General features: G+C 41.1%; 1 protein-coding gene across 1 annotated transcript; it reads right to left on the reverse strand.

The window, feature by feature from the left end:
• Positions 1 to 52,461: 52,461 nt before the first annotated feature.
• LOC126484240 (cytochrome P450 6k1-like) lies at positions 52,462 to 100,294 on the reverse strand. Its single transcript, XM_050107654.1, has 4 exons — positions 98,853 to 100,294; positions 95,928 to 96,164; positions 94,173 to 94,424; positions 52,462 to 54,366 (listed from the first exon to the last, which is right to left on the reverse strand). The coding sequence occupies exons 1-4, from the start codon at positions 99,742 to 99,744 to the stop codon at positions 54,188 to 54,190; spliced, it is 1,560 nt and encodes a 519-aa protein (XP_049963611.1). The 5' UTR covers positions 99,745 to 100,294; the 3' UTR covers positions 52,462 to 54,187.
• Positions 100,295 to 123,708: the final 23,414 nt, after the last annotated feature.

Below are 123,708 nucleotides of genomic sequence, written 5' to 3' on the forward strand. Positions count from 1 at the left end.
GGATGCATGTATCCTCGCTAACGGAGGGCATTTTGAACATTTCCTGTAACAAAGTGTTTGAAGTCACGCTGGCACGTTCTGTTGCTGTGTGTTTCCATTCCATGATTAATGTCATTTGAAGAGAAGTAATAAAATGAACTCTAACATGGAAAGTAAGCGTTTCCGGACACAAGTCCACATAACATATTTTCTTTCTTTGTGTGTGAGGACTGTTTCCTGAAAGTTTGGCCGTACCTTTTTGTAACACCCTGTATAAACCAGTAGTTGTAACTCTTCCTTAGTTGTATTTTCATTTATTTTGTTGTGTATGATTGTGTTGATAGTTGTTAGTGTTGTTTCGACTTGTGGGTTATTTGTGCTTGTTCTGGTGGCTGTCTTAAGATTTCGTTTTCCTCTGATTGTTTAATTGATGGGTGTTGTTCTTTGTTTGTTTTCTCTGGGATGTTTGAGTCCATTAGTGCATTTTCTTCTTCTTCTGATTGGACATTATTTTGTTCCAGTATTTGTTGTATTTGTTTGATGTTTTCTAATTCAGACTGGAGTATCCTGTTATTTTTCATTATTACACGGATCTGATCAGCTAGTCGTTGTTCTGTTAAAACTTTTAATTCTGGGTATCTGGTAATAAATGCTGTGTATACTTGTGATCTGTATCCAGTTGGGTTGGTTCCCAAGATTGTTGCTTAGCAATAGCAGAACATGAGGTGTCGGTTAACTTCATCTGACGATCTCATCCTCTGTCTTTGTTTTCCTTCTAGGGTGGTTGCAGGAAACATATCCTGCAAAACACCTCTATTTGGATTTAAATCATTTTCTGTGGGGCTAGCAATGTCATTACCATTGTGGACGGGCATCATCCTCAACCATGACAGCGCTTGTCCGAGGCTTCATTAGTTCTGTCCTGAACCAACTAATCACACTAAAAGGGGGGTTATTCCTATTAGTGGTTTGTTCTTTTCGTCGCCTTCTACAACTGGCAGAACATACCGGAGGCCTATTCTTTTCGTGGGCCTCCACGGGCTTTATTATTATTATTATTATTATGTCTAACCACAATTCGGTTCCCATGGGATCATCAGTACGTGGGTTCTAGTTGCACTTGTGTAGTTGTTTAATTTCATCAAATAGAAGTGCAAGCAGGCGTCGGTGAGGACGATTTGTGTGAAATTATTTGTGAAACGTCTGCTGAAAAATTATCGTTTGACTGCCATCTTCGTCGACCCACTCTGTTCCAGACTTAATAGACTTTAGATTAGTCTTAAAGTTTCATGAGGAACCAGAAGAACAGAAAGTCATCTGCTGGCAGCAGCACCATTTTTCTTTTTTTCTCTCTGTTTTCACCGAGCTTGATAAAATGTATCATGTATCGTTTGAAGGTTTTCTAGGTGAAGGCAATGTGATTCACTTCTATCCTAAAGCATTAAAATGTGTTACATGAAAAATGAATTCTTATAAACTATTGAGATGCACTTTTGAAAATAGTAAACAATTATAAGAACAAATGTACACATAGTGTGTTGTGAAATCTATACACCCACTGACATGTATACAAAATTTAATTACACATACCATTGCTATAGTAATGAGCAATATCAATGGCGAGCTCAGCTCTAATAGTGTGTGAAGTGTTGGCGGAAGAGCCAACACCGTGTTGCTAGAGGAGGCCGAAATGCACGCTTTTAAGCTCACGCAGATTGGCGTGAGGTCTGGAACAAGGTAAAGTAATTATCCTATAAATAAAAGAACGTAGTTCTTGGAATACTTAACTTTAATCCACAATTAGTGTACATCGCTCTTGACGGTACATGTTATATCCTCAATATAACTGGTAATGGCGCCTTGCTAGGTTGTAGCAAATGACGTAGCTGAAGGCTATGCTAACTATCGTCTCGGCAAATGAGAGCGTATTTGTCAGTGTAGCATCGCTAGCAAAGTCGTCTGTACAACTGGGGCGAGTGCTAGTAAGTCTCTCTAGACCTGCCGTGTGGTGGCGCTCGGTCTGCAATCACTGACAGTGGCGACACGCGGGTCCGACGTATACTAACGGACCGCGGCCGATTTAAAGGCTACCAACTAGCAAGTGTGGTGTCTGGCGGTGACACCACAGTGTGTGTCAAGAAGGAATCAAATCAATGTGAAAAGTGAATCAATGGACAAGCCAGGAGTACTACAATCTGAATCAGTGAAAGAGCTAAGAGTAAAAAGCGAGGTAATTCTCGAGTCACCCAGTGGTTCATTCGGTCTGGAGTCGGGAGGGGCAGGAGAATTGTGAACGGGTTGGCGAGAGGTGAACGGCGAACGACTGGAGAGTTTTGAGTAGCTGGTTGGAGCTTATCCACCTGTGAGCATGCCATGGCGCAGCACGATAGGTAGGAATGTGGACAGCAAAGAAGAAGCCATTGTCAGTCAAGTCTTTGCAGCTCACCCACTCCCAAGTACGTAACAGTGGGCTCTTCGCAAGCTGTCTTTTCAAATCGAGAGCAAAAATAAATGGTGAGCAAGTGTTTCCAATAACATTCTAAGGAACTGACCTTTCTTGGTCTTTTGTTTCTTTCACAGCTGAGATAACTGTTCATAACAGTAAGATATGTAAACACAAACATATGCTGCATTTACAGCATATTTTAATACAATATGCAGCGTGCTATGGGTACGTGGTCATTGGTACCTTAACATGTATCCTCTTCAACATGTTAGTTGTTTTTTCTCTGCATCTCTGCCTCTAACAGTCTTCTCCCAAACACGTCAATTTTCCACTTGATGTTTTATAATTATATTATTTTTTGAATATTTTTAACGTTTTTCGTGAAACAAATCTATTATTTTGTTTACGGTATCTTATATTAGCTTTTACGTGTTTTCTTCTTTTTTCTGTGTGGATGGTAATATGCTCACGTGGACTGCAATTTATGATACAAGTCCACCAAGCTGGCAGTTAGCTACATGGTTTTTTCCCTCTTAAGTTGTAAATTTTAGTAATTAGTCCAAAGAATGCAGGTTCTAACGACCTTCACTATAAGCTCGCTGAACCATGTCCATACTACTAAACATGCGGAATATTCTTATGAAATATCAGTACCATATTCAAACTACAACAATAAGAGTAACTTACCAAACAATTCTCACTGTATGATATATTTATTCGAGCTAACATATTGATCAGCCCACATCCGACCACCACGTTGGATGCCTCCTGATGCCGTTGCAGGCACAACTGCACCCTGTTTGAACTTTGTAACTCAGAAATCTTCTCAGTCGTTTCCAGAGTGCTTTCAGAAGATATCTTTTCACTCTTGATAACCTCACCATGTTGGATGTGGTTGTACAGGACGCACTCCTACGAAAGCAGCATTTAATATCAATCTGTTTGGACATTCAATAGCCATACGATACTACGTGGGTACACAGTATCGTCTGTAAGTTACACGAGTGGTGTTTCGTCTCCCATTTTCCTACTGTACTTCCTTGATGAAAGCCGTTCCATACAGAAAGAGGCATTTTTTTCTCTCTGGTTGACCGTATCCCACAGGGGGGGGGGGGGGGGGGCATTTTAAACGGAACTTCGTTCGCATTTGCAGTCAATGGCATATCGTCTGCAGTAAGGAGGCCTTTGAACTGCTCATTGGATGTGTATGAGTTCTCCATTTCCGGCTTCACTTCTAGTCCCACATTTTCCTCTCGTCAGTTGCAGTAGACGTTGAAGAGACTGGAAGAATGATCTGCTAGAACAGGTATTAATTTCTCCCCTGAGAAAACCGTGTGTATTGATTTTCATCGTAATCATTTTGTTTTTACATCCCCAGAACTAATGCTGTTTTACATTTTAAGAAGACGGTGTGGTTCTAGGGGATCTTATATGATTAAAAATACTGATTTGGCCTCCACATCTCTGGAAACTAAAATTCAGAGCACTTAGAGGGCTGGACATTATGAAGTACTCAAATGGGAAGAGCTGGGGCACAGACAGACGCTGCTTCCTGCAATTTTAATAATAGTTTCATGCGCTCTCGTAAAGATTGCAGCAGTATGGTCTATGACTCGTCACGATCAGCATACTTGAAGACACTGGATTCCGTACACCATGTGGGTGTTAGCTGGCCACAATAGCGTATATGACATGCCCTATACCGAGATTTTGTACAGGGGCAGGCGAGCGGGCATTATCTGCTCAGCGACCGTTCATAGTTGCTAAATAAACACTCAAGCTCCGGTCGTTCCCGAGATCACTGGCGTTTCCTGTGACTGTTAACATCCATGGAACCCCGAACCACTTTGTAGCACTCGGCCACCAGGAACGAAAGCATTCCGCGTATGGGCAAAGCATCATTTACTGAGTCTCATAATACACTCCTGGAAATTGAAATAAGAACACCGTGAATTCATTGTCCCAGGAAGGGGAAACTTTATTGACACATTCCTGGGGTCAGATACATCACATGATCACACTGACAGAACCACAGGCACATAGACACAGGCAACAGAGCATGCACAATGTCGGCACTAGTACAGTGTATATCCACCTTTCGCAGCAATGCAGGCTGCTATTCTCCCATGGAGACGATCGTAGAGATGATGGATGTAGTCCTGTGGAACGGCTTGCCATGCCATTTCCACCTGGCGCCTCAGTTGGACCAGCGTTCGTGCTGGACGTGCAGACCGCGTGAGACGACGCTTCATCCAGTCCCAAACATGCTCAATGGGGGACAGATCCGGAGATCTTGCTGGCCAGGGTAGTTGACTTACACCTTCTAGAGCACGTTGGGTGGCACGGGATACATGCGGACGTGCATTGTCCTGTTGGAACAGCAAGTTCCCTTGCCGGTCTAGGAATGGTAGAACGATGGGTTCGATGACGGTTTGGATGTACCGTGCACTATTCAGTGTCCCCTCGACGATCACCAGTGGTGTACGGCCAGTGTAGGAGATCGCTCCCCACACCATGATGCCGGGTGTTGGCCCTGTGTGCCTCGGTCGTATGCAGTCCTGATTGTGGCGCTCACCTGCACGGCGCCAAACACGCATACGACCATCATTGGCACCAAGGCAGAAGCGACTCTCATCGCTGAAGACGACACGTCTCCATTCGTCCCTCCATCCACGCCTGTCGCGACACCACTGGAGGCGGGCTGCACGATGTTGGGGCGTGAGCGGAAGACGGCCTAACGGTGTGCGGGACCGTAGCCCAGCTTCATGGAGACGGTTGCGAATGGTCCTCGCCGATACCCCAGGAGCAACAGTGTCCCTAATTTGCTGGGAAGTGGCGGTGCGGTCCCCTACGGCACTACGTAGGATCCTACGGTCTTGGCGTGCATCCGTGCGTCGCTGCGGTCCGGTCCCAGGTCGACAGGCACGTGCACCTTCCGCCGACCACTGGCGACAACATCGATGTACTGTGGAGACCTCACGCCCCACGTGTTGAGCAATTCGGCGGTACGTCCACCCGGCCTCCCGCATGCCCACTATACGCCCTCGCTCAAAGTCCGTCAACTGCACATACGGTTCACGTCCACGCTGTCGCGGCATGCTACCAGTGTTAAAGACTGCGATGGAGCTCCGTATGCCACGGCAAACTGGCTGACACTGACGGCGGCGGTGCACAAATGCTGCGCAGCTAGCGCCATTCGACGGCCAACACCGCGGTTCCTGGTGTGTCCGCTGTGCCGTGCGTGTGATCATTGCTTGTACAGCCCTCTCGCAGTGTCCGGAGCAAGTATGGTGGGTCTGACACACCGGTGTCAATGTGTTCTTTTTTCCATTTCCAGGAGTGTATCTCCGATGCACTTGTAGAGTCAGGTTTGACTCAAAGCACTACATGGGTTATTATTGAAGCTTAGAATAATTTTAAATCTGACAGGCTACAACAAACAATTCACTCCAGACTATGTTTTTAAGAACAAATTTTTACCATTTTCACTGAGTGCATACTGATTGGTCTAAACAAGAGAACACTTCTTGTTGTTCCACCATTTCACCCACCTGTGTCTTCAGATTCCATTCGTCGCGTGTGTTTACTGTCCTTGATTCTGAACTCTACGCTGTTACTGAAGCTGTAGATCAAATGAAACGCGATCATTGTTTCAAATTCTTTGTCTGATTCACTTTTATACCCTGCAGACCATCCATAAAATGTACCCAGCAGGTAGAATCGTGCAGTACATCCAAGAAAATTTGCTCCAGTTGCAAATACAATTTGCTGAGTACCAGAACACATGGGGAATGAGTTAGAACGATACTGCTGCCAAGGGGATATGTACCCTCAGGAATGTACCCCGATGGCCTATCTCTCTCTGTGTCACACTGCCCTGCTGAGAAAATCCATAAGACATCTGGATGTGATAACAAGCTGAGATCAATAAAATGGACTATAAGCCAATTAGAGACGACGCAGTTTGCCTAATATGTCTTCGGATAGGTCACAGTACCTTGAACCACGGCTTCCTTCTCAGATGTGAAGAATGATCCGTTTGTGAAGAATGTGCTGCGCCGATTACAGTTCGCCACATTTTAACTGACTGGCATAGGTCACCTTGTTACCAGATTTCCACTCCCCCCATACGAGATTATTGATGACATAATGTACAGTTGCCAGATTCCTCCACCCCCACCCAACCCTTCCAACGCAGACCAATTGTTCTACGTACAAAATGGAAGCAAATACAAAAACTGATGGGAAATTCAAAAATTGGTCTGAAATTAAAAATAGGCAGCTTTTGCTCCCACTCATGTGACATCACTGTGGAAGTAGGGTGCATGTTCTAAGTATAAATTGGTGGAAAATTTAAAAATTCCAAATGGGCAAATATCCAAGAGGGTGTAGCTGCGGATTCTAACACAGACCTATGATGTCCGACTCGAGTATGATGTACCTGGGGATGGTTGTACATCTTTATGACGTCAGCTTCTAATACAAGGATTCAGGATGATGTACTTGAAGATATTTACACAGCCTGTATGATAGTCACGTTTTCTTCCAACCATATGATGTCAGACTCATCGATGGTGAACCTCTTGGATACCGCCAAAGTCTGCATTCTTGCTAAATCATTTACGTTCTAAGTTTAGAATCCCTCCCTGGTAAGAAATCTGTTTTACCCACATCTAAGTTTAAAGTGATGACAGCTTCAGAAAATTCGTTTCTCCTAAGAGAAACTCAAAAATATCTTACCCAAACTCAAGAATTATGGGAATCCCACTGATTGTCAGAACCAGACCATTGTCTTAACTTTGAGACTGTAAAGCTCACTAGTGCAACCTGTACGTCTGTCAAATTTTGCCTCTGTCATGTGCAATAGGATAGGGAGGGAAGGCGTAACCACTTGTGTTTTCTTTGTTTAATCATGCCATGCAGATCCACTTACAAAAATCGTAGCAGGTCAGTAAACAGACACTCCTCACTGTGGTGTTAAACAGCTCCGCACCCGACAGCTCATTGTTGGCTGGTCGTCAACTGCACCCTACGGGTATCTGATGTGAAGTGCGATCCCGCCTCTGGTCATGGGTGGATGCTTTCACCTGCACATTTATATAATACCTGTGATGAACTGATAGTTGGGATGCCATATCATCTAATGTGGAATATCGTATGGTCAACGAGCAATGCTAACAGTCAGTGCCTCACACATCACCAGCTGCCACATGTTATTAATGTCACTCCTGCAGGCTCACGTTGCTAATGCAGTATGCTTCTAAGACTTCAGTTGTATATTTGAGCCATGCCTGGCTCGTCTTCGTGCGATATCTTATTTTACATCCTGTTTTTACTGTACTACCACCTCGTTATGTTAATTTCAATTACTGGTGTCAGTAAGTTGCCTCCTTGCCTGCCCGTGAGCGGCAGCAGCGGCGTCTATCGATATAATCCCTGACGTATTATCTTTGCTGACTGCTACTACTTCCCGGCTGTCGTGTGTTCGGAGTTAGTTCGTATCTGGCAGTGAGTTGCAACGCGCCAGCAGTGAAGTTCTCACCTGGCAGTCGGACTGTTGGGACGCGGCAAGACCCGGTCGGGTTAGAGCGGCAATGAGGTTCGGATAGCCATGACTCGCCCGACCGTTGCCGGCACACATGGTTTCAATAGGGACGTTCCTGGTCGATCGTCGGTAAGTCGTCTTACCGGACGACGTGATCGCTCGCCGATCGTTTATGCGTTGGAGATGTGTATGTCTCAGCTCGTGGTTCGTCCTCGTCACTGCATAGTCACCAGTTTTACCATTTGTCGCGTTCGCCGTCCAAGTGTTGTGATACTGTGTGTAGCTTGTGATATCGACTGCTCAGTTATTTCAGTGCTGTTTCCGTGCTGACGTGTAGCAGTTGGTCGGGTGGCGCAGTCGGGACGTAGTACCAGTGGGGCATGCAACATCAGGAAGATGCGGATAGCCATCAGTTGCCCGACGATTGCCGATACACATGTTTTGAGTGGGGACGACCTTGGTTCACCGTCGGTCGGTCTTCTTCTTAGACGACGTGTATTTGGCCGGCGATTGCTTATGGGTTGGCTGTGTGCGCCGACTCGTGGTTCGTCCGGGCTTTGTGTAGTTACGTGATTTTCACTGACAAGTTTATTTAAGTGTTGTCGGCGTACTGCCTCTTAGTTAGTCGGTCGTTTGATTAAACGACGCGGATTTTGGATTTTCGGGTTGTCCATCCCTTATGGTACGTCTGGGATCCGTTTTGTTTGGTTCCACCGTCTATGCTGTCAGCATTGGTGGAATTTTGGTGCAAGTGCGGAATGGAACATTGATGCAAGTGTAGAGCGGAACTCACCTTGAGCATTGGTCCGTTGACGGTCTGTCGGTTGGGTTGCGGTCGGATTGTGGATGGTTGGGCTGACTGCCTGTCTCACCTAGCGAACGTTAGTATTTCAAGTGCTAGCCGACCCCCGACACTTCTGAGCGCCGCTGGCTGTACTGCCTTTTCTTATTGGTATTTGATTGTGTATTTTAATGGCTCATAGCCGATGGTTTGAATTTATATGTTTTTAGTTTGGTTCTAAATAATGGGCCTTAAGCCTCATTTAAAATATTTTTTCTTGGAGAAAGCTTTGGACCTCCTGCCTTTTGAAAATTCATTGTAGTTGTCTTTTTCAATCATAGCCTTTCAGTGATCTTAAAATTAAAATTCCTTACTTGTTAAGCCTTCGATGGTTTGGGCCTTCAGCCTGTGTAAAATATTGTTTAAAGATAAAGCCTTGGGCCAACTGCTTACTAGAAATTATTTTAGTTGCTTTAAGTCATCGGCCTTCAGCCGTATTTAAATTGAAGTTCTAGTCTTTCAAGTATCAAACTGTGTGGGGCCTTCAGCCTAATTGAAGATAAGGCCTTGTGCCTTGTGGTTTTTTAATTAATTTTACCTACAGTCTTAAATCATGGACCTTCAGCCGTTTTTAATTTAAACTTGTTTGCTTTTCAAGTGTTAGATTTGTTGTGCCTTCAGCAAAGTTATAGAACTTACTTACGTGAGGCCTTCTGCCTTCTAAATATTGTTTTGAGTCTGAATTTTAAATTAATGGCTTTTAGCCATTTATAAATTTAAGTGGTTGTGCCCTTAAGGTGTAAGTTAGTGTGGCCTATTCAGCCGATAACTAAGTTTAAAAATTTTTGTTGTAACGTTTGGTCAAATAAAGTTATGTGTTCGAGTGTAACTGACAGCCGTTCATTTTGGCTCCTTTCCACAATTACAACTACCTGTCCTGTCCTACGGGTAAACAGGGCGTATCAGTACTGTTACCTGCTTGATGTCGCACAGTGTTCACACACTGCATACTATACAGTTCAGTTCTACCAGTGTGTGTTGGATCTAGTAATACATTTGTTATTATGTCAGATCATCATACAAGAATGTGGGCAGTTGCCCAACACCTATTCTTCTCTATAGGTAGCGCACACCAACAACAGCCAGTTAGATGATTACACACTCAATTCTGCTCTAATTTTAGGACAGTTCATGTCCTGTTGTGATAGAAGGATGTGGTGTCCCAGTGAAATGTCTGTAATGTTTGTCGGAGCAATTTCAGCTCTCTTGGCCACCTATAATGAGTCGCTATTAACATTCCAGTGTAAAAATACATCTCAAGGGCCTGACATGCTACCACCTAGATAGTATTTTCTCTGTAGAGCTCCACACACTTTGGTTGCAAACTTTAATGAGGTGAAAGTCTCATACACTAATCATATATCAACTTTAATAACCACAAACTTTTGATATATGAAACCATCGGTTGATATGCTATATTTCATCTCAGTTAAAATGTTCTAAATCCGTCAACATAGTAACAACATGGACTGTAAAGTCTATCTCCCAGTGTATTTTTGTGCTTGTACACCTATTATGCTGCGGATGTATGAGAATTCTGTGTCTTAAACCATACAATATTTTATGCTTATTGAGTGGCATATGGTTAAAATTTTTGCTATACCAAGTAGCACTTTGCTACAGTCTTTCTGTAACATACTGCAGTTTTTTGAGAATTTCAATGTATCACGGGGTATTTTGTTATAATTATTTTCTGTAACATGGAGTATTTTGCTACACTTGTCAACTCCCTTTCACTCTGACATTACAACAGCTTAGCATTTAACTTTTCCTCGTGAAAAAAATGCTTAGTCTCTTCAGTGTAGCAATAAGTGGAATATATTGCCATGGTCCCTCAGATCAAGAACAGTTCTACTAAATACATATACGTTCTGTGCATGGGCAACTATTTGTTTACATTTGAGCTACAGTTCATCCACATGCTCCTAGCCATAAGTAAACGTTCCCAGTTTCTCCATTTAGATGACTGAACATGTAAATCATTCAAGTTGGCATTTGTACTCCAGCAATCCTACATGCCTATTTTATTCAACATCTTTGGGTTTTTTGTAAAATGAAACACTGTTTAGGGAGGCAAACATTTATTTAACTTTTTCATATGGGCTATTGTAGCACAGTACAGAAATAAATATAAATATGCAAGTAATCGTTTGGCAACGTCAGGTGCACATGATGCTAATATATTATTCGTACTGTGCACATAAGTACAGCATGTTTCAAAATTAGCTGCAGCGGCTTTCTATGAAGTGATTTGACAGGTAAGCTTTGTAAGCACATGCCATACATCTCTAAAAACACCATACACGTACTCTGGCCACCAAAGACACTCACGCACTGGATGGCTGAGCTAGCTCACATCTAGTTTCTGAATGTAAAGTCTTGAAACTGAGTGCACTTGTACATTTTCACTGTTATTGGGTAGACCACAACATATAATGTGTAGTAATAAAGAAATACTGCAGGCTTTTCAGCACTGAATATCGTAGTTATTGTGTTGAATTCTGACATGGAGTGCTTTCACACGAACTCAAAAGCTTGGTATAACAATCTCTTCGCTTGTGTAGTTAATCAAACAACACCTTCACTTCCTGTAAAGGAGCATGTGCACTCTCCACCACTCTGACTTAATGACCTTCAGCATAAACTCGAACTCAATTGTTTTGCACATACAACTGGAGAATAACCATCGAAGGACAAGTGCTGTCAGTTAAGTGGCACATGAATGCTATGAGGAGATGTGATTCTCTATTCTACCTTTTTACATGCCCAAGAAGCACATCTCTTGGATTTGGTGGAAGACAGCTTTGGAATGTTGTCTGCTATTTGCATCACAGAATCCACAGGTAAAGTGGGATTTTTTTTCTTTTACACATCTAGTTGCATAGACCAAATTAAGGAGCAAATCTCCAAGTAATGGAAGTTACAACACAAAAGTAATAACAGATAAAATAAAATCTTTATAAACGCAAAAAGGACAAGCCATGAGTGTGTGTAAACGCAATCAACAATATAACACAGGAATCAGCTTAATTATTTAAGGAACTCCTCGACGTAATAGGAGTAACCCCAAGCAAAGTAGACAATTTTTCGGGTTGAACTACCACTTACTTCAGATATAGTTCGAATAGTAAAAATGATAGCATTAAGTCTTTGAACAAAAGCCTAAACAAGGGCTTTGCAGTCAGTTTATTATCTATCTGAACACCTAGAAGTCTTAATTGTTCATTTTCACTAATCATATGCCCACTCTACAAAAACGTCGGTTTTGTTGGACTGTGTCTCAGAAACTGTAAAAACTGAGTCTTACTGTGATTTAGTGTTAGTTTATTTTCTACAAGCCATGAACTTATGTCACGAACTGCACCATTTGAAACAGTGCCAACATTACACACAACATCCTTTACAACCTAGCTTGTGTTATCAGCAAGCAGTAATATTTTAGAATCACCTGCAACACTAGAGGGGCCAGCCACAGTGGCAGCGCGGTTCTAGACGCTTCAGTCCCGAACCACGAGACTGCTACTGTTGCAGGTTCGAATTCTGCCTCGGGCATGGGGATGTCCTTAGGTTGGTTAGGTTTAAGTAGTTCTAAGTTCTAGGGGACTGATGACCACAGGCATTCATTTATATAAATAAGGAACATGGGTGACCCCAGCACTGATCCCCGGGGCACCCCCCATTTAATCATGCCACATTCAGTCTCCACATCATAGCCATTTTCAACACTTTGGATAATGATCTTTTGCTGTCCATTGTTAAAGAAAGAAGTGAACCAGATGTGAGCTATTCTCCATATTCCATAATGGTCCAACTTTAGAGGCAATGTTTTGTGATCAACACAATCAAACACCTCAGTTAAATCAAAAAATTTGCCCAGCATTCAAAACTTTTAGTTTGATCCATCCAGTACGTCACAGAGAAAAGAGAATATAGCGTTTTCAGTTCTTAAAACACTTTTAAAACCGAATTGTACATTTGACAGCAAATTATGTGAAGTAAAATTATCCATTATCCTTACATACACACCCTTTTCAATGTGTTTAGCAATGGCATAGCAATAGGCGTAGCAATAGGTCTAAAATTGCCTTCATTATGCTTTTCTCCCTTCATATAAAGCGACTTTACTACTGAATACCCTAATCGTTCAGCAAGCTGACAACTCTTAAAGGAAACATTACAATTATGGCTAAGTACAGGGCTAACATGTGCAGCACAGTACTTTTGTCAGTATCTCAGAGGTGTATTCCAGGTATCAGTCTCGGAAAGTGAGCCCTAGTTGTGAGTGCTTGTTGAATTTATATGGTGAGCACATTAATTTGTAGATTGTGCGAACTGTTATTTGGAGCTTTCCATTGTGCCATTAGCTAAATTTCATAGCTAAAATTGTTTACCACACTATTACTTGGAGTGCATTAGCTAGTTCCTGTCTCTCAGGTTTGAAATATGTTGGTAATTTATGAATGTTACATGCGCTGGTATGTGTAATTAATTGTGTACTCAGGATTAATGTAAGTTTACTTTTACCACTTGCTGATTTAGTTTAAGCCATGTGAGCCTTGTTGTTTGAATTTTAGCTATACATTCTTTTGTTGATTTAACCTGAGGTATTACAAATTAAAATCAGGCTGTGTACATTTCTACGTTATTCCTTACTTGAGATTTGCTTTTGCCTATATTCCATGTTTGACTATTTGTTCTTCAACGAGAAAATCATTACCGACTATGAGAATTAAAGTAATACTTCTCTGCTTTATATAAGGTTTTATTCTACAACATTTTGCTGTTCCTCACTGTCTGTTGCCATTGGAGGTTCTTACAGGTTAACTAAATGTTTGTTGATGTTTGCTGTACTGCTTTGGAATGTTTTTTTCTGTATGTTCTAGTAATTGTTGAATTCATACTGTGTTTTACTGAATTTACTTGGGACAGAACCACCTGAGAGAGCTGAAGACCTATGCAGTGTCACTATTTCAAACCTCAAACTGAGATTTCTCAAATTTCAGTTGGTAGATGCTTATTGACAACTTGAGTTTGTGAAATTACACACGTTGAAATAATTCATAACGACAACTTGAATAATCTGTTAAATTAAATCAATTTATTCTTTCTAAGCGATATGTTCTTTTTTGTGTGCCGGCCAGTGTGGCTTCAGCCTGGAATCGCGCGTCCGCTACGGTCGCAGGTTCGAATCGTGCCTCGGGCATGGATGTGTGTGATGTCCTTAGGTTATTTAGATTTAAGTAGTTCTAAGTTCTAGGGGACTGATGACCTCCCATAGTGCTCAGAGCCATTTCTTTTTTGTGGAATGACATTTTATTGCTTGCAGCTCCTCACTTGTTAATGTATTTCGATGGAAGCAGATCTTGGCGGCAGCGCTGAATGGACTGTGATACCAGAAAATGGTATAAACTGCAAAATTGTTTTGTGTGCTGCGACCTGTTCAGTAGCTTTTGTTCCGATGTGATTTTGTTTTAAATCATGGCTGTATGACATGTCGTTAGGATTGGGAATGTGGAGAAAGACTAGTTAATATACGAACTGTAAATCCGAAACCAGGTGGTCGATGGCTGTGTTATTAAGTTGATGTAGCGTTCCTGGGGCTTGCTTGCTGCAGACGAGCTCACTGTCCTTGGTGAGACACGTCAAGATTCGTTTCTCTCGAGTCTCTCGTTAGTGTACAAACACAACATCGAGCTGCTTCAGGAAAATTATCTGTCAACGTCCTAGTTAATTCATATGCAAGCTTGAGAGGTGACATACGTTTTGCATTCTTTTTCTGGTCTGTCCCCTCTTATTTTTGCCATCTTTACCATCAATTTTATTATGTCTCTTTGGAGACGGCCAAATAAGTTCATTCCAAATAATGAGGTCTCTAGTCATCCTTGGTGTAGGACTCTGCATGTTTTCTTTGCAGTACTATTATCCTTCATTGGATTGATCTACGGCACAGCCAGGATATCTGCGGGGAGGACGGTGGGAGGGGGGGGGGGGAAGTAAAGGTAGATACAGTTTTTGTGTGTATGACGGAACATATTAGAAGAATTGTCTGTGCAGATGTCAGCAACTGCACCGCCTGTTTGCCATTGGCCAACTTCATACTTCTGAAGATGTTTGTGATTAAGTATCTTGGTTGCTCCAGCATTGTATGGACTTTGTACGAGTTTTTGCATGAAGCCCACAGTAGCACGTGTTCTCAGATTCACCAGGACCACCCAAATATTTTTTTTCTGATTAGAGTTCTCACTACCATACTGTTACATAGTCTGGGTGTAGCATATAATGTGTGAACTCAAGTGGTTGAATACATCAGTCTTCGCATTATTTGAGAGTAGGAGCCCCTTCAGGTATGTGGTCAACTTCTTATTCAATATTATAATAGTTATTGTAATGAATAGGATCTTTTTCCTCATCTTTTGCTCAATAAATCACTTTGTTATAGTTAACCTGTTTGTCATTTAGTAGCAAATCAATATCTGCCATTCCCTCCATTTTGATTAATCGCTGCTATTGAAAATTATTACTTCATAATTTAATTAAACTACAACATGTGTAAAACTCCTTGTAATTATCATTTATAGCGTCACTTTAGTAATTGTTTCCGCGTATATTTATCCTTGCCCCTCTTAATCGTGATATTTAGAAAAGGGGAGGGGGCTTGATCGCTTGATCAAGCCACTTGCATATTCTTTGCAATTAAAGTTCCCGCAAAACGCTTCTTAATCCTGGCACCCCGCAAGCTCTGTGCAATCACTTATGTAAATGGGCAGAGAATTTACAAAAAATTAACACCAATATGAAGCAGGGTACAGAAACCGAAGAGTATCGACGAACACGAAAGCTTGTACATTGTTATTAGGCGTGGCAGAGCACACAATGCCCAGTTAACAACTCCACTGTCTAGATACGTCCCTTCAGTCCGTCGCCCCCCGCATAGCCTTCGGCTGGTGCCAATTCATGTATAGCTCGAGACTGTCCTGCTGGAGACCTGTCTCGACTAGGGGGTACTCTGTCTACCCTGTATGGCCGTGGGCCTGTCCAGCAAGATTTACTAAGAGGTGGGCTCGCCGCCACTTCTTTTCAGCTTCCAACAAGCCGTTTCTACGGACTAAGAACCACAAAAATACCTAATGCTTTTAGCACCCTACCAGGCTCCATCAACACCTGCTCAGGCTGTTAACTTTCTAGAATCTCGCTCAAGTCGCGTAACGTTGTAACAAAATCTTTATGAAAGATAGATGAGAGAGTAGCTTGTCCTCTTTCAAATTCTAGTCTCCCTTAACTATATGATAAATTTTCTTTATCTCATTTTATATTCTTTCAATCTCTTCGTCATCAGTGGAGCTACTTGGTATATAAACTTGTACACTATGCTGGGTGTTGGCTTCATTAATTTGGCTATGATAATGTGGTCGTTCTGCTGTTCAAAGTACCTTACATGCATTCTTATTACTAGTAAGCTTACTCATGCAATACCTCTATTTGATTTTGTATTCATAACCCTGTATTGAACTGATAAAAAGTTCTGTCCTTTGCACCACCGCACTTCACAAATTCCCATAACGTCCAATTAAAAATTTAAGTACACAGTACTAATGTTCCACAACAATGTTTAATAGTTCGTCAGGAACTGTCTTCGGCCATTGTCAAATAAGTTAATACTAAACAGGTGGTCCACATAACTTCATCAAGAATTCATAGCTGTACAAAGATTGTTTTTCAAGGATATGTGACATTTTGCACTATACTGATACAAAAACACAAGCATAATATCATATATAAAAATTCTCTGAACAAATAAATCTTATATTACTGTATATTCAAAAATTATGTGTTTAACAGGGATTTGTCAGTATTTTATATATATATATATATATATATATATATATATATATATATATATATATATCGTATATGTTAAAAATATGTATATAATTCTTGATAACAGTAATATACTATTTAAGTTTCTTTCGATACTATTTATGCTTATATTTTTGTCTCGATATAATGTAAAATGTCATATATCTTAGAAAAACAATCTTTGTATGGCTCTGAACTTTCGCTAAAGTTGTGTAGAGTACCTGTTTAGTATTAACTTACTTCACAAGGGGCTAGCTAGGAAGCTGAAAGCGAGTTCATGACAGTTCGTCAGAATGTCACAGAATGTTATTTTGGGACAATAAGAGAACGTATTCAAATTTTTAATATGTCTATATTCCTCCACAAACCGATGGAATATTCCATAAATGACATGAAGACTAATTTTATTTAACATACCAATTGCCCTTTTCAAATTGTCTAACCTAACCATCGGGTTAGATGACCTAAAATTCCACACTCTGACACATAGAATGCCAGTTCTGTTTTTCTTCATGAATGTATCCTTATGAGCAGTCTTCGCATGTAGAGTCGAATAAGGACTATTTTACCTCCGGAATATTTTACCCAAGAGGATGCCACCATAGCTAACCCATACAGCAAAGCTGCATGTCCCCTCGGGCGGGGAGGCGGGGGGGGGGGGGGGGAATCGTAGCTGTATTTTTCAATTTTTTTCAGCCATTTTCAAGACCAGCAGAGCAAGGCTACGCTTGCTATGCCAGAAGGTCGGATGTCAGTCATCCTGCAACTACTGAGAAGGCTGCTTTCCCTCTTCAGGATCTACAGATTAGTCCGGTGTTTCCACAGATAACCCTCCGTTGTGGCTTCGTTTACAGTACGGCAATTTTCATAGTACCGGCATGTAAACCACCCAAACTTCATTGAACGACCATAGGAACATTCCAAAACAGCACCGATGACACGCCTTGGAAGAAAATTACATAAACTTAAACCGACTGCAGGCAAAATAAATCCTTCTATTCAAAAGTAAGAAATTTCTGTAAAGTTTAAGATATATTCAGCCCAACCACCTGGCAACAAATTAAGTGTATACATAGTGCCAGGAACAACAACACTACAATGTCGCTTCTGGTCAGATTAGTTGAGGACTTGCTGTAACGCCTGGCACCAGACTCAGTTGAACAACTGTTGGCCAGAAGGACTAGGAAGAAGACCATTTCCTCAACGAGTGATTTACCGTTTTAAGAACACAACATTTCTGTTACTTGTGAGAGACAGTGCCACAGAGACTTAAAAAATACATTAACACATTCTGTATCCATTAATGCAGAAAGTGAACATCCATCTCTGTAGTGGTTTTAATAATATTTGAAACACAAGAACAGATATCACCGAATGGAAGATGTCACTAACAGTGCCGACAGTTAAAAATGGTAAACCAACTAATGAAGGAAATGCCAATAACGTTCCTTAAGTCTGCACAAAACGTGCTGGAAATGATGTTAAAACACAGTTGTTTCCAAAAACGACTTTCGGTTCTCAGAGAGAACATGACACGAACAGTTTGCTAATAAAACAGTCAGTCTCAGAGGCAGCCGACATGTCACTCCTATTTTCATTGATATAAACAATACGTAAAGTCACCTTAACAACGCTGGCTGCAAAAATGCAGACGCGGAATATTCCCGGTAGCTCTGCGAGAAAACTTAACCACTTACATTCCCATAGGTCGCTAATAGTAAAAGGTGGAAAAGACTGCGAAGGGTCGAAGACGACAGGCATAGAACTACCCGAGGGATGAGTTGGAGCTCCCCTATTTTTTAATATATTCAACTTAGACTTACACCATATTTTGACACAAAATATAACCTTTTTGCAGTACATTCTCTGCCTGTGAATTTACTGTCGAATAACATTCTTCCTTGTGGCCTGCTTAAGATGTATTAAGCTACGTCTAGTCACAACACATACATGGAGAAGAGTGATTTCGACATATCACATAAAAAGTCACCAGTTATTGCCTTCAATAGACACATGGTTCCTCCCAAGGAGACACTGAAGCTTGGGCTGTACGAACGATCCGTCAAGATAGTATTCAAATATATGAATAGTCTTTTCTATGTATGGGTCCACAACCGCTGCAAATTTCTTGAGGGAAGTCATTATGCTGCCTAGGTTGCTTTAACTGTGGAAGTTGTGCCCCTCACCACCACATTCGTAAGTAACCTTTATTAGATATACCATTAGATGAAGCTTTCTCCATACTAAAGTACGGAAGATGTGACTACAGTATTTCAATGCGACATTAAATAACAGCGTGAAATAAAGTGTTTATTTCAAAGGCAAAAGTGTCCAAAACAGAACAATGATTTCCTGCATGAAGTCAAATATCTTATATCCTATATCGACCACATTTACAGAATACGTAGTAAACTGCGAAAAGCTCTCAGCTATATTCTCTGCTATTATGCGTGGAAGCTGGGAGCGCTTGCAGACATTGGACTAAGACTGTATCGCACCTTAGAACATCCACACATGGATTATGCTGATCTTTGTTTTGGGTCATTTCCAGAGACGCCTGTACAAGGAACTTGGAGTATGCTTGTGGGCGTTCTTTTAGACGAAGCAAATTAGTTTCCACTGACTATGAAGGTTTTACTTAAAACTGTCGGAGTACGCACTATACCTTACCAGATTTGTGCTACAAACTTAGATACTGGCAAAACAAAATTCATCCTCCTCTCGTTGCTGCATATATGCATACCAATCCATTTATCACAAGAAGCTTGTCTGCATAAATGCTATTCTACACTGGATTACCATACCAGTGTATTACACCTGGACTTCGGCTGTGGTTATTTAGAAAGGATGAGTGCTTCTGAAGGAGCTCTTTTTCAACATAGAAGCAAGGTTCATCTACAGTGGCGCCTCCAAGAATGAAGATGGATATGGATGTGTTTACTGGGGCAGCAGCGGTCATATTGCAATAAGACTGAAACTATCTAAGGAACTAACCACTATGACAGTCAAGCATTTCGCTGCAGTACGAACTTACGAACACTTCAATACACAGAGAAGCACATAGGTTATAAGTTCGTTACCCTCGCTTTAATCTATATCACCCCTAGAACTACGAAGATACAAGCATAGCCGGCTGACCCAACCATCCAGCAACATATGACATAATGAATTTGATTTTAAACATCGTAATTTGGTATCAGGAAGTTACCACATGCTGGGTAGAAGGACAATGTGATATTCCTGGCAAAGAATGAGTAGACAATCTAGCGAAAACAGCACCAATACTGCCAGCTGAATAAAAGATTCTAACTACTGAAGGCTCTAACCACTGATAGGCATGTGGTTAGCAAAGGAAAAATTTTGATTCAGAGCAAACAATGTATTTACGAAATTTTACCTTCATCAAGTGACAACCAGTTCAAATAAAAATTATATAATCATCAGTAGTAAATCTCAAAGACGGATATACATTCAGACCGTCCGCTCGCGCTAATACTGCAAACCTCCAACACAGCTAATTATTAGCCTCTGCTGGCCATGGTGGCCGAGCGGTTCTAGGCGCTACGACCTGGAACCACCCGACCGCTACGGTCGCAGGTTCGAGTCCTGCCTCAGGCATGGATTTGTGTGATGTCCTTACGTTAGTTAGGTTTAACACTTTCAACACTTCCCTCATTACACCCGGCACTTGGCTGTGAACTGGCATATTTAATGGATGCTTGAAATTAGATTGCAAAGAACAGAAAAATGATAGGAATATGGTTCTTCCATCATTTAAAAGGAAAAAATAAGAGCTTTACACGAATGTGACTTTATTTTAGAATATAAAATACAAATGGGTGTTACAATTAAAAAAAGAAAACACAAAAATATCGTTGATAAAAAAGTTTTACATGATCTCTCTCATTAGTAATGCCATTATTACTGTATTTAAATTTAAAACAAAATATCACTGGACTGTCTGACTGCAGGTACCTGTAAACTAGAGTATTTTAATAGTTGAGATGTAGTTAGACTTTGTGTGAAAATCCTGGAAACGCTGTGGGACGCAAGGGCCAACGCCATAGTCCTTGCACCACCATCTACTTCCTTCCTGATGCGCTTACCCGTCTCTTTCTTCCCCCTGTCTGAACATACTTTGCAATACCTAGTAGTGCTCACCTTGGTTGCAGTGGGTGGGACATTCTCTGGAAAGTGCCTTGTAATTGTCCTGTCAGTTTGTGCTGAAAAATATTTCCGCCCTTCTCAGCCAATTTCTTCCCCACTCTGTGAATAAAGTCTACTAGGGATACATTCTTCCTAGCGTTCTCTTTATATAAAATAAAACTGTTGACAATTGACACGATAAACAAGTGGAAAAACCAGCTTTTACCACCACTTCAAAGTTTTTCGGGCAAACGGATAATAGCTGGAGAACTGATCTGCTCTGTCAACCCTAGCTTTATTCTTATTGTAATCAATAATAACGTCTGGCTTCACAATTTCTGCTATTCTGCCTTTGGCCCTCACTTGAATACTAGTGCTGGTAGACTTATGCTTTGTGGAAAGACAAAAAACATCTCGTTTTGACTTCCACTTCACTGCCAAGAGATGGTGTTTCCTTTTTTTTTAGTTTTAGTGTTCTGAATATTCGTCGGAAACCGTTCCTGTTTTTCATTACAGTTCCCACTCCAAGGGCTTTATTTTCCCACAACATGTCCAAAAGAGATTGACTGGTGTAGTACGTATCCATATTAATGCAATATCCTTTGCCAAAGTAGTGTGAACACAACCTTTTTACAAGGCCCTGGATACTATTGTCAACGCTGCCTGCAGAACCTGTATAAACATCACAGTTTAGCATATAACCAGTTGATGAATCGCAAAGAGGATACAATTTTATTCCACATTTATTGGGTATGTTTTTCATGTACACTCTGAAGCTTGTTCTACCACGAAAGGGACACATTGCCTCCTCTATTGTCAGATCCATGCCTGGACGAAAGCTAATTTTGTTTTTATTCACAAAGAAATCAAACAAAGGCCTCACTTTGTGAAGTGGGTCGTGCTTTTCTTCGCCTCTGCTAATGAACGTAGCGTTGACATTCAAGAGTCATTCATGTAGCGAAAAATCGATCGCGACTCAACAATTTATTCGCAAATCCTGTCTGCGCAAACGGGTCTGTTGATCAATAATCACTGATATTCGGCAATTTGGCGACGCGGATATGCAAAAGAATACTGAGAGACCACTAAATCTCTTGCAGTGCACTTATACCAAACAGAGTTTATTTTCAGGCTACCTCCGCGTTTCGTTGTCGTAGTAACGTTGCCAGCGTACAGATTCGTTTAACTTTTGATGAGCTGAATTAGGTCCTCATGAAAGAAATAACTAAAATATGGAAGCTCCTCAGTGGCATCTGAAAAATGCGATGCTACGCCAACTACTTTCTGGAAACCAGGCAGTGCTGGCTGATCGTCTGGTTTCGACCAATATTGCTCTTTGTGCTCAGAGAGGCTCACACGACCAAGTACCACAGATCGTGACTGATGGTCTGTACCACTGTCTGCATAGAAAAAAATAATGCAAAATTAGTACTACAAAGTACTGTACGCAACTGACGTAATGAACACTACTCACAATGCAAAATGAGGTAATGAACTCTTCACTTTATGAACAATTGAAACATATACATACCTGAATCGTCACTTGTACTTTCGTCTGGAGTACGAATCCTCTTTGTCAGAATCGACAATTTCAGATCCTGCATCTCCATAAAGGATATCTAAGATCTCTGCCTCCTTCAACTCCCTGCGCGATATTTTTACGACCGTAAACACCTGTGAATGAACTGCAGGTAACTTTGTGTTTGCAGTGCTCACAGCCGTTCCCAGGATGAGATAGCCGATAAGTGCTTGCCTCTTGCGGAAGAAGAACAAAATACCTGCACATTAGTTGACGAAATTGCTTCGGAGATGCGCTTACGGAGCCAAATAAAGGCTCGCCCGTACGGTATACGGGCGCCGTCGCCAACGTCAGGGCGGCCGCGCCCGTATGGCGTACGGGCACCGTGCTGTAAGTGTTAAGTAGTTCTAAGTTCTAGGGGACTGATGACCTTAGAAGTTGAGTCCCATAGTGTACAGAGCCATTTGAACCATTTCTTATTAACCTCTAACATCCGTCACTACTGACTACTCACATCCAACTTACATCACTGCTGGCTGCCCATCTCCAATTGCTAGTCCGACCAGCAACAGAGTCTCCCACAGAGTGCGTACAGTGCTCTCAGAGCTATTAATGCAAAACTATACATACAAACACATAAACAGCCTACTTACAACTTCCTTTCCCCCCTTTTGTTTTCCCATCTCCTGCCCAGTTTCCCCCCACCTGCTCTCGACTGTGGTGTCACCTTTGCCGACTTTTTCGTGCTGTGTTCTAGTGCCTATTCAGTGTTGTGTTGCGAACAGAAACCATGCTGTCGCTGGGTGTGAATTTTATATACTTTGCGAACAGAATCCAGACTGTCGCCGTGTTTTTTTTAACTGTCTATTGTTTTCCCTGTCTGCTCCGTATGTATTTTTATTCGCTTCATCATCCCTCTGTTGCTTGTTTTAATTTCCCCATTTTCTTTTCACCTTGTTACTCCCTAAGTCCCCGATTTTATCGCCTGTTTTTTATTATTATTTATTCTCCTGCTCTTTGTCAGAAAATCTGTAGGCTGCAGAGCGGCGTCCTAAGCTGCTGCCAGCCCGCCCCCTCTGGGGGGAATTGAAATTCAATAAAGGAAAAAAAAAAAAAAAAACTTACAACTTTGAGGAGCCACATCTTCAGCTACGGCTGTTACAGGAAACATCTACATCGAACTCGTCTAGTCACGTACCCTTTGTGCGGCTGCGGTAAATAAGACGCTGCTTGAACGGGTACAGTGCTATACAACCCACCTACTACAATATCTGGTCACCAAAGGTTTCTGTTTGCCGAGATGTGTCACCGAACTGCTGCGCTTGTCGTTGTCGTTCTGGTCTTCAGTCCAGAGGCTGTTTTGATGCAGCTCTCGATTCTACTCTATCCTGTGCAAGCTTCTTCATCTCCAAGTACCTACTGCAACCGACATCCTTCTGAAAATGCTTAAAGTATTCATCTCTTGATCTCCCTCTACAATTTTTGCCCTCAACGCTGCCCTACAATGCTAAATTGGTGATCCCTTGATGCCTCAGAACGTGTCCTACCAACCCATCCCTTCTTCTAATCAAGTTGTGCCACAAATTCCTCTTCTCCCAATTTCTATTCAATACCTCCTCACTAATTACCTGATTTACCCATCTAATCTTCAGCATTCTTATGTAGCACCACGTTTTGAAAGCTTCTAGTCACTTCTTGTCCAAACTATTTATCGTTCATGTTTCACTTCCATACACTACATACAATTACTTTCAGAAAAGACTTCCTGACGCCTAAATCTATACTCGATGTTAACAAACTTCTCTTCTTCGGGAACGCTTTCCTTGTCATTGCCAGTCTACATTTTATATCCTCTCTACTTCTACCATCATCACTTATTTTGCACCCCAAATAGCAAAACTCATTTACTAATTTAAGTGTCTCATTTATTAACCTAATTCCCTCAGCATCACCTGATTTAATTCGACTACATTCCAATGTCCACGGTTTGCTCTATTTATGTTCATCTTATATCCTCCTTTCAAGACACTGTACATTCCGTTCCACTGCTCTTCCAGGTCTTTTGCTGTCTCTGACAGAATTACAATGTCATCGGCAAACCTCGAAGTTTTTATTTATTCTCCATGGATTTTAATTCCTACTCCAAATGTTTCTTTTGTTTCCTTTAGTGCTTGCTCAATATATATATTGAATAACACCGGGGGTAGGCTACAGTCCTATCTCACTCCCTTCCCAACCACTGCTTACCTTTCATGCCCCTCGACGCTTATAGCCGCCATCTGGTTTCTGTACAAATTGTAAATAGCCTTTCGCTCCCATTATTTGACCTCTGCCACTAGTTCGAAAGAGAGTATTCCAGTCAACATTGTCAAAAGCTTTCTCTAAGTTTACAAATGGCAGAAACGCGCGTTTGCCTTTCCTTGACCTATCTTCTATAAGAAGTCGCAGGGTCAGTATTGCCTCGCGTGTTCCTACATTACTCCGGAATTCAAACTGATCTTTACCGAGATTAGCTTCTATCAGTTTTTCCATTCGTGTGTAAGGAATTCGTATTAGTATTTTGCAGACGAGACTTATTAAACGGATAGTCGGTAATTTTCACACCTGTCAACACCTGCTTCCTTTAGGATTGAATTTATTATATTCTTCTTGAAGTCTGAGGTATTTCGCCTGTCTCATACATTTTGCTCACTAGTAGTTCTAATGGAATGTTGGCTACTCCCGGGGCCTTGTTTCGACTTAGATCTTTCAGAGCTGTGTCAAACTCTTCAAGCAGTGTCATACCTCCCATTTCTTCTTTATTTACGTCCTCTTCCATTTCCACAATATTGACGTCAAGTACATCGCCCTTGTATAGACCCTCTATATACTCCTTCCACCTTTCTGCTTTCCCTTCTTTGCTTAGAACTGGGTTTCCATCAGAGCTCTTGATATTCATACAAGTGGTTCTCTTTTCTCCAAAGGTCTGTTTAATTTTCCTGTAGGCAGTATCTATCTTACCCCTAGTGATATATGCCTCTACATCCTTATATTTATGCTATAGCCATGCCTACTTAGCCATTTTGCACTTCCTGTTGATCTCATTTTTGAGACGTTTGTATTCCATTTTGCCTGCTTCATTTACTGCATTTTGATATTTTCTGCTTTGATCAATTAAATTCAATATCTCTTCTGTTATCCAAGAATTTCTACTAGCACTCGTCTTGTTACCTACTTGTTCCTCAGCTGCCTTCACTATTTCATCTCTCAGAGCTACCTATTCTTCTTCTACTGTATTGCTTTCCCCCGTTCTTGTCAATCGTTAGCTAATGCTCTCTCTGAAACTTTCTATAACCTCTGTTTTTTTCAGTCCATCCGAGTCCCGTCTTCTTAAATTTCCACCTTTTTTCAGTTTCTTCAGTTTTAATCTGCAGTTCATAACCAATAGATTATGGTCAGAGACCACATCTGCCCCTGGAAATTTCTTACAATTCAAAACCTGGTCCTAAATCTCTGTTTCACCATTATATAATCTATCTGAAACCCTCCATTGTCTTCAGGCCTCTTTCACGTATACAACCGTCTTTCACGATTTTTGGTTGGTTGGTTGGTTTGGGGAAGGAGACCAGACAGCGTGGTCATCGGTCTCATCGGATTAGGGAAGGATGGGGAAGGAAGTCGGCCGTGCCCTTTCAGAGGAACCATCCCCGCATTTGCCTGGAGTGATTTAGGGAAATCACGGAAAACCTAAATCAGGATGGCCGGACGCGGGATTGAACCGTCGTCCTTCCGAATGCGAGTCCAGTGTGTAACCACTGCGCCACCTCGCTCGGTTTTCACGATTCTTAAAGCAACTGTTAGCTATGATTAAGTTATGCTCTGTGCGAAATTCTACTAGGCGGCTTCCTCTTTCATTCCTTAACCCCATTCAGTATTCACATAGTACTTTTCGTTCTCTTCCTTTTCCTACAATCGGATTCCAGTCCCCCATGACTATCAACCTTTCGTCTCCCTTCACTATCTGCACAATTTGTTTTATCGCAGATATACATTTCTTCAATCTCTTCGTCATCTGCGGAGATAGTTGGCATGTATAACTGGAAAAATTTTATCTTTAATACTGCTCTTTGTGAGAATAGCAGACAGCTTCTCATTTGGTTCTACAGTAATTTAGTGTTGATGCTGCTGTATATTGTATTTACTTCTATGTTTGTCACTCTATGACGTATTAAAGCTTATACGCATGATGACAACTGTATGAGTCTTACTCTTGCTCGGATGGAAAAAAAATATGCTGTTAATGTCGTCTCTAATCATTACTGTGTAAAGTATGTAACTGAGAATTACTGCCCACAGGTTCTTCGAGAATATGCTCATAAAACGACTGAGCGAACATGGAAAGTGTGTTAACCGGAATTTTTAACGAACATACTAGTATGTTGTGCTTCAAATGTACATTTGCTGTAACATTTCGTACGGATGAATGAAAAGGTACATTTCCTTTAGTCATTCTGTTTGCCTTCCACAGTGAAAATTCACAACAAGGACACGAGAGAGGATAGTAGAAAAATGATAAAAACTTTTATGTCTCATTATTTAATAAGTACGCTGTAGGAGACACTAACAGATTATCAAAATATGAATCAACAGTATTAACAATGAAATAAATAAAGCGGATTTCAATATACGAGAAATTTCAAGACACCTTCAATTTTTTTAATGTCTCGTTTCCAATAAGACACGCAAAATACAATGACAGTGAAGTCAGACAAAAGTCTGATCTCAAAAGGCATTGGCATATCGCTTAGAATATAGCGGAAGATGTAGCTAACATTGCTGTACATTCGAATAAATCTGTAGCATTTTTCGTAGCAATAAGTAATGCTATTAAGCAGGTTAAAAATTCAGGCTACGTCAATTCCATTCGTAATGCTCGGAAAAAATTCAAAGTAAACTGGGATATGGTCAGGTCTGCACGACGATCAAGGATCCCGCTACCAGATGATAGCAATGGATAAAAACGTCAGGGAAACTACAAATAAATACAAAATCAAAACCTTTGTGTTTTCAGCTGGAGGTAATCTAACTCATGATTTCTCTCGCATTACCAAGTATATGTCACTGTCACGGAATAAATGTTGTAAAAACGACAAAAGATCTTTCGTGTCTGATATACAAACACAGCTGAAGCAAATACAAATGAGCTCTGGAGCGTTTATCAGACTAGAACGATTGTACCGTTAAGAACGCCCCAATTTAGTTCAGGCCACTGCTGCCGAAATACACGGTAAATATGTTTTACACGGCAGATTCTTCATACGGTGTCGTACCGCAGGCGTCTTTGCAGTGCGAACGAAGACACAAAAACAGTGAAACCAGATTGCCATGCTTCAGATATCCACTTATCAGATCTTATCGGGCAACTAAAGATAACTCACTGACAGTACGGTTTTACATCCGGGAGCACCAGTGAAGCCACGAAACTCCTGTCACAACAATGAGACGCAGATACCGCAGACGGAACTCAATCTGTTTAATCTTCTTCTCGAATCACCCTTACTGGACATTTTAGCTATAGCACAGGTTAAATCTTCTACTCGAATCACCGTGACTGGACACTTTAGTCTTATTCCCGTTTCCTTTGATCGGTTTCCAATTGAAAGAGTGATTAATAAGACGACATTTGCAATGGATCTGATTACAATTAAAATAATTTTAAAAGTAACACATATGAACTTGCTCCATGTTTTCTTTGTTTTGCTATCAACTAAAATTTTTAGAACGATGCGGTCTATAAACTATCTATAAAAGTAAGCATCTGTAAAATATAATCTATGCATTATCTGCAAATGAATATCACAAATTTCTGAGGATATATTAATGCTCTGAATTGATATCGTTTTAAGAAAAACCTGTCCGCTATGACGTGGGCCGCTCTCTTAAGGGGGGAAACCATTTGAGGAGTTTCAAAAAATCCGATTTCTTTTATGGCTTAAATCGTTAGCTTAACGACCCAAGAACAAACTGTCAAAATGTCAAAAGGAAATTCGCATTCGTTTAGATTTTATTATCATAGAACCGAGTGCACATCAGGTTGCGTTGGGTTGTTTGAAGAAGGAGACCAGACAGCGAGGTCATCGGTCTCGTCGGATTAGGGAACGATGGGAACGATGGGGAAGGAAGTCGGCCGTGCCATTTCAAAGAAACCATCCCGGCATTTGCCTCGAGCGATTTAGGGAAATCACGGAAAACCTAAATCAGGATGGCCGGACGCGGGATTGAACCGTCGTCCTCCCGAATGCGAGTCCAGTGTCTGACCACTGCGCCACCTCGCTCGGTGCACATCAGGTACGGGCTCAATTATGGCGATGTACTATCATATGATTTCCACGGATGAAAATCCTCGACACGAGTATTGCCCCGTGGGGGAAGACAGCTGGTGCGAATGTCAGAAACGAACAGCCCTTCGAATGGAACATGAACCGCACCCTACTTCATTGCACCCCGACGTACAGGAGGAAATTCTTGAGTTGACATCGTATTTAGCAGCGTGCTTATTCAATGAAGGGAGTTCATCCCTTCTGACTGTCATGAACGAGGCAGGAATTATAGTAAGCACGCAAAGCTTCAATTATGCTGAACAAATGGATAACCAGCGCGTGCACCGGCAGAATCGACGTAGTTCATTGGAATCGATGGAAGGTCGAAAGCTCGGAAACCACTGCTGCAAGTGCAGAACGAAGCCTATGAGGAAGAAAAAGGATTACTATATGGTGCTGGAATAGCAGATTAATCGGTAAGCATTTTACATTATTGTAAACTTCCTTGAATTTCTACGTAGTTTTCGAGAATTTATTTTTCAAACGCGTTTACCTCGAAATGACATTTTTCACATTTGCGTGCAGTCTAACTCAATAAGTATAGAACAGATCATTATGAAAATTGATAGTATGACTTCTCATAAATTTACGAATTATATGAACCAACGTATGAGATGATATCATAATTTTAAGGGTATTTTTTGCATAATTAGAGAAAAAATCGTGGAAATCTAAGTAAATTATTCCAACACCTGCAAAATTTTTAATTTTCGTTATTTTCATCCGTATTGAGGTTAATATTCTTAGAAAAGATGTTATTAATGTAAAATTATAACGGTTTGATTTCAGATGATAATCGGAATGGCTACACTGCAGGCAATTGAAGAACTATACTCACAACCTTCAGCGGACATCACAGCGTAACTTTGTCATTTTTGGCTGAAATTATTCAAAAAGATTCACAACAACTGTTCGAAATATGAATGAAATGATGTGAATATTTGATTAAATTCTAATTAATTCTTCCCTCCCCAAAAAATCCCAAATAATCAGTGTCAAACAGCCTCCTAATATGGTTTCACCCCTTAAACTCTTGAAATTTATTGCTACAGTGCTTCTTGCAGCGTTGAACGGCGTGAAAGTCACTGATAGGGAGCTATTACGAACTGAATGAGTACTGAAGACTGAAACACACTCGTAATTTTTTTTATTCTGGATAGTAACAGCAACTGAACGGGGAGCATGTGACGCACGGTTTCAAGCAACAAAAGAATAACAAGAACTAAGCTCACAAACCACGTCACCTGCTGTCGATTTCAAGAAAGGAAGGAATGTAGAATAAGTTTTAATGCCGAGGACATCATCATCATATATGGAGCTGAAGCTCGTGTTGAGGAAGAAATCCGGTAGCGTCATTTTTAATGCAACCATCCTTTCGTTTTCCTTAAGCGATTTCGGGAAGCTACAGAAAATCTACCTCTTAATGGCTGAACAGGGATCTAAACTACTGTCCCCCCCCCCCCCCCCCGAATGCGAGCTCAGTTTGCTAACCACTGATTCACTTGATCCTATTGGCGAATCTGAAAGGGGTGAGGCTTTTCAGTAGGTCTCTAGTGTCACTATCGGTGACGCAGTGTTTCAAACTTACACTCCCTTCTACGAAAGAATTAGCTCAAGTTTCCCTGTTGATATTTCCGTGCGAAATTTGTTGGCCTTACCAGCTGTGAAGGCATTTGTCACTCGCTCTGTGTTCCACACTTCCAAAATTTTTGGTTTCTTCTTGATTCAGATCATCCAATCAATACTTTACTTTCAGCCTGGAAACAGCAGAAAAAGTTCTCCGTAAGCACCAACGCGCCGACTTTACATCTCAGAAGCCAGATGACGTCGAATCAACTTGGAGACACTTTATGTAATGCCAGCACTTTATAAGTAATGTGGTACAATGAACCGACAGTGAAACCCATATGCATATCTTATGCGTACATTGTAGGTTAACAGGCTCGGTAGAGGTGTTTGTTACTCTGGGATTTATTCAATCTGTCTACCAAAGTGACTAATCCAAATACTGTGGTAAGATTGAAAAGAATTTTGGTTATTGTTGCTATGTATCGGTGCCAGTGGTTACTCACTTAAGAGCAGAGGTGCCAAACAAACTACATTAATTAGGGCGTGCAGCGGTCTAACGGCCACCTAACGTTTGTTGAGTGTTACGAGCTCCATAAAGCACGACCTTCATGCTTCACGAAGGTTATGTTGCCCTCAAAGATCGTCCTGGTATTCCGCTCACTGTACTCTCTTGTGGGAGTAACAAATAAATAAAGTAGTTTTGGAAATGAAAAGGTTCGTTGTAAATAAAAAAACCGCTCTACCATGATGACTGAAATGTAACTAAGAGGCGCATTGTCCTCTAAGAAAGCACATGTTACATCTTCAAGGGATTGCTGTTATAACTGTACTTCGTACATATTGTTGAATCCCAGAGCACACGAATGACAGAGTATCAGGCTAACGTCTTCAGTTCCACGCCAAATGCTGATGCATCCACAATTCCTGTTCATATTATTCTTCACTATGTATCAGTTCCCACCGCTTAGATAAATTTGATATACGTTAGTTAGTTCTAGAACAATACGTCTATATCGGAAGCATTTGGAGCGTGGATACAGGTTTCACTCAGAGTAATCATAAATGTAATTTTGCACTGCACACTATGTTTTTTTTTATTTTTTTTAATAATGAATCTACAATTGGACTCGCTTGCCCACATATTCAGACAGTAAACAATCAATTAAGATTCAATTACACTCACTCGACGAGTCGGCCGTCTTATACACTCTACTTTGGAAGACATACCGGAAATTCACCCCAGCGCAGAGCCATGCATTAAATGTCTTAGACATGACAATAGACAGCACCTTGATTCCGGTACGTGGTTTTATCGTTGCTCTAAAGTTTCTCACAGTGTAATGAAACTTCGTACCAAACAATAAAAGTCCCTTCCTCGCATACGCGTTTACTGGTGATTACTAATGGCAGGATAACCTGTCGCTACTCAGCTGTTGTTACAGAAACTAGGAGCAGTGTCTCGAAAGCTTCCGTACTTTGAAAGTACCTGGTGACCGCATAAACTGAACATTTTAGTGGGAGGGACGGTCAGATACGGGTTTGCCCCAGTGATGGTCCAAAAGTGACTCCCTGCATCGAGTGCTCCACCATACCTGTACCTCCGTGCCGATGAGTAATCAGGTAGTCACTCAATTTGGAAACTAAATGAAACAATACGAAAAGTAAGAGAGGATAGAGTTTCCTCAGGCTCTTTCCTCAATTATCTTTTTTAGATAATTCTTAAATCATATTTTTCTTAACCTGAGAGACTAAGAATATTTCAGCCATTTCGACAATAACATGGAATATCGCATATCAAAGTCGTACGAGGGTCCCCGTAAAAATATCAATCCGCCACGCTTTACTGCTACGGGAAAGGAATTCCTATACTGGATTTGTCCTAGAAGCTATTAGAGGAATTTTTCTTCCCCGCGCACGTGACACTCCGTAACACCTCCGCCATGCCAACAGGTGCGCCTGGGCACTCTAAGTGATTCAGAGGCCTCTATACAGATCGTTCGGACATATGCCTGTCCAGTGACAGAATATTCTCGTTTAAATTTGTTTGGATAATAAAGCAAACTAGACAATTCAAGTCGCCTTATGGGTGGCGTGAATTGTTTCAGTTTAATTGTGAGTGAAGCCGTTATGCTTTTATTATTATACATACTCTCAAAGGTTTTTGAATGAAACTGAAAGTGAAAAATTGAGGAGATATACTGAGACAGTACTACATAATGCAGTTGCTGTGTTACACCCTGCCTCCATTGTATTAAAAGTTGAGAATTATTTAATGCAATAACCAATTAATTTTCGAGTCTTTTGCAAATACAAAAACAAATACGAGAAATTATTAAGTTATTCACTTCTGTTTCATTTAAAATCAATTATCTGAATTTATATAATTTTGCACAAAGTAAAATAAGTTGTTTTCTGCAATATTTGAATGATATTATACGAAAATAGTTTAACAAGGTATTAAATTTATCTCTACAATCCCATTCTCTCAATCTAGCATAAACGCTAAACACAAAACATGTAAATATTATTTGTCATTTCAAGATCCATAGATATTAACGAATTGGTAAAACCTTTGAAGTCTTATGGTTACCTTCAATGGAGAAAATCCGCATACAAATCACCTGGATGAAAGCACAAATAAGAACCAGTTTGGCCTCTCTCTTAAAATTAGGGAAAAAAATAATTTAAGGAAAAACGTAACTTGTGAACCATCATGCATACTACACTAATTTTGGACAAAGAAAATCATTTAAGAAAAAACACAACATGTGCACTTATAAGAAAACTATCCAGCCACCTGTATATGTCAATCGTTTTTAAAATAAATAATCCTCAAGCACCAACATATTTAAATAAGAAAACCATTTATGAAATGTTTTTAGCACAAAATAAAATAATCAGGAAGAAATTTGTAAAGCTTTGTATCAGATGACTGTTCCACAGTGAAATCACGATTGCAATAAGAAAAACCTTAATTGTATGTAGTCAAAATTCTCAGAACTTACATCTGCCTCCATAATATTTTACAAGTTACAAATGGCTGAGCTTTTTGTCATTTCAGAACATTCATTGTTTTGTTCACCTGCGCTTCTCATAATCAGGTGTTTCCTTATATTCTTGTCGCATTTGGGTATTTTTTCTAACCATTGATTCGAATGTCATATGGTTCTTATGTTTGTTGAGTTTATATACATAAGTATGTACAGCGTTATTATAATTAAACTCTCAAAACGCTGTAGAAATAGCACCACTGCTCAGAATTACGTCAAACTGCAACAAATGATTATCGGAGAAGGGACAAAACGTATGGCAGAAGAATAAAAATACTGTGAAAATTGATGAATAACTGACGCTGTATGTGTCAGAATACGTAAATGAAAATACCTCCCACGCGAACGAGCCATTTAAGTTGGTATAAACACGCCGGGTACACGGCTTTTCCTTCTTTCGCGTTTGCGACGTTCATCATGAGTGTCTCAATGCAGGATCGCGCTCTACTTGTAAAGCTGTGTTACAAGAATGATGACTGTCCACACGTCGCTCTGCAGTAGTTCCGGACACTGAAGGGTTTGAAGAAAGGCGTTGGTCCGATGACTGCCGTGGGTCTGGAGAAAATGATTCGGAAATCCGAAAAGGCGGGTTCTTTTAGTGTGCAGCCTGGTAGAGGGAGGAAACCAACTGATTTGACGTCAGTGGAAGCAGCAGCTCCAGCAATGCAAGAGGAGACGAGTGGTGGTGCGCAAATTTGTAGTACACAGAGAATCACCAGAACATTGGACATACCCGTGAGCACAGTGCGTAATATCCTAAGAAACATTTTTCTTTGCAATCCATTCAAAATTGCCCATGTGCACGAGTTGCTTCCTGTTGACCTGTCAGCAACACAGCCCTTTGCTTTAGAATTTCTTGCTCGCATGGAAATGGACAATGATTGGCCGTGGAAGATTTTGTGGTCAGACGAAGCCCACTTCATCTAACAGGATATGGCAATACACAGAACTGTCGAACATGCGCAACGGAAAATTCCACTTCATCCTGAAAAGGTCACCGTGTGGTGCGTGTTTGCGGCATCATTTATCGTAGGACCATATTTTTTCGAAGAGACAAGTGCTTCTGGTCTTGTTGCCTGTTCCGTTAATGATATACGTTACAAGTGTCTTTTGCGCAACCACGTCATTCCAGCTGTCCAGCTCTGCGGATGTGTGGATGGTATCATTACTATGCAAAACGGTGCACCTCCGCAAAATGAAAATCCAGTTAAGCAGCTGCTGTAGCGCCATTTCTGAAATGTTAGAATTATCAGCCGCCATTACCCTACAGCGTGGCCATCCCGATCACCTGTGTGACTCCAGGCTGTGGGGATATCTGAAAGATGTTGTGTTCAGTGTTCCGATCGCAAACTTGTCGGAATTGAAGGCACGCATTGCATGACACATTCTGAACGTGACCCTGGAATCACTTCGATCAACTGTGGAAAATGCTGTTTCTCGATTTCAGCTAGTGGCAGAAAACGGTGGACAGCATGTTGAACATGTTTTGCGCCTTTCACACGGAAATTAATAATCCGATTTGATTTTGATTGACGCTTTTTATATTGTTTCTGGCCTCAGGACAATTAAAAATCGACGTGTTTGATGCTTTTTGTGCTGTTTTGGCCTCAGGACAATTAAAATCCGTTGTGGTTGATGCTTTTTATATGGTTTTTGGCCTCAGGACAGTTAAAAACCAATTTTTCCCATCCGATGTATTATGACCTTGCCGAGGTGGATGGGCTTACGTAATTAACAGTATCAGACCTGTACACCCATGCACACTGAGTAGTACAGTTTGTTTAACATCAAACGTACACCTTAGGCATTGTTATATGATTTATTTGTCATTTGTATTCGAGCACTATTAAATCATTATGCGTACAGGGCCATCTATTACTACATTTAGCAACTATTTATTTTTCTTCCGCCAAACTTTTTCCCCCTTCTCCCAGTGATGTTATTTCTACAGCGGTTTCAAAGTTTAACTTTAATTATAATCACCCTGTATATAAGCATACATCTTTGGCTACAAGTAGACAAGTTTCAAATATACGCTCAGGATCTTACGACTAATGCATGAGTCTGTTCCAATCTTATGATATTTTCACATAATAGCTGTTACCTACCAAGCATGGAATATTACATCTCCGCAGTCCTTTCCAAATATTTCTTACCTACTAATAGAGGAATTTGTCCATCTCTGCAGTCCATACACATTGGGCCTTAAAGCTATTTAAGCATCTTTTCATTCATCTTTTTTCAACTTTACGAAAATATCATGATTATCCAGACATTTTTCAACTTCAGTTCATTATCAGCTTTACCGAATTATCACAGCTGACAGTCAAATACTTCTCAGTTGCTTCATAATTTTTACAAAGACACATTCGTACTGTTTCTTAGCCAGATCTTCACTTTTCCTTGACTTTCGTCATGAACGCATTTGACATGAACGCTATTGTGCATATCCATTCTGTGAATCATACAGTTCTGTCACAACCGAGTTATTTTCACAAGTATTGAAATCATTTACTTTTCTTTGACCAAGATATCTATTTAACTTAACTTATTGGAAAAGAATTTCACCAATATTTTACACACAAGACTAATATATTCTTCCCTGTCAAAAAACATTTCCTAATAGTTCTTGCGAAATAATCAGGATTCATACATTAACAGAGAACAATTTCACTACGTAAGGTACTGTTTGCACCATATTTAAAAGTTATTGTTAATCTAAGTCGAATATATGAACTTTGGGTGGGTTTTGGGCCTCCAATACATAATTATTGTCGTGAAAATTGACCATCAAGATTATAGTGTCCTTAGAAGTTTGATTTTGATTTAAAACTGCCACTGCAATATTTCACTAAGATGGCGGCCAACATAAGACAGTCACTTATCAATTCTGGTCCAGGCGTTGTTTCACTCTCAACAAATTATATATATATATATATATATATATATATATATATATATATATATATATATAATCTTTTGTGTGCCTTAACCATATGCATTAACATTTAAAAGTATTTCTCGATGTTAATCACTCATTATTCAGCACTTTACCAATAATCCGCGCTGTAGGTCAATGGTGCTAATGCCTGCGCTCAATTTTTGTAGGACGAGAATCATATTAAAATTAAAGTTCAAACACACGTATTGATTTCAGTGACACAGGAACTCTATTTTTCAAATATTACTTAGCAACATAATACATTTCTTTTCTGACCTCAGTGGTACAAAACATCAATCGCGTCCAATCATTACAACAGTTCGAACGAGGAGAAGAATTACTCTAGAAGAATCGTAGATAACAAAAGATGAAGATTTCCATTACCTTTTTCCATGAGTATTGTCTGAGATATACTTTTCACAGAAAATTAAATTATAACACTTACAATAATTAATTATTATTATTTTAGTATCGATGAAGTCTTTTTTTATTAATAACGCTGAATGTTCGCTCAAATTGCACACACAACGCCGTCGTGAATATTGTTCGGAATAAAATATTGTCTTAGATATTGCATTGCCCTTGGGCTGAGAAAATTTGTGTATTACATTTTTTTTTATCAGACCACCATATCCACGTTGCTCATTGTTCACTTTCACTTGATTAACACATTGTTCTCATCACGCAAATGTTCAGGTATAACACTGAGTAATTCATGATACAGTTAGTGTCGACGTGATTGTGTAAATGGCTTCAATAAGTATACAGTCTTGAAAAATTCGGCGCAGACTTCCCCCACTTGGGTTCACTGGATCCGGAAAACCGGGAACAAAACAATCCAAGGGACTTCAAGAAAATACAGTTACCTACTCTTATTTTTCAGGCTTGAGATGAATATAACAGATAATAGTTTGAACACGTGAATTTATATTTCTGTTTAGTCGCATCAGAGGTCAAGAGAGTCTTTTACGGAGGTTTAACATGAAAATTAAAATTTCTTGTAACTCAAATTACAAATTTCATACAACGATTCCCCGACGACGTCGCGTACTCGCCCCCGCGTCGAGCCGCTGGATCGCAGGCAGGTGGAGACCGCTGCTGGAACGGCCCCGACCGCGTGGGTGGAGCGCCGGCTGCCGTCGGCTGCACCCTGGTCTGGATCTGTTATTGTCTGGAAGTATTGCTACAGCAGGTCTTGCTTCTCTCTTTCCACGTCCCTCTCGTACAAGATGGATACATGAAATGTTGAAAAAGGGGTATCAGTAACAAGGTAATTGTTATATTTATCCTGTGGAAGAAGTTTTAGTCTCAAATTCACTTTCATTCACACACGGATTCATACAGTTTGTATTTGGACGATGTCCTGCATCTTGACACTCTTCATTCGAATGTAGTGATTCATAGTCAACTTTCATTAACTATGCACATATACGACACTGCGTCGTTTTTCATTCTGCTGACCATCTCCTGCGGTAAGCAAACATTTCCGGGATGCGCTGCGTAGCCAGCGTTGCATTATATTGTTGCCGCGCGGATGGCTGTACAGTTGTCTCATAACATTTGGCACGCGAAGATGACTCGTAACACCTTTATTTGAGGTCTACAGTTTTACATAGATTTTAATACTGCTAACAGTTTTTCAACGTCCATGTCGTTGCTGCTAACATTAACAGTCTATGTTCTATAATCACAGTTATGATCATTGTTCATCACTTTTCTTAAAATAAAATGCAGTTTTTCACACGTCCACCAGACTTCCATAGTTCTTGTGGGACACGCTTCATTGACCCGATTGCTGCTAGTGTTTAATAAATCACACAACAGACAATCTTCTATATAAATGGCATTTTACAAAATAATGAATATTTATTGTCCATGTTCAGATTGTTCCATAGTGTAATAACATGATAAAAAATATCATACACTGTCAAAAAGATATGTGACAAGATGACTGCCAGAATCTTCTACATTGTTCTGACCATAGGATCATCACTTAACTGTGTTGATACCAGTACATTTCCATAGTTGATGACATACATTTTATTTCTGTTCAGTTATACTCATCCATTCATAATTTTTTAGGATTATTACGAGATTATGGGACAGATGTCCATGTTCGGCTCACACAACAAGAAAAAGCTCTTAAGAGCAAATGGCAAAGATAACCATGTAAAGAAAAATGTACCCAAAAAGGTACACAACAGGAAAACGTTCCACACATAGTGAATGCGGATACAGACGGACATGCAACTCATCACACACAACTAACATTCATTACATGAGCGCGTTTACATAGATAAGGTTCATAGAAACATTCATAATTCATTTATCCTCATACGTGAATAAACACAGTATCTATCCATATACATATTTATATAGGGAATTTCTATATCCTACATAGAAAAGGAAAAAATTTATGTTTACTGATATAGGATTGGCAGTAACTTGTATTGAGTAAATGACCTTTTCAGAATAATTAAAATGCTTATCGTAAAATCATTCTCCCCTTTTGAGATATATAATTCATTAATGCTACAGTGTAACTACTGGCATGTGAGCTTACAGACTAGTACATATAAATACATGAAATTACTTATGAGAATATTTTCACTGTAACTTTCATTTACATTTTTACATTTGTGCAATTGTGCATATGCACTGGACATATTATTTTCTTTTCATAGGCATAAAAGTGGGTTCCTACTGCAAATATTTCCATGTCTCTACGAGAATACAGTCCTTTTAGGTTCCCTGTACTGACAGCTTCTAGTACATAACATCTGCCATGTAGGATTGAGATTATTTTAAATGGTCCTTTGTACAATACTTGCCATTTCCTTTGTCCAGGGGACCGCGTATGAAGCTCTGCAATAGGTCTCATGGGGATAGACTTTCAAATTATAACCATAATCCTTTATCATACCTGGATGATCTATAAATACTTCATGGTATCTGGACAACAATTTTATTAACCGTCCAGCCTGTGAAGCGTCAGTGCGAAAAATGCCTCTGTCACCTTCTCCTCTATTGTTGCACAAATGTCACACATGATATTCCGTGCATCATTGTTTTGTTTAAGAGACTTTTGTGGGTAGTCATATTCTAACACCAACAATTTTTGACTGACGACAGACACATCTGATTCTCTTGTCAGCGGAAGGCTCCCACCGAACTCTCGATTTAGCTTCAATGTTATTTGTAGCTGCCGGTGCTTAAGTGCACATGTTTCCCAGGCGAGATATATTACAGCCTCTCTGTCCCGTAAAAACTCAAGGCCCAGTAACACCTATATTTATACGTTTCCCATTAATAGGAACGTGCATATAACGCTATCACTTCCAAAGGAAAATTCAACCTATGTCTGGTACTTTATAATTTGTGCTTTCTTTCCCAGAACTCCTACAACTTTGCAATTTGTAACAGGAAATCGGCAGTCTTTTTATTTGCGTTACCTTCCTAAAACATTGTGCGTTCATCACCGATACACTCGCACCTATGTCGAGGAGAATAATGGTTGCTACACCTTTTATGGTTCCCTTGACACTTGCCAGAATACTTTCTTTTTCTTCCCTCTCAGCAACGGCAGATTCTCGATAGAGTTCATCTTCCATTTTACCATCCTGATAAAGAATTATATTAACATTCTCTTGCATAAACCTATTGCCGTCATTCTTAGTCTTGGTCTCCTGGCGGAGGCCTACAGGGACCGAGATTAGTTTGTTGCCTTTGGTATATTTTGTTTCGGGTCCGAGAATACCTCCTCTATTTTCACATTTGTGATTCTACAGTCGGAGATGGTCTACTCGGGTCCCGCCATAGTGGTTACTGGTTATTCGACATAGGTATGGCCTGTACATTATTTACTGGCTGACCCGGATTCACAAAATTTTGTTGCGGCTGCCAATGACTTGGCCCTGGTTGTCTCCAATATTCATTGACACCAAGCACGTTTCTTGATTTTTCCTTGTATGGACTGTCCGATTTATTTTTTTTTTCGTCTTTTACGATTAGAATTATTATTATTCTTGGTATTTTCATTATTATATTGCCTCTGATTACCATTCGGATGCTGGTAGTCATTGGTTTCCTGGTAATTACTATTATTACAGAAGTAATCGGATTTTTGCTTGTAGAGATTCTTACCATTACTATACTTTCCGTTACCATGGGTTTTGTTTTTGTTTTTCTTGGGACTGCTTTCGCCCCTATTTCCATTACTTCAGTTCCAGGAACCTCTTCCGTCAGAACAGTTGGTTCTACCTGTTGAGTCATAATTCATTCTGGCGTCTTGTTGGACTAAGTCTATCGAATCTATCACTGATAAAAACTCCTTAAGATCACTATCTGTGACGTTAAACAGTTTCTCCCTAATATCTATTGGCAATCTCCTCTTCAAAATTCGTAACAAGTCCCGTGTGGGTACTGGTTCATCCCAGAACCGTGTCATATTAATGTATTTTTCAAAGTATTTTCTCAAAGAGCTGTCTTCTGGTTATATATTTCTGCGTTATATACAATCTTTCATAGTTGTTCATGAGTCGACGCTGACCAGAACTGGTCGAAAACGCCTTCTCAGATTCTCTAAATGTCTTGCATGTTTCTGCTACGTTCAACGCCAATAGCCATGAGCAACCGCAAATGTGTAAAACCACAATCTAAATATTCTGTTCCGCCGTCCAAGACTTTGGAAGAACACTTCCAAATTTTCTAATAAAAAGACGGGCTGAATATTCTTTCTACTCTTCTATTAGATGAAGGATATTTCTTAGGATATTACGCACTGTGATCACGGGTATGTCCAGTGTTCGGGCAATTCTCTGTGTACTACACATTTGCGCACCACCACTCGTCTCCTCTTGCATTGCTGGAGCCGCTGCTTCCACTGACGTCAAATCAATTGGTTTCCTCCCTCTACCAGGTTGCACACTAAAAGAACCCGCCTTTTCGGATTTCCGAATCATTTTCTCCAGACTCACGGCAGTCATCGGACCAACGCCTTTCTTCAAATCATTCAGTGTCCGGAACTACTGCAGAGCGACGTGTGCCCAGTCATCATTCTTGTAACACAACTTTACAAGTGGAGCGCGATCCTGCATTGAGACACTCATGATGAACGTCGCAAACGCAAAAGAAGGAAAAGCCGTGTACCCGGCGTGTTTATAACAACTTAAATGGATTGTGCGCGTGACAGGTATTTTCATTTACGTATTCTGACACATACAGCGTCAGTTATTCATCAATTTTCACAGTATTTTTTTTCTTCTTCCATACGTTTTGCCTCCTCTCCGATAATATTTTGTTGCAATTTGACGTTATTCTGAGCAGTGGTGTTATTTCTACAGCGTTTTGAACTTTTAATTATAATAACGCTGTACATACTTATGTATATAAACTCAACCAACATAAGAAACATGTGACATTCCAATCAATGGTTAGAAAAAATACCCAAATGCGACAAGAATATAAGTGAATACCTGATTATGAGAAGCATAGGTGAAAAAAACAATGAATGTTCTGAAATGACAAAAAGCTCCCCCATTTGTAACTTGTAAAATATTATGGAGACAGATGTAAGTTTTGAGAATTTTGACTACATACAATTAAGGTTTTTCTTATTGCATTCGTGTTTTCACTGTGGGACAGTCATCTGACACAAAGCTTTACCTAATTTCTTCCTGATTATTTTATTTTGTGCTAAAAACTTTTCATAAATGGTTTTCTTATTTAAATATGTTGGTGCTTGAGGATTATTTATTTTAAAAACGATTGACATATACGGGTGTGTGGATAGTTTTCTTAAAAGTTCACATGTTGTGTTTTTTTCTTAAATGATTTTCTTTGCCTAAAATTAGTATAGTATCCATGATGGTTCACAAGTTATGTCTTTCCTTAATTTTTTTTCTCTAATTTTAAGAGAGAGGTCAAACTGGTTGCTATTTGTACAATCATCCAAGTGATTTGTGTACGGATTTTCTGCATTGAAAGTAACCGTAAGACTTCACAGGTTTTTTTTTTAATTTTCGTTAATATCTATGGATCTTGAAATGACAAATAATATTTTCATTTTTTGTGTTTAGAGTTTATGCCTGATTGGGAGCAAGGGATTGTAGAGATAAATTTAATACCTTATTAAACTATTTTCGTATAATATCATTCAAATATTGCAGAAAACAACTCATTTTGCTTAGTGCAAAATTATATCTATTCAGATAGTTGATTTTAAATGAAACAGAAGTAAATAACATAATAATTTCTCTTATTTGCTTTTGTATTTGCAAAGACTTGAAAATTAATTGGTTATTGCATTAAATAATTATCATCTTTTAGTACAATGGAGGCAGGGTGTAACACAGCAACTGCATTATGTAGTACTGTCTCAGTGTATCTACTCTATTTTTCACTTTCAGTTTCATTCAAAAACCTTTGAGAACATGTATGATAATAAAAGCGTAAGGGCTTCACTCACAATTAAACTGAAACAATTCACGCCGCCCATAAGGCGACTTGAATTGTCTAGTTTGCTTTATTATCCAAACAAATTTAAATGAGAATACTCTGTCACTGGACAGGCATATGTCCGAACGATCTGTGTAGAAGCCTCTGAATCACTTAGAGTGGACAGGCGCACCTGTTGGCATGGCGGAAGTGTTACGGTGTGTCAAGTGCGCGGGGAAGAAAAATTCCTCTAATAGCTTCTAGAACAAATCCAGCAAAGGAATTTTTTTCCCGTAGCAATAAAGCGTGGCGAATTGATATTTTTGCGGGGACCCTCGTACGACTTTGATATGCGATATTCCATGTTATTGTCGAAATGGCTGAAATCTTCTTAGTCTCTCAGGTTAAGAAAAATATAATTTAAGAATTATCTAAAGAAGGTGATTGAGGAAAGAGCCTGAGGAAACTCTATCCTCTCTTACTTTTCGTATTCTTTCATTTAGTTTCTAAATTGAGTGACTACCTGATTACTCATCGGCACGGAGGTATAGGTATGGTGGAGCTCTCGATGCAGGCAGTCACTTTTGGATCGTCACTGGGGCCAGACCCGTATCTGACCGTCCCTCCCCCTAAAATGTTCAGTTTATCCGGTCACCAGGTACTTTCAAAGTATAGAAGCTTTCGAGACACTGGTCCTAGTTTCTGAAACAACAGCTGGGTAGCGACAAGTTATCCTGCCATTAGTAATCACCAGTAAACGTGTATGCGAGCAAGGGACTTTTATTGTTTGGTACGAAGTTTCATTACACTGTGAGAAACTTTAGAGCAACGATAAAACCACGTACCGTAATCAAGATCCTGTCTACTGTCATGTCTAATACATTTGATGCATGGCTTCGCTTTCCGGTATGTCTTCAAAATTAGAGTGCATAAGACGGCCGACTGGTCGAGTGTGTGTAATAGAATCTTAATTGATTGTTTCCTGTCTCAATATGTGGGCAAGCGAGTCCAATTGTAGATTCATTATTAAAAAAAACCTTGTGGCAGTGCAAAATTACATTTATGATTACTCTGAGTGAAACCGGTATCCAAGCTCCACATGTCTCTGATACAGACGTACTGTTCTAGAAGCAACTAACGTATATCAAATTTATCTAAGCAGTAGGAACTGATTCATAGTGAAGAGTAATATGACCAGGAATGGTGGATGCATCAGCATTTGACGTCAATCGTGTGCTCTCGGATTCAACAATGTCTGCCAAGTACTATTATAACAGCAATCTTTGCAGATGTAACATGTGCTTTCTTAGAGGACAATTAATTACATTTCAGTCATCATGGTAGAGCCGTTTCTTTATTTACAACGAACCTTTTCATTTCCAAAACTACTTTATTTATTTGTCCCTCCCACAAGAGAGTACAGTGAGCGGAATACCAGGACGATCTTTGAGGGCAACATAATCTTCGTGAAGCAGGAAGGTCGTGTTTTATGGTGCTCGTAACACTCCACAAACGTTTCGGTTTGACATTTGACAGCGTGTTCTTGGGTAGTTAAGCTAACGGTTTAAGCCATAAAAGAAATCAGATTTTTTGAAACTCCTTATGTGGTTTCCCCCCTTAAGAGAGCGGCCCACGTCATAGCGGACAGGCTTTCCTTAATGCGAGCATTAATATATCCTCAGAAATTTGCGATATTCATTTCCGAATAATGCATAGATTATACTTTGCAGATGCTTACTTTTTTAGATAGTTTATAGACCGCATCCTTCTAAAAATGTTAGTTGATAGCAAAACAAAGAAAACATGGAGCAAGTTCATATGTGTTACTTTTAAAATTATTTTAATTGTAATCAGATCCATTGCAAATGTCTTATTAATCACTCTTTCAATTGGAAACCGATCAAAGGAAACGGGAATAAGGCCAAAATGTCCAGTCACGGTGATTCGAGTAGAAGGTTTAACCTGTGCTAATGCTAAAATATCCAGTCAGGGTGATTCGAGAAGAAGATTAAACAGATTGAGTTCCGTCTGCGGTATCTGCGTCCCATTGTTGTGACAGGAGTTTCGTGGCTTCACTGGTGCTCCCGGATGTAAACCCGTACTGTCAGCCAGTTATTTTAGCTGCAGATGAGATCTGATAAGTGGATATCTGAAGCATGGCAATCTGGTTTCACTGTTTTTGGGTTCTCGTTAGCACCGCAAAGACGCCTGCGGAACGACACCGTATGAACAATCGACCGTGTAATACGTATTTACCGTGTATATCGGCAGCAGTGGCCTGGGCTAAATTGGGGCGTTCTTAACGGTACAATCTGTCTAGTCTGATAAACGCTCCATAGGTCATTTGTATTGGCTTCAGCTGTGTTTGTATATCAGACACGAAATATCTTTTGTCGTTATTTTCAACATTTATTCCATGACAATGACATATACTTGGTCATGTGAGAGAAATCATGAGTTGGATTACCTCCAGCTGATAACACAAGGGTTCTGATTTTGTATTTATTTGAAGTTTACCTGACGTTTTTATCCATTGCTATCGTCTGGTATCGATACCCTTATCCATCGTGCACATCTGACCATATCCCAGTTTACTTTGAGTTTATTCCGACCATTACGTATCCAATTGACGTAGCCTGAGATCTTAACCAGCTTATAGCATTACTTATTGCTACGAAAAATATATTCGAATCTACAGCAACCTTAGCTGCATCTTCCACTACATTCTAAACGATATTCCAATGCCTTTTGAGATCAGAGATTTTGTCTGACCTCACTGTCACTGTATTTTGCGTGTCTTATGTTAAACGAGACATTAAAAAATAGAAGGTGTCTCTAACCTTCTTGCATATTGAAATCCTCTTTATTTATATCTTAATATCGTTCATTGTCAGTACTGTTGCTTCATATTCTGATAATCTGTTAGTGTCTCCTAGAGCGTACCTATCAAATAATGAGACATAAGGGTTATCATTATTTTTCTACTGCCCTTTCTTGTGTCCTTGTTGTGAATTCTCGCGGTGGAAGGCAAACAGAATGAGTAAAAGAAATATACCTCTTCTTTCACCCCAACGAAATGTTACAGAAAATGTATATTTAGAGCACAACATACTAGTATGTTCGATGAAATTCCGCTTAACACATTTTCCATGTCCGCTCAGTCGGTTTATGAGCATATTCTTGAAGAACCTGTCAGTTGTAATTCTCACTTACATACTTTTGACAATAATGATTAGAGACGAGATTAACAGCAGATTTTTGTTTCCATCCCAGCAAGACGAAGACTCATACAGTTGTCATCATGCGTATAAGCTTTAATACGTCATAGAGTGACAAACATAGAAGTAAATACAATATACAGCAGCATCAACACTAAATTACTGTAGAATCAAATGAGAAGCTGTCTGCTATTCTCACAAGGAGCAGTATTAAAGATAATATTTTTCCAGGTATACATGCCAACTATCTCCGCAGATGACGAAGAGATTGAAGAAATGTATATCTGCGATAAAACAAATTGTGCAGATAGTGAAGGGAGACGAAAGGTTGATAGTCATGGGGGACTGGAATCCGATTGCAGGAAAAGGAAGAGAAGGAAAAGAGCTATGTGAATATGGAATGGGGGTAAGGAATGAAAGAGTAAGCCGCCTTGTAGAATTTTGCACAGGGCATAACTTAATCATAGGTAACAGTGGGTGTAAGAATCATGAAAGAAGGTTGTATACGTGGAAGAGGCCTGGGGACAATGGAAGGTGTCAGATAGATTATACAATGGTAAGACAGAGATTTAGGAATCAGGTTTTAAATCATAAGACATTGCCTGTGGCAGATGTGGTCTCTGACCATAATCTATTGGTTATGAACTGCAGATTAAAACTGAAGAAACTGAAAAAAGACGGAAATTTATGAAGACGGGACTCGGATAAACTGAAAGAAGCAGAGGTTATAGAAAGTTTCGGAGAGAGCATTAGGGAACGATTGAAAAGAACGGGGGAAAGTAATACAGTAGAAGAAGAATGGGTAGCTCTGTGCGATGAAATAGTGAAGGCAGCAGAGGAAAAATTAGGTAAAAAGACGAGTGCTAGTAGAAATTCTTGGGTAACAGAAGTGATCTTGAATTTAATTGATCAATGCAGAAAATATAAAAATGCAGTAAATGAAGCAGGCATAAGGGGATACAAACATCTCAAAAATGAGATCAACGCGAAGTGCAAAATGGCTAATCAGGCATGGCTAGAGGTTAAATTTAAGGATGTAGAGGCATATGTCACTAGTGGTAAGATTGATACTGCATACAGGAAAATTAAAGAGACCTTTGGAGGAAAGAGAACCACTTGTATGAATATCGAGAGCTGAGAGGGAATACCAGTTCTAAGCAAAGAAGAGAAAGCAGAAAGGTGGAAGGAGTGTATAGAGGGTCTATACAAGGGCGATGTACTTGACGTCAATATTGTGGAAATGGAAGAGGACGTAGATAAAGATGAAATGGGAGGTATGACACTGCTTGAAGAGCTTGACAGAGCTCTAAAAGACCTAAGTCGAAGCAAGAAAACGGGAGTAGACAACATTTCATTAGAACTACTGATATCCTCGGGAGAGTCAGCCATGATAAAACTCTGCCATCTGGTGAGCAAGATGTAAGAGACAGCGAAATACCCTCAGAATTCAAGAAGAATATAATAAATCTAATCCTAAAGAAAGCAGGTGTTGACAGGTGTGAAAATTACGGACTATCCGTTCAATAAGTCTCGGCTGCAAAATACTAACACTAATTCTTTACAGACGAATGGAAAAACTGATAGAAGCTAATCTCGGGACAGATTAGTTCCGAAGGAATGTAGGAACACGCGAGGCAGTACTGACCCCGCGACTTCTCATAGAAGATAGGTTACGGAATGGCAAACCTACGTTTCTAGCATTTGCAAACTTAGAGAAAGCTTTTGACAATGTTGACTGGAATACTCTCTTTCGAACTCTGAAGGTGGCAGAGGTCAAATAAAGGGAGCGAAAGGCTATTTACAACTTGTACAGAAACCACATGGCGGTTATAAGAGTCGTGAGGCATGAAAGGGAAGCAGTGGTTGGGAAGGAAGTGAGGCAAGGTTGTAGCCTATCCCTGATGTTATTCAACCTATATATTGACAAGCAGTAAAGGAACCAAAAGAAACATTTGGAGTAAGAATTAAAATCCATGGAGAAGAAATTAAAACTTCGAGGTTTGCCGATGACATTGTAATTCTATCAGAGACAGCAAAGGACCTGGAAGAGCAGCTAAACGGAATGGACGGTGACTTGAATGGAGGATATAAGATGAACTTCAACAAAAGAAAAACGAGGATATTGGAATGTTGTCGAATTAAATCAGATGATGCTGAGGGAATTAGGTTAATAAATAGTTAATAAAGTAGTAAACGAGTTTTGCTATTTGGGGGAGCAAAATATCTGATGATGGTCGAAGTAGAGAGGATATAAAATGTAGACTGGCAATGGCAAGGAAAGCGTCCCTGAAGAAGAGAAGTTTGTTAATATCGAGTATAGATTTAGGTGCCAGGAAGTCGTTTCTGAAAGTATTTGTATGGAGTGTAGCCATGTATTGAAGTGAAATATGGACGATAAATAGTTTAGACAAGAAGAGAATAGAAGCTTTCTAAATGTGGTGCTACAGAAGAATGCTGAAGATTAGACGGGTAAATCCCGTAACTAATGAGGAGGTATTGAATAGAAATGGGGAGAAGAGGAATTTGTTGCACAACTTGATTAGAAGAAGGGATCGGTTGGTAGGACATCTCCTGAGGCAGCAAGGGATCTCCAATTTAGCATTGTAGGGCAGCGTTGAGGGCAAAAATTGAAGAGGGAGATCAAGAGATGAATACCTTCAGCATTTTCAGAAGGATCTCGGTTGCAGTAGGTACTTGGAGATGGTTCAAATGGCTCTGAGCACTATGGGACTCAACTGCCGTGGTCATTAGTCCCCTAGAACTTAGAACTGGTTAAACCTAACTAACCTAAGGACATCACAAACATCCATGCCCGAGGCAGGATTCGAACCTGCGACCGTAGCGGTCTTGCGGTTTCAGACTGCAGCGCCTTTAACCGCACGGCCACTTCGGCCGGCACTTGGAGATGAAGAAGCTTGCACAGGATAGAGTAGAATCGAGAGCTGCATCAAACCAGTCTCAGGACTAAAGACCACAACAACAACAACATTACCAGGTCTTTTAAGCGCAGCGGTTTGGTGACACATCTTGGCAAACAGAAACCTTTGGTGACCAGTCATTGTAGTAGATGGGTTGTATAGCACTGTATTCGTTCAAGCAGCGTCTTCTTTATCGCGCCGACCCGAGTGGCCGATCGGTTCTAGGCGCTACAGTTTGGAACCGCGCGGCCGCTACGGTCGCATGTTCGAATCCTGCCTCGGGCATGGATGTGTGTGATGTCCTTAGGTTAGTTGGGTTTAAGTAGTTCTAAGTTCTAGGGGACTGATGACCACAGCAGTTAAGTCCCATAGTGCTCGTAGCCATTTGAACCATTTTTCTTTATCGCAGCCGCACAACGTGTACGTGACTGGACGAGTACTGTGTAGGTGTTTCCTGTAACAGCCGTAGCTGAAGATGTGGCTCCTCAAAGTTGTAAGTAGGCTGTTTATGTGTTTGTATGTATCGATTTGCATTAATAACTCTGAGAGCGCTGTGCGCACTCTGTGGGAGACACTGTTGCTGGTCGGACTAGCAGTCGGAGGTGAACAGCCGGCGGTGATGGAAGTTGGATGTAATTTGCCAGTAGTGATGAAGGTTAGAGGTTAATAATTAGCATTGTTGGATGCTTGTAGCATTAGCGCGAGTGGACGGCCTGAATGTATATCCGTTATTGAGATTTACTACTGATGATTACATAATTTTTTTTTGAACTGGTTGTCACTTCATTAAGGTAAAATCTTTCCTTTGCTAACCACGTGCCTATCAGTAGCTAGGGCCTTCAGTAGTTAGAATCTTTTATTCAGCTGGCAGTATTGGTGCTGTTTTCGCTAGATTGTCTACCGTTTCTTTGCCAGGAATACTACATTGTACTTCTACCCAGCATGTGGTAAATTCCTGATACCAAATTATTATTTTTAAAATCACATTCATTATGTCATATGTTGCTGGATGGTTGGGTCACTCGGCTGTGCTGGTATTTTCGTAGTTCTAGCGGTGATATGGATTTAAAAAAGGGTGGCGAACTTATAACCTATGTGCTTCTCGGTGTATTGAGGAGTTCGTACTGCAGCGAAATGCTTGACTCTCATAGTGGTTAGTTCCTTAGATAGTTTCAGTCTTATTCCATTATGACCGCTGCTGCCCCAGTAAACACATCCACATCCATCTTAATTCTTGGAAGCGCCACTGTAGATGAACCTTGTTTCTATGTTGGAAGAGAGCTCCTTCAGAAGCACTCATCCTTTCTAAATAACCACAGCCGAAGTCCAGGTGTAATACACTGGTATGGTAATCCAGTGTAGAATTACATTTATGCAGACAAGCTTCTTTTGATAAATGAATTGGTATGCATTTATGCAGCAACGAGAGGAGGATGAATTTTGTTTTGCCAGTATCTATGTTTGTAGTACAACTCTGTTAAAGTATAGTACATACTCCGACCGTTTTAGTAAAACCTTCATACTCATGGGAAACCAATTTGCTTCGTTTAAAAGAGCGCCCACAGGCATACCTCTTGTTCCTTGTACAATCGTCTTTGGAAATGACTCCAAAAAAAAGATCAACATAATCCATGTGTGGACGTTCTAAGGTATGATACAGTTTTAGTCCAATGTCTGCATGCACTCCCAGCTTCCACGTATAATAGCAGAGAAACTAGCTGAGAGCTTTTCACAGTTTACTACGTCTTCTGTAAATGTGGTCGATATGGGATATAAGATATTTGACTTCTTGCAGGAAATCATTGTTCTGTTTTGGACACACTTTTGCTTTTGAAATAAACACTTTGTTTCACGCTTTTACGCTGTTCGTTAATGTCGCCTCCTTGGGAATTTTCGAGGTACCTCAGTCGCAGTGAAGTACTATTTTCAGTGATATCCTCTAGTTCGTGTCACACTAAGCAATATTGAAGTTAGACATTACCCATGCAGAAATCAACCACAGGTAGGAGGCAGTGAGAGAGAACAAGTTACTCTTTCACCTATTTTTTACACGGAAAATTAATAAGATTACATTACAACCTGACACACCTTGGGCGAGACTCCATAAAGTTAACATCTGGAGCAAAAATCGATGGAGCCTGGTAGGGCACTAAAAGCATGAGGTGTATTTATGATTCCTAGCCCATAGAAATGGCATGTTGGGAGTTGGAAGCAATTGGTGGTGAGCCCATCCCTTTGTAAATCTTGCCAGACAGGCCCGCAGCCACACAGGGCAGACAGGGCAGCCCGTCATCAAGACAGGACTCCAGCAGAAGAATGCCACACTACCTGCCATGGCACCAGCAGACGCCTGGGCTGGGGCGACAGTCTGAAGGAATGCGTCTACGCAGTGGAGTCATAAGCTGGGCATTGTGTGCAGAGCCATGCATACTAAGAATTCATCTGTTTTCGTTTTCGTCGATAGTGCAAATAGGCCAGTGAACCACTTCCCTCAGCCCCCTCGGTTGTATAAGAAAAATCAGGCGTCTGAGAAACGATTGGAAATAGAATCTTTATTACACCTCATAGCTGCCCGCCCCCGGTAGCTGAGTGGCCAGCGCGACAGACTGTCAATCTTGAGGGCCCGGGTTCGATTGTTTGTCTCTACGTGTATATCACATCTACCAATTTCTGCCCCATTCATATAATTCCTTCGTGGTGTGTGCTTCCCTCTCTCTCTATCTTTTTTTTTTTTTTTTTTCAAACAAATGTTAATAAATGAAAGTTTGTCTCTACCTCATTGCATCTCTTCTTTTAATTACCATTACATCCATCAATAACTTTAACGTTATGCAACGCAAGCGAAGCAGTTCGTGCACCTTCAGCGTGCCAACAACACGCGCCGAGCGAAATATCTCGGGCGGACAATAACAGTGGAGTTTTGGGCAAAGTCAGATTACCGTCCCCAGTTACAACGGCTGCACAATACGGTGCGTCGGCGGTAGGCCACACATTTAAAGTCTTCTTTGCGCGCCGTCTATGGAATTAAGTCATCGTACATGTGTCATCAATGCAAAGTAAAGAGTGCACTAAAGAAGTTTTATTTTCATGTGTAACTAAGTTTTGTAAAGTGATTTATGGACAAATATCACACACATACCCGAGGGAGGAGTCGAACCTCCGATGTGGGGAGCCGCGTGAACCGTGTCAAGGCGCCCTATACCACATCGCTACCTCGTGAGTGCCCCTCTAAACCGAAGCCTGTGCTCTCATTCTTCAGGCCCATACTTACCTCATTACCATTCAAAAAGATGTACTGCTACCTCTAGTTTGGTTAGTTACTTAGAAAGGATTCCGCTGAAAATGCGAAAAAAAAGAAAAGCATTGATATATTTCATCATGGTTTGTTTAACATTTGCAAGTTTCAGAAAGCGTCATTAGCGGCAAATTTTGAGTAAAACCTCCATTTCTCTTGTTAACATTTTAAAGTTTGCTCCTTTAACCAAAACACAGCAGAGTGTACACTATGCCACCCAACTAACATGTTGTGCAGACGCAATTGCGAGAGAGTTCCAAAATCATGGTTTACTAAATTTTTTACGTAGGGGGGAATGAGGGAAAAGTGAGGTCAATAGGTTATGAGAAAGCACATCCTCAGATCAAAAATAAACGTTTAATGTCTTCACTTATACAGCTCTAAAACCCACAGCATTTTTCGTTCCACGAGCTATCGATGACCCTTCAAAATTACATTCTTTTACAGAAAAAGTATGGAATAACATGGTAGATAATCAAATTTTGAATAGTAACCATATGGCAAAATACTCTTTTCTCACCGAGCTAGGTGGCGCAGTGGTTAGCACACTGGACTCGCATTCGGGAGGACGACGATTCAATCCCGCGTCCAGCCTTCCTGATTTAGGCTTTCCGTGATTTCCCTAAATCGCTCCAGGCAAGTGCCGGGATGGTTGCTTTGAAAGGGCGCGGCCGACTTCCTTCCCTAATCTGATGAGACCGATGACCTCGCTGTTTGGTGTCCTACCCAAACAACCCCAGCAAACTCTCTTGTCTGCATGCAACTTCCGTATCTCAAACAGTTTATGAAGTATCTTGATTGTTCTGGATATTTCTTTCTGACTTTATCATTGTCAAATTTTTTTTATTTTTTATTTTTGAGGTTGGTGACAGAAAGAGATCTCCACCCAAGTCTACAGAAAAATTCAATATGCTAGCTCAAGGAAGAACGCAGCACCATTTTGTGTAATACTATGCACCAAACGCAGAATCATACCGACTTCTATTTTTCATTGCAAACTCCTCCGAATTTCACTCAGTGTCTGACTTAAATGCAAATATCACAATGACTATGGCCATTAACGAAATGATGGGCATGTCGTCGTGAGCCTCGACTCTGTAATCGCGGCGTGTAGCAGTCCGGCCGAAAGCAGGCAGTGTCGGCTTCTCGTTCTGAACAAATGAATGAAATTGCCCAGCGCCTTGGATGAAAATTGCTCACTGCGCATTGGCCACCATATCCTGCATGGACTCTGCTGCTGGCTGTTCTTGTACCAAGAACAGTTAACGAAGTAAAATGCTGTACTTGTCTTCCTCTGTGTGCCTTTCAAAGTTTTACTTAGCCATAAAGCTATTTAAACCATAACACTGGCATATTTCTGTCACTTTCTGAGTACTATTTATGAAGACTATTGGTAAATATTTTGCTGTGATAGTTACATATCATGCATTATGTGCATGTTTTAGTATATTTCAACCAGATCTGTATCTTGTTGAACGGTAGGTTCGTTAGGCATGTTCGTATAGACTGAAACCACCCGTGGTTTATTAAATGCACCTATAATAACAATTGTAGCGATTTTCTTGACGTTCATATCAATCAGCTGTAGACGCACAACGTGGTCAAGGCCACAACACAGGCAGTGTCAATGTTTACAGCGGTACACAGCAGGAAAAAAACCAACCATGTATATGTTCCAACCAACAGACTGAAGAGACATCAGGTATGAAAATACACTAGGTTTCAAGTGCGGAAAGAACTTGAACGCTTCTCCCTGACATGCAGAAGGAACATGGTAAGTAAGCGATAGGCATTGCTAGACAAACTTTCTATAGAGAAATAAATATCAAACTTTAGAGTGATATCAGTGTTCACAAACACTCTGCACAATACAGGAAAAGCGATGATATCTGTTGTGAGACCAGCAGTATCAGTCACTGTCACTGTCCACTATCTCAAACATCACAGTCTAATTAATAAAATAGCGTTTATATTCCATTACAGGGAAGAGCTAATATTGGATCCGCTTTTCATGTAAACAATGGGTGTGGAGACGTTCCTGCAGAACTGCTCACAGCAGCTGGAGATCTTCAGCACGCAGGGACTTGCCACCGCTCCAACCTCAGGTGGATTCCGCCGACTGGTGTCAGCGCTACGGTGTTTGGAGCCATGCGTAGCTTCGACTGCTTGTCTCCGACGGGCAGAATGTCAAATATTGACAGCAGATGTACTATCGCCGTCTTTACCTGCATCAACCCGAAACGCATGCCTGCAACAAAATAAGAAATCACTTTGATGTAGCCGTGAATGATAATGTAACAATCTTCAAATATCGCACTGTGTCAAGAAAATTCATTTCATTTGACTTCCTTCATAAACTATAATGAATTTCTAAATAATTCTGTCCACAGAAGGAGCGTTCATTCACCCCAGGCCTAGAGAGATATCTGGAGAACAAAGACGAAGAAATCCTGTAGTAAAAGTGTTTTAATCCGTATATAGTTGCAAATTCACTACTACTTGTCTGATGTTATCATTTGCTATTGTCGAGTCTGAGAGTTATTGGTACTTGGCTGTCTTATTTATTAATAGTTTTGATGGTTATACCTTGAAGCTACCTCTTACTGCTTGCTAAGGCTAGTGAAAATGGGTTATCTTTTACGTTATACCCCAATTAATTAAATAATTAATATTAATTAACTTTCCTCACTCGGATTAATTGAAATAATGTACAATGGGTAACACCCACTGACAATGTCATCAGCCAACACATTCAGTTAGGGGGAGGGGATAGAGATTTGCTTTCGCCCATAAACATTTATTCCTCAACTCATGATTCTTTATTATTCTGAAATTAAATTACTTCAGGTGTTTAATTACTCACTTCTACATCTACATTTATACTCCGCAAGCCACCCAACGGTGTGTGGCGGAGGGCACTTTACGTGCCACTGTCATTACCTCCCTTTCCTGTTCCAGTCGCGTATGGTTCGCGGGAAGAACGACTGTCTGAAAGCCTCCGTGCGCGCTCTAATCTCTCTAATTTTACATTCGTGATCTCCTCGGGAGGTATAAGTAGGGGGAAGTAATATATTCGATACCTCATCCAGAAACGCACCCTCTCGAAACCTGGCGAGCAAGCTACACCGCGATGCAGAGCTCCTCTCTTGCAGAGTCTGCCACTTGAGTTTGTTAAACATCTCCGTAACGCTATCACGGTTACCAAATAACCCTGTGACGAAACGCGCCGCTCTTCTTTGGATCTTTTCTATCTCCTCCGTCAACCCGATCTGGTACGGATCCCACACTGATGAGCAATACTCAAGTATAGGTCGAACGAGTGTTTTGTAACCCACCTCCTTTGTTGATGGACTACATTTTCTAAGGACTCTCCCAATGAATCTCAACCTGGTACCCGCCTTACCAACAATCAATTTTATATGATCGTTCCACTTCAAATCGTTCCGCACGCATACTCCCAGATATTTTACAGAAGTGACTGCTACCAGTGTTTGTTCCGCTGTCATATAATCATACAATAAAGGATCCTTTGAATCAGATACAATCGGCTATTGGGAATTTACTCTGTTTGGGAAGAAATGAAGGTTTCCATCATATCAAGAGCAACACGGAGATGTTGCTGTACAGAATACATTTCTCAAGTTGACAGTCATATTATAATTTCATCTCCCCTTCTCATTGCGATTGTTATATCTGCAAGGATAGATGTAATAATTACCAGTTGGGATTGGTATTGGTGTCCTACGGGTAATATAAGATGTAATACTATTAGGTAGCAGGAGGGTTTCATATAACGCAAACTTTCTCATCTCGCAACACACAGTTCTCACTGGCTTGCTACATATTCTCTATGTTAACCACTGCAAGCTGAATATCGCTGCAGTTGAAAGACTAAGCATCGATCAGCAGAGTGCGGTTCTGACTATGAGATCTCATAACAAAGTATCGGCACTCGAGAGCTATCGTTCTTCTTGAGGGGTTAAGGAAGGCATCAGTCAATAGAAAACTGCTCTTCATTGCATTAACAAGGAACTTAATGAAATATAAGCTTAATAATCACTTTATAGAAATTATTCAAACACGAATTGGCTCTACGATGACACTCATAGTTTATGCTAAATATAGCTAACTGAAATGAGCTACCATCACAGTCTTGAAACTTAAGAAATTCAATTACTCAAAATTCAGGCGCAATTCACCACATAGTAATGATTGCATAGCCAAGCTGTAATGATTCTGATATTCACTGAACTAGTACTGCATCCTGAATCCCTGTACAGTGCACAAAGTATACGTGCCCACACGTGGCAGACCATTTGGTACCGCCACCCACAAAGAAAACAAGGTAACTAATCATCATTAATCAATAAAAATACACTCACTTGGCTGCTGTTTTTGTTAGGAGTGACTGAACATTAATAAACAACACACACTAGTGACTATGGCTCAGTGCGAACTGGCTTCCAATGTTTGCGTGAAAGCCGTGATTCCAAAGCAAGTCCAAAAAAAATAAGAAAAATACATATTCACAAAACGATAATGTAAAATTATCACAAGACTGTCTACATCCGATCCAATAAGAGTTCCAATTACAACAAATGCTCTTACACAGATAAGGCGATTTCTCAAGGTCAGTCTCCATTACCAACAGGGTTCCAAACGGTTATTCATATCGGAGTCACAAAGAAAACCCAAGAAATGGTGAAACTGATCCCTTTAAACTACTCTGATTAATCTTCAAACATATACGAAACAATTATTAGCGGTTGGTGACAGCCCATAAAACTTTTAAATTTTGTAGCCCTAGACTCCTTTGTACATTAAGCTCGAAGTGCACTCATCACTGTCACACAAAGAACGGATCATTAAAACCAAATGAAATTTATGAAGCGGTACATATAACTGAATCATTTTATCCGCTCGCTTGACTGAAGACTTTTAATTATTGGTTTCCAAACATAAATGTTGCCTCGGTGGGAGCCAGCATCACACTAACTGTCGTGGCTAGACTATTACAATCACCTAAATGAAAAAAAAAACCCACAAACATTTCTCTCTCTCTCTCTCTCTCTCTCTCTACTTTGACTTTAACTAACACGTTTCGAGCCTGATCCATGATAATATAGCTCATTTTCATATAAGTATCCTACCATACCGGTACACCCGATGTGGAAACATCTGCACATTGTGCCCTACAACTGTACAGTGCGTAAAATGTTGCACCCCGGGACCAACATCTTCCAAGCTGCACCACTTGGGGGGAAGAAGTCTCCTACTGACGGAGCTTCCTGAAACCCTCTAAAAAGTCGATACGTTCTGAAACCCTCTGCAAACCTCTTTGCTCAATCTTGTCCACAGAGTTCTCTTCCACCACCCTCTAATCATCTCTGGTTAGTTCTATCTTTTCTACAACCAAAACAATCACACTGTCATTCATGGGAAAGGAAAGAGAGGACTAACGGGAAGTGACTAGTAAGATAAAACACTATTGACATGCATTCTCAGATCCAAATCGGTATCGAGTGCGCGAATTTTTTTACGTACCTTCTCCTTATGCTACCACAAACTACTATCGTCCGTGTAATGAATTCTTTTATTTCCAGCCCAACGGGCTTAAATGCAGTGTAGGAACAATACCGCTGCAAGATGTCCGGTAGAATTACGATCACTGGTCTGGTATAGACGCCAACCTGAGTGTGGTTCCCGGGATGTTTTAAAACAACTGCGCTTACAAACGACAAAAATTTTTAATACTGTTAAACAACTTGCTAGTTTAAATAAGCCTTAAGTACGAAATTCGACAACAAAAGCTTGGAAATATACATACTTTACTTGGTGACTGAATGGAAATTTAACATTGGGTTTCTGTTTAGTATCATGTTCATGACTGTTCAAAATATTTTGAAGTAAGTTGTCAGACGGCAATATACTACACAATGTTTGAAACGGTATTATTCCTAGAATGTTGTCGGTTTCTACTTAATCCTAACATATTGTTCCCGTGAAAATACATAGACCCCTAAAAAGCTGTGATAAACTATTCAACAGTTTCTTAAATACTATATTAAGTGTGGGCCCCAATATGTGAAACCCGACTCTACTTAAATTTTTTGTAGAAATTACGGGGAAGTATCCAGTCAACCTTCCATTACTGTAATTAATGTGAAAAACCTGTGGTCATAAATATCTGAGCTTTAATTTAATGTTACCCATTTAACAAAACTTTTTGATACTGGGAATGTTTTACGTTTTTAAACGCATGTTTGCACGAAAATAGCATAAGGAGAATATCTAATAATGTGTGAAATAAACTTCACAACAGTTTAAAAATTTTATTTATTTACTTAGTTACTTTTTTTGGCGAAAAAAGGAGAAACCAACTTCCGTTTGTCTCATTTATCGTGCTGTGGCCTGCACGATGTCAGAGTCCCCACTCAGTGCAATCGAATAGTACGTGGCACTGCAAATTTTATATTTAACTTCTTAACGAAGCTTTTTTTCTTCGAGGAAAGGTTATTTTATTTTATGTTGCAACAAAAGGTGCATTTGCGTGTAGACATAACAGCAGTGTTCACACAAACCACAACACACCACATCAACTGCCAACAAGACTACTTAAACTTTGTAGTCTGTCTTCACTGGACACAGAAGCCGCTAAAATATTATAAGAATAAGTGGGATAAGAGCCGATCCAGCACACCTCACTGCAAGAAATTGCAAAAATTATTTGCTTTTTAAATTAGAAAGACAGTGTCAAGAATATACAGAACATATTCACAACAGCTAAAATTCCGGCGACGCGGGAAACAGAAGCCAAAAGAGAGACTGTCCCGTTTTCTTTACGAGACGAATTCCAGCCGGCCGGCAGGTGTGCTTCTACTGTTCACTGACAACAGATAAACAGACTTCAATGAAATTAAATTACTCTGTATTGTCGTTCTTTCATAGCAGGTTCGACTTCCAGTTCAAGTAGTACGAATGATATTTATGTCAATACAGACGAAACAAAAGTTAAAAATGAAGAAAAGCAAATTATTCCTGATTTCGAGTTTCACGAAAAACTAAGTGTCGAGTCAGACATTACAACCTCGTTAGTGATGATCCTGCAAAATGGTGTGTCAATGAATCAACAATTGACATTCTCTTACAATATGGCATTAACCGAAATTGTAACGGTGATTTTTCTAACTCAAGAAGATAAATAGGCGATAAACCCAGATATTCGAATAAAAAAGTATTTTAACATAAAGCTTTAAATGGTGAATCAACTTTGCATGATTTTCTAGTATACTTCTGTAGCACGGGTTCTGTTTTTTGTGCACCATGTAAATTGTTTGGAGGTAAGGCCGTGACTGCCCCTAATGGTATTGCAGATTGGAAAAATATTTCTAATATTTTTTCTCATCATGAGAATTCACTTGAACACAAAAATTCTGAGTTATTAATCTTAACAAGAAAAAAGTCACTTGGAACAATAGATAACCATTTCGAGTCATATGTTGAGACAGAAGAAATGCAATAGGGGTGAGAGTGTCACTAATACGATACGCGAGTTGCGGTGGCAGTCACTGTTCAAATGGTTCAAATGGCTCTGAATGCTATGGGACTTAACGTCTGAGGTCATCAGTCCCCTAGAACTTAGAACTACTTAAACCTAACTAACCTAAGGACATCATACACATCCATGCCCGAGGCAGGATTCGAACCTGAGACCGTAGTGGTCGCTCGGTTCCAGACTGCAGCGCCTAGAACCGTCTTCTTTGTTGAGAGATCTATTTACGAAATTTCAATCATCAACTTTCTCTTCCGAATGCGAAAATATTTTGTTGACGCCCACCTACGTAGGGAAAAATGACCATCATAACAAAATAAGAGAAATCAGAGCTCGAACGGAAAGATTTAGATGTTCCTTTTTCCCAGGTGCCATTCGAGAGTGGAATGGTAGAGAAGTAGTATGAAAATGGTTCGATGAACCCTTTGCCAGGCACTTAAGTGTGAATTGCAGAATAACCATGTAGATGTACAGGCGCAGCGTGTTGAAAAGGATGTTTGCAGTAGTGAAGAAGCTAGCAAGTCGTGGACTTACCCTACGTGGACAAGTTGAAAGATTCCATTCATTACATAATGAACAATTTATGGTGTCTCTTGTTCTTACAGCCGAATTTGATCCTTTCCTCGCAGAGCACATTGAACGATATGGAAATCCAGGGTAGGGCATAGAAATTATCTTTCTTCAGCAATCTGTGATGAAATAATAGAGCTTCTTTCTGAACGAATAAAAAGTGAAATAAAACAGGCCAAATATTTCTCTATAATAGTAGATTCTAGTGCAGACTTTTCACATATTGATCAATTATATTTCATATTAAGATATGTGAACAAGAATAGTGAACCTGTTGAGCGTTTACTTCTGTTTTTACCAAACCCGGGACACAAGTCCGAAAACTTCGCTGAGGCCGTACGAAAAGTCCTGTCGACAAATTTCATTGATATTACTGACTATGCAGGCCAGTCATATGATAACGCAAGCAATATGTCAGGAACCTACACTAGTTTGCAGACACGCATTAAAGAACGAAATCCGAAAGCGCATTATGTGCCTTGTGCACTACATTCTTTCAGTTTAGTCGGCACTACTGCTGCAAGCTGTTGTCGGGAAGCATGTTCATTTTCATTGTAGTGCAAAACTTTTATAATTTTTTCTCTGCATCTACCCAGTGCTGGGATAAACTTCTTTCTTTCATGAAACCAGGAAGCAAAACAGTAAGAAGTTTGTCAAAAACGCGTTGGTCAGCAAGAGACGAATCGCGTGTAAGTCTGTATGAAAACTGGGAGGGCGTTATCAACACCCTCGCACATATTGCCAATAATACGTTTGAAAAACTACTTGTGCTAAATGAGGCTTCAGCTTAATTGAATCAACTCAGTAGACTAGAAACAGTATTGATTATGAGAGTTTGGAAGAACTTTTTACGAAAAGAAAGGTTACAGTCCGTGTTTCCGAATGTTGACATTGCTCTTAGAATATTTCTATGTATGGCACTTACAAATCGTTCAGCAGAACGCTCGTTTTCGGCTCTTAGAAGACTGAAATAGTGCCTACGTTCTACGTTGTCTGAGGAGAGATTGAACGCCTTGTCCGTTCTTCACATCGAAGCCGACCTCCTAACTGATACCCGACTGAACTATGAAGGTATGATCAACGAGTTTTCTGCCGTCAAAGCCAGACGCAAAACTTTGCTGACTGGTGAGTTTGTTTATTTATTCACATTAGTTTTAAAAACATAAGATTATAATGTGATTTTTATTACAATTTAGAGCACATTCTTTGGATTTACAAACTATGTATTACCAGTTTATTTTACAATTGCCAATGGCAGAAAGCGGAACCAAACCTCGTTTACGTGCAGACGTGAGCGAAGGCGCCCGATAATGCTAATCAGTACATGAATGACCCAGGTCGCTCGGCGCTCTACAGTAAAGTCATACTGATACTGTAGTATATTACAACTGATGCGTATTCTTGGCGTCTGCTGAAATGTATAGTAATCGCGGAAATATACGTTATCGGAGAGTACGCTCATATGAAAAAGTATTACTAAGTAACGTAGTTCAGTTCTGTAGATAAATACTTAAAAGTTTTGCTAATACCTTTAGAAAGAGCTATGGTGAAAGCAGTAACTACAGTACAAAAATTTTCAGCCCTTACATGGATAAAGGGTATTGTGTACATTCATTATGCAGCATCTAGCTACACAGACCCTAATGCTTTACATGTTAACTATTATATTTTAAAACAAATTTGATTTTTTCACACTAGTCTGTAAAATTGTGTAATAGTAAATCCAGTTCTGTGTTTGTTCGTCTGTATGTAGTTATTAGTTCGTGCACCAAAATCTCTATTTCTTTTTCATTTCTTACGCTTTCTATAGATTCACTTATTAATACCGAACGTGCTTTTTATCTGTAAAACGAGAGTTTAATTTTAATTTTGAACGCATCTCTGTAAAATAACGTATTAATTTCTAATGTATGACACGTTTTCTTCAATTTGTAGATCGTAACACAACTTTTTTATTTTCATTTTCAACGGTTTCGTGTAAAAGAACATATTAAATGTGAATATATAACAAAAATCCATTGCCTCCTACACGTTCTGCTGAATTTTTAGACCATAAAAGAAAAGTTATTTTCCTTGTGTTTGTTTCTGTTGTCTTTCGACAGAAGAATGTGTTAACACAGTGCAATTTTAAGTTTGTTTTATCTGCTGCTGTACGCCAAGTACAGTTCAGGAACCATATTACATTTTGATTGAGTGCAACTAGACCGCTGACGCGTCCTTCAGAACAACGAATAGCAGAGTACGGAAACAGTCCACAGCGCAAAATTTTTAAATCCGCCACTGCATGTGGGTTTTCGGTTCATCGAATTTTTGTATTCCGACTGTTCACGTATCCACTACGATGAAACCGGACCTCATCAGTATAGAAAATGAGGTCCGTACTGCGACTCCGTGGATGGCAACAAATCAGAAAAGATATTTTTCTTTATCCGGTGCGTTCAATTCCTAGCCACTATGAACATGATATGCACGAAAATGTAACGTCTGTATTGGCTTCTGAGCGCTACCCCACGAAATCTGAGATTTGACAGCTAATTTCAAACTTTTTGAAGGCGAACGTAGCCTCACGTCCATCACCTGGGCCTCTCTGGCATCCGTCGAAATGGACTTCCTCCAGATTCTCTTGTTTCTAATCTGCTTTGCAGGAAAAGTGAAATTGATCTCGTCATTGTTGACTTTTTTCACTGCAGTATCTGGATATTCCCTATGAAATGCCTCTACAGCACGCGCTTCCGAATGACTATCCAACAATGAAAACTACAAGTAGCTGCTGCTGGGAAAACGATATTTTAACAAGCGCTTTAATTAGAACCCGCTGTTATCATCGTAGAGTGTTGTCGGTAATACCTGTGGTGCTATCTTGCGGTGGCTCATGGAACGACTGTAATACAGCTCCTATCTGCAGACACATTTGTTATCTTGTGCGCGACTTTTAGGTCTCACTGTATAACACACAGCTCAGAATTTACATCTTTCAAAGAGAGGTGGTACATACGAATCCCTTCCCTTAGTTTAACTCTCTGAGTACCAATGGCTTTTGTCTGAAACCACCATTTCATTAAGCTTAAGGGTGCCTTACGTCAACCGGTAAAACTAAATCTTTATTTGATTACTTCGTCGTTCGTCTGTCTGTCAGACTGTTAGGAACCCTTTTTGTTAGGAAGTGACAGACGTATCAAGTTGAAACTTATCTCATATATTAAGGTGTAGGGCCCCTTGACCCTGTAAAAAATCGTAAAAAATTCTAAGTCAATCCAATGAAAAGATGTGGCAATTTACCTCATACATTTTGATAATCGCAAACTCATCCATCAGCAACTAGAATCACGAAATTTCGAAAGAAATGTGGTTTTACAGTACAAATAAGAGGAAAAAGATCCAAAAATTGTTAAATTGTTATTTTAAGGCTAAAATGTGTTTTAGGCATTTCAAGTTCATGGAAGTTTCGAGATACGAGACTGTGTCTAGGAAAAATGCGAAATTGCTTTCAAATATATCTCACGAAATGACGGGTGGTTGAAAACTGTGTGTTCCACTGGTTCCAAAGTAAAACCATACCTTGAAAACAAAGGATTCTTTACTATTGACATATTTTCCCTGTATTCGTTGCTTTCTGTGATAACAAGGCTTAATTATGTGAAACATTTTAAAATTTCATTCCAAAGTCAAACCGCCTCCTTAAAATAATTTAATCGTTATCTTTCGCCACTTTCGTCTTGTAATCGCCAATTACTATGATGATAATGATCTATTTTGTGAAAAAATTATGGTTTTGTGAGTGAAAGGGTTAACTAACGACTGAGGTGATAGGAAAGGCCTCCGGCCATGAAGTTAAAGCCACAAGTTAAACAAGGGAAACATGAGAACTCTTGGAAACAGCAAAACCCTCACGACGAGATAAACACTACGATACAGGTAAAAGGTGTCCTTAAAATCAGACCCTTGTTCTGCAACATACAGTGAGATATTGAATTCTGAAAAAAAATTCTCTATCTAATCCACCTCTTGAATGAAAACAGCTGATAAAGTGTGCCGCTGAACATTGCAGCAGGATCGGGAGCGTGTTTTAAGCTTTTATATCAACTCAAAACCATCTTCTATAACTTTTGTCGTACCTGAATGGTATCGATGTGGATTCTACTAACAAAGGTTTCATTTTTTAACCCCGTCAGTTCTACCAAACGTATTTTTAATGTCTTCCTTCGCCACTTGATTTAGTGCTATAAAGAAGTTGATTTTTGCATTAAAATTTTGATTCCATAAATCACTCCTTCTCTGCAATATTTAAAGATTAGATGCAATGTAAGTTCGACTCAGTTATAGCCATGAAATGAAGTACATCTCATTACTTAGAAGTTAATTCAAGTATTTTCATTAATCTAGAAACAGTGTAAAAACAGTTTCAGTAATATGTGATTTTTAGTGGTGAATAATTTGTTACTTCATCACACGGCAGTTGGGCATGAAATTCCGGATATATTTATGTTGCTAAAAGCAGAATGGATGTAATATGCATGGCATTTTGAATGAATCAGAAAAACATATTTGCGATTTATTAACGGCAAGAGCCTAAGGGATTTCGCTGAGTTGCATGTATGACAGAGCGTAGAATTGTACTGTTACCATATAAGACATAGGCCGAAATACACTATCGCACTCTTATCGAGCATTTACAAACGGCCTAAGAAACTTAAAATAAAGAATTTTCAGATCCTTCTGTACGTTAACAAATCAACAGTTCTCATTAACGTGATTCAGAAAATTGAACTTGTGTAAAATAATGTGTTAAAGCAAGGAAAAGATACAAGGAATGACTGTATCCTCTACATTTAATGGCACGTACAGGATATCCAGATCACACTAATGCATTTTACGTCACCGAGAACGGCATGATCATAAAGAATCTTAATTATGAAAAAAATCGTCTTATTTGTTACGTATTTCATATTCTGCTTTACCATCTGTCTTCACTATTGCTGTGTATTTCACCAGATGAAGTAATATTTCCTGTATTACAAGAGCCAGGTGAAAAGTTCTTGGTTCTCCACAGATATGGCACCGGTATCAGAGAAATTTTGATTCATCTTGCCACGTCTAGCGCATTAACGTAAATCAAGTGCCAAACTGCTTACAACTATTTTAAAGTATTCCTGATGTGTTTTAGTCAAACAAAAATAATTGGCGTATTGCATCTTGCCTACATTTTTTTTAGAACTGTGTATTTACACCGAAGGTATATATAATATTAGTGAAGATTTATAACGAGACTGCTTCATCAATTTGAACAGTTACGGGATGAATGGCTGAATGCTGAAGACATTTTATATCACTTGATGATGGATCCATGTGAAGGACGTCCAGAAACCGGAATCACAGATGAAAATATAGATAAAATGTGCAAAACTGCTATGACAATAGGGCACAAAAAATGCAATTCATTTTACTTGAAGAAGTATTTGTGAGAACGCTTTACTCAACTTTAATGTCTTATTTATTAATACTGCCCACAGGAAAACGAGAATACGAATTGCTCAGCAATTGTTACAACATTTTAAGCAGAACAGTACTAACTGGGAGCGCTGGTTTGTTATAACGGATGAAATGATCGATGTCGTCACGACCGAAACGAAACAGCAAATCAAGGCAGTGACTAGACGCTGTACCATGAACACGATGGGCGTTCAATAAGTAATGCAACACATTATTTTTCTCGGTCAATTTTGGTTGAAAAAATGCGAAATTTGTTGTGGGATCTAGTGGAATATTCCCGCTTCAGCCCCTAGTGTTTCATGAAGTTCTAATAGGTGGCGGCGCTATACGTTACCTTCAAAATGGAGTATGCAACAGAGTTGTTTTCCAAGCGCAGAGCTGTCACTGCAATTCTATTGGTGGAACACGAGAGCATCACAGACAGATATTCATAGTAGCTTACACAATGTCTACGGGGACCTGGCAGTGAGCAAACGCACGGTAAGTCGTTGGGAGAGGCGTTTGTCATCGTAGCTACAGAGCCGCGCAAACCTGTCAGATCTCCTGCGTGTCGGCCGCACACAACTGTGCTACCCCCCAGAACAATTAGAGAAACGACTTCAGTGTGTTCGTTGCCAAAAAAGTGCAAACTAACTTCTCCTTCTCCATGACAAAGCAAGGCCTCACAAGTCTGCGCACCAGAGAGGGGCTCACAAAACCTCATTTGACCGATCTTCCTCATGCACCCTTCAGCAGAGTCTTGCAAAGCGGTGCGTCTCATGGGCGGGCGTTGCACAGCTCCGCACCTGGGCTTCAGCAGTCTCGGACGAAATGAGTCAGTGACGTGATCGAACGTGCCGTGCTAGGTCACCAGTTTGTGACCGGAGTGCTGCGGGCCGGCGTTGCCCTCTTAGCCCTTAAAATCGGCCCGGCCTACGGGCTGAAACAGCACTGCTCCGCGCTGGACAATAGGCCGTCGGACGAAGCGTAGACTGTGACGTCACTGCGCGGGCCAGGCTGCTCCAGACATACGTTTGTAATGTCTGAAGCTGGAATATGACGAAGTCGGTTGTAAAAAATCGTAATGTAGCCTCATACATACATTTGAAAAAAAAGCCAGTTGTCTTCTTCCCTGTCGTTGGTGCTTGTAATTGTACACCAGCAAATATTTTCTTGCGTTGGCGAAATTTGTAGGTTTGGTTCCATAGGTACATAAGCCATTAGTAACGATCATTTCTCCAATGCTGTATTCTTTACAGCAAAAGAAAAAAATGGTAGAACTAAGCACATAAGGAGTATTAAGACACAATCAAACTTGCAACATACGAAATATCGTATGGAATATGAGGAAAAGGTAATTTGAGGACAATTCAATAGTAAAAGTTAGCCATTCTTAAAGGAGGACGAGTCGACGAACGTTAAAAAATCCTTTGTTAAAGAAAATAGAGGCAAATAACATCGAGGAATTCATAACTGGAGACAGAGAGTTAAAGATATTATTTTGACTCTATTTGTGAATTGAGAGAGTCTTTATAAGATCTGTGTTAGTATTTGTCAAAGGAAATTATTTTTATTAGCGACTCTGCCTCGAAACATCGACAAAAATATCCTTATGCGTGCTCACTTATCTTCCTACCACAGCAAAGGACTGTTACTAATTTCATTAGATGTATCTGCATTGCTTCGATTTACACAGTCATATAGTAATAATTTCCCTCTCTTCTCTCGATTTTAGTTATCTTCTGAGGCTATTTCTCTGCCATATACAGGTTGAGTCACTAAGTATTGTCACCAAGAATAACTCCGAAAGTATGATAGGAACTGAAAAGTTTGCGGGACAGAGTTGTATAGGGACAACGGGGGTCATAATATGACGCTGGTTTTTGTTGCTAGGTGGGGTCGCTTCAGAGATATGAAGGACAGCTTCGTTTTTTCTAAATGGCATGTCATAGATAGGTATTTCTCTTCTCATAGCGGCTGTCGAGACGAATCCAGTGATGTGTAGTAGCAAGGTCTTTGAAGGTCAACGAAAGTCGCAAAGGTGGTATGAATGTCCATTTACAGAAGGTGTTCGAAGTGATGACCATTGGTATCAATGCAGTGCTGCAATTTTATCATGTACTGAGTGCTATTCTTTATCGTGTCAGGGCTTATCGAAGGACATGCTCTGATATCGCATATCTTAAGGTGTAGTTGGAGCGTCTTTATAAACGATGTCTTCTACGAATCCCCACAAGAAAATATCCAGAGGTGTCAAGTCTGGCGAACGAGCCGGCCACGACACATCTCCTCCGCTTCCAATCCAAAGATTTGGGAACTGACACTGTAACTCATTTCTAGCCATCACCGAAAAATGTACCAGACACCCATCAGTTGATACCACATTCTGTTCCTTGTTCCTAAAGGTATTTCTTCCAATAACAGACCTAATGTTTCTTGCAGGAATGTGTTGTACTTCCTACCATTAAGATTTCCTTCAACGAAATTAGGGTCCATAATTCTGTCCTCCAGAATCCCACACCATATATTCACCGACCACGGCTTTTGGTTTGCTTCTTGCAGCAGCCAACATGGATTTTCAGTTGCCCAATAATGCATGTTGTGCAAAATAACATTTCCATGGCTCGTGAATGTAGCCTCGTCATCCCTCTGAATCTGAAGTTGAGCCCATCGGCAGAATTCAATGTGACGCACACAATCCGTACCAGTTAATTCTTGTTGGAGACTGATATGGTAAGGATGATATTTATGGCGATGCAGAACACGAACAACACTACTCTGGCTCATGCCAGGTTCCCTTGCGATTTGACTCGAACTAACACAGGGATCTAGAATCACTGTGGCAAGAGTACCAGTTTTCGGTTCCCTGTTAGTATTTTTCCTTTGCCGGATATGTTTCCGAGGCGTTAAAGATCCCAGTTGGTCTCAATTTGTCATACAAATATTTAAATGTACGACGTGTAGAGTACGTTGAGGATATCTTTCAGCGTATAAGTCTCTAGCTCTTACTGAATTTCGTTGGCATTCTCCGCAAATAAGAACGATGTCGACTTGTTCTACGAAGGAATACCTCATTCACATTCGCTTGATTCGACGATACTAGTCTTTTTGTTCCTGTTATGTTGTATTGCGAAACCGTCGAACGGCGTTTACATGTCAATGGCACGTTAGTTGGATACGCCGTATTCGGCGAATATTTACTATTTGCACGATATACGAGAGAGAGTTGCCAGAGCATGTGCTTCGATAAGTGTCGAAATAATAAGGAATACCACTCAATACATGATAAGATGATTGCACTGCGTTGATACCAATGGTTCAAAATTGGTTCAAATGGCTCTAAGCACTATGGGACTTCACATCTGAGGCCATCAGCCCCAAGACTTAAAACTACTTAAACTTAACTAACCTAAGAACATCACACACATCCATGCCCGAAGCAGGATTCGAACCTGCGACCGTAGCAGCAGCGCGGTCCCGGACTGAAGCGCCTAGAACCGCTCGGTCACAGCGGCCGGCGATACCAATGGTCATCACTTTGAACACTTTCTGTAAATAGACGTTCATATCACCTTAGTGACATTCGTTGACCTTCAAAGACCTTTGTGTTACACATCACTGGATTAGACTCGATAGCCGCTAACAGCACATAAGTACCAAACTACAGCATCCAATTTGAAAAAAGAAAGTTTACCTTCATATCTCTGACGCGACCACACCCAGCAACAAAAAACGGACGTCATATTATGTCTCCAGTTGTCCCATGCAACATCTGTCACACAAACTTTTCAGCTACCGTCATTCTTTCGTAGTTATTCTAGGTGGCAATAGTTAGTGACTCGCCCTGTACATTTACATTATACCACGTGCAGCCTAGATCGTTACCAGAGATATACTGCCTTCCTTTTCCCGCGTATTGCGATCTTTTTCTTGCCCACAAACGTGCGTATTATGTCTGAAATCTTGGAATTTAATACGAAGAAGCATACGAACTTTTATATAAAAAACTGTCATTCTGTAATTTATAACATACTGCTTCCTTGTTCGTTACCGTCTTTCCTCACATCGGCTACCTTCCGTAATGACACTAACCGCCTCGTCCGTTTTCATTCAAAGGGTTTAAATTTTTTAATTTTTTAACCAGTATCGTGGCAGTTGAACAACACTGTGACGTCTATGGAGACAGCTGTTCCATCACAATTAGTAGCAATCGTATTACGATGGAGGCAAATAAATATGGCGCGAATCGTTAATAAGTTCTAGGAAATCGTTTTGCGAAAATATTTTCTCGTATTGTTTGTAAATAAAAGTGATGGTATAACAGACTTTTATGTTTTTCTTCCTATGTAGAAGATGAGTCCGTAAATAGCAAGAGGTTTAAAAAGGACGGAAAGTATGTTAAGAAAGCTAGAAACAAAACAAAAAAAAATTGTGTTAAGCTTCTATGGGACCAAACTGCTAAGGTCATAGGTCCCTAGACTTACACACTACTTAATGTAAATTAAACTAACTTACGCTAAGGACAACACACACACACACCCCTGCCCAAGGGAGGACTCGAACCTCCGACGGCGGGAGCCGCATGAACCCTGAGAGGACGCCTAAGACCGCACAGTATAAAACAAAAACTAACGGTTGGTGAGTACAGAATAATAGAGCTTGATCCAACTCTCAAAAGTTCAATTTGGTCAGTGTTTAATCCTACAGTGGACGGTGATGGCAACAGTGTTAACTTTGTTGTGTCGAGTGTTGCACACTAAACAGTCACCTGGAATTCGCGTGTGTCTAACACACAAGTGTCATGCATTGACCGAATACCCCTTCCCAGATCTGCTCAGGGCAAATTTACTGACAAATGCGTGACTTTGTGTCCAGGAGACCCTACTGGGGGTGAAGGAGTTACAGATCTCATTCAGAGATTAATCGATACTGCAGAGACTTATAGAAAAGTGTCCACAAAACCTACTATGCCTCATCCCATAACTGTCTCACGACACATCACACAAAAACCGAAAATCCTTTGAAAGGAAATCGTACCTGAATAATTTATTACGTGAATGGAGGTGAATTCCAGGCGATCAGAGATACGTGACACGTAGCACAAGGAGAGATCATCACCTGACACGCACAGTTTCCTATTTTGTTAATTGGGATCTCAGATCATACTTCTTGCGTATGACACGGTTTCCAGACGAGCCTACGACACTTCAAAATATAATAAAGGAATTGTTGAGACGATAGAAGAGCCTCAAAAATTTACCTTTCACAACTAACCAAGATGCCAATATTGCCGCTGTTCTTCATAGGTATTCTGCACTGAATTTTCCCTGTCACATGCTGAACAGAATGCTAATAAATGTGTTTAATGTGCGGTATATGCTATCCAACTGCCCAAAACTTTATTTTTTTCTGACTGCAACGGAGGAACTTGTGACATTTTCAAAGCAAAGTGGCGTTGTTCATGGCCTGGAGAGAGCAATGGAGCAGTCGAACGATACTTTAACACAAGATTGACCATGCTTGAATCGGTGAAAAGGCAGTATTCTATACTGTGTAAAAAGCTCCCTGAGAAATGAGAAACAGAGAGAATAGAAGGAACTGACATCACGTTGATGGACTAGCTGATTTCTGTTCTGATGGTATGTACGCTGTGGCTTTTTATATTAAACAGGCGTAGATTAGCACTTAAATTCTTCCAAGAGTTATAAAGTAAGGATTTTTCTTACATTCCTTCAAGGAGACTTCAAAAGAAATGAAATTTGAAAAATATCATCACTGCATCTCCTGTTGCCATTGAAAGTGACCCTCCGAAACGCTGAAGAGCCTTAGGACGGAGAAGCCTCTGAAATAAATCTCTCGAGTCCGCCTGAAAAATTATCTAGAGGAAGCGGCACCACGAATAGGTAATTTCCTGTTGGCACCATTTCGCCATCTGAAAATGATGTCTGAATCTCAGAGGCGTGAAGTCACGGGAGAGGTAAAGCATACAATCCACTAGCTACTACATCAATGATTTGGAGTGACCAGTCACGAAAGGACGCTGCCCCGTGAAGCGCTGTCTGCTAAACAAAACTAAATTCTGCCACACATAAGACGGTCATCTCAGGTATTCTCTCACCTGAAGAGTAGCCAAATATACGTGAAGTATTTGTGATACTGTCCAGGTAGAATCTAAGAGCATCTTTGGCGAAGTCCTGCAATGCTGGAAAATTATTCAGACTTCCACAGATGAACTACATACGTGCTTCAACCAGAATTGTAAACGGACAAATGTCTCCAGAAGATAGCCAGAAAAATTTTGGGCGTACAGCCATTCAGCTTTGCATTAGAGACAAGTTTGAGTTCTGCAGGTTTCATTCTAAGTGCACGACGGTCACTTTTGGACCCGGTCAATGTCGATGTATTTCTCTTTCTTCATATCAACTCCAACAACAGAGAAAATGAATAATGGAATATTTACTAAATATTTTTTTCACACCGCGTTTTGTTTTACGTTCTCTCTAAACCGGTTGATGATTATTGTATATTGGTAGTTTCATCGCATTCCAAGTCGTCATGTTTTGAATTTAGTGCAGTGACAATTGTTTAAAAAAGGAAGACGCTTTATTTGAATAATCTGTTGACATGAAATGGTGCTGTGGACCCGGCGTAATGCCATACTCAGCTTTACTTTAGTACGAAACAAAATGGTTTGACACGACTATAATCCGCTTCTCAGAAAAATTAGATATTCGGTACCGTACCTAATTTATGCAGTCGCATTAACACTCAGAGGTTTTTTCTTAATTTTCTTTATTTGTTTGACCGAACAGAAGAAACAATGCTGCTTCTAGGCAGCTTCAAGTACTGTCAGTGACAGCGCTTATCATTATATTTGTCAGTTGATTTTCGCATTCGGTTCTGGATGTGCCCAAATCTAATTTGGATACATAAGGTCTGACACATCTGTACGAATACAATCCATCGTAATGCTTAAAATGACGATATTCAAAGTGTAATCAAGCGTATCTAATCTGATGTATTAGCAAGTAAATGTGTATATTTTAGCAGCAAATAGCATTTCAAAAAATTGCTTCGAATATGTTATTGAGTATTTATTTCACATGCATCGTGTAAAATGAAAGTCTTTTAAGAAAGAAAAATATTTCGGCCCCATCAGTTCCGTGCTAAACGATTTTCACAGTACGAGACGTGTTTTTTAAGTAACTAGCGTTTCGAAATTTAAAAAAAAGACGTGCTAAGATATCTCAACAATTTTATTTTTACATGAAAGCCTGTACCTTAATCTATTTTTCTACATAATTTCCGTCAATATTGAGGCACTTGTCATAACGTTGTACCAGCTTTTGAATACCCTCCTCATAGAAGTTTACCGCCTAGCTCATTAACCTCTGCATCACCACTGTTTTGACTTCTCATCTTCTTGAAGACGCTGACCGCACAGGTCTTTCTTCAAGTGCAAGAACAGATGGTAGTCATTGGGCGCAAGATCGGGGTTGCACAGAGGATGATCTAGAGTTCCCCATCGAAAAGATGTGATGAAATCTTTGGTCTGATTCGCCACATGCGGACGGGCATTGTCTTGCAACAAAACGATGCCCTTGCTCAACTTCCATGGACTGTTGCTTTGATTCTGGTGTGAAGTAGGCCACCCATGTTTCATCGCCCGTAACAATTTGGCTTAAGAAATCATCACCGTCGTTGTGGTACTGCTCAAGAAAAGTCAGTGCACTGTCTAAACGTTTGGTTTTGTGCACATCCGTCAACATTTTCGGTACCCAACGTGCGCACAATTTTCGGTAATTCAAGTGCTCGGTCACAATGTCATACAGAACACTACGAGAAACATTAGGAAAGTCATCCCGCAAGGAGAAAATCGTAAAGCGTCTGTTTTCTCTCTCCTTATTGTCCACTTCCTGCACCAAACTTTCATTAACTCCGTTGTTCATCATGCACAATTGTGCGGCCATCTTTTAAATGATCTCACCCACTTTCTTACCATTCCATCACTCATAATGTTTTCTCCGTAAACTGCACAGATCTCACGATGAATACCGATCGCTTTTACCCTTTTAGCACTAAGAAATCTTATAACAGCCCGTGCTTCACAGTCGGCGGGACTCACGATTATCGGAGGCATCTTAAACGCTCAGTACACAACGAAAACAAGGAAGAATCAGACTGTAATGGCGTCAGTGCGTAGATTAAGGTACAGGCTTTCATGTAAAAATAAAATTATTGAGATATCTTAGCACGTCTTCTTTAAATTTCCAAGCGGTACTTACTCAAAAAAACACGCCACGTACATAGGAATTCCCTCAGTGAGAGCAGGCGAGAGCACACCTAGAGGGGCAGAGGTTAGTACGCAGCGCGGGATGTATACCTGATAGGCGGCCCCGCCCACCCAGTGCTGTGAGCTGCGGCGAGCTCAGTGGCCCAGTGCTGCGGACCAGCAGTTCGCTCTCGTCACGTGAGGAGCTTCAGCCGTCGGCACACGGACCGTGCAGTCGAACGTTAACGTTCAACTTGCTGCTGAACGCTCAGGAATTATGCGACTTGAGCATACGGTACGTGGGGTCCAACGTGGTATACGCGATCGCAACGCACTCCAGCGTAAAATTCCCACGTTAGCTCTATTAAAACGCACATTTCCCCCATCGTCCACGAAAAGGAAAGTACCATGTTCAATCAATAAGGACAGAGACATATAAAAGTTCCATTACAAACAGTGCGGTACAAATTTGGAATACTTCTCTGCATAAGATAAACATTATCCCTTTCATGGATAAAATTCATTTTTTACAGATTTTTAAAATATTAAGGTGATAACGTTTTCTTTTCAGTCCCATTATTATATTTTCACCACCAAAATATTTTTAAGTTCTCCATTTTTTCACAACAGGAAGTGGGACACATATGTCCCATGAACCAACGCGAGATACTTTTTCTGCTGACTGACTGATTTTGTTATTTTATTTTTGTTTTTTAGCCATAAACAGGATTTTGTGGAGAATAAAATAACTACAAATCATACATCCATATAATATTTTTATTTGTGTAGAGCCAGTGTAAAAAATATTCATTACATTTCAGTTTTGATGATACATGACCATTACCTACAAAACTTTACATTCCATGAAACTTGGAAAAACATGGCGTGGCACAAAGTGGTACACCACAAGCAGTGCAAACAACTTTTGTTCTCAGAATAAGATTTTCACTCTGCAGCGGAGTGTGCGCTGATATGAAGCTTCATGGCAGATTAAAACTGTGTGCCGGACCGAGACTCGAACTCGGGACCTTTGACTTCCACGGGCAAGTGCTCTACCAACTGAGCTGCCCAAGCACGACTCACGCCCCATCCCCACAGCGTTACTTCTGTCAGTATCTCGTCTCCTACCTTCCAAACTTTACAGAAGCTCTTCTGCAAACCTTGCAGAACTAGCACTCCTGCCTTTGCAGTGCAGTCCCGATTTTTTCTCAGGTTCAGTACAGTCGTCCCTAGATGGCAGCACCGTGCAGAGCTGGGTAACGTATATCCCGACACTCGAACTGGCGCTCAAAGTTAGTGCGACATATATGACCCATCGACCACGAAAGGGTTATTTCATCATTCCCACATTTTAGTGAAAGAAAAAGGAGCAAAATATCTTTATACAAGTAGCGCAAGCTATCCTGTAGATTAAGCCAATCGAACAAAGTCACTCCTCAAAAAAAGGTGAACTTATATTTACATAACATCAAATATTATAGTATATACCTACATTAAACTAACAATACAGTATCAGAACCTAATAAAAACGCGAATGTTAGGAAATAAAATTTAGTAATGTCAAGACGCGAACCTCTCCCCAAACTACCAATACAATATAAGACAGTGATGCTACTCATTACGCTTTTTTTTCTTTTATTGTTCGATATAGTTCGTTGCGTTTGGTCGGGGCGGACGTCACAAGACATCCGTTCAAATTGATCGTTGGTTCCTTGACTCAGTTTTTTTTTTTTTTTTTATTACAGAGAGAGCGCAGTCCTCTGACCGAACACACTGAGCTACCGTGCCGGCTTATGCTAAACCATCAACACACACAGTGTAAGTAATCAAAGTATGTTACCATTTCAGAAAACATTATGGTACATATGTTACTAAATGAAATTTAATTGTAACAAATTGTACCAAGAACAATGCGTTTTAGTGTATCTTCCGTGTGTCGCTGCCTTCAAATAGTCTACTCTCATAATACGCAAGTTACAATAATTCTTTTGCCATGAATATGATGTTTTTCGTTATTTTATTGGAACGGATCACACATTTAACAACGGGTTTTCGAGTGATCCTGAATTTGCTGGTGCTCAGAAACAGCATATATACATATAAGTTTGAAATGAATGCCAATATGGCACATCACAACTCTGTACTGAAGGGAGACGGCGTGAGTGTGATGTAGGTGACGCTGTGCCATCTCATTGGTCAACGCTTAGACGCACGCTCAGAATATCTGACATGCCAGATATTGCTCTGCACGTTCGGAAAGACTCCCGAATGTGCTATTCCACGCTATGACGTCAGAAACTCGGCACGCTAACGCTCAACGTTCGGATGCACGGTCCGTGTGCCGACGGCTTTAGCCTGCCGGCTGGTCCAAGCAAACCCGTGGGCGGGCAGTGCTGTGTTGCGGGCCGCCGTGCAGGGCTCTGCCCAACAGCCCCAACCTCACTCCTTCCGACTTCCATCTGTCTGCCCAATCAAGTATTCACTCTGCGGGAAGCAGAATGTGGATGATAGGGCGCTTATTGATGCAGGAAGATGTTGCTTTCGAAGTTGGCTTCGTAAGGTGGCGTGAGGCCGTCGCATTGAACGTAGATTATGTTGAAAAATAGCGTTTGGAGCCAAAAGAGTCGAAAATAATGTGCTGTATTGTAATTCTAAATAAAACCAACCTGCTTCCAGAAAAATAGTGTTCCGTAAGTTATACCAGGGTCACTCCGAAAGAAATGCACACTATTTTTGTAATAATGCAGTTTTCATGCTGTATGTGTGAAAGTTTTACAGTGTGTAGATACATCCTTCCCGCTTGTTTTCAAACTTAGTTCAACCTGTTCCCGTGAGTGGCGCCGTCACAGCATGTCTTCAAGATGGCTGCTACACTTGACGTTCGTCAGAGGCAACGTGATGTCATAGAATTCCTGTGCTGTGAAAACGAAACAGTGACAAACATCCACAAGATGTTGAAAAAGGTGTATGGAGATGCTGCTGTCGATCGCAGTACAGTTAGTCGGTGGGAAAGCAGGTTGTAAGTAGGCTGTTTATGTTTTCTCTATGTAAGTAGGCTGTTTATGTTTTCTTATTGGCAACGTTACGTAGCGCTCAATATGAAAATCACTGGCTGTGCTGTGTGCAGTCTGTGGCTGCTTTGCATTGTTGTAATACTCGCCATTGTAGTGTTGGGCAGCGGCAGCTGGATGTGAACAGCGCGTAGCGTTGCGCAGTTGGAGGTGAGCCGCCAGCAGTGGTGGATGTGGGGAGAGAGATGGCGGAGGTTTGCAATTTGTCATGAACTGATATATATATTATGACTTGTGATGATATTAAGGTAAATACATTGTTTGTTCTCTATTAATATCTTTCATTTGCTAACTATCCCTATCAGTAGTTAGTGCCTTTAGTAGTTTGAATCTTTTATTTAGCTGGCAGTAGTGGCGCTCGCTGTATTGCAGTAGCTTGAGCAGCGAAGATTTTTGTGAGGTAAGTGATTTGTGAAAGGTATAGTTTAATGTTAGTCAGGGCCATTCTTTTGTAGGGAATTTTGAAAGTCAGATTGCGTTGCGCTAAAAACATTGTGTGTCAGGTTAAGCACAGTCGTATGTAAAATTGTTGAAAGGGGACGTTTCATATGTCGACCCTTAGCCTAGGATACCTCACTGGAATCTTCTGATTTTTTCTTGTAGTTTGTGTATTTAGTGTAGATTTTGTTTATTGCTAGCGCGTAATTATAGAGAGAATTTCGTTTGTAGTTGTAGTTTTTCATTGTTGTACAGTAAAACAGTTGTGGCATGCATGTAGATTTGCAGTAAGTATTTCGCAGCTGCGCTTGCAATTAACTAGATATTATTTTCAGTGCTATTTTAATGTGTTCTCTTATTTTTGATCTTCAAATTGTGTTTTTCTGTGTTGTCGTGTGAAATACTGTGACAATAATGGCGTGTGAAAAACGTAATACTAGGCTCCAAAGTAAAATGAGAAATGACAGTGAAAATGAAAGCAGTGTGTTAGCGCCGCAGAGTAATGAATTTACTAATGTTCAAAGTAGTAATTTGGTAACTGTGCACAGGGAAATGGAGCGGGCGTCAAACAATGGCGTGGACAGTGAAACAATTAGTGAAGAGGGAAGCATTGTCGATCGACCGGTCGGCAATAGCTCGCTTCAGGAAGCCGAAATGACACGACACGATCTCGCAAATACTGTAGATTCAGGTTTTGGTTCCTCACCGTTTTCTCAAATAAGTCAAGACACATTTTCTGCTTGTCAAAATGTGAATGTTGCCGGTGCAAATTCACTGCCGAAAAGCACTGAGGAACATGTTCCAGACACCAGTGCATTGTTATTACAATTAATACAGCAAATGGGACAAACACAGCAAAAGCTTCAAAAGTTAGACACAATGGAACAAAATCTTCGAAAGTTAGACACAGTGGAACAAAATCTTAAAAAGTTAGACACAGTGGAACAAAATCTTAAAAAGTTAGACACAATGGAACAACATCAGAGACAAACACAGCAACAGTTAGACACAATGGAACAAAATCTTCAAAAGTTAGACACCACACTTGAACAAACACGTGAAGATTTAACTACTGAGTTACATAACATTGAATCTAAATGTCAAAAAGTCTGTAATGACGTAAAAACACAAATTTGTGAGCATTTTCAACCTATTTTTTCGCGGCATGAAAATGCATTACAGAATCACGAAGCAGCCATAAAAGAACTGCAACTTATTGTTCATGAAAATCATGAGACCTTGCAAGCTAAATTTGACTCAGTTGCATCTACCGATTCGGTTACGCAACTTGCAAAAACTCAGGATAACTTAAAGGACACAGTAGATTCGATTTCAACACAAATGGACACTCTGAAACTTGGTTCAGAAAAACACACTGAGGAAATGTGTTCATTATCAGAGAAAGTAGTTGAACTTTCGGATCAGCTAAATAATTTATCTACGAAGGTAGATGATAATCTGAATGACGCAAAACCGGTAGCCTTTAATGACACAGAACAGAGCGAACAAATTAGGAAACTGAAACAAAATCTGAATCAAATTGATACGCAACACCAAAGAGAAATCCGGGAAGTACAAGATCAGCTGACACAGGTAATACAAGAATTACGTATTTCAGAAGACACTCGCGCTCCAACACGGGAAGAGGAACTTAGAAATACGCAAAAGCCACAAAATAATAACACAGGGCATTTCGGTAATTATGAAAGAAATTGGCAAGGTACACCGAATTTTGAGATGGAACCGCCGACACGACGTAACTATGACCGAGATGCTACTCGCCGACACGATGATTTTGACTATAAGCTGTTCATTACTACACGTAAATTCAAAACGTTTAAGAATTCTGCCAACGACATTCATCCACAAGCGTGGCTCCATCAATTCTCTCATTGTTTCCCTCCCAACTGGTCATTGGAGCACAGATTAGAATTTATGTGTGGCTACTTAGAGAATGAACCAGCTGTAAGAATGCGATCGGTAATTCACGATTGCCACAGTGAAGGAGAATTTTACCATGCCTTCCTCTCAGCATATTGGTCTCAAGCTACACAAGACCGTGTAAAACATAACATCATAATGATGAAACACTTCGAACAATCTGAATTTTCCAGTCTTGTGAAATATTTTGAAGACATGTTGCACAAGAATCAATACCTGTCAAACCCATACAGCCCCTCAGAACTCATCCGCATTTGCTTAATCAAACTGCCTAAACATTTACGACATATTATTTTAGCAGGACGTTGCAAAGACGACATTGAAGCTTTTCAGGGACTGTTACAAGAATTAGAAATTGACACAGACAGTCGCGGGATGCGAAAACAGGAAAACAATCACTACAGGTCACATCTGTCACAATTCCGTGACGACAGAAACGATAACTGGACGCGACAAGGCTATTCTCACCACACAAATCGTGACCAAAACAGACACCACCCGTATGACAACCGTTGGCAGAGTAGTAATAACTACAGGGAAAGATCACCTCTCCGTGGTAATGACTATCACAGAGACAATAAGAGAAACAGACAATATGGGAACCAAAATAAATACTATCAAGGGAGACAGAATAACTTTAGACGCAACGGACCAGCGCGCAGTTACGATTCAGGGAGAAATTCTCCACCATGTGACCTACAAGAAAGAAACTATGGAATCTACCGACATGATCGTAACGACAGACCTGAATTGCATCAGAACTGGCGGGATTCAAACAGAGCAGGGCCCTCTCGTCACGGTGAATTTGTAGAAGTTAGGTCTCCAAACCCCAATAACGACGCGCGCCAACAAAGAGACAATAGGCAATGACTCACACCGCTGGCAGCCACAAAACGTTCTTATGACACTAACGACGCAGCTGCCGTAGCTAGTAATTACGTAAAAATGGAAGATATTAGGGACATCTTACTCCAAGAACACGACGTAAAACATAACAACGTGGCATATCCTGTGATTTGCATTACAGTAAATGACGTAAAATTTACGGCAGTACTTGACTCTGGCAGTCCCATTTCAGTAATCAGTGAAACAGCCTTTAGCAAATGCAACAAATCGAACGATTGCCCCACACTTCCGTTACGTAAGATTAAATTACAAGGTGCAATCTTTGGAAAAAGTGTAGATGTACGCCAACAAACCAACTTAGAATTCTTTTGTCAAAGCCACAGCTTCTCTATGAACTTTCTTATTGTTCCATTATTGTCGACGGAAATTATACTGGGAGTAGACTTTTTGAATGAATACAAAGCAATCTTAAACTTTCACGATGCTGAAATAAGTTTAGAAAAAGAAGGTAAGTCAGTAGCTTTGAAATTTGAAGATTGGCTCTCAAACCATGACGAGGAAATTAATCGGCTTTACCTTCTGTTAGACAACAGTTCGGAATTTTCGACGGAACTTGACACTAACAATCACTCTGCAAGTACTGACAGGGATGACATCGACGGCATATTTGAAATTAATGAGTTAATTCAGAATAAAATTCAAGCAATTGAGAATTGTAATGACACTAATAGGCAGGACCTTTTTGAGATTTTACAAGAACATCCCACAGTTTTTACTCATAAAACAGGAACAATCAAGGGATTTCAATACCAATTTCGTGTTCGTGAGCATACTGAATTTTGTGTTAGACCATACGTAATTCCGGCGCATTATAGGGACCGTGTTAGAACAGAAATACAATCTATGCTTGACGAGGGCATTATTGAGCCTGCAGTAAGCTCATACAACAATCCGTTACATGTTGTTGAGAAGAAAAATGGATCGATCAGGCTTGTCTTAGATTCGAGACAAATCAATACTATCATCATTCCTGAAACAGACAGGCCGCAGACGATGGAAGAACTTCTTCAAAATTTTAATGGTGTAAAAGTGTTGTCTTCCATTGATCTCAGATCCAGCTTTTATCAGATTGAACTTCATCCAGAATGTAGAAAATACACAGCTTTCCTTTGTTTCGGCGTTTGTTATCAGTTTCGGAAACTTCCCTTTGGTTTGAACATTTCTTCAGCAGCATTCATTCGCGGGCTAAATTCGATATTACCTGAGTTCTTAAAACGTCACATCACCTTATATGTGGACGATATTCTAATAGCAGAAGCTTCATGGGAACTACATAATCGCATCCTCAACAGTTTGTTACGTATTTTTGCAGAATCTGGAATTACAGTTAACTTGGAAAAGTCTGAATTCGGTAGGACAAAGGTGAAGTTTTTGGGACATATTATTTCTTCTGAAGGCATTCAGCTGGATCCTGAAAAGTTAGAAGCAATCAGAGCCATTCCAGTTCCATCTACAAAAAGACAAGTCCGCAGTTTTCTAGGTCTCGTAAATTTTTACCGTCGTTTTCTGAATATGCAAATTCTTGTTACACCAAAACTTTGTTCTCTCACTGGAAAAAATACTATTTGGAACTGGGACGAACAAGCACAGTTGGAATTCAATTCTTTGAAAGAAGCGTTACTTCACGCGCCAATCTTAGCTCATCCAGATCTGTCACAAGATTTCTGCCTTAGCACGGATTCTTCTAAAGTCGGTCTTGGTGCCCATTTATTTCGAGAAGCCATAGAAAATGACACTACCATTCAGAAAACCATTGCTTTTGCTAGCCGAGTGCTAACAAAATCTGAAAAAAATTATTCCGTTACTGAATTAGAAGCTTTAGCTATCGTTTGGGCATTTAACAAATTCCGTTTCTTTCTTTCTGGTAAGCACGTAAAAGTATACAGTGATCATCGTGCATTACAATTTCTTATGTCTTCAAAATTAAATCATGACAGGTTAAAACGTTGGGCATTGTTTCTGCAAGAATTCCGCTTCACAATAGTCTACATTCCCGGCAAGGAGAACATTGTTGCGGACGCACTGTCACGCGCACCGGCTGGGCTTGAGAAAAGTACCACAGAAGGCAACCTCGAGAAAAATTTCAGTATTCTTTACATTCAGAAAGTCGCCTTTGAAAACTTCATCACCACATCTTTAAAGGACATTGCTCATGAACAAGATAAAGATCCGATTTGGAAAGACATCAAGAGCAAATGGCATGAAAAGACACACACACAGATTCGGCATTATTACCTGGTTAGAAACAACATACTCTTCAAACGCTGCACTGTTGATGACAAGCTATGGGTACTTTGCATTCCTGACGATTTTGTTAATAAGCTCATTTGGTACATTCATTTCAGCTACGCACATTTTGGCCCACGAAAATGTTATCATATTCTTCGAACGACTTGTTATTTTAACAATATGGAAAAGCGAATTCGAAGAGTCTTGTCTATTTGTAAACTTTGTCAAAAGGCGAAACCATCTACTCACATCGTGCTCCGTTGTTTCCTATCATTCCTTCTAAATTAAAAGAATTTGCTGCTGTTGATCTCTTGGGACCGCTTGTCAGAACATCTAATGGATTTTCGTACGTTCTAGTCGCTGTTGAACTTACTTCAAAATTTGTTTCTTTCACACCGTTACGTAAAGCCACTGGACGGTCTGTATCCAACGCCTTTGTTAAAAATTTCTTACGTGAAGTTGGACACGTTAGTAAAGTCATTTCAGATAACGGACCGCAATTCAGATCTGCTGTTTGGTCACGCATGCTTCGCAACCATAAAATCAAACCTGTTTTTATTTCATTGTACTCACCACATTGTAACCCGTCTGAACGGATTATGAAAGAAATCAATAAGCTTTGCAGACTTTATTGTCACAGAAAGCATCAGCATTGGGACAGATATTTACACTTATTTCAAAATGTGCTGAATGAAATGCCTCATGATTCCACTGCTTTACCACCTACTCTTGTACTAAAGAATGAAGAACCACCGAACAGAATCAGCGAGCTTGTACCTTTCCCAAATACACGTAAACTTCGACACAAAGACATAATTGATTTGGCTCTTAAAAATATAAAATCTGCAGCAGACAAAAGGAGAAAACTACACGGTAAAGCAAATGCAAAGAAATTGTATATTGGTCAGAAAGTTCTCATTAAAGCTCATTCATTGTCACATAAGAAGAAACACTTGAGTCACAAATTCTTTCTAGTTTACAATGGACCTTACAGAATCCGACGTATACCACATGATAATTGCGTTGAAGTTGAAACTCTGCGTACTAGGAAGAGTAAAGGTTTACACCACATTTCACATGTAAAACCGTTTATTGAAAGATAATCTGCTTTTTAACTTAGTCTTTGTCATAAAATTTTTTGCTTCACATTACTAATATGCTTTGTCAGACTTAGAATCTGTTAACATACAACAATGTTTGAAGTTAAATATCCAATCAAGAACCAAGAGAACTTATTTAAACAGAAATGACGAATGCATTGTTATAGTGAACAGACGTCACAGTGTTATTGTGTGTGTACATTCTTGCTTGTTAGTTGTACGATTACGTAACGACTATAAGGCTCACATACTTAGAACATTTACCAGTACTGCTAATGAGATTTTAATGCAACATTTTGGTTTACTTGAAAATACATTCCGGATTTAAAGTACTTTCTGAGAGATACCAGATGACACAGAGGTTAGTTTATGTGACAGCTACACGATTTTTATCACGACGCTACTAATGAGTGACAATTTACAATGTTGCTTTTGCAGTGTATCTGTTTTATATCTGCACAGTTTTCTGAATTCTTCTAGGAAGAAAAACATGTTTTAGTAGTAACTTTTGTGGTATAGCAACAATGAGACAGCCTTTTTCGTGGCATAACAATACGTTACTGTACAGTACTTTCCTCATCACGGCAATAAGCGTAATAACTAAGATATCTATACACAAAGCATTTCACTTTTGTGTATCATGAGGTAAGTACATTGACTTTAGCAGAACTTTGCTTACAGAGGACGATAACTACGACACTTCCACAGAGATTATCTTACAGCAAGACGCATATTTAGCGCTACAGGACACGTATTTGAGTGATTAATTTTGTACTTAAAACACTTATTTTCAAAGATTTTTTAATTACAAAGAAAGTTTTCCGTGATACATTTCATTCCATTGCTGTAATTTGTAACACCTGAGGGTATAATTACATTTATCCTCAGGGGGTACACGCCTACTTTGTGTACCATGTGTGTGGCAACCACAAGGAACCCTAGCTAATATGGTATTTGCTTATACAACTTTACACATCGGTACCATATTTCTCTAACACACAAATTACACAGCTATCTGATCATTTAACTGAGAGATAAACTTTTTTTATTACATCAGTGACATATGTTTACGCAATTACAGAGTTGGATTACTTCACACTTACGATTGTATTTTGTCTGTACTGTGTGAACTCTTCATAGTTTTTCGGACCCATTGTGATACTATGAGAGCTTTGAATGATGTATTTGGTATGAGATCATGATTTTTAAAGTACGTTTGAGGCAGATGACACTTTTGACATGAGCAGAGAATTTTCTTTAGGTTTGGAATTATTGCAGAAAGCTACGACGATTTTGAGATTTGACTGAGGTGTTAATGACGTTATTTTTACGACGACGATATGTATTATGCTGCTGAGGTATGTTTATGATTAATAGGCTGAGGCTATATGAGTTATTTGATTATGCTTCAAATTTATAATGACGAAATATTGACGAGTGTCGATGAATATGTATATGTGTAATAAGGTAAGGAATAAGGAGTAGGGGTTAGGGACTCTGATTTATGAAAAGGTTGTTGGAAACCAAGAATCGTACTTTAAGAGTTATGAAATGTGTGTGTATATGCATGAATGTATTACAATGCAGACGAAAATTTTTTGGACACTGTTATATCAATAGGATTTTGTTTCTACAGATTTGCAACGCTAATTCTTGACCTGTGAAATATTTTTATATGAGACTACCACGGTAGTGCTGTCGTAAATATTTCCGTACGAAAGTTAAGTGACCACCTGCACGTAATGCGTCGCGGGCACCCAGCTGTGTCAGACGCCTGGAGAAAAAGCCATTATTGCGAGCCCTTTTCAGCGGCACAGGTAGAAAAAAAAGGGGACGCCATTAACCACATATGATTTTTGTAATGCGTTGTGGGCACACAGCTGTGTCAAACACCTGGAGAACAAGCCATTCGGGTGTGCCTTTCATCGCTAATGCGACACCCTCGTTACTTGAAAACATATGATTACTCGCACTTTGTGCTAATTACTGAAATGCTTATGAATTGATGGGAAATATTCGTACATCTGCACACCTGATTACGACAAGCGTCTTTCTACGAGAGTTGAGAGAATTTCTACTAACTTATGAAATGTCACATGACTATTGAATGATATTTTTATGCTTTGGTTTGCGTAATTGCTTATTTCATTTGATACCCGTTTTTCAGCTGTGTTGCAGCATTGCTTTTATAAAATAAAATGCATTTGCTAATGTGAACACTTTCTGTCAACAGATCTATTAAATAATTATTTTATGATCCACATTCTTTAAAAAAGGAGCACTTGGAAAGGAAAGAACAATAAGAAGGAACTAGTACTGCATTCATAATTTTCTTTTCAAGTAATTGGTAACTTTTTGGTAGAATAACTTCTTGTGGTGCACCACTTTAATTACATAGATATTAAGATGTGAATATACATTTCCCTTATCTGCATTGTTGTTTTTACTGTAATATCTTTTTTGCTTGAGCTATGTCATGTTTTGATATAAGTTATTACATTTGCTGCTGCTAGCTTTGCCAATCTCTATTTCTTGTCATTGCTGCTTATATTAATTGTTTTATGTGCTGCTGCATTGCCTCGTCCCTTAGTTTAGCATCTGAGCTCAGTAGATTTAAGTTAGCTTAAGAGGGGGTAGACTTTATAAGAAACTGACTATGGAGAATAGGTAAAGAAATGCATTGAGAAAACAGGTTTAGGTAGGATTTTCTTGGAAATAAATGTTGAGGTAAGAAATGTATGAACATATAAATACAGAAAGCATGCTTAGATAGAATTTTTTGGGTGGAAACAAAGGATGAAATAAGAGGAAAGATATATGAAGTTTTGGGTTGGACTGCAGTACCACATGTTACACTGAAAACAAACCCTGTCCTTTCCCTTTTGTGTTATCCCACTATATGTTTGTGTACCCTTGTGTATTTGTTTTCTTCCTGTCTCTGTGTACAGTTTCATAGAATTTTTTTCTCTTTTAATATTAAGCTACATTCACTATGATGAGGAATACTGTTATCCTCAAATATAATTGGCATTAATAATATGTTATTTACCTTATAAATATGCTTACACATTATTTGTTCTGTTTAATGCTCATGTGTGAAGTTGATGTTTCAAAAGTTATTGTGATCCTTTATGTATGTACTCATGTCATAATTCCACTGATGTATATGTTAGTTCTATTCTTTTGTAAAGCCTGTGTTACTGCAATTGTTATCTATATTGCTATGTTTTAATGATGTATTTTGTACCTTTGTATTTGTATTCTTATGTTATAAAATTGTAATTGTCACCAGTTCATGATATTATTAACTTGTTAGTTATATTTCACTGCACACGTTTCTGTTGGTCATAGTATATGGACAATATGTGAGAAGTAGGGACTGTTAGTGTTTGCACGTGTGTTAATAATTCAGCAAGGGACTGGATAACAGCATTGCTGGTTCTAAGGACAATTCCAAAAACTTTGTGAGTGCATAAGTGGTGGTTTATGGACTTGCTATATTCTCCGCAAGACTCTTCGATGGTGAATGTGCACCTGCACAATCGCAACAGATGGCTGCTGGCAATCTCTACAAGGACTACAGTGGGTCTACATCTTTGATGATCCATCAATACCATTATTTCTACAAGGACTGCAGTGGGTCTGCGCCTCTGGTGGCCCATCAATATCGTAATCCCTACCAGGACTACAGTGGGTCTGCTCTGTGATGACCTACCAATATTCATCAAAACTTCGAATGACTCTGCTGTGGGTTTGCTCCATTGTGGCCCATTACCTGTCTGCATGTCGAGTCAGCACTGTCTTTCCGTTGGAAGGACAACACTACTTCTTCAAGACTGCATGGAAATCCACTACTTCTGTGTGCAATTTCTTTTACTAATGAGACTTTGTGAAAAAAAAAACCTGTGGTTACCGTAATGAACAATGTGGACTGTCTTTATGGACTGTGAGAAATTTTAGCTTTTGACCAACATTGTAACAATAAGTGTGTGCATTTGATTTCTTTGTTATTGTAATTATGAAAAATTTTATCAAATCATTATTGGCCACTGCCCAAAAAAAAATTTGTAAAATTTTTGTGGGGAGCATGGGGGCTATGTAAGTAGGCTGTTTATGTTTTCTCTATGTAAGTAGGCTGTTTATGTTTTCTTATTGGCAACGTTACGTAGCGCTCAATATGAAAATCACTGGCTGTGCTGTGTGCAGTCTGTGGCTGCTTTGCATTGTTGTAATACTCGCCATTGTAGTGTTGGGCAGCGGCAGCTGGATGTGAACAGCGCGTAGCGTTGCGCAGTTGGAGGTGAGCCGCCAGCAGTGGTGGATGTGGGGAGAGAGATGGCGGAGGTTTGCAATTTGTCATGAACTGATATATATATTATGACTTGTGATGATATTAAGGTAAATACATTGTTTGTTCTCTATTAATATCTTTCATTTGCTAACTATCCCTATCAGTAGTTAGTGCCTTTAGTAGTTTGAATCTTTTATTTAGCTGGCAGTAGTGGCGCTCGCTGTATTGCAGTAGCTTGAGCAGCGAAGATTTTTGTGAGGTAAGTGATTTGTGAAAGGTATAGTTTAATGTTAGTCAGGGCCATTCTTTTGTAGGGAATTTTGAAAGTCAGATTGCGTTGCGCTAAAAACATTGTGTGTCAGGTTAAGCACAGTCGTATGTAAAATTGTTGAAAGGGGACGTTTCAAGGTTACGTGATGAAAGCGGGTGCGGCAATATTGAGGATTGTCCTCGCAGCAGCAGGCCTCGTACTGCACACACTACAGACACTATGCAGAGATTTAACGAATTGGTGACAGCTGACAGGCGCATCACAGTGGACGAATTGTCACGCGACGTTTGGGTAGGGGAAGGAAGTGTTTGCAGAATACTGAAAGTGTTGGCGTTAGAAAACGTTTGTGCCAGGTGAGTTCACAGGATGTTGACAGTGGCTCAAATGGAAACAAGAAAAACGGTATGCAGCGAACTTTTGGAACAGTACGAGAATGGTGGACATGAATTTCTTGGAAGAATTGTGACAGGTGATGAAGCATCATTTCTCACCAGAGACGAAGAGGCAATGAATGGAGTGGCATCATGCAAATTCACTCAAGAAAAAAAAAATTCAAAACCACACCTCCTGCTGGAAAAGTTATGGCTACGGTGTTTTTCGATTCTGAACGACACTGGCTTGTGGACATCACGTCAAGTGGAACCACCATAAATTCTGATGCGTATGTGACGACACTGAAGAAACTTCAGGCTCGACTGAATCGTGTTCGACCACATCGGCAAAAGCAGGATATTTTGCTGTTGCACAACAGTGCACGGCTGCATGTCAGTCAAAAAACCATGGAAGCGATCACAAAACTCGGATACACAACACTGAAACAACCACCTTACAGTCCTGACTTGGCTCCATGTGACTATCATCTCTTTGGGAAACTGAAAGACACTCTTCGTGAAACAAGGTTTGAAGATGATGACTCCCTTGTGCACGCTGCCAAACAGTGGCTGCAACAGGTTGGTCCAGAATTTTACCGAGCGGGTATGTAGGTGCTGCTTCCAAAATGGTGTAAGGCAATTGAGGGGGATGGAAATTATGTGGAGAAATGAAAATATTGTTACTAAAGAATGTATCTACACATTGTAAAACTTTCAAACATGTAGAATAAAAGATGGATTTAAAAAAATAGTGTCCATTTCTCTTGGAGTGACCCTCGTACAACACCTCTCTTAGATAAACTGATTTTTCAGGATAGAAAATGATGGCTTCTTGTTGATTAGCTTACAAAGGATAAAAAAACAATCGATGACCATTACTCAAGTCTCTTAAGCAACTGTTTGAAAAAAGAATAGAAGCCAGGATTGTTAAAGAAGGAATGCATCTCATTACAGAGCTGTAATGGGATGGTGGTGCAAATCGCTATTAACTGCGAGGATGGTCGTATTTTAAGTCAGGAGGCAGGACGATGGGTTTCCTGTCGAGGAATCGGTAGATCTCGGGAGGAAATACATATTTTTCACCAAGATTCTCGGACAGTCGTTCAAAGCGGCCAATCGAATGCGTGCACTGATCCCGGACAGTAGAGTCTGCCTCAGCGGAACAAAAGGCGGCGTGTTTGGCTGCACCAGCGCGTGGTCGCCGGCCAACCAGGCGGTCGCGAACAGGTCGCCGTGTCAGCGCCCTCGCTGGCCAGAAGATGGCGTCAGGCGTATCTGCCGCAGTCAGCAGCTCTGGCAGAGGGTCAGGTGCGAGGCGCGCTGGAGCGTACGTTTCGAACCTAAGGCCCGTAAGACCCGCTGGAGACGCCCAGATATTGGAGGTGGTCTCCTCGTGATGACTCCAGCTCGAGCCCCAGAATCATCGAGTGTAGCAGCGGTACGTAGACCAGCGTCTAGTAAACATAGCGAATTCATGTGAACGAAGCTTTTTGGCCCAAACCGGACCGTCGGCTGACGTGAGGCATACTTCGGCGTGTATATATGGTAGATTTGCCGGGTTTTTTGTGACCAGTGGCCCGCATTCAGTCAGTCAGGGCACCAAGGCAGCGTAGCATCAGGCAATGGCATGAGGTAATCCAGCTCACCACTCAACAGATGCGTGTTTTACACCATGGGGTCTCAGCAACATTCTGATCCTCGAAACAGAACTTCACAGTTGGTGAAATCTCCTCAGAGGGCAGTTTCCCCAATAGGGGTGGCAAAACTGCGCTATTTCAATATGCAAGGTAGATGCAGCCGTAAGTACCGGATTCCATATGTCTCCATACATACATACCGAACGAGGTACTGATAAAATACTAGATTAGCATTCACGAGAGCAGTGGTTCATATCGCCCTCCGACCCTGCAGGCTCATGGTTCCCGCAGTATCGCTAAATTGCTTAAGGCAAATGCATGGATGGTTCAATTGAAAAGGATATTCGTGATTGTCCTATCCTTTCCTTCCTTTCCCCAATCTCACCATGCCATCTGATGACCTTATCTTCGACGGTACGTTAAATCTTAATCTACCTTCCTTATTCCATTCCATTGTGGCAGCGTGCTACAGTAGCTGGTTTCGATTTATTTCAGAATAAACACAATCCTGATTGCAAAAGTATTTAATGTCAAAGAATCACGTCATTAACATTAAATAATTCTGAAATTTTCCTTCCGTCTTCTTTCCCACATCCAAAGAAAACGTTTTTTATAATTCGATGGAGAGCTCACACCAGCTGTAGATAAGTGTTAGAAAAAACTGCCAATGTCGCACTTAAAGAGTCATAGTTCTTTAGTGGAAAATGTTAGATAAAGTCATTTACCTGGAAGTGTACATCGAAAAACTGGAGCCGGCCGGTGTGGCCTAGCGTTTCTAGGCACTTCAGTTTAGAACCATGCGACCGCTATGGTCGCAGGTTCGAACCCTGCCCCGGGCATGGATGTGCGTAATGTCCTTAGGTTAGTTAGGTTTAAGTAGTTCTAAGTTCTACGGGACTGATGACCTCAGATGTTAAGTCCCATAGTGCTCATAGCCATTTTGAAAAACTGGGCACTTTGACATTAAACACAAGTGGGCTTTCTCTGCCAAGCAAGGCAGTGTGCACGGTTAATGCGATTTGCACATACTGTGGAAGTACAATAAATAAATATTCCCCGGAGTGACCTGCTCACTGCGAGATCCGGTCTCAATGGAGAAGGCTGCGAACTCGTGTGTGATGCATCGCATCGTGGCCTGAATCCTCGCCTTCAGAATTGTCTTAATGGGTCCTCAGCTGCCCCAAAATGCAAACCCTCTTCGGTTACACCTGTGGCCAAACACTGTGCACGTTTCTGTTATCATTCAGTCATCAGTACTACCATGTTTTGGGTCCTGCGATATTTTAGCATGAAATCTCAGTACGTTTTAACTACTGAACTATGAAGATTGGAACTTTAACAGCGGGAACTATTAAGTTTCAACTGATAAGGAATACATAAATACGGAATTTACTATCTCCAAACAATTACTGGTCATTTTGGAACGAAACTGAGACAATTTCAGCAGAACCTGTCCGTCAGTTTGCAGGAAAATGCCCTGGTACATACATGACTGATTTTTTCAACTGACAGAACTGCCAAGTAATGTACTATCTACCATATTCCATAGATATAATCCCTTCTTAAGATGGAAGCAATTCGTGGTGTTCGATTCCGAACTGTTACACAGAGACATTCGTTGGGCAATAGACCGCTCCATTCCAACTATCAGCACATCTGGTGCTGCTATTCCTGTTGTTATGGTCATAGTTAATTTTTCCAAAAAGTGATTTAGCCAAATTTATAGGCTGCCAAGTAGTTCTTCTTTCACTAAGAATCCAATCACAATTAAATCTTCATATATAGAGAAAAAACCTTAAAGGCTTTGATACCAGACAGATGAAACCTATCCAAAGGTTTGTCACTATTTTGCGGTTGCAACAGTTAACTAAAAAAAGTAGTAAATATAGAAATTTTGGGATACCTCGATGAAATGAAAGATATCAGGCTACTAAAACAAACATTTCTATAGTTCTCGAAAAGGAAGCCAACGATAGTACAAATAACAGAAATAAAAAACCAAATGGAAAGAAATAACGTCAAGGTATCACATACAACAGATAGAAACTTTTTTAGTAGTAACATCTTCAATTTAGGTTCCCAAGGGAGGAACGACGAAGGCACAACATCCACAAAAAAAGCAAAACGTCAACATGGGCGAAGCCAACAATATCATGAATCACAAAGTAAGAAACTAAATGGAAAGAATATCATAAATGTATCAGAGTGAGCAAGGAAAAATTGTTTTAGAAATAAGATCCGCATATTGGAAGGCTAACAAGGAAGGAAAAGCGAAGAACAACGTCCACACAGAGATGAAAATGTCTGCTTGGAGGAGAAGATTAAGGAGCACTCTCAATGAAGAAACAAAAGTTATTAAGTTGTTATGTGATCCCACTTGATCATTGTATAAATAATAAAACAAATGAAGACATTCCTAAACTTTGACATTTTAGTCAGACTGATCACTTTCTAACTGTCTCTGATACTTTTTTTCTCATAGTAACGTTTACATTCTTGTATGAATAACTTCAAGTGCTTCGGATAATCTCTTTTACATTAGTATACGGTGTTTACAGGTACACTAATTGTCACTGAGAGACAATACACCTTCCTGAGAGATTACTAGACCACAATCGTTATTGTTATTTAGCAAACAACACACAAATGTGAGTGATGTTACCCATAGCTATGTGTTTCGGGAGTCAGGCTTCCATCATCTGGCTAGCTGCGTTCAGTCTTTCAAATACATACATTTAAAGCACAAAGCAGCCATGAAATAAAATAAAATACAGATATTTGAACATAAAATCCTCGTCTTATTTATAAATCTGTAGCAGCTAAACATGTATACAAGACAGGAAACAACCTAAAAGACATTGAAGAGGCTCTGAAAGTGGTGCACGAAGGGAAGAAAGGATTCACGGAGAAAGATTTGATAATCTACTTAACGTACAAACGGGAGAGAGCGATAACGGACTCCTCAACGAGGTCATAGATTTTTTTTTTAATTTGACAGTAACAGATATTCATGAGCAGTTTGCCAAGAGAACTATTGGAAAGCTTATTTCCCATGTCCCCTATGATATCTCTGGAACAATGAAAAGGTTCGTGACTCGCTGCAGTCATTTGAAACCGTCTACTTGTTCACAGAAGAGGCCAGTATATGGGAAGGCTGCTGGTGTGACGCTTAGTAGATCCGATCGGTGTTACCACTACAGAAAAACAGCATTTGGATGAACGGCCAGTCGTATGATGAAGAAAAGCAGAGATTAAAATGTTGCCAACTTCAAAGCAAGACATGGACTTCTTTTATTGTATTTCGTGACTAGTTTGTGCTTTGAGTGCGTGTCTTTAGAGGGTTGAACGCAAGCAGCCAGATGCTGGGACGTAGACTCAAAAAATGCGTGTCTGTGGAAAACATTCCTCACATTAGTGTGTTATATGCTAACGATAACTATTGTACTCACAACCGCTACCTCCAAACCTTCATGTGGATAATATTCGACTAAAATGTTGCTTGTTGATCAGTTGATGACAGTTTGATGTTGTTGAAGCTAGATTGTGAATATACGTGATTCTATCAGGAAACAAACTTTTTAACAAATAAATGAAAGGAACTGCAGTGTACTATCAGATGAATAAATGTCATTAAGTACATTATTTGGTACAGTAATCCGGAATAAATGATAGACATATTTCAACACTTATTGATGTGATTCAATTTTGGTCACTACACGGTCTACATTTCCGGTTTAGAATTTCTGAATGGATTTCCCTGATACTATTTCACGTCATTCCATTTGACATAGTTTATCACCATTGATTTTCTCATAGAACATGACTAAATTTTATTTAGTTAATCAGTTGAATTGTTTATTTTTATTTTAACATAAAATATTTACATACATTTTTTGTGAAAACCTGATAATGAAGATAAGCGGAGGAGTGACTCACCGATGCATATGCGTGGCCCTTGGCCAAAAGGCAGATAGCTGTAGGGATGCCTGGATGCGTTCTGCTCCACGGAAAAGTGCTCCGGGTCGAATTCCTCGGGGTTTCGAAAGTACTTCCTGTCATAATGGAGTCCCATGACTGGAATAATCACCTTAGTTCCTTTCTCCAAGACACAGTCATATTCTGGCAGCTTGTAATCCTGCACCACCTCGCGATTCAGAACTGTACCGGGTGGATACATACGAAGGGTTTCTGAAAAAAAAAATGGGGTCAGATGTTAATGGAAGTGTTTTAATAGGTATTCTACTGTGGCGCTCTGTGTGAAGTTTTAATTCTCCCCTTATCGATCATAGTTAATTTGCAATCTAAAAATAAGTCAAAGAAAATGTATGAACGTAATGGTCCTAATAGAGCAAAAGAAGATGTGTCATTCACTAATTCCTAAGCTACCTGGTCTATGGCCAGCATGCTCATACAGGCGTTTGCATCGGTATGAACAGCAATGTAGATAACAGAGTAGGATTTTCTGATCGTCTCAATGTCCGAATTATTCTTTCTGAAAAAAAAAAAAAACCAACACCAACCGTGTTGGTTCTCACGTCCACATCACTAGCCTATGATGGGTAAATAGGGTGAATATATGTGAAACAATGGTACCGATAAAATATATGAACAGGATGAATGTGTGATAGTCCTAGGTGATTAGGGCACTATTACATGAAAGAGAATGGAACGTAAGGTTACAGGAGAATAGAATACTACTCATCACCAGTTTTCAGCGTGTTTGTAATGGACGTGAAATGAGTTATGCTTGTGAGAGGAACTAAAACTGGTGCTCCTCATAACATATCTACATAGACTTTGACCTTGTTCTGTTAGCATCTACTGCATCTATACAGTATCGATGCCAGGAGTTTTTAAATCAGAAATTGTTTATCTGTATACCGAAATAAACTCAGCTATTTCTAAGGTACATAGTGACGCCTGCGTTTGCATAATTAATAAAAAAGCGGTGTATAAAATTCCATAACAGATTTTCCAGTAATTATATCAAATAATTGAGATCCAAAATGTTGTGGTTAATTCTTAAGGAGCTGTTAAAGCAGACCTTGCTGTCCTCAGTGGCTGATAACATGAGTGCAATACAGTTTTGAATAAATGAACGAATAAATTATATATATGGTTTAGGGGACTGATGACTTCAGATGTTAAGTCCCATAGTGCTTAGAGCCATTTGAACCATTTGTGTGTGTGTGTGTGTGTGTGTGTGTGTGCGTGCGTGTGTGTGTGTGTGTGTGTAATTTGCGTTATTACAGAATCTGGTAATAGTAATTAGGGATGGACCAGGAGTCTTCTTGCTTCTATAACGACAGAGGCATTGTTTCTAAGGGTGCCACAGGACGTTATTTCAAGATAGGATTTGTGTAGTTTTGGCTTCTTTATTTCTGAGAATATTTAGGTTTTTTTCTGTTCCACAATTTTTTATAGGTCCTATAAATTGCCTTGATTTTTGCCTGCGGTGTAGACAGTTTATATTGTAAATATTACATGTTCATTAAAGTATGAAGAAACACTATTGTACGCAGATATCATTAAATAACAATTTTATGACGGATGATGTCATAATAATGAAACGAATATGTGTTTGACCTAGTGTTTAGTAATTAGTGTTCTCTTCATGGCTTTTAATTTGTGCAAGACCACACTTTCATTATTAAGATGTATGAACAAACGAATCAAAACCGTTCATCGTACCGTTTACCACCTTTTCCATGTATGGCATCTTGGTCATTATATCATCATACGTCACATCACCGTTGGTCTTTCTCATTACGTCATCAACTTCTTCTTGCAATTTCTTCTGGATATCTGGATGTCTAAAGAGCTCGTACAGGCAGAAGCTTACGGTGGTGGAAGAGGTCTCGAACCCCCCGTGGAAGAACACGCACGCCTGTGCTGCCATCTCCTTGGTCGTCAGAGTCTTATTTCCATCTGCCAGGAATAAAATATGTTCGTAAACATGCTGTTACTTACTCCATCAAGCAAATCAGCTTAATGTTACGAACTATCACAGTAGCTTTGGGAAAATGGCTTCTAAGATTTCACCAAACTTTATCTTAATTTGGAAAATGTGCCCTTAAAAACGCAGTTACATTATCAGGAGCTGTAGTAGTCACAATAATTATAGAAAACGTGCCTGTAACTGCAATATCTTATACAGAGTCCTAGCTTCACGATAATGCTCTTAATTGTGTAGTTTTAATTTGACAACTAAAGTAAATTCTACTTTGATAGTTCAAGTGTAATGAAGATAAAACTACAAGAGCCATAATTTGCAGTAATTTTCTCTTGAATGCCTTGGCAAAAGTAATTCTCCTCTCTGTTGCTATTTCATGTATGTTCTCTGTAGGAGATTTAAATTGTAGTGATCATTCTAATAATACATAGAAGCTAATTTTTATAGTGAGGAAAGATATTTTGTACTGACACAATACTTGCATCTACATATGCGAGTACATCTACGCTCCACCTCATGGTGTGTGGCGGAGGATACTGGCTGTAGCAGCGTCACTGCTCCCGTTCCCTGTTCGAGTTGCGGATGGTTCAAGGGAAGAACGATTGATGATAACCCACTTAGTGGGCTCGAAACTCTAATTTTATCTTCATGGTCTTTTCTCGAGATATACATGGGAGGGAGCAATATATTGGTTGGTTCTTCTAGTAATGTAAATTCTCAGATCTTTAGTTCAGTGCAGAGTACGTCTCTCCCAGCGTCTGCCTCTGGAGGTGGCCGAACAAACCCGTGACACTTCCGCACTTACTAAATGAACCGGTAACAAAACGTGCTGCTCTTCTTTGGATATTCTCTATTTCCTCTATAGTTCTATATGGTATTGATGACATACTGATGAGCAAAATTCAAGGAAGCTATTGCATTTTTTCGTGTCTTGGTCTTTTGTAAAGTAGTTACGTTAACGACAATACTGATGTCCTATTGGTTAAATCATAAAATGAATAACTGTCCTACTGGGACTGCCAAAACATTTTAATTGTAACAGAGTCACAAGAAGAACTTGTAGAGATGCGTTGTACTACACCCTGCCTGAATTATAGTTACTGGCGCTACATCTTTTAGGAGAAGAATAGCAAATTGAAGCATTGTTCAAATAAACAGTGAAAATATCAATGCTAAAGTGATTAGGAAATGGACATTATCTATTATGTTCTTTGGAATTACGATATTCTTCCAAGTTACAAATGTATTTCTCATACCATCAATAGTTAGATACAACTCGTTACTTAAATAAACTTCATTTTGAATTTGGATGTTGCAAGTGGGTACACTGAAAATTGGTGTGTCATGGTGGTTGATATGTGTCTATATATATTTGAGCCCATTGACATTTTAAATTAACTTCATAGTATAAGCATGTAATTAGTTGAACTGTGTGTTTGATTGGGTTGCATAATTGCCTTAAAACAACAAATTTTTCATAACTACTGCATTTACATTATGTCATGTTCAAAGATCTGATTTAAGCTCAAACATAAGAAACGATACCAAACATGATAAAGATAAAGACAGAACCTATGCCAACATGTAGAACATCTGCATTTAAAAAAGCAGAGAAGTATATGAAGGAAGCAACACTCTAAGTAGAATAAAATGTTGGGGAAAAAAATAGCAATATCGCCTACTGATAGATCTCGCGTGCCATAATTAATAATGAAGAGGTATTATAATGGAAATTTCTGTTGTGTCTAGACAAGACAGCCTAGACACAATGAGAGGAAGCCGAAAGGCACGCGCTACGCTCACGCAGATGGGCGTGAGGTCTGAAACAGGATACGCAATGAATGCTATATAGAAAAGTACGTAGCTTCTTGAATACTTAACTTTAATCCATCCTTGGTACATCGCTATTGACGATATAAGTGAGACTCTTTAGATACATGCAATGTTACTAATGGCGCCTTGCTAGGTCGTAGCCATTGACTTAGCTGAAGGCTATTCTAACTATTGGCTCGGCTAATGAGCAATGCTTCGTCAGTGTAGTCGCTAGCTACGTCGTCCGTACAACTGGGCGAGTGCTAGTCCGTATCTCGAGACCTGCCTTGTGGTGGCGCTCGGTCTGCGATCACACAGTGGCGACACACGGGTCCGACATGTACTAATGGACCGCGGCCGATTTAAACTACCACCTAGCAAGTGTGGTGTCTGGCGGCGACACCACATTTTAGAGATGGATTTCTGCATCCAACTATTCATTCCTACTAAAACGAATGAATGTATATCGATAATAATGCAACCAACAATATGAAGACATTCTACTTATGCTTGAGTTACAGGTCGATCATTAAAACTCATAAGCTAATACTCCCCAAAATTAGTTCCACATTTCTGAAAGTGATATACAGTAAAATTCATTCAACTGAAAATTTCTGAACTGGGTGCGAAAATATTCACAGCTGAAGAAATGGGGTGTCTATTGGTATCTTGGTAATCAACAATATTAATTGACATATCATCAAATGACAATCTTCTTGTAAACGATGAGGATGTGAGCAGAATAACGGTGTCTTGCTACAAACGTATTTAAGGTTTACAACCTACAAAAGGTTCTAAATTTACATTTAAATATTTTTATAAAATCGTGTATATTGAGAACCATGACTTACGTTCAGCACCCTTCTTCCCTGTGATTGAGAAGCTGTCATCAACATATCCATTGTTCTTCAACTGAATCATCAACTGCATGAAGTCCTTCCTAATGATGCCTGTCTTCTCTCGGTGTTTGACTATGTCGTCAACAACGCACGTGAAATACTCTGTGATATCCGTCGGTGTGAAGGGTAAAGGCAGCAGGGTGCGCAGCTTGGGATTAGAGAATCCCAGAGACAGAGTCAGGTAAGAGCGCAGGGATGTCTGGAAGAAGCGCCGCCCCCACTGCCGAAACTCCGCCTCGGGATTGTGCTGACTGTCGACGTTGATGCCAAAGGCACAGGAAGCGATGACGTCAGTAGAGTAGCGGGCAATCAGCTCTCGGACTTCCACATCTCTGCCCGAGGGTATGACGTCAGCGAGAATGCGTGCACAGTCGCGCACTATGCCGAACATGGCGCGCATTTTTCCCGACGTGAACGTGGGCGTCAGCTTCTGGCGCAGAGGTTTCCACTTGGTTCCTCCGAGGAAGAAGAGGTGTGCCGACAAGTGGTCTGTCTCCTCATCTACATAGATGCCCCAGTCAGGAAAGTAGTTGAAATCCCTCACCACGATCATTTTGATCAGTTCTGGATCCCGCACAACGAGAAGAGGATTGTTTAATGAGTAAATACCGACGACTGCTTTGCCTTCTGTTTCAAAATACACGTCTTTCATATCCTCGCCTGGGCATTTCCTCATTAGTATTGCGTTCCAGCCATTTCCCAGTGGGAAAGACGGCTTCATATATGGCAGACCTTTCTTCTTCCAGTACGTGTAATTGATTTTAAACGTTACATACATTATCGTGAAAAGCGTTGACAGGACGGCCAACATCTCAGTCGCCCATGAATCGAAGTAGAGGGCCATCTTGATTCCTAGGCGAGAAAAACAAGGAACAGAGCATTAGTGTGGTAACTTATAACTAGTTACAAGCTTTGCTGCTTTGTTGAAGCCCTTGACTACCACAATGTAGTAACAACAGTAAAGCTGATTGGAGCATACTAACAGATAGACAAGCGGTAGACAAGAGTTGGCTTCCGCCATCACTTGTCTATATGTTTTAGAATTGTAGAAGATATGTGAATCCACTGTAAATGTTGTGTTTCAAACATTCAAACGGAAATACTAAACTGATTCTCTCTTCTATTGCACCTAATTCCACTAGGATAAAATGAACTGTTCTAATACTAGTTGAATGATAGGTGCTCAAGACAATTTGTTGAGGAGATAAACTCAAATGATGATACAGTAGGTGATGCAGATCCAGTGTGCTATTTTCAGTCTTTATTGTGGAAAGAAATCTGTAGGGAAATAATAGAAAATGTTACACAGGTGCACATGCCACATGAGACAGAACACAGTATTAGAAACAGTGCCAATTCTTCAGCAAAACTGCTTCGAACTGGTTTTTTGTACATCGCTCAACATAAATTTCAGATATTCATTTTATTTACTGCTATTTATGCTTCAGCAGTGTTTATTTCGACTATCGTCCATAAATATTATGTGGTGATGTCTGATACCTGTTACACCTTAAAGTAGGAGCAGTTTGTCCTATCAAGAAAGAGGAATCGAACATTTTAAATAATGGAAAAAAAAATCCGTTTACTTATATAACTATATCAAGAGCTCGCAAAGACCAGAGAGACTTCAGTACTTTTTGAAACTGTTAAGCTGTAGCTGGCGCCACGCGGCAGGTGACCAATTTAACCCTGAACACCAGCAGCTACTTGTTACTTGCTATTTATCGTTTCTGGAAGGTTCTTGAAATATCTTATGCTTCTATTTCTGGAATACTGGTGCTTGTAAAAAAAAATGTTCAAATTTGTGTGAAATCTTTTGGGACTTAACTGCTAAGGTCATCAGTCATCAAGCTTACACACGACTTAACCTAAATTATCCTAATGACAAACACACACACCCGAGGGAGGACTCGAACCTCCGCCGGGACCAGCCGCACAGTCCATGACAGCAGCGCCTTAGACCGCTCTTCGAATCCGCGCGGCGGTGTTTGTATAAATGGCTACACCCCTTGCCTGGAAATCCGATTCTTTTCTGACTGTATATTGCTCTAAGTAATACATGTGCTTTCAGTGCTAAGTGTTGTAGTTCACTACCGATCGTCCTTTCTGACTTGGACTTGATTATGGTTGCGAAAGTAACGTTGGTGGATGTGCCGGAGTCACTGTGGTTCCAGCTAGACAATACAAAAGCTGTTGCCTATACCGACAGGAACCAGAATGTAAGCAGTATGCCGGCCGCTGTGGCCGAGCGGTTCTAGGCACTTCAGTCCGGAACCGCGCTGCTGCTATGGTCGCAGGTTCGAATCCCGCCTCGGACAGGGATGTGTGTGATGTCGTTAGATTAGTTAGGTTTAAGTAGTTCTAAGTCTAGTGGACTGATGACCTCAGATGCTAAGTTCCATAGTGCTTAGAGCCATTTGAACCATTTGAATAAGCAGTAGATAATTCCTATGATCCGTATATTTAAGAGAGAGATAAATCCCGAAACAGCAATACGTCAGCTGCACAGCAGGTATCCATCAGTCTTGCCGGTCGCCAGGGACTGCCAAAATGGTGAAAGGATTCGACAGAGCTTCCAAATATAACAGGTGGGGTGAGGTGAATCTTTGACAAATGTGTGAATGTGCTTCTACTCGGATGGCACAACCCAGCAATGATTCGAGAACAGCGTACTGAAGCAATCGTCTGACGACAGTGGTCGAATGGAATCCAGTGGCTACAGTGCACGCCCACTCCACCAGTGGCTCTGCTTTACGAGTGCTGTCTGCAGCCGCAATATAGGAAGCTGGCCGCAGCCAGACGCCCCAGAAGTTAAGTCCCATAGCGCTCAGAACCATTTGAACCATATGTCCGACTCATAGCGTATTTCTTTGTTACCTTCTGCACTTCAGTGTAAGAGTTTTTTGTATTTCTAGTCCAAGTTTCATTGAGCTATGTTAGTTGGCAGTGACACATAAATCAAAAGTTACTTTCCTACTTAAAAAAAAAAAAAAAAAAAAAAAAAGGTTCCAATGGCTCTGAGCACTATGGGACTTAACTTCTGAGGTCATCAGTCCCCTAGAACTTAGAACTACTTAAACCTAACTAACCTAAGGACATCACACACGTCAATGCCCGAGGCAGGATTCGAACCTGCGACCGTAGCAGTCGCGCTGTTCCGGACTGCAGCGCCTAGAACCGCTCAGCCACCACGGCCGGTTTTCCTACTTCAATTTTGCACGCCAGTACACATGTACGACAGTACAATGAGTCTCAAGAACGGATTTTCGTTGTGCAGTAAAATGTGAATAGCGACTGACACACGTCACCGTTCGTACGCAAATAAATACACTCGCCCAATAACCGACAGACTTCACGGGAAAAACGTACGAGTTGTGCCAAAAAAGAAATCACTTCCGAAATGCGTTCCAGCAGTATAGTAAAAGTAAGCTTGTGCGCATTCAGAACACAAGGCAAAAGAATAAGATGAGGCCTGAAAGAAACTTAATGTCCAACACGATAACAAAATGCTTTTGTATTACATAAAAATTTCCAAAATAGTGCCTGAAACACACAGGTACCAACAAGTTTCACATGAAAATCCATTGAGTAGGGGAAGGAGGAGAGAGTTCCATTGTCCCACAAATATTACTATCTCCTGACATCAGTTTTAGTGGAAAATAATATTTACTACGTATTATAAATAAAGAAATCCACGGCACGAAATTTCCTACAAGTCTGGAAGTTTTTCGGTTTGTGGTTGCATCTGGTAACCAGAAGAGAAATACGACTTCAGTCTAACTCTACAGCCTAATGCACACTTGTATTCTGTTGCTTGCAATGACTCCACGATGTACAAGAGTGCGTAATTCTCATGAGCGCTAAGGAGAACAAATTTATACCGGTAAAAAATAATAGGTAAATTAAATTAAATGGTAGGTTTCATGAGAAATTATGTTTTTTGTGTGATGGACGTAGAGACTGAAAGATATAAAATTCTACAGTATTCTTTAAAATTAGTGGGGCATTGACACTCTAATGATTATTCCAGTTAGAATGTAGAAAATGGTTCAAATGGCTCTGAGCACTGTGGGACTGAACATCTGAGGTCATCAGTCCCCTAGAACTTAGAACTACTTAAACCTAACTAACCTAAGGACATCACACACATCCATGCCTGAGGCAGGATTCGAACCTGCGACCGCAGCAGTCGCGCGGATCCGGACTTCAGCGCCTAGAACCGCACGGCCACCACGGCCGGCTAGAGTGTAGAATCTGTAAGACCGTAGGCATACTGCAACGGCGTGAAAGAGTGAAAAATGCGAGGATTATATCAGACACCTTAACAGCTAATTGTATCCAAGTTCCTGACAAGAATAACAAACAAAGGAGTGGTAAATAAATTTGATGATCTTTTACATGATAATCAATATGACTTTAGAAAAAAGGCTTCAGGGATGCAGATTCGACGTTGCGGTTGATAATAGAAGCAAGATTTAAGGAAAATGATGGCACGTTCACAAGATTTATCGCCTTACAAAAAGTGTTCGACAACGAAAAATGATCGCAAATATTTGAATCGACGTTGCGGTTGATAATAGAAGCAAGATTTAAGGAAAATGAAGGCACTTTCACAGGATTTTTCGCCTTACAAAAAGTGTTCGACAACGAAAAATGATCACAAATATTTGAAATTCTTAGTCAAACTGGTATTAGCTCTTTGGAAAGACGGGTGGTAGAAGTAATTACAAGATGCAAGAGGGACAATAATAACGGAAAACTAAGAGGGAAGCGTTCGTATTAGAAATGGGGTAAACTAATGTGCAGACTTTCTTATCTATTACTCAATACGTACGTCCTGGAAGCAACGTCAGAAACAAAATTTCTGGGTGGAATTACACCAATTGTGAAATTCGCTTTTGAAATTGCTATCACTAGTGAGGGAAAAATACAGGATGTGTTGAATGAACGGAATAATCTAATCAGCGTAGAACGTGGATCGAGGGTAAACCAGGACGAAGGAGTAACAATTATGAGAATAACGATAAGCTGGAAATCAACGCTGGAAACAGTGTAGTAAACGTAGTGAAGGTATTCTGCTACCTTGAACACAAAATAACGCATGACGAACGAAGCAAGGAAGATGTAAAAAGGATACTACCACGGGAAACGAGAACATTCCTTGCTAATAAGGTGATAGTACGAATTTCCCCTCACCGATTTCATTCACGTTGACAAGGTGTGTAGGGCACGACTAGGACTTCAATATATGTAAACAGGAAGACGTAACTCTCAAAATGTATCGAGAAAATCGAGTTTGACAAATTATAGGAGAGCTTATCCAATTTTACGAGCTAGAAGTCGCTCTATTTTCTTCGAAAAATTTCCTGCAACATACAGGTGCTTCTTATACTCGAAATTAATATAGAAATCTCCAGTGTTTGACTTAAAATTCCCGCCAGACAGTACTGAATTCAACTGGCAGCAGGCGTACACCGATGCTAAGAACATGAGTTGTGGGGATTCACAAGCTTGCTAACGCTGTCTTCCCCCCCTCCACCGCGCACCAACATCACACGCCCAGAACACTATCCAGCCTCCGGTGCGTCATTGCAGTCTACAGTGCCAGTGAACTTGAACTGAAAGTGATTTGTGCTACCGGTAACAGTTATTTATATGATGTGGCCAGTAAACTGAGAGTAATAGCATCTTCAGAAGGACGTGAAAACAGGGCAGCTGAGCGGCATTTCGGTCCTCCACCGACAGAAAAATCCATTCATGGTCGGTGGGATCGTAAAGAAATGACAAAAATGAGGAAGACTAAATGTGCAAATAGAGGACTGAATTCAAAATGGCCAACACTAGCAGATGGCGTATTGAAAATGGATTCAAGACACCATTGAAATGGCACTGGAGTCAATACAAAAAAGATTCAAATACACGCCCGTAAGCTAGCGCCACAGTGGAACTTTGTAGTCTTTAAGGTTGAACTTGGTTGGTGCTACAGGTTTATGAAGCGTCATGGATTTCGCATGCAAACCAAAACCAAAGCTTTTCAGAAAACTCCAGAAGAGTATAAAGATAAAATAATATCTTTCCACCGCTTTGCTATTCGGCATCGAAAGAAAACCAGAGTGGAACTAAACCAAATAGCTAATATGGACTAAACTCCTCTGACATTTGATGTGCCAAGTAACAGAACTGTTGCCATGATAAATTCTAAAACCGTGGCTATAAAAACATGTGGACATGGAAAAATGTACTACCTTATTGTCCTTTCACGTTGTACTGACGGTACTAAATTTAAAATAATGATCATCTTCAAGCGGAAACTAATGTCAGGTGTTGGTGTTCGTCGCACGACAAAGGTTGATTGGACGAGGCTGGTGGGAAATTATGGATTAACAGAGTTTGAGAGAGAAGGTAAGATGATTTATTGAAGAAGAGTTCTTTTCTTGTCCTAAATCAGTTTAGCCATCATTTGAAAATTTCTGTGAAAGAGAAACTGAGACAGGAAAATACAGAGCTTGCTGTTGTTCCGGGACGATTTACTTCACGTTTGCAATCTCTTGACGCTCGGTAAATAAGCCATTTAAAGTGTACAGTGAGAGGAATGGAACACATGTGTGGTGGATGAAAGTCAACATGAATTCACGCTGAAGGGAGCCTTAAAACCATCTACAATCATACAGGTGTGTCAGTGCATAAAACATTCATAGTCTGGAGTGAGAGAACACATTCTTCTTAAATCTTACAAGAAGTGTGGCGTAAGTAATGGTCTCAACGGCAGTGGAGACCATCTTATATATCAAGAGGACAACGATGAGGATGAAGAGAGAGAAGAAGAAGGAGAAGAAGTAGAAGAAGAAGAAAGTTCAGATAACGATATTCAAGGATTTTAAAGGTCAATTCGGTTTTATAAACTAAGAATGTTTTTAGTTTATCTTTGCAATCTAACAAAAAAATGGAAAAAATGTTATTTTTAAAAAATTACTTAAAAATAAAGTTGTGTCTTGTAGTCCATATGTGACGGTACGTCTTATAAATAGACATTTGGAAAAAAATGGACAGGAAATTTTTGTTATGACACATGAACTATGTGTGACTTATATAATTGTATATATAACTGTGTATTGAATTGAATGTACCTATCTTAAACATGTAAACATGAACACTTAAAATGATGTAAGACGGTAGTGAGTCTGTACATAAAGTAGTAAACCACCCTCACTAGGGGGCCCATGTGACGGTACGTCACATAAATGGACATTTGCAGAAAGGGAAAGGAAGTTTTTGTTATGAGACGTGTGAATTATAAATTATTTCAAGACTGTGTACGTGTGAGCAATGTGTAACAAATAGTACAGACCGTAAGCTATTATTATCAAAACACAAATATCGATGTAATCAACAAAACACAATTTTTTTGGTATAATCTCTGGGTAACATAGGCCATGAAGATCAGAGACAATGCTTTGACTGAACTATCTCTCCTGTCTTGTTTCGTCTAGCGGTAGACCGCCATTGTAGTGCTGTCTGATAATTAACGTAAGTTTTATCTATATTTTTGAAAAATATAATAGAAATTGTTATTAGAGAGTGTGTATTATTGACTTAGTCGTCACCTCTCATGATCGCAACCATTAATTATAATTAACAAAGTTTTTACAGGACTTCGTAGTGCAGGGAGCTCATCTCCCGTAGCAGGATTTAGTCAGCCATTACGCTGTCGACTCATGTTATTAAATTTAAATGCGAGAGACTTCTCAATTTTGATCTTTCATTAATTTCGAAGTTAAAATTAATTTCACTTACCAAAATTCACACCACTGAATGAGTTCAGTATGTTTCATTTTGGTCGCCTAACGGCAGACGAGATTCCCTCCAGTTTTGCCTTGCAAATAATGAACAATAAATATTGAAAATCACTACATTCCGAAAATATCTCAGTTAATCTTTGTGTAGTTTGGTACATAAATAACCAGTAGCCCCTGAGACCCATATTAATAATTAATAAAATGGTTCAAATGGCTCTGAGCACTATGGGACTTAACATCTGTGGTCATCAGTCCTATAGAACTTAGAACTACTTAAACCTAACTAACCTAAGGACATCACACACATCCATGCCCGAGGCAGGATTCGAACTTTCGACCGTAGCGGTCACGCGGTTCCAGACTGAAACGCCTAGAACCGCACGGCCACACCGGCCGGCTAACAATTACAGTTTGCGTACGCATACGCAAATTTTCTTTTCTAAATAGCAGCGCTCACGCAAACTATTTATTAGAAGGCGGTGAGTCGCGTGTTGTGTTTAAAAAATATATCGTACGTACTTCGGGGCAACCGATGTCTGTACGAGTGTTACCGCGGTATAAGTTAACAAAAAGTCTCATGCTAGCCCACAATATTTAAAGCCACCCCATCCAAAATCATAAAATATATAATTATAAAAATAAAAAATATACACGTATACCGTGATACGTAGCGTCTTATATTCGGTGAAAAACGGTATTTAATACGTATGGCCTGTAACATGCAGAGTCCTAGCCGATAGGAAAAGGACTTAGTTTCGTTAGCGCGAGGTCGTTGGATCGAGCCTCGCCGCCGTTATACTTTTTTCGTGAGCTTTGTGCACCAATATTCGATGATATGCTTTGAAATGTGTGCTACGTCTCTAAACTGTTTGACGACCGAGAGCCGTTTGTGGATATCAACAAAGTTCACTTTGCAATAGGCATGTTGAAAAAACACCATGCACATGAAAAATTCGGCGGTCATTACATTTTCTGTGTGTCGCAATAATTGTTGTTTTGCATGTTTTTACTATCGGTATCATCCTGTATCCTCCTTAGGTTACACGCTATAGTTGTCAAAAATGTAGACACATTTCCAGTCTCCTTTTTTCATGATAAAGCTTAGGAAAATAATGGAGTGTACAATCGGAGCGCAGCATTGTGGCGAAGAGAATCATGGACTACGAGAAAAACAGAAAAGAAAAGAATCGAAGCGTTCGAGATGTAGTGTCATGGAACGATGTTGAAAGATAATTTGACAGATAAGGTAAGAAATGCGGAGGTCCTTCGCAGAACTGGTGACTAATCGAATGTGTGGGAAACACACCCGTGAAGGGCAGAATGACTGCACCTATGTTCATAGTTCTACAAATAGCTGGAGAAGCGTAAGTGTCAAAAAATGTATGTGAAGACAGAGAGTGGAATACATCCAACAAATAATCGAGGAAGTTGAATGCAAGTGCTACTCTGAGATGAAGAGGTGGGCACCGTATACAACGTCTTGGCGGGCCACATAAAACCAGTCAAAAACCAATTTAAAGAAAAAGGATCATAAGGCTGATCACAACACCCCACGCCATAATTTGCAGCCCTACTCTTTGGATGATAATATCGATTAATGTTTTCAGCTATGCACTGATTCTCATTTGATGTACAGATTGGTATGTGGTTTGTGTATACGTGTGTGTTCGCTACAAGACACAGAAAACTGGCAGGTTTAGAGGGGAGTCGGTTACAGAATGAAAAATGCGTGCTGTGAAGACCGGACAGCGCAGTACTTGCCTGCTGATGACGCATCTGCTGTGTGGAATACTGCGTGATATGTTCTGCACGCCGCTTAAATACGCAACGTGAGTTCGGAATTTCTGCAACTCACCCGTCCGCACGTGGCTGCAAATGATATATGGAAGCAGCACACGCGGTGGGCGCCTAGCCACTGGAGATAAACAAAACCGTTCTTGAAACTTCCTGGCAGATTAAAACTGTGTGCCCAACCGAGACTCGAACTCGGGACCTTTGCCTTTTGCGGGCAAGTGCTCTACCATCTAAGCTACCGAAGCACGACTCACGCCTGGTCCTCACAGCTTTACTTCTGCCAGTATCTCGTCTCCTACCTTCCAAACTATACAGAAGCTCTCCTGTGAACCTTGCAGAACTAGCACTCTTGAAAGAAAGGATACTGCGGAGACATGGCTTAGCCACAGCCTGGTGGACGTTTCCAGAATGAGATTTTCACTCTGCAGCGGAGTGTGCGCTGATATGAAACTTCCTGGCAGATTAAAACTGTGTGCCCGACCGAGACACCCCCTGCGGGTTCGGGGGTAGGAATAGGCCCGCGGTATTCCTGCCTGTTGTAAGAGGCGACTAAAAGGAGTCTCAAACGTTTTGGCCTTCTGTGATGGTCCCCTCTTGGGTTTGACCTCCTTTTTTCCAAATTTCCGTTGTTAGTGCGTGCCATTTGGGGAAGGACACCTTACGTGGTGTTTTTCTATTGGTCCATCATGCACCACCATCTTGCATGTTACCTATTGTCGTGTGGGCGGGACTACACCCAACATCTTCTGGGTTGTCTCCTTCTCGTCTTGTGCGCAATCCTCTTCTTAGCGCCCACGACAACTGTGGACCCTTTCAACACCTAAAATCCAGCACGGTAGCCAGTCCGTTGTGGTGGGGTCGTCTTGTACCCTCTTGGTGGTAGCCCCCTGACTACGCAGGGATCGCACTGCAAATGCCAGAGCTGTTTCCTCCCCATGCATGCCAAGGAGTATGTGCCCATCTTGTCTGGGGCACGGGGACTCCGGGCAACGGGATATCGGCCAGGTACCCGTTGCTTTGGCTGGGTGGCGCCCTTGGGGAGAGCCCTCGTTCGGAGTAGGTGGCATCTGGGCGGATGTGGCGCAATGAAGCGCAATAAATCACACCAAGCTGGTGGTCGCACGGCCACCAGCGTCTCTAAGCGAGGTAGAGTAGACTTTGATGCTGCGCAATATGACCTTCAGTCGTTCCCCTCGTTGGCTGCGCCATGGGAGGGACGCCGATCTAGTGCCAAGCGGGAGCCTTACGTACTGCAATACCTTGTCTGCAGCAGGACTGATGGTGACTCCTTTCTTATGACGAAGCCTCTGTTTTTTGTGGAACACCTGGAGGATAAGTTTGGGGAAGTGGCGGGGTTGTCTAAAATGAGGAATGGGTCCATCCTCTTCAAGACGTCCTCCCCAGCCCAGTCACGAGCGTTGCTCTTGTGTGATAAGCTGGGTGACGTCCCTGTTACCGTCACTCCCCACAGTAGCTTAAATATGGTCCAGGGGATTATTTGCCATCGTGACCTCTTGTTACAATCCGATGACGAGCTGAGAGCCGACTTGGAACGACGTGGTGTACATTTTGTCCATCGTGTACATAGAGGACCCAAGACTAACAGGGTGGCCACCGGTGCCTTTATCTTGGCCTTCGAGGGTGATGTCTTGCCCGAGAAGGTCAAGGTGATGGTTTACCGTTGCGACGTCAAGCCTTACGTCCCTCCCCTGATGCGGTGCTTCCAGTGCTGGAAGTTTAGGCGTATGTCCTCCCGTTGCCCGTCCAGCGCTACATGTCGAGATTGCAGACGCCCCTCTCATCCCAATTCTCCATGTGCGCCTCCACCTGTATGTGTCAACCGTGGGGAGCACCACTCTCCATGCTCGCCGGATTGCCCCGTTCTTCATAAGGAGTGGAAGATCATGGAGTTTAAGACCCTGGACCGGCTTACTTATCGAGAGGCAAAACTGAAATATGAAAGGTTGTATCCTGCTTCCATTCAAACATCTTATGCTGCAGCCACGTTATCGTCGCCCACACGAGCGACGGTTGTCGCCTCATCTGTGCCACCTTCAGTGGGCCCTCGGGGCCATGCATCTCTGTCTGCCCCCCTCGTGCCTGGGGGCAAGCCTTCCTCTGTTGCCCCCTTAGCAGTGGGGGGCAAACCCTCTTCTGTCGCTCCCCCCACGCTTACATTGGGAGTGACATCTCCTCCAAAACCGGGGGGCTCGATCCCTCCCCCTCCTTCGCCGCCGGCGTTGCCTCTGCCGGTTCCTCTCTCGCGGAAGGGGTCCCTCGGGGCTCTCCCTTCCTCCGTTACTTCTCCTACCCAGCCAGATGTCAGCCAGTGGCTGAAGGTTCCGCCACCTGCTGGTCGTAGGGCTTCTGCGTCGTCGTCAGCCTCTGACGCTCCTTCAGAGAAGCTCTCCCAGCCCTCTCACCCTAAGGGCCGACGTGAGAAGAAGGAACGGAATGTGTCCAAGAAGAAGGATGTTCCGGCGGTTTCAGTACCGCCCGCCGGGGATGAGGTGGAGATCCTCGCCTCTGCCGTGGATCTCGCCCTCATGGAACCCTTGGGGGCCTTTCCTATGGACTCAGCTGACTCTCCCCCAGTGGCGGCAGTTGGTTCTGAGGCGCCGTCTGCCTCTTAGTCGCATTCACGCCCTCCCAGTCCCTTCCTGCTTCCATTCTTCAGTGGAACTGTGGCGGTTATTTCCGCCACCTGCCTGAGCTCCGGCTGCTTCTGAGTGTTTCCCCTGTTCTCTGCATTGCTCTGCAGGAAATTTGGTTTCCGGCAATGCGGACCCCCGCCCTTCGCGGTTATTGGGGATACTATCAGAACCCCGCTGCCTGTCAACGAGCGTCAGGTGGGGTTTGCCATGTTCACCACTCTGTCTGTAGCTCGCCAGTACCCCTTCTGACGCCTTTAGAGGCAGTGAGGCAGTCGCTGCCAGGGTTGAGCTCTCGCCGGCTATTACTGTTTGCTCTGTTTACATTCCTCCGGATGGGGAGCTCCTCCGACATGTCTTGGCTGCGCTGCTGGCTCAACTCCCGCCACCTTTGCTGCTTCTGGGCGATTTCAATGCCCACAACCCTCTATGGGGTGGGACTGTCTCCGATGACCGCGGTCGGGCCGTGGAGCATGTGTTGGCTCAGCTCGACCTTAGCCTCTTGAATACCTGTGCTCCCACGCATTTCAGTGTGGCCCATGGCTCTTTCTCGGCCATCGATCTCTCTCTTTGCAGCCCCGGGCTTGTCCCATCCCCCACTGGAGAATGCATCCTGACCTGTGTGGTAGTGACCATTTTCCCATCTATTTATCACTGCCCCAGTGTCATTCTTCTGGGCGCTTGCCCCGCTGGGCTCTCCACAGGGCTGACTGGCTGGTTTTTACTTCTGCTGCAACAATTGAGTCTCCCCCACAGGGTGACATTGACGACGTGGTCCGTGTCTTAACCACATCCATCATTTCGGCGGCCGAGGCTGCCATCCCCCGCTCTTCTGGACTCCCTCCCTGGTGGTCGCCAGAGATTGCTGAGGCTATTCGCGACCGTAGGCGGGCTCTCCAGGGTCATAGGTGGCACCCGTCTCTGGAGACCCTCATCGCCTTTAAGAGGCTCCGTGCCTTGGCCCGTCGTCTTATTGCCCGCCGTAAGCAGGAGTTCTGGGAGAGGTATGTCTCATCCTTGGGCTCCCGTGTCTCCCCCTCGCTCGTGTGGTCCCGGATCCGGCGGATTTATGGATACCAGACCCCTATGGGTGTACCTGGGCTCTCCTTGGATGGGGCTGTCTGCACAGACGCTGCCGCCATTGCTGAACTGCTTGCCGCGCACTTTGCTAAGATCTCTGCGACTGCATCTTATCCCCCTGCCTTTCGCTCTCTAAAGCAGTGAGCCGAGCGGACGCCTTTCTCATTCCTCCACACGCGTCGTTCTGAAAAATACAATACTCCTTTCAGCGAGAGGGAATTCCTCACTGCCCTCGCTGATTGCCCTGATACAGCACCAGGACCGGACTGCATCCATGCGCAGATGCGAAGCATCTCTCCAGGGACTGCCAGAGACGCATTCTCGCGATATTTAACCGCATTTGGAGCGAAGGCGTGTTCCCGTCGCCATGGCGAGAGGGTGTTATTGTCCCCATCTTGAAGCCCGGTGCGGACCCACTGGCGATGGACAGCTATCGTCCCATTACCCTCACCAACGTTTTGTGCAAATTGCTCGAACGTATGGTGGGGCGGCGTTTGTGTTGGGTCCTTGAGTCGCGCGGTCTCCTCACTCCATCCCAGGGTGGCTTCCGTCGGGGCTGGTCTGCAGCGGACAATTTGGTGTAGCTGGAATCTGCTGCCCGTACGGCCTTTGCCCGACGTCAGCATCTCGTTGCTGTATTTTTTGATCTGCGGAAGGCATATGACACCACATGGAGGCATCACATCCTTGCTACGTTACATGACTGGGGTCTTCGTGGTCAGCTCCCGGCTTTTGTTCAAACCTTTTTATTGCGCCGCTCTTTCCGGGTGCAAGTGGGTGCCACCTCTACTTCATCTTATATGCAGGAAAATGGGGTCCCGCAGGGCTCGGTGTTGAGCGTCTCCTTATTTCTCGTGGCCATTAATGGTCTGGCTGTAGCCGTGGGGTCGTCGGTGTCTCCTTCTTTGTATGCCGACGACTTCTGCATCTCCTTTACCTCCCCGACTACAGGAGTCGCCGAACGCAGGCTGCAAGTAGCCGTTCGCAAGGCAGCATCATGGGCTCTGACTCACGGTTTTCAGTTCTCTGCAGCCAAGACTCGAGTTATGCACTTCTGCAGGCGTCAGACGGTCCAACCTCATCCTGAACTTTACCTCGACGGCCACCTGCTTGAAGTGGTGGAGACTTGCCGCTTCTTAGGACTCGTGTTTGATGCCCGGCTCACGTGGGTTCCTCATCTTACTCAGCTGAAGCAAAAATGCTGGCGGCACCTCAACGCCCTCCGCTGCCTTAGCCACACGTCTTGGGGTGCAGATCGCTGCACGCTGCTGCGATTTTATGGAGCCCTTGTGCAGTCCCGGCTTGATTATGGGAGCCTGGCCTATGGGTCTGCATCAACCTCAGTGTTGAAGTTGTTAGACCCCATACATCACTGTGGTGTTCGGCTTGCAACTGGCGCTTTCCATATGAGCCCCGTGGATAGTGTACTGGTGGAGGCCGGGGTTCCCCCACTGCGGATTCGCCGCCATCGACTGCTCGCTGACTATGCTGTCCACGTGCATTCCTCGCCCGGCCATCCCAATCATCGCCTGCTTTTCCCTGCCGTGGTCCTCCATCTGCCCGAACGGCGACCTAGATCTGGGCTTTCCATAGCTGTCCGCGTCCAGTCCCTGCTGTCTGAACTGGGGTCATTCCCTCTTCTGCCTCCCTTCTGGGTCCGTGCACCTACGCCTCCCTGGTGTTTGCCCCGGCCGTCCGTCCGTCTGATTTTCGGGCTGTGAGACTGTCTACACTGATGGTTCCCTGGTTGATGGTCGCAATGCCTACGCTTTTGCTCATGCTGCCCATGTTGAACAGCGCTCCTTGCTGGCTGGCTGAAGTATTTTTACTGCAGAGCTGGTGGCCATATTGCGCGCTCTTGAGCATATGCGTTCCTGCTTAGGTATGTCCATCGTCATCTGCCGACTCCCTGAGCAGCCTCCAGGCCATCGACCGCTGCTATACCTCTTCTCCTCTGGTGTCCTCTATTCAAGAGTCTGTTTCCGCCATTACCCACTCTGGTTGTTTGGTGGTCTTTATTTGGACGCCAGGTCACGTTGGCATCCCGGGGAATGAACGTGTCGACAGGCTGGCCAAAGGGGCGATCGACGCCCCAGCTTTGGAAATCGGCCTCACGGCTCATGATCAGCAGCTGGTGTTGCGCCGTAAGGTGCTTGGGATGTGGACTGCTGAGTGGTGTGGCATGACATCCCCGAATAAACTGCGGGCTGTTAAGGAGACGACCGATGTGTGGCGCTCCTCCCTCCAGGCTTCTCGCAGGGACTCTGTTATCCTGTGTCGGCTCCGCATCGGCCATACATACCTGACACACGGCCATCTTTTGCGTCAGGAGGATCCCCCCCTGTGTTGGTGTGGGTCCCGGCTGACGGTCGCCCACATTTTATTGGAGTGTCCCCAACTGCGCACCCTCCGCCAGTCTTTTAATCACCCGGGCACTTTGCCTTTGGTTTTAAGCGACAATGCCTCCATGGCTGATGACGTTTTAAATTTTATCCATGGTAGTCCTTTTTATGGTTCCATTTAGGGAGGTCCTGCTCCTTTCCCTTTGTGTGTCTCTTGTCCTCGAGTCTCTCATATTTGGTTGCAGATTTTAGTGTGTAGTTGGTTGGTTGACTCTTTCCCTTTTTTGTTGTCGTGGTCAGTCAACCAGTCTCCGGCCATCTTCTTTTCTTCTGTTTCCTTTTGTCTGGTGTTCATCTGTAGTCTTCGTGTCTGTAGTGTTCGTTACCGCATTTGTGTTCTTTTAGGGCCTGGGGGGGAGTCTCCTTCCCCTTGGGGTTTTACCTGATTCGTGCATTTATGTCTCGCCTGTTTTTGGAATGGGGGACTGATGACCTTAGCTGTTTAGTCCCCCTTAAACATCCCAACAACCACCACCACCACCGGACCGAGACTCGAACTCGGGACCTTTGCCTTTCGCGGGCAAATGCACTACCATCTGAGCTACCGAAGCACGACTCACGCCCGGTCCTCGCAGCTTTACTTCCGCCAGTATCTCGTCTCCTACCTTCCAAACTGTACAGAAGCTCTCCTGTCTCTGCAGTATCCTTTCTGACCTTTGACCCAGAAGGGACAACCTAACCAGTTATTTAACTGAAAGTGTTTCATGGGACTTTATCTGTAGCTTGGGAGTCCAGAAGAAGGATACATTTTTTGATGAATCATTTAGAGTAAAGTGCTTTGTGGTGGGAATTGTTGAATGTAGACACATTTGAGTCTTACAAGAGCTTTGGAGAGGAGTTAAGTCTCAATTTTGTTCAGAGAGTGCACAGAAGAGAATAAAGCTGCAGTTGCTGTTAGATGAAGGTATTTACGAACCACTCTTAATTGAAGTACTTATCAGTAGGTTATCCACAGTCACTAAACAAAAGTTGATAGAAAGAACTTGGGTCAGTGTGTGCCAATTTTTACAATCTCTTGATCTATTTGATTACTTAAATTTGTCAAGAAATAATTGTAATAATAAGCGACAAGAAAGTGGTCATAAAATGAATACCTGGTCAAAATTGAGAGTAGCTAGGAGGTACATACCTATCAAGACAGTTGTGGATGGATGGTGCACAACCAGCAAAGTACTAACAACAGTAGGAAACAATAGGTTTTACCATAATAGAAATGATGAATACCAAAGCCAGAACTGTAATAACAATCATAGTAATAGAAATAAAGAGAGGAGGTATGGCAGAACCAGTCAGTCAGTCCACCCCAGGGAATGAACGAATATACCAAGTGCCAAGAGACACTAATAGGCCTTGGAGGGAACCAGCTGCCACCGAAGGTGTGGGAATTAGTGAGTGTCCCCTTGATACAGGAACCAGCTCTGTTGACAACCCAATACCTGTTTCAGTAGTATATGTCAGATTTTATAAGGTGTCGAGAAGGACTAGAGGTAAAAGGATTATTATTAGAGGAACAATTAAAGGAGCAGTCTGACTTGCTGAAACCGTTGATAAATGGATGTGTTATTAAAACACAGTTGACATTAATAATCGACGCCAAAAATAACGTATGTTTAATTAACAGAACATGTTGGGAGGTGATTCAGAAACACGGAAAGACAGTTACTTTACTCGTAGAAGGTGTGATTTTGGTTGGAGTGATTGGAGTTTTCAGTAGGCCTGTAAAGCGAAAAATTAACGTAAAACTTTGTATATAAGGAATGAAGTTGCAGCACACATTGTTTATAGTAGCGTGATTAGGAGTGAAAATTTTGTTGGAAGTGTCAAGATAAAGAAGGAAGTATTAGCGGAATTGTGTATTAAAAATACGTGATTTATTAAATCTGTGTTGGCTGTTGCTAGCATAGGACTGCAGATTATATTAGGAATGGACTGATTAGTAAAAAATTGAGTAGATTTATACATTGCTGAAGAAGAAACAAGACCATAATACCAAGAAGAAATGAGAGAGTAGTCCTTCTGAAATATATGAAGAGACATGTAACTATAAAGCAAAAGTAAAAAATTGGGTATAGCGTGGGTACGAAGTGTTTGTAAATTTAGTATCTTACAGTGTACTGTTTAGTTTTCATACTGAATTGCTTCTAATTTTTGTGTACTGGACAGCAGTAAAGAAGATATTCTGAATATTTACATAGAGTAAATTCTATCTGCCAGGCATATTGCAGATGAAGAAATGTAAATAAAAAAAGAGTAATTGTGGTACTGAAGAACTGTATTTAAATGAGTAAACCAGAGAATTTTAAGGAGAAGGATTTTTAAGTGACATTCAGGTTACTGAAAGCTAAGAAATTTCATGAAAGGAAGAGAGGAGGAAGAAAAGACATTTTATTGACGTGTGACAACATTAGTAAGTAAGTGAGGGCCATAAGTATTTTAATACGAAAGTACTGCTTACATAAGGGCCTGGATCACCATAAGCTGTGACTGTTGTTTGTAAGAGTTGTTAAAAGAGAAATGAGTAAATGCTATTCAGAAGACAATTGTTGCATGTTGATGTGAATTTCATTAAGTGGAGAAATAGTCACTAACAGACGTAAGAATTCACAGCCTTCCCTTTGACTTGTGACCAACACGAAAATGGTAATACATGAAAGTGCCAACTAATGTCTTGAAACTGTTATAAAATGATACATACCTTTTCTTGGTTTACTGGAGTAATAACATATTTTAGGCAGAAATGATATTTCCACTTACCTAGCGGATAGATAAAAATAGCAGGTGTCCAACACGAATGTTTAACGTAATACACTCCTGGAAATGGAAAAAAGAACACATTGACACCGGTGTGTCAGACCCACCATACTTGCTCCGGACACTGCGAGAGGGCTGTATAAGCAATGATCACACGCACGGCACAGCGGACACACCAGGAACCGCGGTGTTGGCCGTCGAATGGCGCTAGCTGCGCAGCATTTGTGCACCGCCGCCGTCAGTGTCAGCCAGTTTGCCGTGGCATACGGAGCTCCATCGCAGTCTTTAACACTGGTAGCATGCCGCGACAGCGTGGACGTGAACCGTATGTGCAGTTGACGGACTTTGAGCGAGGGCGTATAGTGGGCATGCGGGAGGCCGGGTGGACGTACCGCCGAATTGCTCAACACGTGGGGCGTGAGGTCTCCACAGTACATCGATGTTGTCGCCAGTGGTCGGCGGAAGGTGCACGTGCCCGTCGACCTGGGACCGGACCGCAGCGACGCACGGATGCACGCCAAGACCGTAGGATCCTACGCAGTGCCGTAGGGGACAGCACCGCCACTTCCCAGCAAATTAGGGACACTGTTGCTGCTGGGGTATCGGCGAGGACCATTCGCAACCGTCTCCATGAAGCTGGGCTACGGTCCCGCACACCGTTAGGCCGTCTTCCGCTCACGCCCCAACATCGTGCAGCCCGCCTCCAGTGGTGTCGCGACAGGCGTGAATGGAGGGACGAATGGAGACGTGTCGTCTTCAGCGATGAGAGTCGCTTCTGCCTTGGTGCCAATGATGGTCGTATGCGTGTTTGGCGCCGTGCAGGTGAGCGCCACAATCATTACTGCATACGACCGAGGCACACAGGGCCAACACCCGGCATCATGGTGTGGGGAGCGATCCCCTACACTGGCCGTACACCACTGGTGATCGTCGAGGGGACACTGAATAGTGCACGGTACATCCAAACCGTCATCGAACCCATCGTTCTACCATTCCTAGACCGGCAAGGGAACTTGCTGTTCCAACAGGACAATGCACGTCCGCATGTATCCCGTGCCACCCAACGTGCTCTAGAAGGTGTAAGTCAACTACCCTGGCCAGCAAGATCTCCGGATCTGTCCCCCATTGAGCATGTTTGGGACTGGATGAAGCGTCGTCTCACGCGGTCTGCACGTCCAGCACGAACGCTGGTCCAGCTGAGGCGCCAGGTGGAAATGGCATGGCAAGCCGTTCCACAGGACTACATCCAGCATCTCTACGATCGTCTCCATGGGAGAATAGCAGCCTGCATTGCTGCGAAAGGTGGATATACACTGTACTAGTGCCGACATTGTGCATGCTCTGTTGCCTGTGTCTATGTGCCTGTGGTTCTGTCAGTGTGATCATGTGATGTATCTGACCCCAGGAATGTGTCAATAAAGTTTCCCCTTCCTGGGACAATGAATTCACGGTGTTCTTATTTCAATTTCCAGGAGTGTAAATGCTGTTCGCATTACTTGTTCCATGTGTGCTGAAGAAGCTATCTACATTTGGGGAGGCAAGTGTAAAGGAACACCTTCTGGAATACACTTTTGTTGCGAATTAGTTCACATACTGCTTGCTTGTCTACAGAGGAATGCAAATAATTTCTCACACCAAATGTAATATAATTAAAACGTTTTTAAAAGTACATAGGAAAAGGAAGAAGTAGGCATTTATTTTTTTTTCTTTTTCATGCCACAACCAAATGTTTAAAGTATACGCTGGAGAGAGAGAGAGAGAGAGAGAGAGAGAGAGAGTGAGAGAGAGAGAGAGAGACGCTCTGTAATGTAATTTTATGTTCAGTTTTGGACTTCTGATTATGAATACACGATGATTGTTTGCCTTTTTACACAAACAATATGAATATTATTCATTTTCCATTTTTCATGATGGAGAAAGAGTTGTTCTTGACCCCTCTGGAATAACAGAGATATTTGTACATTGAGAATATTTTCGTATTCGCAGGAGGAAATTTGTGATCGCGCAGATTTGAGTCTTTTCATGTAAGGGCAATTTACCGGATTTCATTTAGTGCTGATGTGGATAAATGCACAATTTTTATTATTTACAGTCAGTTACCACTTTTCCCATCATACCATACATATATCTTGTCTAAATCACTTTTCAATTGCTTTTGATCATCATATGACTTTAAAAGACAATACAATTTCGTAGAAAATTAAATGTTAAAATGGAAATGAATTGCAAGACCGACTGTTGGGATTTATAAAGAGAGAAATATATTTATAAAGGAACATAATTTCATTCCAGACGTCAGTGAAGTGTAAGTTATTTCAAGTACTTCTATTCATTTTGATTATTCGAATTGCAGCCAGCTATTTTTCTTTGGAGATTTTAATTGCAGCTTTCGGAGAGGAATATTTCTATAGTATTGTTTTGGTGTCAGTAAGTTACTGTAAATCAGACCCAATTCCCACGTTCGTGGGAATTGGTTACAGCTCTATTTTAAACAAGCAGCGTAGCATGACGTCTGTTCACTAGGTAAGTAAAATAAAAATACATTTCACGAGAGATGGTCGTAGGTTTGAGTTGAATTGTGGCAGTGGCAATTTCTTATTTGCAATGCTGGTCTTATAGCCTGTAACGCGATAGATGCGAAAAATTCTATTAAAGTTTAAATATGTGATGTATATCTACACTCTCCAGCCCTAAGATGGTTGCGCTATGAAGCCGCCACTAAAATTTCAAAAGCAAAGTAACACAGTGGCCACCTTACCAACATCAAACACGACGTATTTACTTCGGGCTGCATGTCTTGGCCTATGATCCAGGGGAACCAATGTTCTCTACGGACAATACTTTGCTCGTCTCATGGACAAAGTTCGATATACACGGTATATTTTTGTTCACTAACAACAGAGCAGTAATATAAGAATAGTGCTTGCCCAAAAGACTTGTTATGGAAATGGAATGATTGAATCGTTGGAGAACTGACGAAAGAGAATCTGGAGAAGCCAGAGGCACATGTACATATCATCGTGACACAGCTTGAGCAGGTGCGAATCCTATCATGTCAGATTGCGACAGCAGAATGTCGACAGTACTCGCACAAATAGTACACCTAGGATGCAGAGACATTGAGGAGGTGGGTAAAGAGATAAAGAAGCGATTGGAGGCTACAGTAAAGCAGCCAGGTAGAGAAAATTGCAAGATCATACAACGTAGAATTGGGAGCTTGATGCAAAAGCGAACGAGGTTTGCTCCACATCGGTGCCCTCATAAGTGGAATTGCATTCGCTTCTCACATTTTAGGCGCAACAGGTGTACTGCAACAGATCTGAAAGCGGGAGGAATGAACCCTTTTGTGAGAATATGACGAAACTTAAAACAGATGTAGAGCATCCCCCAAAAGAGGAAATTTGGTGCTATTGACAACATAAAATCCACATTTAATGGGGCAAGAGGCCGCCGTTCTGTCAAGGGGGCTAAAGGTAGCATGACAGATACTAAACTGGACTCTGCAGAACGAGAGGAATTCAATTACGAGTTATTCTTGTCTGTGCAGTGACTACGAGTCAACAAAAGCAGCAGCAAAGGTTTTGGTTCAGCAGTTCGAGAACTCCTTTCCCGCTATGGTCAGTTCATCACTGCCTAGATTTTGTGAGTAGTTACCGGAACAGTGACACCTTGGAATGAACACTACCTGCAACTCGGTGTGGTCAATAATATGCAGAAACTAGGAAGGAGTTTCTGACTGTATAATGGCCAGAGAGAGACTATATAGAGCTTCTAGTTTTTCTGGAGACGTCACCGCTACGCTTGCGTCTTTACATTGTCTAGCGAACCTCATAGTATAAAACATTTTGATTTTACTGGATTGTATAATCTTACTCCAACAAATGCGAACACCAGCCATTCTCAAGAACACTTACCAGGTAGTAATGAATGTTCTTAAGCCGCCATGAAAAATAAAAGTTTAGTTAAGATGATAAATTTTGTTTGGATCAAGAGATGCACTAACATTAAGACAATGAAATATTCGATGACTTAGCGTTCACCGCCGCTACCAACAGCAAATCTAAAAACATCTTATTCCACCATCAGACCTGAAGACGTTATACAGGTGGTTCGAAAATTCTCATTGCAAAATTCTAGGGATTGTAGAGGGGAGTGTGTATAATATTTTGAATAGGAAAAATGGTTCTGAGCACTATTGGACTTCACATCTGTGGTCATCAGTCCCCTAGAACTTAGAACTACTTAAAACTAACTAACCTAAGGACATCACACACATCGATGCCCGAGGCAGGATTCGAACCTGCGACCGTAGCAGTCGCGCGGTTCCGGACTGCGCACCTAGAACCGCTAGACCACCGCGGCCGGCTTTGAATAGGAACCCATGACTGGAAATGCACCGTTTACGTTCTACGACGGTTCGAATTCACATGTTATCTCGTTCAATTCTGCTTGAGGAACTCAACTAGTCGGGACGGAAGACCATTATCAGGTAACAATACGAAAGGATGCGTAACGAAGCATACATTTATCTTTTAAACATTTCTGTTAATTTATGATACTCCTGTACAGACAGAGCAATTCTGGCCGCTGCTCTAGAAACTGCAGAAATACCAAATGGAATGGATTGTGCGCACCAGAACATGCTTCGTAGGTTCGATGTCTGTAACAACGTTAGTGGTCGCCACATCGAGCCACTGTTGTGATGTGTCAGTATTGTTCTGTATGTATGGTATGATGGGTTCTTCTTTGTTTTGGCTGTACTTTTGAGGAATATTGTGGTAAATTCTGCCCAACTGCCCCATTAGGTCATCGGAATCCCGACCTAGTTTGAGAGCCCTGCCTATAATGCAAGTAAAGAGGCCGTAGAGTATCGCTGATAAAACGCTCTGTTGCAAGGATGCCGCAGATGACATCCAAAGGAAAACAAATGACACTCCAGATCAGCGTCCACTGTTGTCGGATCGTCTCCAGACATGTCTTCGGCCTGGCGTCTCATTCGAGTTGTCTTCAGTGATGAGTTCTTATTCGAACAGCCCCTGTGACCAGCGAAGACGGGTCTGAAGACGCCCCAGACAGTGGTTTAATACCAATTTGTATGTTGCCCGCTATACTGCCTGACAACTGGCAGTCAGTGAAGGTCTAATTTGCCATTTCTTTTCAAAGTATAGCTCTTTTGGTTGTCATCCACGGCACCCTTAAAGACCAGCGGTACGTTGACGATATTCTACGTCTTGTTTTGTTGTCATTCATCGGAAGCTATCGTCGATTTACATTCCATTAAGATAATGGCCACCCATACACGGTGGGAGTTTCTACTGCTTGTCTTCATGCTTGTCAAATCCTAGGATGGCCAGCAAGGTCGTCGGATCTCTTTCCAATTGAGAAACTTTCGGCCATTGTGGGCTGGAACCTCCAACCAGCTCGAAATTTTGACGATATAAAGCGGCAGATGGACAGAATTTGGTACGATATCTCTTAGGACTTCCAAAACCTCCATCAACTAACACCAAGCCAAATAACTTCATGCATAAGGGCAAGAGGTGGACCAAAGCGTTATTAACTTGCTCAATCTGTGAAGCTCCTTCTCTTGAACCAATCATTCAATTTTTCTGAACTCGTAATCGTTTGTTTTTCCCTGCATCATATCTACGAATTTCTGTCCCAATCATACACTGCTGGCTATAAAAAATGCTACACTAAGAAGAAATGTAGATGATAAACGGGTATTCATTGGACAAATATATTATACTAGAACTGACAGGTGATCATATTTTAACGCAATTTGGGTGCATAGATCCTGAGAAATCAGTACCCCGAACAACCAACCTCTGGCCGTAATAACGGCCTTGATACAACTGGCCATTCAGTCAAACAGAGCTTGGATGGCGTGTGCAGGTACAGCTGACCATGCAGCTTCAACACGATACCACAGTTCATCAAGAGTAGTCACTGGCGTATTGTGACGAGCCAGTTGCTCGGCCACCATTGAACAGACGTTTTCAGTTTGTGAGAGATCTGGAGAATGTGTTGGCCAGGACAGCAGTCGAAAATTTTCTGTATCCAGAAAGGCCTGCAACATGCGGTCGTGCATTATCCTGCTGAAATGTAGGGTTTCGCAGGAATCGAATGAAGGGTACAGCTACGGGTCGTAACACATCTGAAATGTAACGTCCACTGTTCCAATTGCCGTCAATGCGAACAAGAGGTGACCGAGACGTGTAACTAATGGCACCCCATACCATCACGCCGAGTGGTATGCCAGTATGGCGATGACGAATACACGTTTCCAATGTGCGTTCACCGCAATGTCACCAAACACGGATGCGACCAACAT

Source organism: Schistocerca serialis, chromosome 6 (genome assembly GCF_023864345.2).
Source record: "Schistocerca serialis cubense isolate TAMUIC-IGC-003099 chromosome 6, iqSchSeri2.2, whole genome shotgun sequence".
NCBI lineage: Eukaryota > Metazoa > Arthropoda > Insecta > Orthoptera > Acrididae > Schistocerca > Schistocerca serialis.

Bases quoted from the DNA above. Each gene is read 5' to 3' on its own strand.
- LOC126484240 (XM_050107654.1), bottom strand. From the start codon at position 99,744: ATGGCCCTCTACTTCGATTCATGGGCGACTGAGATGTTGGCCGTCCTG. The intron at 96,165-98,852 runs GTAAGTCATGGT...TATTCCTGGCAG, and splicing joins AGGGAAGAAGGGTGCTGAAC to ATGGAAATAAGACTCTGACG. The intron at 94,425-95,927 runs GTACGATGAACG...TTTTTTTTTCAG, and splicing joins CATGGAAAAGGTGGTAAACG to AAACCCTTCGTATGTATCCA.